General features: G+C 42.0%; 3 protein-coding genes across 4 annotated transcripts; all 3 read right to left on the bottom strand.

Annotated features, from left to right (window-relative positions):
• Positions 1-8,882: 8,882 nt before the first annotated feature.
• On the bottom strand, positions 8,883-51,356 carry LOC106606833 (uncharacterized). Its single transcript, XM_045712327.1, has 98 exons — positions 51,255-51,356; positions 51,041-51,144; positions 50,807-50,925; positions 50,538-50,705; positions 50,122-50,321; positions 49,902-50,014; positions 49,610-49,716; positions 49,308-49,484; positions 48,973-49,181; positions 48,776-48,870; positions 48,579-48,607; positions 48,388-48,409; positions 48,260-48,287; positions 48,070-48,154; positions 47,782-47,928; positions 47,488-47,699; positions 47,274-47,377; positions 47,040-47,158; positions 46,771-46,938; positions 46,355-46,554; positions 46,135-46,247; positions 45,843-45,949; positions 45,541-45,717; positions 45,206-45,414; positions 45,009-45,103; positions 44,812-44,840; positions 44,621-44,642; positions 44,493-44,520; positions 44,303-44,387; positions 44,015-44,161; positions 43,721-43,932; positions 43,507-43,610; positions 43,273-43,391; positions 43,005-43,172; positions 42,589-42,788; positions 42,369-42,481; positions 42,077-42,183; positions 41,775-41,951; positions 41,440-41,648; positions 41,243-41,337; positions 41,046-41,074; positions 40,854-40,875; positions 40,726-40,753; positions 40,536-40,620; positions 40,248-40,394; positions 39,954-40,165; positions 39,740-39,843; positions 39,506-39,624; positions 39,237-39,404; positions 38,822-39,021; positions 38,602-38,714; positions 38,310-38,416; positions 38,008-38,184; positions 37,673-37,881; positions 37,476-37,570; positions 37,279-37,307; positions 37,087-37,108; positions 36,959-36,986; positions 36,769-36,853; positions 36,481-36,627; positions 36,187-36,398; positions 35,973-36,076; positions 35,739-35,857; positions 35,469-35,636; positions 35,053-35,252; positions 34,833-34,945; positions 34,541-34,647; positions 34,250-34,420; positions 30,984-31,189; positions 30,725-30,825; positions 25,526-25,644; positions 25,113-25,268; positions 24,559-24,773; positions 24,236-24,321; positions 23,970-24,097; positions 23,687-23,812; positions 23,327-23,517; positions 23,092-23,183; positions 22,701-22,828; positions 21,377-21,501; positions 20,623-20,743; positions 17,918-18,130; positions 17,522-17,692; positions 17,176-17,322; positions 16,912-16,964; positions 16,170-16,302; positions 15,990-16,072; positions 14,857-14,983; positions 12,988-13,178; positions 12,788-12,878; positions 12,563-12,686; positions 12,220-12,401; positions 11,840-11,995; positions 11,617-11,750; positions 10,926-11,059; positions 10,590-10,684; positions 10,228-10,492; positions 8,883-9,543 (listed from the first exon to the last, which is right to left on the bottom strand). Exons 1-98 carry the CDS (start codon positions 51,341-51,343, stop codon positions 9,455-9,457), a joined length of 12,513 nt encoding a protein of 4,170 aa, XP_045568283.1. The 5' UTR covers positions 51,344-51,356; the 3' UTR covers positions 8,883-9,454.
• Positions 51,357-52,736: 1,380 nt separating this feature from the next.
• On the bottom strand, positions 52,737-66,529 carry LOC123726696 (uncharacterized). Its single transcript, XM_045694323.1, has 47 exons — positions 66,329-66,529; positions 66,115-66,218; positions 65,881-65,999; positions 65,612-65,779; positions 65,197-65,396; positions 64,977-65,089; positions 64,685-64,791; positions 64,383-64,559; positions 64,048-64,256; positions 63,851-63,945; positions 63,654-63,682; positions 63,462-63,483; positions 63,334-63,361; positions 63,144-63,228; positions 62,856-63,002; positions 62,562-62,773; positions 62,348-62,451; positions 62,114-62,232; positions 61,844-62,011; positions 61,428-61,627; positions 61,208-61,320; positions 60,916-61,022; positions 60,614-60,790; positions 60,279-60,487; positions 60,082-60,176; positions 59,885-59,913; positions 59,693-59,714; positions 59,565-59,592; positions 59,375-59,459; positions 59,087-59,233; positions 58,793-59,004; positions 58,579-58,682; positions 58,345-58,463; positions 58,077-58,244; positions 57,661-57,860; positions 57,441-57,553; positions 57,149-57,255; positions 56,808-57,023; positions 56,315-56,409; positions 56,118-56,146; positions 54,577-54,695; positions 54,307-54,376; positions 53,890-54,070; positions 53,670-53,782; positions 53,378-53,484; positions 53,076-53,252; positions 52,737-52,949 (listed from the first exon to the last, which is right to left on the bottom strand). Exons 1-47 carry the CDS (start codon positions 66,514-66,516, stop codon positions 52,737-52,739), a joined length of 5,949 nt encoding a protein of 1,982 aa, XP_045550279.1. The 5' UTR covers positions 66,517-66,529.
• LOC106606422 (uncharacterized) lies at positions 66,362-96,571 on the bottom strand. Of its 2 annotated transcripts, XM_045712211.1 has the most exons (121): positions 96,467-96,571; positions 96,253-96,356; positions 96,019-96,137; positions 95,749-95,916; positions 95,333-95,532; positions 95,113-95,225; positions 94,821-94,927; positions 94,519-94,695; positions 94,184-94,392; positions 93,987-94,081; positions 93,790-93,818; positions 93,598-93,619; positions 93,470-93,497; positions 93,280-93,364; positions 92,992-93,138; positions 92,698-92,909; positions 92,484-92,587; positions 92,250-92,368; positions 91,981-92,148; positions 91,565-91,764; positions 91,345-91,457; positions 91,053-91,159; positions 90,751-90,927; positions 90,416-90,624; positions 90,219-90,313; positions 90,022-90,050; positions 89,830-89,851; positions 89,702-89,729; positions 89,514-89,598; positions 89,226-89,372; positions 88,932-89,143; positions 88,718-88,821; positions 88,484-88,602; positions 88,214-88,381; positions 87,798-87,997; positions 87,578-87,690; positions 87,286-87,392; positions 86,984-87,160; positions 86,649-86,857; positions 86,452-86,546; positions 86,255-86,283; positions 86,064-86,085; positions 85,936-85,963; positions 85,746-85,830; positions 85,458-85,604; positions 85,164-85,375; positions 84,950-85,053; positions 84,716-84,834; positions 84,447-84,614; positions 84,031-84,230; positions 83,811-83,923; positions 83,519-83,625; positions 83,217-83,393; positions 82,882-83,090; positions 82,685-82,779; positions 82,488-82,516; positions 82,297-82,318; positions 82,169-82,196; positions 81,979-82,063; positions 81,691-81,837; positions 81,397-81,608; positions 81,183-81,286; positions 80,949-81,067; positions 80,679-80,846; positions 80,263-80,462; positions 80,043-80,155; positions 79,751-79,857; positions 79,449-79,625; positions 79,114-79,322; positions 78,917-79,011; positions 78,720-78,748; positions 78,529-78,550; positions 78,401-78,428; positions 78,211-78,295; positions 77,923-78,069; positions 77,629-77,840; positions 77,415-77,518; positions 77,181-77,299; positions 76,912-77,079; positions 76,496-76,695; positions 76,276-76,388; positions 75,984-76,090; positions 75,682-75,858; positions 75,347-75,555; positions 75,150-75,244; positions 74,953-74,981; positions 74,761-74,782; positions 74,633-74,660; positions 74,443-74,527; positions 74,155-74,301; positions 73,861-74,072; positions 73,647-73,750; positions 73,413-73,531; positions 73,144-73,311; positions 72,728-72,927; positions 72,508-72,620; positions 72,216-72,322; positions 71,914-72,090; positions 71,579-71,787; positions 71,382-71,476; positions 71,185-71,213; positions 70,994-71,015; positions 70,866-70,893; positions 70,676-70,760; positions 70,388-70,534; positions 70,094-70,305; positions 69,880-69,983; positions 69,646-69,764; positions 69,378-69,545; positions 68,962-69,161; positions 68,742-68,854; positions 68,450-68,556; positions 68,148-68,324; positions 67,813-68,021; positions 67,616-67,710; positions 67,419-67,447; positions 67,228-67,249; positions 67,100-67,127; positions 66,910-66,994; positions 66,623-66,768; positions 66,362-66,540 (listed from the first exon to the last, which is right to left on the bottom strand). In XM_045712211.1, coding segments are annotated over exons 1-121 (14,397 nt in total). In that variant the 5' UTR covers positions 96,556-96,571; the 3' UTR covers positions 66,362-66,539. The 2 variants fall into 2 exon arrangements, with proteins under 2 accessions (XP_045568167.1, XP_045568210.1); XM_045712254.1 differs by lacking the exons at positions 85,746-85,830; positions 85,936-85,963; positions 86,064-86,085; ... (10 more) ...; positions 88,932-89,143; positions 89,226-89,372.
• Between the last annotated feature and the right edge of the window lie 19,241 nt (positions 96,572-115,812).

Genomic DNA, 115,812 nt, shown 5'->3' with positions numbered 1-115,812 from the left:
TCCCTCACGACGCCAGGACAGTGGAGTCAATCACCACCTTCCGGAGACACCTGAAACCCCACCTCTTTAAGGAATACCTGGGATAGGATTAAGTAATCCTTCTAACCCCCCCCCCACACACACACAAAAAAGATATAGATGTACTATTGTAAAGTGATTGTTCCACTGGATATCATAAGGTGAATGCACCAATTTGTAAGTCGCTCTGGATAAGAGTGTCTGCTAAATGACGTAAACGTAAATGTAAATGTTATCTCATTACACTACAGTGTTGAACATATGGCTTTATCTCATTACACTACAGTGTTAAACATATGGCTTTATCTCCTTACACTACAGTGTTGAACATATGGCTTTATCTCATTATACTACAGTACTAAACATATGGCTTTATCTCATTATACTACAGTGCTTCTCAAACCTCCCCACTGTCGTTCCATGTATTTGATCTATTCCAGAGCTAGCACACCTAATTCAACTTGTCAACTAATCATCAAGCCCTTGACTAGGTCAACCAGGTGAGCTAGTTGAGGGCTACAATACAATTGTGAAATGTCTTGGGGTCCAGAGGAGAGGATTGAGAAGCACATAGCTAAACATATTGCTTTAGCTCATTACAGGGCAAAATGTAAAGACATATAATTTTCTGCCTTTGGAGATGCCCTTAACCTTTCCTTCTCCAGACATCAATCACTGGAAGACTGAACAGTGATGAATTTCTACGTCTATGGAGAAAAGTTACCATGTACAAGGTAAATGAATTAGCAAGTCTGTGGCAAAGAGGTAAAACAACTATATAATTGCTCATTGTAATTTTTCATGTACAAATTACCTGCAAATATGAATAATTTATTACATCGTCCAGGATGTCTTCTTCTGTTCAGATGTGGAACGTTCTGAAATGTTGTCATCGAGTCAACTGAGAAACGCAATCATGGCTTCAGGTAACTTTTGGCTAGACCAACAAACAGGGCCTGCCACTGACCTGATATCACAGTACCTCCTTACAATGCCTAATGTAAAATCAGCTCATTGACATCAGTACATGATTGAAGAGTTAGGACTGTCAATTAGCAGGACCAGATGGATTAAAGTTACCTCTTCCGTTACGACTAAACAGCAGTCCATTTGATGCATAATACCTGTGAAATACCTGTAAAATAGAGGTGAGGCCTGTCTCTCCTCCACAGGGATCAGGCTGAGTGATAGCCTGCTTGTCACGACTTCCGCCGAAGTCGGCTCCTCTCCTTGTTCGGGCGGTGTTCGGTGGTCGACGTCACCGGTCTTCTAGCCATCGCCGCTTCATTGTTCCATGTGTTTTGTCTTGTTTCCCCGCACACCTGGTTTACATTCCCTAATCACACTACATATATATTCCCTCTGTTCCCACCATGTCTTTGTGTGGAATTGTTTTGTTACGTGTTTTGTATGACGTGCCAGGCTGGTTTTTCCCCGGGTACAATGTTTAACCCAAAGTATGTTTAATTGTTAAACATTTGCATTTGGCTGGAGGTTTTTAGACGCAGTTGCGTCCGTCTGTTGTTGCTGCTGCCAAATAAAGTGTGCGCCTGATCACAACTCTCTGCTCTCCTGCACCTGACTTCTATACCAGTAGCGCACAACCTGACAGAATTCCACACCATCCATGAAGTCAGCAGGAGCAGGTACCCCGGTCCGAGGGTTCGAGGCTGCAACATCTCGGCGCTACAATGGATTGCGTTGTCCAGACCATGGACCGCTGGGAGAGACAGGGAGTCTCTCCAGTGCCTCGACCAGCACAACCGGGGTTACCACTACCCGTCCCTCCTGTATCCAGTCCTAGTGGGATACGTCTCGCCCTTCCCAGGGAGTATGATGGGACGGCAGCACGGTGCCAGGGGTTCCTATTACAGCTGGACCTAAACCTGGCCACCGTTCAACCGGCTTCCTCGGGAAGGGAAAGGGTGTCCGCCCTCGTCTCGAGCCTCTCGGAGAGAGCTCTGGAGAGGGCAAACGCTGTGTGGGGAGAAGGAGATTGGACCACTTTGAGGAGTTCACCCGCCGCTTTCGGGCAGTCTTTGACCATCTGCCCGAGGGTAGTGCGGCGGGTGAACGTCTCTTCCACCTGAGGCAGGGGACGAGGATCGCCCAGGAGTTCGCCCTGGAATTTCGGACCTTGGCCGCTGCAGCAGGATGGAACGACAGGGCCCTCATCGACCACTACCAATGCAGCCTGCGCGAGGATGTCCGTCGGGAGTTGGCCTGCAGGGATGCCACCATCACCTTTGACCAGCTGGTGGATCTGTCCATTTGGTTGGATAACCTGCTGGTCACCCGCGGACATCCAGAGAGGGCTCTGTCAGTTCCCGCTTACAGCACCCCCGCTTTGGTGCCAATGGAGCTGGGAGGGGCTGCGCTCAGGGAGGCCGGAGGAGGGGCCTTCACATGCACCATCTGTGGCCACAGAGGACACACTGCCGGTCGGTGCCGGGTTGGTGCCTCTGGGAGTCGAGGCAGTAGGCAGGGCTCTCTGGCGTCACCCCAGGTGAGTCTGCACCACTCTCATCCAGAGCCCTCTGTTGTTCACCTGTTTGTGCATGTTTTTACCCTGAGTTTTCCCCGCATTCCCAGCAGAAGGCGCTCGTCGATTCAGGCACGGCTGGGAATTTTATCGACAGAGCATTCGCCCTTAGTTTAGGCATCCCCATTGTTCCTGTGGTTAGACCCTTCCCGGTACACGCTCTGGATAGTCGACCATTCGGGTCCGGGTTAATTAGAGAAGCCACCATCTCCCTGGGCATGGTGACGCAGAGGGGTCACGAGGAGAGAATCAGTCTCTTCCTCATTGACTCTCCTGTTGTTTCCCATGGTACTAGGCCTTCCCTGGTTAGCTCGTCATGACCCCACTATTTCATGGCAACAGAGGTTTCTCACGGGGTGGTCGCGAGAGTGCTCGGGGAGGTGTGTAGGGGTTTCCGTTGGTGCTACCACGGTGGAAAGTCCAGACCAGGTCTCCACCGTGCGCATCCCCCCGAATATGCCAAATTGGCTCTGGCCTTCTCCAAAAAGAAGGCGACTCAATTACCACCCCATCGACCGGGGGATTGTGCGATAAATCTCCTGGTAGACGCCGCACTTCCCAGGAGTCATGTGTATCCCCTGTCACAAGCGGAGATGGCAGCTATGGAGACATATGTCTCTGAATCCCTGCGTCAGGGGTACATTCGGGTCCTCCACTTCACCCGCCTTCTCGAGTTTATTTTTTGTGAAGAAGAAGGAGGGAGGTCTGCGCCCGTGTATTGACTATCAAGGTCTAAATCAAATCACGGTGAGGTACAGTTGCCCGCTACCTCTCATCGCCACGGCGATTGAGTCAATGCACGGGGCGCTCGTCTTCACTAAACTGGATCTCAGGAGTGCTTACAACCTGGTGCGTATCCGGGAGGGAGACGAGTGGAAGACGGCGTTCAGTACCACCTCAGGGCATTATGAGTACCTCGTCATGCCGTACGGGTTGATGAATGCTCCATCAGTCTTCCAATCCTTTGTAGACGAGATTTTCAGGGACCTGCACAGGCAGGGTGTAGTGGTGTATATCGATGACATTCTGATATACTCCACTACACGCGCCGAGCATGTGTCCCTGGTGCGCAGGGTGCTTGGACGAATGTTGGAGCATGACCTGTACGTCAAGGCTGAGAAATGCCTGTTCTTTCAGCAGGCCGTCTCCTTCCTAGGGTATCGCATTTCCAACTCAGGGGTGGAGATGGAGAGTGACCGCATTTCAGCCGTGCGTAATTGGCCGACTCCCACCACGGTAAAGGAGGTGCAGCGGTTTTTAGGGTTTGCCAATTACTACCGGAGATTTATCCGGGGTTTTGGCCAGGTGGCGGCTCCCATTACCTCACTGCTGAAGGGGTGTCCTGTACGTTTGCAGTGGTTGGCTGAGGCGGACAGGGCTTTTGGACACCTAAGGGCTCTGTTTACCTCGGCTCCCATGCTGGCCCATCTGGATCCCTCTTTGGCGTTCATAGTGGAGGTGGACGCGTCCGAGGCTGGGATAGGAGCCATGCTCTCTCAGCACCCGGGCACGCCACCGAAGCTCCGCACTGAAGCTCATCCCGACGGAGCAGAACTATGATGTGGGGCCCGGGAGCTGTTGGCTGTGGTTAAGGCTTTGAAGGCATGGAGACATTGGCTAGAGGGTGGCTAAACACCCTTTTCTCATCTGGACTGACCACCGCAATGGGAGTACATCCGGGCAGCGAGGAGACTGAATCCTCGTCAGGCAAGGAGGGCCATGTTTTTTACCCGTTTTGTGTTCACCCTGTCCTACAAACCAGGTTCCCAAAATGTGAAGGCAGATGCACTGTCCCGGCTGTATGACACATAGGAGCAGCCCATGGCCTCCTGCCTGGTAGCGCCGGTCGTGTGGGAGCAGGCGTTACGTACAGAGCCCGCTTCCCTCCAGTGTCCCGTCGGGCATCTGTACATTCTGTCTGCTGTCCGTGACCAGTTGATCTACGTCACCCTCCTCTGGTCATCCGGGGATCGGTCGGACGGTGCGCTGTCTGAGTGGGAAGTACTGGTGGCCTGCCTTGGCAAAGGACGTGAGGGTTTATCTTTCCTCCTGCTCGGTTTGTGCCCAGTGTAAGGCTCCTAGACACCTGCCCAGAGGGAAGCTACATCCCTTACCCATTCCACAATGGCCTTGGTCACACCTGTCGGTTGATTTTCTGACCGATCTTCCTCCCTCACAGGGAAACACCACGATCCTGGTCGTTGTGGATTGTTTCTCTAAGTCCTGTCATCTCCTCCCTCTGCCCAGTCTCCCTACGGTCCTACAGACTGCGGAGGCCTTGTTTACACACGTCTTCCGGGCCACTGCGGTGTGCCTGAGGATATAGTGTCTGATTGAGGTCCCCAGTTCACTTCGAGAGTCTGGAGGGCGTTCATAGAATGTCTGGGGGTCTCGATCAGCCTTACCTCAGGTTTTCACCCCAAGAGTAATGGGCAGGTGGAGAGAGTGAACCAGGATGTGGGCAGGTTTCTGCGGTCCTATTGCCAGGACCGGCCGGGGGAGTGGGCGGCGTTCGTGCCCTGGGCAGAGATGAGGCAGAACTCGCTCCGCCACTCCTCCACCAACCTCTCCCCCCTCCAGTGCGTATTGGGGTACCAGCCGGATCTGGCGCCGTGGCATCAGAGTCAGACCGAGGCTCCTGTGGTGGACGACTGGTTCAGGCGCACGGAGAAGACATGGGAAGCCGCCCATGTTCACCTCCAGTGGGCTGCGCTGCGCCAAAAAAACAGCGAGGACCGTCACCGCAGTGAGGCCCCGGTGTTTGCACCGGGGGACTGGGTCTGGCTCTCGACCCGAAACCTGCCCCTCCATCTGCCCTGCCGGAAGCTGGGTCCGTGGTTTGTAGGGTCATTTAAAGTTCTGAGGAGCATGAACGAGGTGTGTTACAGGTTACAGCTTCCCCCCCGACTACCAAATTAACCCTTCCTTCCATGTGTCTCTCCTCAGGCCGGTGGTGGTTGGTCCGCTCCAGGAGTCTGAGGTACGGGAGGTTCCTCCGCCCACTCTGGACATCGAGGGGGCCCCGGTGTACTCCGTGCGGTCCATCCTGGATTCGAGGTGTGGGTCGAGGGGCCTTCAATACCTTGTGGAATGGGAGGGGTACGGTCCGGAGGAGAGGTGCTGGGTTCCGGTTGAGGATGTGTTGGACCCTTCAATGCAGCGGGAGTTCCACCATCTCCGGCCGGATCGCTCTGCGTCTCACCCTACGGGTCGTCCACAACTGAAATGAAGTTGGACCACTTTTTTTAAATGACTTAGTTTGTCTGTTTAATCTAAATAGCAAACAATGTCATTCATGCTCCTCTCAACAGAAATATTCAGAGAACTCAATAATGGAGGGGCCATATCTCTTTGAGACAATGAGGTAAAGACCAGTTAATAATATATCAGGAGTTTTTCAACTCTGGCCCTGCAGTACTAGTTGTGCAGGCTTTATCTCCAGCCCTGCAGTTCTAGTTGTGCAGGCTTTATCTCCAGCCCTGCAGTACTAGTTGTGCAGGCTTTATCTCCAGCCCTGCAGTACTAGTTGTGCAGGCTTTATCTCCAGCCCTGCAGTACTAGTTGTGCAGGCTTTATCTCCAGCCCTGCAGTACTAGTAGTGCAAGCTTTATCTCCAGCCCTGCAGTACTAGGTGTGCAGGCTTTATCTCCAGCCCTGCAGTACTAGGTGTGCAGGCTTTATCTCCAGCCCTGCAGTACTAGTTGTGCAGGCTTAATCTCCAGTCCTGCAGTACTAGTTCTGCAAGCTTTATCTCCAGCCCTGCAGTACTAGGTGTGAAGGCTTTATCTCCAGCCCTGCAGTACTAGTTGTGCAGGCTTTATCTCCAGCCCTGCAATACTAGGTGTGCAGGCTTTATCTCCAGCCCTGAAGTACTAGGTGTGCAGGCGTTATCTCCAGCCCTGCAGTACTAGTTGTGCAGGCTTTATCTCCAGCCCTGCAGTACTAGTTGTGCAGGCTTTATCTCCAGCCCTGCAGTACTAGTTGTGCAGGCTTTATCTCCAGCCCTGCAGTACTAGTTGTGCAGGCTTTATCTCCAGCCCTGCAGTACTAGTAGTGCAGGCTTTAGCTCCAACCCTGCAGTACTAGTTGTGAAGTCTTTCTCTCCAACCCTGCAGTAACACACCTGATTCAGTTAATCATTACCCAGACTAAAGACTATGATTGGTTGAACATTTGAATCAGGTGTGTTAGTGCTGGGCTGCGCTCGGCTGGAATAAAAGCCTAATGCCCTAAAGCCTTGCTTCTTTTGATATCAGACATCATAAAACTCTATGTTAACCAAAGGTCACTAGTGTTTAGGTAGTATTTTCTTATCTGAATGGGCACCCAACAAGTACGTGATTACACTGTCTGCTGGATTAAACTGTCTGATATGCAGTTATCCAGAGCAACTTCAATATGTTAAGATGTCATTTCACTGTTTCAATTTTATATGACTAATGAATTGTGTTATTACTCAAATCTCAACACTGTTTTGTATTCCTTTTTCAGTGGATGTACATCACTATGTATGCATAAACTACAGACCAAAGGGGATTGTCAGAAGACTTCAATTAGAATCGTAAGATTAGAAAAAGTGCTACGGTGGTGCTTTGCTGGACAAATCCTACATTTTCCTGGGTATTTCATTGCACTTCAACTTGATAAAGACTATCTTGATTAATCCCACAGCCCCTTCTTTGCACCAACGCTTGTCTTACTACCTCTGACTTTGCTGATAGTTACTTTATTGAGGGAAAATGGACTTACTATGACTGTGATGTGTGTTGTGTTACCGAGCCATCTTAACATGGATGCACCGACTATAAAGTCGATCTGGATGAGAGCGTCTGCTAAATGATTAAAATGTAAATGATTTAAAGCTGCTGCAGTTTAAAGACAGTGATCAAGATGGGTTGTGAGTAAATGACACTACTCTGTAAATGGACTGGTTTATAGGCTATAAAACTTTACAGGTTACATCCTGGTACTTTACATTTACTTTTCTATATACCGTATCCATGTGGGGATTTATTCATGTTTTTAGGTTATTTTCTTGCTTCCTGGTTTAAGTGCAGAACAAATCAGGTGCTGTCATTTGTTCACATAACAGAGTACAATATGATTGAGCTCACGTAGTAGAGAAAACTTCTATCCATGAAGAATCAGATTGAACCTAGTGTTTTTCTATGAGGGTCAGACGTTGTCACAAGTATCTTCGTCTTCTGACGATAATGCGAAATCGTCATCGGAAAAGGTAGACCAATACGCAGCAGGTGTGCAGTTGTTCATTTTGAACATTTAATTAAATCAACACGAATACAAAAACAACAAACAAGAAAACGAACGATAAACTGACAGTCTGCAAAGCATAGGCTCAACACAGAACAATCACCCACCCCGAACCACATAAAACAAATACCCTCTGCCACGTCCTGACCAAACTACCAAAACAATTAACCTTATACTGGCCAGGACGTGACAGACGTTGACATCAGTCTTCCATCCAGCATACACAGCACATGTTCTATTCCAGTGGTGGAAAAAGTACCTAATTGTCATACTTGAGTAAAATTAAGGTACGTTAAGGGAAAGTTACTTAAGTAGAAGTGAAAGTCAGCCAGTAAAATACTACTTGAGTAAAAGTATTTGATTTTAAATATACTTTATCAAAAGTAAAAGTAATTACTAAAATATACTTAAGTATTGAAAGTAAAAGTTAAAATAATTTTAAATTCCTTATATTAAGCAAAGCAGACGGCACCATTTTTTTGTTTTAACATGTTTCGGATAGCCAGGGTCACACTCCAACACTCATACACTATTTACAAAAGATGCATTTGTGTTTAGTGAGTCCGCCAGAACAGAGGCAGTAGGGATGACCACGTAATCTCTTGATAAGTGTGTGAATTTGGCTATTTTCCTGTCCTGCTAAGCATTCATAATGTATCGAGTACTTTTGGTTGTCAGGGAAAATATATGGAGTAAAAAGTACAATATTTCCTTTAGGAATGTAGTAAAGTAAAAGCAAAAGTTGTCAAAAATATAAATAGTAAAGTAAAGATACCCCAAAAATCTACTTAAATAGTAGTTTAAAGTATTTTTACTTAAAATACTTTACACCACTGGTGCTATTCCTTCATTCTTCTATTCATCTTCTCCTTATTCAATACTACCTCTGTTCACTGTTCAGAACTATTCAGAATATACTACACTGTCACCATGTGGCTTACCTGAAGAACTGCAAGCAGAACAGACTGCGTAACAGTGAAGTGTGCTATACAGAAATGTATTGTATTATGTTTCAACACTTTACTATCCAATAATGTGAGCTGAGCACCGATGGTATATTTGCATTTTATTAATTTGAAGAAAAATATAAATAAAGGGCTCTATTTAATCCGTATCATGGAAGTTCAGTATTACAGCGTGATTCAAATTTAAAGGCAATGTTCTCGCTTTAGCAGAGAATTCGTGGTAAACACTGCATATTTTAGCTCAATCAGAATGTACCTTTATATTTCTATTGGGCAGCGATAGTGATTGAATAGAGCCCTAACTTTACATAGGTCATATTTGTGGCCTAAGTACAAGGACAGGTGTACATACTTCATTAATTTTACATTCCTTGACAACAGATCATTTAAATATCTAAACATGTAAATGTGCAATCTTATGCAATGTTCCAATAAGAACACATATATAGACATATACTTGTGATAATTACGTACAAGAGTGATGCTAAACAAGAATGATAAACAATAAATGATTAAAACATGATTGGCTAAATAACATATTTGTAAACTTGGTTATATAAGTAGTACAAGACGATTCAACAATTGTAAAAGAAAAACAGGTTGTCGCTGTTAGTTTCAGAAGATGCTTGGCCCAACACTATGGTCTCATCATCTCGTCTCACATCATCTGCAGCATGACGGTGACCAGTGCCAGACAGAGAGAGATGGCTCCCAGGTCTTTCACAGGATGTGCTCCTCCAACACCACCTGAGAGGTAAAATCATTTTGAGACACTTTAATAGAGTTCCCAGCAATGGAATTATCCTGTGTAATTTATCCTATGTAATTATCGTTTGTAATTATGCTATGTAATTACCCTGTAACACTTGAATACATTATTCAGTTAATGTTAATGTCCACTCTCACCTTTTTATATGTTCTAACAGAAAATTATTAGCAGTGACAAGAACTTATAGTGGACTTGTTAGAAGATAATTCTATCAGTAGTCTTTAAAGGGGAATTCCTTAGTTGAAACAATAACAACGAGACGACAACCCGCCTCTGTTCTGGGATGGGCCATGAAGAAATGTAACCACTCTCAAATGTATAGGCTGAGCTATGGATGCAAGGACTGACCATCCATGATATCAAACTTATTGTTTTAACCATGTTATGAGGCTATAACAGTGTTTGTTTACATTTACAATATTTACAAATATTGGAGCAAAACAAGCTTATATTTTAGGTCCTCATGGAGTGTGACAGTTGAACTGAGCTCATGAGGCATTTCTAATTGATATTCTTCAAGAATCAATGGATAAATATAATTAATTTAGGAGTATAAAAATACTCCTAAATAGGAACTGCAGATTGCCCCTTAAGGGTTCATCAGGAATAATGCCTATATGTAATGTAAAGAGTTGGTGTGTGGGTGGTCCATGTTTCCTTACTCTGAGTTGAGGTGATTGGTATTGGCTTGGCTGTGACAGCGGTTTGTGCTGGCGTGGTGGTGGTGGTTGTGTTGAGGGGGACCACCGCTGTTGGCACCACCACAGTGGAAGCTGCTTTACCTCCAGTCAGACCCAGCCGTAGCATGTCCAGATCAGATTGAGGCTGCGCGACTAACCACGCATGAACAACCGTGTCATTCTCAAATGTCTTCAGATCATCCACGTTAGCACCCAGAAGTCCTTTCACCTCGCTCACGGTCAGACTCTGAGTTAAATGAATAAATAAAGAACAGATGAAACAGGTTTCCTGTATTTACATTGTAGCAGCAGGTAGAACAGGTCCAGAGCTATCTCATACTTACAGGAATTACAGTGCTCTCAAGACCTTTGAAGACGGCTATGTCCATGTTCACATTCTGAGCTGCAAGGTTCCTTATGTCTTCAATGGGTGCACCACCTGGCAAAAAGGGGAATGCACACTTTCAGCAAGAACTGAATAGAGTACCTCAGATTGTCATACTCCATTAGCTTTACCCATTTAGTTTTCCGGTGCAATAGAACCATTGGGATAGTCCCAACAGAACAAACCCTGCCCACCCGTCCCCCAGGCAAGCTAAATCAAGCGCACCAAAAGTAATTGAAAAAAAGCAAATACTCAGATCTGGTGTGTGTGTGTTTGTGTGTGTGTGTGTGTTTACCTAGGTAGGGGCTGATGAGTTGGTAATATGTTGGATTAGAGATACGCTGTGAGCTAAAAGAACTCTTGCTGATGTCGTATACAGCCCTCTTCTGTTCAGTGGAGCAAGAGGTCACATCCAGGGAATTGGCATTTCTTAGAAGATAAATGAGAAATGCAAACAACTGTTATTGTTACCCAGGACTACAGTTTAGCTGACATATTGTCTCAATGTTACCCAGGACTACAGTTTAGCTGAGATATTGTTTTCATGACTACAGTTTAGCTGACATATTGTCTCTGTTACCCAGGACTACAGTTTAGCTGACATATTGTCTCAATGTTACCCAGGACTACAGTTTAGCTGAGATATTGTTTTCATGACTACAGTTTAGCTGACATATTGTCTCTGTTACCCAGGACTACAGTTTAGCTGACATATTGTCTCTGTTACCCAGGACTACAGTTTAGCTGACATATTGTCTCTGTTTCCCAGGACTACAGTTTAGCTGACATATTGTCTCTGTTACCCAGGACTACAGTTTAGCTGACATATTGTTTTCATGACTACAGTTTAGCCGAGATATTGTCTCATTGTTATCCAGGACTACAGTTTAGCTGACATATTGTCTCATTGTTATCCATGAGTTGGTAAATGGAAATATGAAATAATTCATTAGCAGTTTTTTGCTGAGCAGGTCAGATATACTTACTTCAGACTGCTTGACGTGATGGTCTTCAGTACGCTCACGTCCAGAGAACACAGATTAGCACCAATGGCATTTAACTCAGAGCTCCCCAAAGAGTTACCTGACGTGTTCAAGTATGTTGTGATGATTGCTTTACTCTGAATGCATCAACAGAAAGAGACCTGTATTAGAGAAAAGCTACATACAAAAAAAGTACAAAGTACAAACGTCTCTTTCCATAATATACCTTCGCTGTTTCCCATGGACCATCACCAAAGGCCATCAGTGCTGACAGTGTGTCGATTTTGGTGATGCTCCACTTTGTGATGTCATCAAGAGTGGCCACACGCGACACAGAGCCCAGCACCCTAAGCTGCTCGTCAACAATTCCAGATGGATAAGCCTGTGGAACACAATTTTTGCATTTATTATGATTATGGTCCTCCACTCATTTGATCTAACGATTCAATAAACCGGACTGGTCTTCCGAGAGTAATGACATTCTCGTACCTATCCCTTCTCATATCTATGCACAGCCACTACCCTGTTATGAATACAATAATTTTACATTCCATTCTGGGAGTCAAATAAACAAATGTCAGACGGCCATTTTGACATCATCATTACCTGGTTTAGTTTGACTAAAATGATCTTCTGGAAGTTGTTATCGTCGACTTGTTTAGTGACAGCGGCCAGATTGTCTTTCAGAACGCTGGTGTCCAGACAGAGGTCAAACTGGGTCATGTCATAGCCAAAGGGGAACGAGGTGTCTGCGATGACCGACTGGGTAATGTTGCCAGTGATGCATCCTTTTGAAAAGCAACCAATGGTGAGAAAGAGAAGTTACACATACGTACACCCACATAGACACCAGACCAGTATGCAAGTATGCTACCCATGAAAATCTCATAGCAAATGTATCATTCTCCAAGATGTTTCTCCAAGATGATTTAGCGCATAGTGGGTTTACCTGCTCCTCGCTTGGATCTGCTGAGTGAGTTGATCTGCATGAACAGTGTCTTCAGCTTCCTCTTCACTGTTTCCTGCTTCCTCAGCTGGGGCATAAAGGACTTGAGGAACTTCCCTTTCACCTCCTGTGAATACCAAACCAAACATTTTAGATCAATAATTCGCACCCTTTTACGAAGATAATTTAAAGGCGTAAATAGAAAAAAATTGTAAAACATAAACGTACTGTTGTGAACATGCTCCAGAAGTTTTGGGTCAGATACAGTGGCAGGGTTCCAAGGTCTTCCAACGTTTGTTGATTCCATGTAGTCGTTTTTCTGAAAACCAAGTTCATGTTGTAAATTGTATTGTTATTGCATGTACAACTTCTGTGATTTAATCAAAAATCAAAACAAACTTTGTTCGCAAAAGTTCTCATTCACATACCCATACTGTGTCGTCCCTGAAAGTAGGAGCGTTTCCATGGCAGTGACCTGAGCTTTGGTGAAGTCCTTGCAGTTCTTCAGTTTCTCCAGAATGAAAGGGTCAGAGTTTTGGATGTAGGAGCCGTCCATAGTGCACACCATGTTTCCCAGCACCTCCACATTGTTTTTGCTAAGACTCACTTCACTAATTCCCTAGAAATTACACAACAAAGTGATGTGTTAATGAAATGAATTAGAGGTGATTCATTTGAATCATATGTTTCTATAAAACGTTGTTGACCTCCCAACTTTTCCAACATTCTGTAATTGTAATTGGCTATAGCTTTGGCTAGGGAAACCACAACTTTTCCAAAATTCTGTAACTGTAATTGGCTATAGCTTTGGCTAGGGAAACCACAACTTTTCCAAAATTCCATAGCAAAAAAGTGAACTGAAGGAGTGATAGTTCTGGTCTTGGTATGATAGTGTTGTTGTTGGTTTAAGAGAACCAGACTTTTCTGACTCATGCTACTATGGTAACGTAGAAACGCTAAGACGCTAATGATGAAACATGTTTACCGGTTACTGCATTCCAACATTCCATCAATGTTTTATTAAAGCTTTGGACTGTTATCTAACTTAGCTGAGGGGTCTGGGTATGTACTGTTAGGAGTCACTTCCTGCGCCACTGCACTTCTTAAAAAGGTCACAGGAGATTCACTACAAAAGTATGTGGACACCCGCTCGTCAAACATCTCATTCCAAAATCATGGGCATTAATATGGAGTTGGTCCCCCCTGTGCTGCTATAACAGCCTCCACTCTTCTGGGAAGGCTTTCCACTAGATGTTGGAACATTGCTGCGGGCACAAGAGCATTAGTGAGGTCAGGCTCTGATGTTGGGCGATTGGGCCTGGCTTGCAGTCGGCGTGGTTGAGGTCAGGGCTCTGTGAAGGCCAGTCAAGTTCTTCCACACCGATCTTGACAAACCATTTCTGTATGGACCTCGCTTTGTGCACGGGGGCATTGTCATGCTGAAACAGGAAAGGGCCTTCCCCAAACTGTTGCCACAAAGTTGGAAGCACAGAATAATCTAGAATGTCATTGTATGTTGTGGCATTAAGATTTCCCTTCACTGGAACTAAGAGGCCACGAAAAACAGCCCCAGACCATTATACCCCCACCAAACTTTACAGTTGGCACTATGCATTGAGGCAGGTAGCGTTTTCCTGGCATACACCAAACCCAGATTTGTCGTCGGACTGCCAGATGGTGAAGCGTGATTCATCACTTCAGAGAACATGTTTCCACTGCTCCAGTCCAATGACGGCAAGCTTTACACCACTGCAGCCAACGCTTGGCATTGTGCATGGTGATCTTAGGCTTATGTGTGGCTGCTTGGCCATGGAAACCCATTTCATGAAGCTCCTGACGAACAGTTCTTGTGCTGACGTCGGTTCCAGAGGCAGTTTGGAACTCGGTAGTGAGTGTTGCAACTAAGGACAGCACTCTGCGGTCCTGTTCTGTGAGCTTGTGTGGCCTACCACTTCGCAGCTGAGCCGTTGTTGCTCCTAGATGTTTCAACTTCATAATAACAGCACTTACAGTTGACCGGGGCAGCTCTAGCAAGGCAGAAATTTGACAAACTGACTTGTTGAAAAGGTAGCATCCTATTACAGTGCCTCGTTGAAAGGCATTGAGCTCTTCAGTACGGGCCATTCTACTGCCAGTGTTTTTTTATGGAGATTGCATGGCTGTGTGCTCGATTGTATATGCCAGTTAGCAACGGTTGTGGCTGAAATAGCTGAATCCACTAATTTGAAGGGGTGTCCACATACTTTTGTATATATAGTGTATCTATAGATGAAGGACACAACTCTGCAGCCACTCACCAAGCAGCTTTTTGCATTGTCCAGTAGCATTTCATCCTTGTTCAGCACGCTTGAGAGGACAGAGAATTCTGCAGAACCTGCCGCGTTGAAGTAGGACCTGCAATTGCTTTTTTCAACCTTTGCATAGCTGGAATGAAATGAACAATTATTACAGATTAATACAAATTAGCTAAGGAAATATTCCCTAAACCCATTGATCTACACATCACTCATATGAAGCATCAACAGGATTATAAAATCCTAAAATGCTTTCTGAAATACCAGGAAGTACTTTCTTTATAGTATTGTCTGGATTATTGTATAGTATTTGAATGTTAAAATCATTAACAAGATTAGATCATGAATAGGATTAGATCATGAACAGGATTAGATTATGAATAGGATTAGATCATGAACAGGATTAGATCATGAACAGGATTAAATCATGAACAGGATTAGATTATGAAAAGGATGAAATCATGAAAAGGATTAAATCATGAAAAGGATTAAATCATGAACAGGATTAGATCATGAACAGGATTAGATAATTAAAGATGCACTACTCAGAAATCGCTCCGCCATTTCCTGGTTGCTAAAATTAGAATAGTTTTCCTAATTTCAGTTTATGTGTCAACACAAGCATGTATTGTCCAGTGTGTATCACTTGATAGAGCACGGCACTTGCAAAGCCAGGGTTGTGGGTTCAATTCCCACAGGGGACCAGTATGAAAAAACAGTATGAAAATGTATGCACTCACTACTGTAAATCGCTCTGGATAAGAGCATCTGCTAAACAACTAAAATGTAAATATAGCGTAGAGAATTATTGTATCATCTAAACTGCTGTGAAATATCTTTTCAATAACCCAAAATATTGTATTTCAACTGGTGTACAAAACCTTAAGTAAAAGACGCAAAAAACGACGTTTAAGAACGGGAGCATAGAAATAGCACACATAGAACATATCGACAGCATCTTAGACTTGCGTTCAACGAGAATGACAGATCTATAACAGACAATTCTATGTGAATTTGTTTGGGTTTCCCAAAAGGTTACATATTGCAGCTTTAACAGGATAGATAATTAACAGGTTTAAATAACAAACATGATTACAAAATTAACACGATAACATAATTATCACGATTAGACTTACTTGTAATATAGTAGCATGTCTGAGGGATAGTCTGTAAAATTCTGGGAGAGGTTGTCTTTCAGTAAATTGTACATGCAGGTCAACTGTGTAAAAAAGAAAAGAGGTAATCATGTGTGAGATGTATTAGCTATCATCATCATCATCATCATCATCACTCTGACATCTTCATGTCTCACAGACCTGTGTTTCTTTCAGCACCACTTTCTCCCTAGAGATCCTCGGTCTGCAGGCATGAACCAGGCTGTGCACCGTTTCGGTTGCCATGGGCTGTGCTGATGTACATGTAAACCCTTGCAACACGGATGGAGAGAGCCTGTTTGTAAGAGGAGAGAGACTGTAAGAGGAGAGAGACTGTTTGTAAGAGGAGAGAGACTGTTTGTTAGAGGAGAGAGAGTAAGAGGAGAGAGACTGTAAGAGGAGAGAGACTGTAAGAGGAGAGAGACTGTAAGCGGAGAGAGACTGTAAGCGGAGAGACTGTAAGCGGAGAGAGACTGTTTGTAAGAGGAGAGAGACTGTTTGTAAGAGGAGAGAGACTGTTTGTAAGAGAGAGACTGTAAGAGGACAAAGCCTGTTTGTAAGAGGAGAGATACTAAGAGGAGAAGAGACTGTAAGAGGAGAGAGACTGTAAGAGGACAAAGCCTGTTTGTAAGAGGAGAGAGACTGTAAGAGGAGAGAGACTGTTTGTAAGAGGAGAGAGACTAAAAGGAGATAGCCTGTTTGAAAAGAGGAGAAGAGACTAAGAGGAGAAGAGACTGTAAGAGGAGAGAGACTAAGAGGACAGAGACTAAGAGGACAGAGACTAAGGGGAGAGAGACTAAGAAAAGAGAGAGAGATAACATAACAGGAAGTAGAAGGACAGAAAGACACAATAGGACAGTTGATCTGGGTTTGTTTATGTCATGTGAACTAATTCATAACTTACTCCTCCGAGTCGATGCTTGCATTGCTCGCTACGTTCCCGAAGAATAAAACAGCCTACAACACAAAGACAAGGTAAGAGTCTCGCTAATGACAGTTATATACGACAAATGCATAAATTGTTAATGTGAAACCTGCTAGGAATGAATAAACCCAGTGAGAAGAAGACAATGAAAATATGTTGTTTCCTACGGCTTTTTTCAACGTCTTTTCAACGTCTTGTGCTTATAGGGAAAAGCCTGTTCATAAATGACGACAAGATACTAACCTGCTCTTGCTTCCACGTCTTTCTGTTAATAGCCTGTACGTCCACAGGCTCCTGGGAGAAGGTCAGGAGAGCCCTGGGGATCAGTGTGGCCATGGCATCGGGTACGTTCGCAACCAACGCGTTGGGGCTTTGGTTGATGGTGATTATCTGGTAAGGAATCACAATGGAAAGACAACCATTTTGTTAGAACAAACAACATGGCTCTTCATCATGCTGTAGAATTTAGGGCAAATATAGTATTTTGACAATGTGCATACTTTTTCATATTTCAGTGACCCACAAACTGTAAAAAAATAAAAAATAAAATAACTGTAGCCAATACAACATTGTCAGATACACCTGGTACCTTGTTGACGTAGGTTTCCTGTACAATCTGTGGGGCAGCCAGCATGTTGGTGACAAACACAGAGCTCTGGGATGCTGTCAACAGCTCAGTGGCTGGGATGCTCGCTATCACCGCTGACGGAATGCCCGCAATGAGTGTGCCCAACGAAATCAGCGACGAGGCGGTGTCGATCTGTCAATCAAATAGTATTACTCTGATCAGGCTCATTCAAGTATGATTATCCAAGTTCATTTAAAAAATATATATTTTATCTTAATCAAACAGACTTTGATCCCAACTATACAGCAGAACAGGGAATTATAAAATAGCAGGCTTGTTACGCCAGAAATTAAAGTACTCAAAAGGATTATAGAAGCAGCTATGATTCTCTGATTCAAGAGAAGATGGCGCCCTCACCGGGAAGCCTCCGGTAATGATGCTCTGGATGACTGCACTAGCCTGGCCCAGGTTCCAGCCGCTCACAGAGCCGAGTGTTGCCAGGGACGACACAAGTACCGAGGAAGAGATGGAGGATATCTGGGTGGTCGTCAGGCCAGTGCTGCTGTTCCCAATGGTTACTAGGGTGCTCGCCGTGATAGTTTGGATATTAGCCACCAGTGCAGCAGATACCTGCCGGGGGGGAAGAAAAAGTAGTTTAGTCTTTAAACAAAACAGAATGCAAACACAAAAGCTTACGATTTGGTTAAGCCATAATTACCCATGTCATCCCCATTTGAATCAACATCCACTGTGACCTGGTTGTCACACTGAGTCAACCACTAAATAGGGTTGATGAATTTATGATTACGACAGGCAGCCTGTTTTGCTTGTTATTTTAGCATTAATATGTGTCACACATCAGTTTGTAAACAATGAAAAAAAAAAAAAAATCATTGAGTTATTAAATCCGCATACAAATGTGGTCTATTTTTTTGCATTCTGAAATAAGGCAGCTCCAAAATACTGGTGCATCAGCCTAGTTCAGTGCCAGGTAGCCTAGTTCAGTGCCAGGTAGTCTAGTTCAGTGCCAGGTAGTCTAGTTCAGTGCCAGGTAGTCTAGTTCAGTGCCAGGTAGTCTAGTTCAGTGCCAGGTAGCCTAGTTCAGTGCCAGGTAGCCTAGTTCAGTGCCAGGTAGCCTAGTTCAGTGCCAGGTAGTCTAGTTCAGTGCCAGGTAGTCTAGTTCAGTGCCAGGTAGCCTAGTTCAGTGCCAGGTAGTCTAGTTCAGTGCCAGGTAGTCTAGTTCAGTGCCAGGTCGCCTAGTTCAGTGCCAGGTAGTCTAGTTCAGTGCCAGGTCGCCTAGTTCAGTGCCAGGTAGTCTAGTTCAGTGCCAGGTAGTCTAGTTCAGTGCCAGGTCGCCTAGTGGTTAGAGCGTTGGGCCTGTAACCAAAAGGTTGCTAGATCGAATCCCCGAGCTGACAAGGTAAAAATCTGTCTTTGTAGGCTGTCATTGTAAACAAGAGTTTCTTATTAACTGAATTTCTTAGTTAAATAAATATTAAAAGTGCCAGTCCAAGAAGGCTCAAGGTCATTGGCCACAGATAGAATTACAACAAATCACGTTATATCTACAGTAGCTTTGATTGACATTTTAATTTCATAGTCTTAGCTAGCAGTCATTATCGTAAATCAAGTCGACAGTCTAATAGCAAATCCTTTTTAATCCTTAGCATAGTAAGATAAATAATGAAGAGAAATTAGAGATATCGGTGCTCATCGGCCATTGCACATAAAGAATACACAAGTTGGAAATCGCTAATTCAACAATGAGTCGTTTGGAAGGAATCAGTGGCTAACTGCAAGCAGTGCAAAGCAATCAGTAACAGTAGCCTGCTATTCAATCGAGTGGTTGTGTTTTTCTTCAGAATTCCCACCATAACTCCAGAGTGCCAGACTTTGATGACAAAAGTTTGATTACAAAACCACCGCGCCACCTTCATGTTTAAGTGAGCACATCAGAAGTCAAGGTGAGCCCAAAAATGTATTGTATGCTGTTGCATAAACGATGTAATATACCAGGGAGATATGTATATTGTAGCTGAGAAAGTAATACTAAGTGTATGTTGTATAGTAAGCAGTTAGTAGCCCATGTGCCTCACCCTAATAATTTAGTCTATTTTCACCAACGCGGTATTGTAAACACTTTGTTCGTGGCCGGTGTGTGCTTGTTTGCCTATAACCAGTTTTAGAGAAATGTAATCATCGAATATTGTAAAAGCTTTCATTGTCTGTTTATTTGTAAAAACGGCCCATGTTCTGAATTCTGTCGCTGTACATTTCAAAATTGCAGAACAAATAGTAAAAATAAAAAACGTGGTAGCAGGTAGCCGAGTGGTTAGAGCGTCGGGTCAGTAATTGACAGGTTGCTGGTTCGAATCCCTGAGCTGACAATGTAAAAAGGCACCTGAGAAAGGCACCTAACCCACGTTACTCTCGGTGCCGAAAACGTGGATGTCGATTAAAGCAGCACTCCGCACCTCTCTTATTCAGATTTCAGTTGAATGCATTCAGTTGTACAACTGACTAGGTATCCCCCTTTCGTTTACATCCGTCATCTCTCGCTCATTAAGGTCTTAATCGAAATTACGGATTGCCTCTTATCCGCTTGTTGTCCCCTTTGCCATAGTTTGTACATCTCAATTGTCAGTAGAAACCACATTTGTTTAAGCAAATCAGCCATATCAACTATGTTTTTTTTTAAAGGCAGTAAATGAGGCTGAATGAACTGTAAGGTAAGGTGTTGGGACTGCTGTTGGGACTCTGCAGTTGGGACAGCTTTATGTAGGCCGGAACAGTTTGTAGGCACCGTTTGTCACCGTTATAGTGCAATTCATGTATTGTTTAGTGTTGTGGCTTTTCTGGCATGCATCCCACATTTGTTTTGTTTGCCCCAACAACATTTACATGCTAAAATCGTCCCTGGACATAAGCATATCATGTGAAACTCAGAACTATGTATGTTTTCCTTGTTCTATTTTTAATCCTGTACCTGAGGTTCCTCTGTTCTATTCCTAATCATGTACCTGAGGGTCCTCTGTTCTATTCCTAATCATGTACCTGAGGGTCCTCTGTTATATTTCTAATCATGTACCTGAGGGTCCTCCGTTTTATTCCTAATCATGTACCTGAGGGTCTTCAGTTCCATTGCAGAATAGCTTCAGACGGTCCAGGATTTCCATACTGGCTGTCTGGCCCAGGGAATTATAGGCCGTACTTGGGACCTCACACAGGAAGAAGCCAGGCAGTCTGAAGGAAAACAAAATATCCAGACAAACCATTGTTACAGTGTCATTTCAGTTGGGTTCTAACCATTATCGTTTAATGTTATTACTAGAGAAATGCTGCTACAATAGCTGCTGTTATTGCTGCCACTACAGTACATATATTACTAGAATCCCTACTTACTTAAACAGTTCTACTAACATCCTTACCATGACCATCGTAGCACTACTACTACTACTACTACTACTACCACTACTACTACCACTACTATCACTACCATCACTACCACTACTACTACTACTACCACTACCACCACCACTACCACCACTACTTATACTACCACTACTACTAGTACTACTACTACCACCATTACTACCACTACCACCACTACTACTACTACCACTACCACCACTACTTATACTACCACTACTACTAGTACTACTACTACTACTACCACCACTACTACTACCACCATTACTACCACTACCACCACTACTAGTAGTACTACTACCACCACTACTACTAGTACTACTACCACTACTACTACTACTACTACTACTACTACTACCACTACTACCACTACCACCATTACCACCACTACCAATACTACTACTACTACTACTACTACTACAACTGTCACTATAAATGGATACTCACTGCAGAGGGTTGAACGTGGGCTTCAGTGTGTATAGCTGTGTGATGTAGTAGGAAGTGACGTTAGCAGCTATAGCCGTGTTGTTGAAGAGCTTGATATTGTCCTGGTTCTCCAAGAATACATTGATCTTCAAACACAAGATAACATTGTTATTCAGGAAATGTCTTATCACACTTCTAATGGATGTTTCGTTAAAATGTGTATTGTTGTATTTCCCCTTAGATTACATCTAGCCTAGGGCTGGGCGATATGATGATTTATATCGTGTGACGATAGAAAAATGTCTATCGTTTCATATTATGCTCTATCGTTTATTTCGTTGTGTCGCAAGTCACACTCTTTTACGGCAATATTTTTAGAGTAAATTGGACGACACTTTGCACACGTGTGGAAGGAAATTTGCAACACAAACAAACATGGAGGAGAGTGAACGTGACACAGAGCACGGAGACACAGAGCAAAAGAGGGGCTACTTCGGTCGCATGGACGTGGTTTGGGTATGAAAAGTCTGACACGGACTAGAAAACCATCCTCTGCAAAATATGCCGCAGGCCGGTCCCGACAACAGGCTCAAACACCACTAACCTCTTTTACCACCTACGCAAGAATCATGTGAAACAGTACGGAGAGAGTCTACGGATGAGACCCAAAAAAGTACAGTTGAGTGCTCAAAACAAACCCCCGACTCAGACGTTGAAGAGGCTTTTGCTTGCGGTACACCATATGGCAAATAATCACCAAGATGGAAGGAGATAACAGCTGACTTTACAACTTACATCTGCAAAGACGCGGCCCCGTTTTACACGGTCGAGAAATGGGGGTTTCGTGAGTTGGTGTTAACACTCGACCCAAGGTACCAAATGCAAATTTATATGTGCTACGTATTAATGCCAAAACAACATGCAAAACAGGCAAGCCCCCCCCAAAAATATATATATTTTAGGCCTATATTTATTTTGTTTGTAACTATAGTTGAAGTGTTTTCTATTTATCTTTGTATATTTTATACATTAATATTTTGTTACATGCTTAATTGAAGATTTGCACAAAGGTTCTAAATTAAAGGAGAAATAATGAAATATGAGTAAGTACCTTTTATTTAATGAGTTTAATTCAAAATGTAATAAGAAATAGGCCTTTACATGTGGTCATTTTATATCAACTATTTATTCATTGAATTTACAGAAAATGTGCTATATCGTGATATGTATCGTTATTGGGATATGAAATGACCTACATCGGGATATGAGATTTTGGCCAAATCGCCCAGCCCTAAATCACATCAAATCAAATCCTGATGACAGCCAGCCTAAATCAGGGACATACCTGACTCGCGGTAACAAAGGTGTTGAGGTCCTCCAGAGAGAGGTAGGTCACAAAAACACCGATGTTTTTCACAAACCAGGCGGTAGAGTTCAGCTCTGGGTCGTTTGCGCTGTAGCACCTAGGTCCACCTAGGTTACAGAGACAGAAGAAGAACAAGCCTATGTCAATGCACTTGTATACTATCATGCTACATAATACCATCACATGCTGTCATCATCCCAAATAAAGGTTAGTCATTAACCTGAAATGGATAAACAAATTCTATGACAGAATAATCATCTCAGATGAGTAGGATTTTACAGGAGCTAATCATATCCACACTGGAATATGGTTGTGTGCTTAGTAGTAGTTTTTATCCAGTGTCAAACCTTCCAGTGACACAAAGTCTTACCTGTGCCAAGGTAAGTCTTAATGGTGATGTACACATCCCTCTGTGCAAAGTCAGAGCTGTTGTAGCTGAAATTGCTTCCAAGGACTGAGACTCTGAAGCAAAACAACAATGTGATCAGAACAAAGGCTATGCATGCTGTCAGTGTTTGACATATTATATCATCTAACGTGCAAAGAAAGGATTCATGATACTTTTCAGTCAATTAAAAATGACATTAAAAAAAATAACCCCTTACAGTTTCTGGAATGCGAGACAGCTGGCGTTTTGCACTTTAGATGAGCTGACGAGGCTCCTGGTAAGGAACCTCAAGTAGTTCTTCAGTCTGAGGTCAAACCAGGCATTCACCTCTGACCTGTTGTCGCTGTTCAGAGCTAAAGACCAGACGCAGGGAAGGGTCAGCTGCTTCACAGCATCAGGGACATCCTCCTGAGGTGAGAAACAAGATCGGTTGAGGTGAAAATGCCCAATATACACGTTTCTTTTCAATTCAAATTGGGCTGACCACAACACAAAAGACAAAATGTGTCAAATCCTCATCAAAACCAAGTACGTTCAAAAATAGGAATACAATTCAGGAAGTAGAAGTGCTGCATACTGTTTCCAGGAAGACAGGCGTCTTGGCGTAGTTGTTGAAGACAGCACATATGTTGGAACCGTTGCCGACCACGTCAGGTTGACTGAGGAACTGACTCAGCTCAGAGGAGGTTATGGAATTCAGGAGCTGCAACACCAGGAGAATGACGGATTACTGATCAATCGATCATTAAAGCAAGGGGACAGCCACTTGAAGTAGGCCCAAGTTGTTCTAATTGCAATGTTATACTATTGAAGAAGAAGATGAAGAAGATGATTAAAAAGAAGAGGTCCTCTGCCATTACCTCAGGTTGGCGTGTGTCTGGCATGAGCGTGAAAAGCATTGACAGGTCGGGGAATCCAAAGCCAAGGAACGTGCTTCTCAAAAACGAGTAGAAGCTTCCGTTTACATAGCATCGCAGTGGCGTTGGCTCTGTCAGACAAGAAAAAGGCCAGTTTAGATAAATGTATTTAATTAATATGGCCCAGCATTAAACAAACACCTGAATTACTATACTATAGGTCCCTAGAACCAGGATCGAAGAACACAGTTTTAGACCCAAATGCGTACCTTTCAGGAGGAGTAAGGAATTGCTGTAGATTTCCCTCTGTGTGTCTTTAGTCAGTGTAGACCGCAGAGTGTCTAATAATGAGATTCTGAGTTTCCAGAAGAAAAACAACGAGATATGTGTAAATTTCACACTAAAAAGCTATTTTAAATGTTCTATTACATTTGTTAATTTAGATTAGCTTGAACTTGTTTTATCTTCACATGTGAGAATATAGCACATCAGAACACATCTAGACAGCTGTAGCACATCAGAACACATATAAACTGCTATAGCACATCAGAACACATATAAACTGCTATTTGACTTAGTTATCTCTCCTTACGCTTCTTGGCTGCTGTTGCAGCCCCTATCCTTCATGATGCGGAAGAGTGGTGTCACTTGATTGGATGAGATGTTCAGCAAGAGTGGGTTCAGCCGAACCCTGAGCCAAACGAGGAATTGTGTGTCGTTGATGGCAGTGGAGGACAGGTTCCCGCTGTCCAACACCACCTGGAGGAAAGCTGATTTCACCTCTTCTGTGTAGTTCTTCATGTGTTTCTGGAAGAATTTTCAAACATGTCAATAAGGCATTCAATATTCAATATTTTCAATGTTATAACACAACTGAAAATACATATGCAAAAAATAATGAGCTAAGTGTCCCAATTTCAAAGGCAAAGGCTTGCTTTAGACAGTTTTCAAACATAGCATTGTACAATTGACAGCAACATGCTGAATTGTGGATATTACATATGGCAATACTAACTAAAACTCAATAAACAACAGACGTTAGTAATGTCTCTCAAAACTATTTTAGTATTGTAGAACAACCTCAATTCTAATCAGAAACATCAATGCTGTGTACCTAAAAGGTTAGTAGACAGATGCTGTACGTACCTGAATGGCAGGTGAGATTATGTCAAAGAACAATCCAAAGTTAGCCGGACTGATGGCTGCCATGATCTTGTTGACACCCTGTACCCCTTCAAGTTGGGAGGGAATCGTTGCGAGCTGAGCCAGCTGGATAGGAGTGAGGAGATCTGCTGCTTTCACCTGGAGATCAAAAATAATTTAAACAAGTGTCTGACTTTGCACATCAGGACCTCACAGCCAATTTTTAGGTTATTACCACTTCAATTAAGGAACAGCTAATACTTAGCTCATTTAATGCAGAATTTAACATCCTATTTCAGTTCCTAAATTGAAATGATCTGACCCCAGAGAAATGACTTCAAGAGGAAAATAGCTTCAGACTCTGTAGTACTGTAATACAAAAATATGTTTCACTGACATAATGCCTTGTAACTTACTCCATTGAAATCACTCTTCAGGGTCACAAAGTCCACATATGAAGCATAGACCCGGAATTGTCCAAAGTTGCTTTCAAGCCAATCCCTGTCATCTCTCACAGTCTTCACACAGGAGAATCCTTGGGGGAGGGACCAAAATAATTGAATACTAATTCAGTTTCCAAACTTTATTATTTTAATCTGTTGACAATTGATCTATTCGTCATTTATAGCTTTAGTTATTCTTTCAATCCAATAGATGTGACGTTACTTTGTTATGTGGTGAAGCAACAAATCATGTCCCATAGAGATGTGCAAAATCTGGACCACGTTCTGTAGTCAAACGTTGTTTAACGTTGCAGATATAATGCCATGAATAGAGCCGATGTGATGTCAGAGATGCATGTTTGTTCTACACATAATGTTCCAAAACACTGTGTGCTGCTGAACGCACCGCTGCTATATGCATGCGAAGTGAATATGGAAGCCATTTCAGAATTGCTAAATGTAAACAGAACTTGTTGTTATCAGAGACAGGTGATGTGGCAACAATACGATTAGCTGGTAAAGTATAAGGCAGCAGTTGCTAAATTACTGTAAACAACTTTGGCTAACTGTGGAGCGAAATAATTTACTTATTTACTGCTAATTAGCCTGGCTCAAATGTCTTAGCTAGAAACGCGACGCTGTCTCCAAAACGGCTAGCTAGCTACAGTGCCTAAAGAAAGTATTCGTATCCCTTGTCTTATTACAGATTTGTTTTTACAGCCTGACTTGAAAATTGTTAGTTTTTTTTATTCACCAATCTACATAATGTCAAGGTGAAAACATGCTTTTAGAAAATGTTGCAAATGTATGGAAAATGAAATGCAGAAATATCTAATTTACATAAGTATTCACAGCCCTGAGTCAACACATGTTAGAATCACCTTTGGCAGCGATTACAGCTGTGAGTATTTCTGGGTAAGTCCTTGCCGATGACAAGCACACCCATACCGTGATGCAGACACCACCATGCATGAAAATATGAAGAGTGGTACTCTCTGATGTATTGAGTTGGATTTGCCCCAAACGTAACACTTTTTATTCAGGACATGGAGATCATTTCTTATGTTTTTTGCAGTTTTACTTTAGTGCCTTGTTGCAAACAGGATGCATGTTTTGGAATATTTGTATTCTGTACAGGCTTCCTTCTTTTCACTTTGTCATTTAGGTTAGTTTTGTGGAGTAACTACAATGATGTAGATCCATACTCAGTTTTCTCCTATCACAGCCATTAAACTCTGTAACTGTTTTAAAGTCACCATTGGCCTCATGGGGAAATCCCTGAGCTCAAAGGGATATTCATTGTCTGCTTTGTTTTTTTACCAATAGGAGCCCTTCTTTGCGAGGCATTGGAAAACCTCCCTGGTCTTTGTGGTTGAATCTGTGTTTGAAATTCACTGCTCGACTAAGGGACCTTACAGATAATTGTATGTGTGGGGTACAGAGATGAGGTAGTTATTTAAACAAATCATGCTAAACTCTATTATTGCACACAGAGTGAGACCATGCTACTTATTATGTGACTTGTTAAGCACATTTTATTGAACTTGTTTAAGCTTGCCATAACAAAGAGGTTGAATACTTATTGACTGAAGACATTTCAGCTTTTCATTTTTTAAATTGATTTGTAATTCATCCGAAAAACACAATTCCACTTTGACATGATGGGGTATTATGTGTAGGCCAGAGATACAACATCTCAATTGAATCCATTTTGAATTCAGGCTGTAACACAGCAAGGCGTGTGAATACCTTCTAAAGGCACTGTATGTCTACATTTGGTGAGCATTGTTTGTCTGTGTCACTCTGGTTGTTAGAATTATCTGTTGTATGGTGAACTTGGGCTTCATCAAGGTTTATTTGACAGTTCAACTTTTAATTTTTTATTAATTTGTAAACATTTCTTAAAACATAATTCCATTTTGACATTATGGAGTATTGTGCCAGTGACACAACTTTTCAAACTGTGGAAACAGTCAAGAGGTGTGAATCCTTTTTTATTTACATTTTTTACTTACAGATATGAACAACAATTTACAGACGCACACAAACAATGACTACATCTGATCTGTCCAGACCCACATGCTCACACCCTATCCCTAGTGCCTTAAATTGCATCAATTCGCTTTTCTTGGTCGCCAATGCTATTTCAATATTTAATTATAAATCATTTGATTTTTCCATTGTGTTAATGATGGCAGATTGATTGACTTCCATGTCTTGATTGACTTGCCATGTCTTGAAATATGCAGACAGATGGATTAAAAATATGTTTATATATAATACTTCTGACAGCCAATGTTTTAACTCCCCCTACAACCTTCGGACCTTGTAGGATCCCCAGAAAGCATGGATTATTCAGTCATTATTAGTTTTACACTTAAGACATGACTAGAATTTGTGAATTTTGTCTCTTGTATAATACATTATATACATTATTTTATACTAGATTAAGCCTACATTTTAGTTAACTGTAATTTGGTTAGTTATGCTCCAACTTTCCCTCTATCTGCCAATATCAATTCATTTTAAGTCTTGGTTCCAATAGTTTATTTATTTATGAAGATATTGTAAGTTGGATAGGTTCTCTGAGCTTTTGTATATCTTCCCGATCATATGAACATCCTTTTCTGACTCAAAGAAGATTCTCTCAAGATTGCTCTGATGTCTAAAATATTTCAAATCTAAATTTTGTGATATGTAACTTTTAAGTTGCATGTCCTTAAACAATCTACATTGATATGTCTAAAATTACTTTTTAATTATTTAATTCTGTTACCAAGTCATTTATGGTTTCTATGCCTTTAGTTTTCCATATAGACTCATTTATCAGTGAATTCTGAAAATCTGTCCAAGGATTGTTCCAGAAGGTTGTGTTTTTAAGGAGTGATTGGTTCTTGCAGAACACATTTCATTTTCTTCCATATTGTTTTTGTGTTATTAACTATGAAGTTGTTCATGTTCTTAGCTTTATCCATTGAAAACAGATGCATGAAAATATTCTGGGATGAGCATGTGCATCTTCAATATGTACTCATTGTTCCTCTTTAGTGCATTTATCTGTGTCACAAGTAAAAGCCCTGGGTGGTGAGTTGATACAACTCCAAGTCTGGAAGGTTAACACCACCCTCAGACTTAGGAAGATGTAAAACTTTCCTTTTTATTCTATAATTTTTATTTGCCCATATGAAGTCTGATAGCATCGAGTATACTTTTTAAAAGAATGTCTTCGGTGGGGCAATTGGTACCCGAAAATAAATACAAAAACTTTGGCAGCCATGCCATTGTAAAGAGGTTTATTACACCTGTAAGATTTATGGGAAGATTATTCAATTTAATTAGATCGGCTTTCATGTTGTTCAGTAATAGGATAAAGTTATCTTTATTAATTTGTTGTTTGTTGTCACTTATTAAGCATCCTCATTATTTAATGTATTGTGGTCCACTTAAACGATTGCTGTAGATTGTGAGTTATTCTTTTTATTTTTCCTATTGCCATTATTTCATTTTTTTTTCTTTCGCGTAAATGTTATATCCTGAGATTTTTTTGTATTCTGAAAATATTTTTACCATAGGGGGCATTGAGTTTTCAATATTGGTCAGGGATATCAGCAGATCATCTGTAATAAGTTTAGTTTTTATTCATGTTTACCAATACGGATATCTGTTAAATTTGGGTCCTGTGTAATTATTTTTGCAAGCGGTTCAATTGCCAATGCTAACAGGAGGGGGAGAGGGGACTTCCCTGTCTTGTGCCCCTTTCTAAAGCAATTTCATCAGATAATGTATTATTATTTATTCTTTTAGCTGGAAAGTTGAAAGCTTCCAAAGTTTTGAATAGAAAAGCCTTTTTTGGGCATCAACAGCCATTTTTAATCTCTGTCTAGATTTTCTTACGTATTGTATTAAACTGAAACATGTTCTTCTATTTGTTTGATATGTATCAAGTCTGGTAAGTGTGAATACTTTCTGAAGGCACCGTAGGTACATGTCAGAATGTTTATTTGTTGAAGGTTGTGACGTCTCTCAACTTTCTAAGTTGCTTGTTTAGATCTGGTCCCAGATGTTATTTCATTCCACAAATCTTTCCATACTGAAGTTGGGCCTCTTTTATGGCATCAGCTCTATGACATCAGCCTTTATTGTTTTAGCTCTGTTCTGACCAAGGTCAAGAATGTAGCTACCATAACTGTGTAGCTAGCTAGCTGATAAACTCAGATTTTTCTGATCTATTGTACACTATATATAGGTATGTTAACTCTAACACAAGTATGTCAACTTTTCAAAATAATATGAAATGTCGTCTCGTGTACAGTAGTAATCAGCTAGGTTTTAATACTGTGTAGCGTTTATATTTTTTTTTGTCCGATGTAAAATTAGGAAAATGTGTTCAAAATATAAGCTAGCTATTCTACCTAGCTTCTGTAAAAATTATAACTTTTAGACTACATTTGTATTTATTCGATAATGTTTTATGTAAAGTATGGAGTTATTTTGTATTTCTAAGTCAGTTAAATCTTAGCTCTCAAGAACACAAGTGGGGCATAATCCAGTTTACAGCCGGCCCCCCATTGGGTTTTCAGCTGATTGTACTGATCACAGCTGACTAAGTCATGAACTACAATCCCAGCGCTCTGTTTAATTGCGACACTGTCTAAATGCAAATATGCCTCGATATGGTTTTTGGAAACCTTTGGAGCTTAACTTTCATATAAGTGAGAAAGAGCTTTCAAATACAAAAGATACACTTACTGTACGCAGTTTAGCAAAGTTGCACCCAGCTGTTTTCACAAGCCAACTCGGCTACGACACATTCTCTCACCTTGCGCTCGCCTTTCCATCAGACCATTTCGTTCCACATTTCTTGTGTTTCTCAAAATACAGCTGGGTGCAACTTTCCTAAACTTCATACAGTAAGTGTATCTTTAATAACTGAAAAATGTCTTGCTTATATTGCATTTAGACAGAACGTTTGGGCAGCGGAGGAGTGTCTGGGAAATCCCCTCATGTGGCAGACAGCTTTGTGAATAGACGGTATAATGTTTATTAACATTTACTGCCTATTTGAATGGGGGCTAGGTAAACTTGCTACTGCCACCATGTCTGATTCAAATAGACTTTAGTACAGCCAACATAGTAACATGATATTTTGAGTTAGAGGACTCATTATGTTACCTTCAATGGATTGGCCTGTCAAATAATCCTTGGTGAACATGAAGACTTGCTGGGACTGGATCAGCGACAACCTAGTGATCACATTATCACACCCCTTGATGCTGTGTAAATAAAAAAAATATGTTTTATTAAAAGACAACATATTAAATGTACTAATGTGCATTATGTAGAATAGATATTTAGAATATACAGTATCTGGCAATCACATGCCAAATCACATCCTCAATAATTATTGCAAACACTGAGAGCTGAAACTCACATTGCACTATAGGAGTCACAGCTGATATTCCTTGGGATGACGGAAAAGGTCCCGGGATGAATGCTTGGGAGGAATAACGGGAGATAGACTTGGAACCAAAGCTTGAATCCCAGAGTATCTAGTGTCTGCAATTTGGGGGCGAATGCTGTCAGTGTCAGGTTTAAGAGGGTGTCTCGCAGTCCTGGCTCAATAGCTGTCAGGTTTCTCTGCAAAAATAAATAAAAATAAACATTCTGTAAGGAGGTGCTTGGTAGATTAGCAGGATCAGAGAAAATGCATTGCTAGAAAAACAACAACAGTAGGTAAATCGAGTGGCTGGAGTCTTGCCTTAGCTATTTTGAGTAGTAGCATATATGGCAATAGCTTAGGACCACTCCTGGTTAACCATTTTTTAAATGTATTTTTTATTTCACCTTTATTTAACCAGGTAAGCTAGTTGAGAACAAGTTCTCATTTACAACTGCGACCTGGCCAAGATAAAGCAAAGCAGCGCGACAGAAACAACAACACAGAGTTACACATGGAAAAACAAGCGTACAGTCAATAACATAATAGAAAAAAAAGAAGTCTATATACAGTGTGTGCAAATGGCACGAGGAGGTAAGGCAATAAATAGGCCATAGTAGCAAAGTAATTACAATTTAGCAGATTAACACTGGAGTGATTGATGAGCAGATGATGGTATGTAAGTAGTGATACTGGTGTGCAAAAGAACAGCAAAGTAAATAAAAACAATATGGGGATGAGGTAGGTAGATTGGGTGGGCTGTTTACAGATGGACTATGTACAGCTACAGCGATCGGTTATCTGCTCAGATAGCTGATGTTTAAAATTAGTGAGGGAAATGTAAGTCTCCAGCTTCAGCGATTTTTGCAATTCATTCCAGTCACTGGCAGCAGAGAACTGGAAGAAAGGTGGCCAAAGGAGGTGTTGGCTTTGGGGATGACCAGTGAGATATACCTGCTGGAGCGCGTGCTACGGGTGGGTGTTGTTATCGTGACCAGTGAGCTAAGATAAGGCGCAGCTTTACTTAGCATAGACTTATAGATGACCTGGAGCCAGTGGGTCTGGCGACGAATATGTAGCGAGGGCCAGCCGACTAGAGCATACAGGTCGCAGTGGTGGGTGGTATAAGGCGCTTTGGTAACAAAACGGATGGCACTGTGATAGACTACATCCAATTTGCTGAGTCGGGTATTGGAAGATGTTTTGTAGATGACATTGCCGAAGTCGAGGATCGGTAGGATGGTCAGTTTTACTAGGGTGAATTTGGCCACGTGAGTGAAGGAGGCTTTGTTGTGAAATAGAAAGCCGATTCTAGATTTGATTTTGGATTGGAGATGTTTGATATGAGTCTGGAAGGAGATTTTACAGTCTAGCCAGACACCTAGGTATTTGTAGTTGTCCACGTATTCTAGGTCAGAACCGTCCAGAGTAGTGATGCTAGTCGGGCGGGCATGTGCGGGCAGCGAACGGTTGAAAAGCATGCATTTGGTTTTACTAGCGTTTAAGAGCAGTTGGAGGCCACGGAAGGAGTGTTGTATGGCATTGAAGCTCGTTTGGAGGTTAGTTAACACCGTGTCCAAAGAAGGGCCAGATGTATACAGAATGGTGTCGTCTGCGTAGAGGTGTATCAGGGAATCACCCGCAGCAAGAGCGACATTGTTGATATATACAGAGAAAAGAGTCGGCCCGAGAATTGAACCCTGTGGTACCCCCATAGAGACTGCCAGAGGTCCGGACAACAGGCCCTCCGATTTGACACATTGAACTCTGTCTACGAAGTAGTTGGTGAACCAGGTGAGGCAGTCATTTGAGTCTGCCGATAAGAATACGGTGATTGACAGAGTCGAAAGCCTTGGCCAGGTCGATGAAGACGGCTGCACAGTATTGTCTTTTATCGATGGCCGTTATGATATTGTTTAGTACCTTGAGCGTGGCTGAGGTGCACCGATGATCAGCTCGGAAACCGGATTGCACAGCGGAGAAGATGTGGTGGGATTCAAAATGGTCAGTGATCTGTTTTATTAACGTGGCTTTCGAAGACTTTAGAAAGGCAGGGCAGGATGGATATAGGTCTATAACAGTTTGGGTCTAGAGTGTCACCCCCTTTGAAGAGGGGGATGACCGCGGCAGCTTTCCAATCTTTAGGGATCTCGGACAATACGAAAGAGAGGTTGAACAGACTGGTAATAGGGGTTGCAACATTGGCGGCGGATAATTTTAGAAAGAGAGGGTCCAGATTGTCTAGCCCAGCTGATTTGTATGGGTCCAGGTTTTGCAGCTCTTTCAGAACATCTGCTATCTAGATTTGGGTGAAGGAGAAGCTGGGGAGGCTCTGGCAAGTAGCTGCGGGGGGTGCGGAGCTGTTGGGTTGGGGTAGCCAGGAGGAAAGCATGGCCAGCCGTAGAGAAATGCTTATTGAAATTTTCGATTATCATGGATTTATCGGTGGTGACCGTGTTGCCTAGCCTCAGTGCAGTGGGCAGCTGGGAGGAAGTGCTGTTGTTCTCCATGGACTTTGCAGTGTCCCAAAACGTTTTTGAGTTAGAGCTACAGGATGCAAATTTCTGTTTGAAAAAGCTAGCCTTTGCTTTCCTGACTGACTGTGTGTATTGGTTCCTGACTTCCCTGAACAGTTGCATATCGCGGGGAGTATTCGATGCTATTGCAGTCCGCCACAGGATGTTTTTGTGCTGGTCAAGGGCAGTCAGGTCTGGAGTGAACCAAGGGCTATATCTGTTCTTAGTTCTACATTTTTTGAAAGGGGCATGCTTATTTAAGATGGTGAGGAAATTACTTAAAGAACGACCAGGCATCCTCGACTGACGGGATGAGGTCAATATCCTTCCAGGATACCTGGGCCAGGTCGATTAGAAAGGCCTGCTCACAGAAGTGTTTTAGGGAGCGTTTGACAGTGATGAGGGGTGGTCGGTTGACTGCGGACACATAGCGGATGCAGACAATGAGGCAGTGATCGCTGAGATCCTGATTGAAAACAGCAGAGGTGTATTTGGAGGGCAAGTTGGTCAGGATAATATCTATGAGGGTGCCCATGTTTACGGATTTAGGGTCGTACCTGGTGGTTTCCTTGATGAGATTGTATGAGATTGAGGGCATCTAGTTTAGATTGTAGGACTGCTGGGGTGTTAAGCATATCCCAGTTTAGGTCACCTAACAGAATGAACTCTGAAGATAGATGTCAATGTTGTTTAGAAGTGTTCAAATAAACCAACCATCTCAATACCAACGATCAAAATACAAACCTTTGAAGCAAACTCCACAAATGATTGGAAAAATTGACCAATCGCCGCCATATCTGAAGATCCCAGAACCCCTTGGAAAACCTCTTGTACAAGAGATTCATTTGCCAGGTTCGTGGGGTCCAGTATCAGCTCGGCTTTCTGGTTTGGTGAGAGGGAGTCTAGAACTGCCACCTGGGGAGAAGAAGACAACAAAATACAAATGCATTCCACCATATCTCCACATGAGCACCGTCAAATTATAAGATTCCAATGGTGCACCTACATTTTTTTTGTAGAAAACAATTGTTTTACCCCTGAGATGTTGAAGTCTTTGAGATCCGAATAGGTTGTGTACTCGGAGTATGAACCCAGGTTGATTGCAAGCCAGTCATTGTCATCGTGGATGTCCTGCCTGCAAGCTAAAAGACATGTATGGCCGTTTTGATTATTGAAAAGTGGAGTACATTGATGTTATATTCGATAGACAAGGAAGCAACATGCCAAATGTTCACTCCTTTCAAACAAAGCACACTTCAAGCAGCAGAGGCGACGAACAACCAAACAGAAAGCCAATGAGCACAACAACCTGCTTGGTGAGCCCTACCTGGTTCGTTGATGAGGTGTACAGATTTCCTCAGGTATTTCAGCAGGACTCTTGCGATTCCTTCTCTTCTATCCTGAGTCATTTCAGGGAAAGCGCTGTCCATTCCATTTACACTGTAAATGGGAAAAGATACACTCATGACGCTTCCATCCCACATTTGCAATAGATTTTAGTCATCGAATCCATGGCTAATTTTAGCAGGAAGATAGCCCCTACTCACATGACTTGGTAGTTGGTGCAGTTGACGTTTGAGGTAGCAATGGTGAGCATGACTTCATTAAAACTGGGGAGGATGGGAATCAGCTTTACTTCAAACCATGCAATCCAGTCCATCGTTTCGAACTCTGGGAATTGAAGGCTGATGATGTTGAATGTCTGATTCATCATCACATCTCTCACGGCTGGATGGATGTCGGGAATCTGTTGAAACACATGACCAGAGTTCCTCAACACTGCACAACTCATCACGGCATTCCATCGAGATTTGCCGGTAATAAATGAAAGTACAAGATTGATAGGTTTCTCGTTGCTCAATTGTTGTCTTTCGCTATCCACCAAGGGAGACACAGGAAGACATGGGGATTGCTATTTGTCAAGATGAAATCATGCAGTTTGTTTATCTCAAACGTGCATTACCTCTTCCATTGCGGTCAGTTGCGTCAGAAACTCGTCAACATTTTTGAAAGCGTCTCCTTCCTCCAGCCGCTTAAACACAAGTTTAATGTCATCTGTGTCATTCAATGGCCCAGAGGTCAATGTCAACTGTGCCAATTGGGTTGGGGTAAGCAGCGACAGTGATTCCTTCTACAAATAGAAAAAGAAAAAAGAAAAGTGGCGCATGTCAGTGATTGGCACGGTATTGTTATTGAGGGGATAACCATCCAGACAAACACCTAGGCCACTTACGCTGGAGAAGTCAGGATTGAGGAGTTGTAACTCCTGCAGTTCTGCAAAAACAGAAAAGATGCCAAAGTTCCTCTGGAGCCAGTCCATGCTTCCACTGGTGTTTGAGACACAGCCGGGATCTGAAACAAAAGCAGAGTTAAACAAATGGACTTTAAGTTCCACTAAGCAGATGAGTTCAATGGATTGGCCCAGAGAAGTGTGGATGTTTTTGTGCTTTCCAGAACCATTTATTACCTGATGAGTCATTTCTTGAAAGGAATGGATAGATGTAATGAGTGAAGATCAATTGTTGTTGCTCTCTGTCCATGGAGGCTGATTGGTTGCTTAGAGCATCAATGCTGAAAGAGAACAGAGCCTATGTTACCTATGTTATCTTGACTTCTTATTCAATTGTAGGCATATCACCAATTGTATTGACGATGGCATTGGGTATCATGGCTTTACATACACAATTTGGTAGGTCTGACAACTGAAGTTCTTTGAGCTGAGACAGGAGAGGAAATTCCTAGATGTAGATGCCAAGAATGGACGGAGCATCTTCTGGAACAACTTGGCCACGAAACTGGCGTCGTTCAGCTGTGCATTAATGAAGTTGTTGATTTTGACATCTCCAATGGCATCAAGGACATGTGGCATAGCTGGACTGCTGATGTTGGGGTTCTGGAAAGGTATAAACAGATGTATATTGACAAAATCCACACATATTGCCAACATTTTGTTGTAATTCTGGGATTCAACATACCATGCTGGAGTAATCCAGAAGAGCCTGGTCCAGAACAGCAGCATTGTTTTGGAAGAACAGCTTCCACATTTCTGCTGAGTAAGTCTTTTTGCTCGACAATTGGCATTTCAGGATCGTCACCAAGTTGTCCGCTGACAGAAGGGTTGTCTTAAAGAAAAGAATGCAGGGACGTGAACCAAATTAGACAACTGTGACATCAACATGAGTAACATCAATAAAGAAGATGAGGACGAGAGAAATGTATCTGTTGCTACTGACAACATTCAGTGATGAATTGAACAAGCTTACTGAGGAACAGGCATATTCAGAGATGTTGAAATTGCAAAGGAACTCAGAGGAATTGCCAATCGACATTTGTTGCTTCAGTTGTGTGCTGTAGGAAACGGTAATGGAAAAAATACATGATTAGTTTACAAATGATACCTTGTGTGTCTCAACATCTTACAACCTGCACTGTGCAAGACAGCACTGAACCCACCTGTTAAATCCAGCACAAAGTTGTTTCTCTGCAAAAGAGAACATAAAAACAATAGTTCTTCAGACACAAATCATAAATTGCCAATCTGATTCAAGAAAATGTAAATTGCACAGCTAGCATCAACTTACCATTGACCAATGTTTCTTTGCACTATATGGGGGGGAAATAATATTGTTACCAGTGTGAAATTAAATGAGAAAACAAAAGAGATGGTTTGGCTTTCTGAACAATGCCACAATGCAGTTCCCAGATGCATGGCCTTTCCCGTATCGTAAACAAAAGGTCTATTTGAAATAAGATCCCATTCAGAGAGTACTTACCACAATTAAAGCTGGAGGCCTTGAGCAACCTATGAGGGAGATAATTTAAATAAGGTCACTTAATCAACGGGAAGATTTCGGAGCATATGAGAAAACAAAATAACAGAATGCCTGTTTGGAGATTTTTAAATCTTCTATAAATGCTGGGCTCAGATGATACAGTGTCTGATGTTGAAAAATAGCAGTTCATCACATACGTTGGAATGTCTTCATCAGTGCATCCAAGCTTGACTGTACACCCTGTGAGAGGTGAGGCGGAAGAGATTCCAAACTTTGGTCGAGACCCGTAAATCTGAGAGAAAAAGGAAAGAGAGACATTAGTGCAGTCTTTTGTCAATCTGTACTTTACGAGGCAGTGCCTTGTACGTTTGTTTGGTGTAAAGTAGTCTCTTACATGGCATTGTAGGATTCACAGGTGATGTTTAGGGGGATATCAACCAATCTGCCAGGATGGAAGCTGGCCAGCAGAACAACCAGATTGACTTGGAACCACAGCTGGAAGTCTTTTGGCTCAAAAACGTCAAATTTGGGAGCAAGAGCCATCAAGGTCAGGTTTAGCATTGTGTCTCTTACGGCCGTGTTTGTGATGATAGTGATGTTTTCCTGTAAAATAAATGGTTCATGGTTTAGGAGGACATCCATTCATCCTGATTGTTTTGTCAGATGAATTTGTCGAGAGCCAGGTCTCACTGTACAAGGTCCATTCCAGCCAGAGAGTGATGTACTGACCTGCTTGGTGACTTCAACAAAAGTCACAAAGAACTCATTGAGCTGCTCTTCCCTTGGAGATTCCAGCAAGCTGATGAAAATGTTCTTCACAAGAGTCTCATTCTCCAGAGCGCCAGTGCTTGGGTCCAGTATCAATTCAGCTTTCTGGTTTGGTGAGAGGGAGTCTAGAACTGCCACCTGGAGTGAGGAAGACAACAGAATACAATGCATTAGCCCTCTAAATAGCCCTAATTCCACACATGAGCAATGTCAAACTAGTCAATTCTGATCATGCAAAGAACACTGGCAAACAATTGTTTTACCCCTGAGATGTTGAAGTCTTTGAGATCCGAATAGGTTGTGTACTTGGAGTATGAACCCAGGTTGATTGCAAGCCAGTCATTGTCATCGTGGATGTCCTGCCTGCAAGCTAAAAGACATGTGTGGCCGTTTTGATTATTGAAAAGTGGAGTACATTGATGTTATATTCAATAGACAAGGAAGCAACATGCCAAATGTTCACTCCTTTCAAACAAAGCACACTTCATCCAGCAGAGGCGACGAACAACCAAACAGAAAGCCAATGAGCACAACAACCTGCTTGGTGAGCCCTACCTGGTTCGTTGATGAGGTGTACAGATTTCCTCAGGTATTTCAGCAGGACTCTTGCGATTCCTTCTCTTCTATCCTGAGTCATTTCAGGGAAAGCGCTGTCCATTCCATTTACACTGTAAATGGGAAAAGATACACTCATGACGCTTCCATCCCACATTTGCAATAGATTTTAGTCATCGAATCCATGGCTAATTTTAGCAGGAAGATAGCCCCTACTCACATGACTTGGTAGTTGGTGCAGTTGACGTTTGAGGTAGCAATGGTGAGCATGACTTCATTAAAACTGGGGAGGATGGGAATCAGCTTTACTTCAAACCATGCAATCCAGTCCATCGTTTCGAACTCTGGGAATTGAAGGCTGATGATGTTGAATGTCTGATTCATCATCACATCTCTCACGGCTGGATGGATGTCGGGAATCTGTTGAAACACATGACCAGAGTTCCTCAACACTGCACAACTCATCACGGCATTCCATCGAGATTTGCCGGTAATAAATGAAAGTACAAGATTGATAGGTTTTCGTTGCTCAATTGTTGTCTTTCGCTATCCACCAAGGGAGACACAGGAAGACATGGGGATTGCTATTTGTCAAGATGAAATCATGCAGTTTGTTAATCTGAAACGTGCATTACCTCTTCCTTTGCGGTCAGTTGCGTCAGAAACTCGTCAACATTTTTGAAAGCGTCTCCTTCCTCCAGCCGCTTAAACACAAGTTTAATGTCATCTGTGTCATTCAATGGCCCAGAGGTCAATGTCAACTGTGCCAATTGGGTTGGGGTAAGCAGCGACAGTGATTCCTTCTACAAATAGAAAAGAAAAAAGAAAAGTGGCGCATGTCAGTGATTGGCACGGTATTGTTATTGAGGGGATAACCATCCAGACAAACACCTAGGCCACTTACGCTGGAGAAGTCAGGATTGAGGAGTTGTAACTCCTGCAGTTCTGCAAAAACAGAAAAGATGCCAAAGTTCCTCTGGAGCCAGTCCATGCTTCCACTGGTGTTTGAGACACAGCCGGGATCTGAAACAAAAGCAGAGTTAAACAAATGGACTTTAAGTTCCACTAAGCAGATGAGTTCAATGGATTGGCCCAGAGAAGTGTGGATGTTTTTGTGCTTTCCAGAACCATTTATTACCTGATGAGTCATTTCTTGAAAGGAATGGATAGATGTAATGAGTGAAGATCAATTGTTGTTGCTCTCTGTCCATGGAGGCTGATTGGTTGCTTAGAGCATCAATGCTGAAAGAGAACAGAGCCTATGTTACCTATGTTATCTTGACTTCTTATTCAATTGTAGGCATATCACCAATTGTATTGACGATGGCATTGGGTATCATGGCTTTACATACACAATTTGGTAGGTCTGACAACTGAAGTTCTTTGAGCTGAGACAGGAGAGGAAATTCCTAGATGTAGATGCCAAGAATGGACGGAGCATCTTCTGGAACAACTTGGCCACGAAACTGGCGTCGTTCAGCTGTGCATTAATGAAGTTGTTGATTTTGACATCTCCAATGGCATCAAGGACATGTGGCATAGCTGGACTGCTGATGTTGGGGTTCTGGAAAGGTATAAACAGATGTATATTGACAAAATCCACACATATTGCCAACATTTTGTTGTAATTCTGGGATTCAACATACCATGCTGGAGTAATCCAGAAGAGCCTGGTCCAGAACAGCAGCATTGTTTTGGAAGAACAGCTTCCACATTTCTGCTGAGTAAGTCTTTTTGCTCGACAATTGGCATTTCAGGATCGTCACCAAGTTGTCCGCTGACAGAAGGGTTGTCTTAAAGAAAAGAATGCAGGGACGTGAACCAAATTAGACAACTGTGACATCAACATGAGTAACATCAATAAAGAAGATGAGGACGAGAGAAATGTATCTGTTGCTACTGACAACATTCAGTGATGAATTGAACAAGCTTACTGAGGAACAGGCATATTCAGAGATGTTGAAATTGCAAAGGAACTCAGAGGAATTGCCAATCGACATTTGTTGCTTCAGTTGTGTGCTGTAGGAAACGGTAATGGGAAAAATACATGATTAGTTTACAAATGATACCTTGTGTGTCTCAACATCTTACAACCTGCACTGTGCAAGACAGCACTGAACCCACCTGTTAAATCCAGCACAAAGTTGTTTCTCTGCAAAAGAGAACATAAAAACAATAGTTCTTCAGACACAAATCATAAATTGCCAATCTGATTCAAGAAAATGTAAATTGCACAGCTAGCATCAACTTACCATTGACCAATGTTTCTTTGCACTATATGGGGGGGAAATAATATTGTTACCAGTGTGAAATTAAATGAGAAAACAAAAGAGATGCTTTGGCTTTCTGAACAATGCCACAATGCAGTTCCCAGATGCATGGCCTTTCCCGTATCGTAAACAAAAGGTCTATTTGAAATAAGATCCCATTCAGAGAGTACTTACCACAATTAAAGCTGGAGGCCTTGAGCAACCTATGAGGGAGATAATTTAAATAAGGTCACTTAATCAACGGGAAGATTTCGGAGCATATGAGAAAACAAAATAACAGAATGCCTGTTTGGAGATTTTTAAATCTTCTATAAATGCTGGGCTCAGATGATACAGTGTCTGATGTTGAAAAATAGCAGTTCATCACATACGTTGGAATGTCTTCATCAGTGCATCCAAGCTTGACTGTACACCCTGTGAGAGGTGAGGCGGAAGAGATTCCAAACTTTGGTCGAGACCCGTAAATCTGAGAGAAAAAGGAAAGAGAGACATTAGTGCAGTCTTTTGTCAATCTGTACTTTACGAGGCAGTGCCTTGTACGTTTGTTTGGTGTAAAGTAGTCTCTTACATGGCATTGTAGGATTCACAGGTGATGTTTAGGGGGATATCAACCAATCTGCCAGGATGGAAGCTGGCCAGCAGAACAACCAGATTGACTTGGAACCACAGCTGGAAGTCTTTTGGCTCAAAAACGTCAAATTTGGGAGCAAGAGCCATCAAGGTCAGGTTTAGCATTGTGTCTCTTACGGCCGTGTTTGTGATGATAGTGATGTTTTCCTGTAAAATAAATGGTTCATGGTTTAGGAGGACATCCATTCATCCTGATTGTTTTGTCAGATGAATTTGTCGAGAGCCAGGTCTCACTGTACAAGGTCCATTCCAGCCAGAGAGTGATGTACTGACCTGCTTGGTGACTTCAACAAAAGTCACAAAGAACTCATTGAGCTGCTCTTCCCTTGGAGATTCCAGCAAGCTGATGAAAATGTTCTTCACAAGAGTCTCATTCTCCAGAGCGCCAGTGCTTGGGTCCAGTATCAATTCAGCTTTCTGGTTTGGTGAGAGGGAGTCTAGAACTGCCACCTGGAGTGAAGAAGACAACAGAATACAATGCATTAGCCCTCTAAATAGCCCTAATTCCACACATGAGCAATGTCAAACTAGTCAATTCTGATCATGCAAAGAACACTGGCAAACAATTGTTTTACCCCTGAGATGTTGAAGTCTTTGAGATCCGAATAGGTTGTGTACTTGGAGTATGAACCCAGGTTGATTGCAAGCCAGTCATTGTCATCGTGGATGTCCTGCCTGCAAGCTAAAAGACATGTGTGGCCGTTTTGATTATTGAAAAGTGGAGTACATTGATGTTATATTCAATAGACAAGGAAGCAACATGCCAAATGTTCACTCCTTTCAAACAAAGCACACTTCATCCAGCAGAGGCGACGAACAACCAAACAGAAAGCCAATGAGCACAACAACCTGCTTGGTGAGCCCTACCTGGTTCGTTGATGAGGTGTACAGATTTCCTCAGGTATTTCAGCAGGACTCTTGCGATTCCTTCTCTTCTATCCTGAGTCATTTCAGGGAAAGCGCTGTCCATTCCATTTACACTGTAAATGGGAAAAGATACACTCATGACGCTTCCATCCCACATTTGCAATAGATTTTAGTCATCGAATCCATGGCTAATTTTAGCAGGAAGATAGCCCCTACTCACATGACTTGGTAGTTGGTGCAGTTGACGTTTGAGGTAGCAATGGTGAGCATGACTTCATTAAAACTGGGGAGGATGGGAATCAGCTTTACTTCAAACCATGCAATCCAGTCCATCGTTTCGAACTCTGGGAATTGAAGGCTGATGATGTTGAATGTCTGATTCATCATCACATCTCTCACGGCTGGATGGATGTCGGGAATCTGTTGAAACACATGACCAGAGTTCCTCAACACTGCACAACTCATCACGGCATTCCATCGAGATTTGCCGGTAATAAATGAAAGTACAAGATTGATAGGTTTCTCGTTGCTCAATTGTTGTCTTTCGCTATCCACCAAGGGAGACACAGGAAGACATGGGGATTGCTATTTGTCAAGATGAAATCATGCAGTTTGTTAATCTGAAACGTGCATTACCTCTTCCTTTGCGGTCAGTTGCGTCAGAAACTCGTCAACATTTTTGAAAGCGTCTCCTTCCTCCAGCCGCTTAAACACAAGTTTAATGTCATCTGTGTCATTCAATGGCCCAGAGGTCAATGTCAACTGTGCCAATTGGGTTGGGGTAAGCAGCGACAGTGATTCCTTCTACAAATAGAAAAGAAAAAGAAAAGTGGCGCATGTCAGTGATTGGCACGGTATTGTTATTGAGGGGATAACCATCCAGACAAACACCTAGGCCACTTACGCTGGAGAAGTCAGGATTGAGGAGTTGTAACTCCTGCAGTTCTGCAAAAACAGAAAAGATGCCAAAGTTCCTCTGGAGCCAGTCCATGCTTCCACTGGTGTTTGAGACACAGCCGGGATCTGAAACAAAAGCAGAGTTAAACAAATGGACTTTAAGTTCCACTAAGCAGATGAGTTCAATGGATTGGCCCAGAGAAGTGTGGATGTTTTTGTGCTTTCCGGAACCATTTATTACCTGATGAGTCATTTCTTGAAAGGAATGGATAGATGTAATGAGTGAAGATCAATTGTTGTTGCTCTCTGTCCATGGAGGCTGATTGGTTGCTTAGAGCATCAATGCTGAAAGAGAACAGAGCCTATGTTACCTATGTTATCTTGACTTCTTATTCAATTGTAGGCATATCACCAATTGTATTGACGATGGCATTGGGTATCATGGCTTTACATACACAATTTGGTAGGTCTGACAACTGAAGTTCTTTGAGCTGAGACAGGAGAGGAAATTCCTAGATGTAGATGCCAAGAATGGACGGAGCATCTTCTGGAACAACTTGGCCACGAAACTGGCGTCGTTCAGCTGTGCATTAATGAAGTTGTTGATTTTGACATCTCCAATGGCATCAAGGACATGTGGCATAGCTGGACTGCTGATGTTGGGGTTCTGGAAAGGTATAAACAGATGTATATTGACAAAATCCACACATATTGCCAACATTTTGTTGTAATTCTGGGATTCAACATACCATGCTGGAGTAATCCAGAAGAGCCTGGTCCAGAACAGCAGCATTGTTTTGGAAGAACAGCTTCCACATTTCTGCTGAGTAAGTCTTTTTGCTCGACAATTGGCATTTCAGGATCGTCACCAAGTTGTCCGCTGACAGAAGGGTTGTCTTAAAGAAAAGAATGCAGGGACGTGAACCAAATTAGACAACTGTGACATCAACATGAGTAACATCAATAAAGAAGATGAGGACGAGAGAAATGTATCTGTTGCTACTGACAACATTCAGTGATGAATTGAAAAAGCTTACTGAGGAACAGGCATATTCAGAGATGTTGAAATTGCAAAGGAACTCAGAGGAATTGCCAATCGACATTTGTTGCTTCAGTTGTGTGCTGTAGGAAACGGTAATGGAAAAAATACATGATTAGTTTACAAATGATACCTTGTGTGTCTCAACGTCTTACAACCTGCACTGTGCAAGACAGCACTGAACCCACCTGTTAAATCCAGCACAAAGTTGTTTCTCTGCAAAAGAGAACATAAAAACAATAGTTCTTCAGACACAAATCATAAATTGCCAATCTGATTCAAGAAAATGTAAATTGCACAGCTAGCATCAACTTACCATTGACCAATGTTTCTTTGCACTATATGGGGGGAAATAATATTGTTACCAGTGTGAAATTAAATGAGAAAACAAAAGAGATGCTTTGGCTTTCTGAACAATGCCACAATGCAGTTCCCAGATGCATGGCCTTTCCCGTATCGTAAACAAAAGGTCTATTTGAAATAAGATCCCATTCAGAGAGTACTTACCACAATTAAAGCTGGAGGCCTTGAGCAACCTATGAGGGAGATAATTTAAATAAGGTCACTTAATCAACGGGAAGATTTCGGAGCATATGAGAAAACAAAATAACAGAATGCCTGTTTGGAGATTTTTAAATCTTCTATAAATGCTGGGCTCAGATGATACAGTGTCTGATGTTGAAAAATAGCAGTTTATCACATACGTTGGAATGTCTTCATCAGTGCATCCAAGCTTGACTGTACACCCTGTGAGAGGTGAGGCGGAAGAGATTCCAAACTTTGGTCGAGACCCGTAAATCTGAGAGAAAAAGGAAAGAGAGACATTAGTGCAGTCTTTTGTCAATCTGTACTTTACGAGGCAGTGCCTTGTACGTTTGTTTGGTGTAAAGTAGTCTCTTACATGGCATTGTAGGATTCACAGGTGATGTTTAGGGGGATATCAACCAATCTGCCAGGATGGAAGCTGGCCAGCAGAACAACCAGATTGACTTGGAACCACAGCTGGAAGTCTTTTGGCTCAAAAACGTCAAATTTGGGAGCAAGAGCCATCAAGGTCAGGTTTAGCATTGTGTCTCTTACGGCCGTGTTTGTGATGATAGTGATGTTTTCCTGTAAAATAAATGGTTCATGGTTTAGGAGGACATCCATTCATCCTGATTGTTTTGTCAGATGAATTTGTCGAGAGCCAGGTCTCACTGTACAAGGTCCATTCCAGCCAGAGAGTGATGTACTGACCTGCTTGGTGACTTCAACAAAAGTCACAAAGAACTCATTGAGCTGCTCTTCCCTTGGAGATTCCAGCAAGCTGATGAAAATGTTCTTCACAAGAGTCTCATTCTCCAGAGCGCCAGTGCTTGGGTCCAGTATCAATTCAGCTTTCTGGTTTGGTGAGAGGGAGTCTAGAACTGCCACCTGGAGTGAAGAAGACAACAGAATACAATGCATTAGCCCTCTAAATAGCCCTAATTCCACACATGAGCAATGTCAAACTAGTCAATTCTGATCATGCAAAGAACACTGGCAAACAATTGTTTTACCCCTGAGATGTTGAAGTCTTTGAGATCCGAATAGGTTGTGTACTTGGAGTATGAACCCAGGTTGATTGCAAGCCAGTCATTGTCATCGTGGATGTCCTGCCTGCAAGCTAAAAGACATGTGTGGCCGTTTTGATTATTGAAAAGTGGAGTACATTGATGTTATATTCAATAGACAAGGAAGCAACATGCCAAATGTTCACTCCTTTCAAACAAAGCACACTTCATCCAGCAGAGGCGACGAACAACCAAACAGAAAGCCAATGAGCACAACAACCTGCTTGGTGAGCCCTACCTGGTTCGTTGATGAGGTGTACAGATTTCCTCAGGTATTTCAGCAGGACTCTTGCGATTCCTTCTCTTCTATCCTGAGTCATTTCAGGGAAAGCGCTGTCCATTCCATTTACACTGTAAATGGGAAAAGATACACTCATGACGCTTCCATCCCACATTTGCAATAGATTTTAGTCATCGAATCCATGGCTAATTTTAGCAGGAAGATAGCCCCTACTCACATGACTTGGTAGTTGGTGCAGTTGACGTTTGAGGTAGCAATGGTGAGCATGACTTCATTAAAACTGGGGAGGATGGGAATCAGCTTTACTTCAAACCATGCAATCCAGTCCATCGTTTCGAACTCTGGGAATTGAAGGCTGATGATGTTGAATGTCTGATTCATCATCACATCTCTCACGGCTGGATGGATGTCGGGAATCTGTTGAAACACATGACCAGAGTTCCTCAACACTGCACAACTCATCACGGCATTCCATCGAGATTTGCCGGTAATAAATGAAAGTACAAGATTGATAGGTTTCTCGTTGCTCAATTGTTGTCTTTCGCTATCCACCAAGGGAGACACAGGAAGACATGGGGATTGCTATTTGTCAAGATGAAATCATGCAGTTTGTTAATCTGAAACGTGCATTACCTCTTCCTTTGCGGTCAGTTGCGTCAGAAACTCGTCAACATTTTTGAAAGCGTCTCCTTCCTCCAGCCGCTTAAACACAAGTTTAATGTCATCTGTGTCATTCAATGGCCCAGAGGTCAATGTCAACTGTGCCAATTGGGTTGGGGTAAGCAGCGACAGTGATTCCTTCTACAAATAGAAAAAGAAAAAGAAAAGTGGCGCATGTCAGTGATTGGCACGGTATTGTTATTGAGGGGATAACCATCCAGACAAACACCTAGGCCACTTACGCTGGAGAAGTCAGGATTGAGGAGTTGTAACTCCTGCAGTTCTGCAAAAACAGAAAAGATGCCAAAGTTCCTCTGGAGCCAGTCCATGCTTCCACTGGTGTTTGAGACACAGCCGGGATCTGAAACAAAAGCAGAGTTAAACAAATGGACTTTAAGTTCCACTAAGCAGATGAGTTCAATGGATTGGCCCAGAGAAGTGTGGATGTTTTTGTGCTTTCCGGAACCATTTATTACCTGATGAGTCATTTCTTGAAAGGAATGGATAGATGTAATGAGTGAAGATCAATTGTTGTTGCTCTCTGTCCATGGAGGCTGATTGGTTGCTTAGAGCATCAATGCTGAAAGAGAACAGAGCCTATGTTACCTATGTTATCTTGACTTCTTATTCAATTGTAGGCATATCACCAATTGTATTGACGATGGCATTGGGTATCATGGCTTTACATACACAATTTGGTAGGTCTGACAACTGAAGTTCTTTGAGCTGAGACAGGAGAGGAAATTCCTAGATGTAGATGCCAAGAATGGACGGAGCATCTTCTGGAACAACTTGGCCACGAAACTGGCGTCGTTCAGCTGTGCATTAATGAAGTTGTTGATTTTGACATCTCCAATGGCATCAAGGACATGTGGCATAGCTGGACTGCTGATGTTGGGGTTCTGGAAAGGTATAAACAGATGTATATTGACAAAATCCACACATATTGCCAACATTTTGTTGTAATTCTGGGATTCAACATACCATGCTGGAGTAATCCAGAAGAGCCTGGTCCAGAACAGCAGCATTGTTTTGGAAGAACAGCTTCCACATTTCTGCTGAGTAAGTCTTTTTGCTCGACAATTGGCATTTCAGGATCGTCACCAAGTTGTCCGCTGACAGAAGGGTTGTCTTAAAGAAAAGAATGCAGGGACGTGAACCAAATTAGACAACTGTGACATCAACATGAGTAACATCAATAAAGAAGATGAGGACGAGAGAAATGTATCTGTTGCTACTGACAACATTCAGTGATGAATTGAAAAAGCTTACTGAGGAACAGGCATATTCAGAGATGTTGAAATTGCAAAGGAACTCAGAGGAATTGCCAATCGACATTTGTTGCTTCAGTTGTGTGCTGTAGGAAACGGTAATGGAAAAAATACATGATTAGTTTACAAATGATACCTTGTGTGTCTCAACGTCTTACAACCTGCACTGTGCAAGACAGCACTGAACCCACCTGTTAAATCCAGCACAAAGTTGTTTCTCTGCAAAAGAGAACATAAAAACAATAGTTCTTCAGACACAAATCATAAATTGCCAATCTGATTCAAGAAAATGTAAATTGCACAGCTAGCATCAACTTACCATTGACCAATGTTTCTTTGCACTATATGGGGGGAAATAATATTGTTACCAGTGTGAAATTAAATGAGAAAACAAAAGAGATGCTTTGGCTTTCTGAACAATGCCACAATGCAGTTCCCAGATGCATGGCCTTTCCCGTATCGTAAACAAAAGGTCTATTTGAAATAAGATCCCATTCAGAGAGTACTTACCACAATTAAAGCTGGAGGCCTTGAGCAACCTATGAGGGAGATAATTTAAATAAGGTCACTTAATCAACGGGAAGATTTCGGAGCATATGAGAAAACAAAATAACAGAATGCCTGTTTGGAGATTTTTAAATCTTCTATAAATGCTGGGCTCAGATGATACAGTGTCTGATGTTGAAAAATAGCAGTTTATCACATACGTTGGAATGTCTTCATCAGTGCATCCAAGCTTGACTGTACACCCTGTGAGAGGTGAGGCGGAAGAGATTCCAAACTTTGGTCGAGACCCGTAAATCTGAGAGAAAAAGGAAAGAGAGACATTAGTGCAGTCTTTTGTCAATCTGTACTTTACGAGGCAGTGCCTTGTACGTTTGTTTGGTGTAAAGTAGTCTCTTACATGGCATTGTAGGATTCACAGGTGATGTTTAGGGGGATATCAACCAATCTGCCAGGATGGAAGCTGGCCAGCAGAACAACCAGATTGACTTGGAACCACAGCTGGAAGTCTTTTGGCTCAAAAACGTCAAATTTGGGAGCAAGAGCCATCAAGGTCAGGTTTAGCATTGTGTCTCTTACGGCCGTGTTTGTGATGATAGTGATGTTTTCCTGTAAAATAAATGGTTCATGGTTTAGGAGGACATCCATTCATCCTGATTGTTTTGTCAGATGAATTTGTCGAGAGCCAGGTCTCACTGTACAAGGTCCATTCCAGCCAGAGAGTGATGTACTGACCTGCTTGGTGACTTCAACAAAAGTCACAAAGAACTCATTGAGCTGCTCTTCCCTTGGAGATTCCAGCAAGCTGATGAAAATGTTCTTCACAAGAGTCTCATTCTCCAGAGCGCCAGTGCTTGGGTCCAGTATCAATTCAGCTTTCTGGTTTGGTGAGAGGGAGTCTAGAACTGCCACCTGGAGTGAAGAAGACAACAGAATACAATGCATTAGCCCTCTAAATAGCCCTAATTCCACACATGAGCAATGTCAAACTAGTCAATTCTGATCATGCAAAGAACACTGGCAAACAATTGTTTTACCCCTGAGATGTTGAAGTCTTTGAGATCCGAATAGGTTGTGTACTTGGAGTATGAACCCAGGTTGATTGCAAGCCAGTCATTGTCATCGTGGATGTCCTGCCTGCAAGCTAAAAGACATGTGTGGCCGTTTTGATTATTGAAAAGTGGAGTACATTGATGTTATATTCAATAGACAAGGAAGCAACATGCCAAATGTTCACTCCTTTCAAACAAAGCACACTTCATCCAGCAGAGGCGACGAACAACCAAACAGAAAGCCAATGAGCACAACAACCTGCTTGGTGAGCCCTACCTGGTTCGTTGATGAGGTGTACAGATTTCCTCAGGTATTTCAGCAGGACTCTTGCGATTCCTTCTCTTCTATTCTGAGTCATTTCAGGGAAAGCGCTGTCCATTCCATTTACACTGTAAATGGGAAAAGATACACTCATGACGCTTCCATCCCACATTTGCAATAGATTTTAGTCATCGAATCCATGGCTAATTTTAGCAGGAAGATAGCCCCTACTCACATGACTTGGTAGTTGGTGCAGTTGACGTTTGAGGTAGCAATGGTGAGCATGACTTCATTAAAACTGGGGAGGATGGGAATCAGCTTTACTTCAAACCATGCAATCCAGTCCATCGTTTCGAACTCTGGGAATTGAAGGCTGATGATGTTGAATGTCTGATTCATCATCACATCTCTCACGGCTGGATGGATGTCGGGAATCTGTTGAAACACATGACCAGAGTTCCTCAACACTGCACAACTCATCACGGCATTCCATCGAGATTTGCCGGTAATAAATGAAAGTACAAGATTGATAGGTTTCTCGTTGCTCAATTGTTGTCTTTCGCTATCCACCAAGGGAGACACAGGAAGACATGGGGATTGCTATTTGTCAAGATGAAATCATGCAGTTTGTTAATCTGAAACGTGCATTACCTCTTCCTTTGCGGTCAGTTGCGTCAGAAACTCGTCAACATTTTTGAAAGCGTCTCCTTCCTCCAGCCGCTTAAACACAAGTTTAATGTCATCTGTGTCATTCAATGGCCCAGAGGTCAATGTCAACTGTGCCAATTGGGTTGGGGTAAGCAGCGACAGTGATTCCTTCTACAAATAGAAAAGAAAAAAGAAAAGTGGCGCATGTCAGTGATTGGCACGGTATTGTTATTGAGGGGATAACCATCCAGACAAACACCTAGGCCACTTACGCTGGAGAAGTCAGGATTGAGGAGTTGTAACTCCTGCAGTTCTGCAAAAACAGAAAAGATGCCAAAGTTCCTCTGGAGCCAGTCCATGCTTCCACTGGTGTTTGAGACACAGCCGGGATCTGAAACAAAAGCAGAGTTAAACAAATGGACTTTAAGTTCCACTAAGCAGATGAGTTCAATGGATTGGCCCAGAGAAGTGTGGATGTTTTTGTGCTTTCCGGAACCATTTATTACCTGATGAGTCATTTCTTGAAAGGAATGGATAGATGTAATGAGTGAAGATCAATTGTTGTTGCTCTCTGTCCATGGAGGCTGATTGGTTGCTTAGAGCATCAATGCTGAAAGAGAACAGAGCCTATGTTACCTATGTTATCTTGACTTCTTATTCAATTGTAGGCATATCACCAATTGTATTGACGATGGCATTGGGTATCATGGCTTTACATACACAATTTGGTAGGTCTGACAACTGAAGTTCTTTGAGCTGAGACAGGAGAGGAAATTCCTAGATGTAGATGCCAAGAATGGACGGAGCATCTTCTGGAACAACTTGGCCCACGAAACTGGCGTCGTTCAGCTGTGCATTAATGAAGTTGTTGATTTTGACATCTCCAATGGCATCAAGGACATGTGGCATAGCTGGACTGCTGATGTTGGGGTTCTGGGAAGGTATAAACAGATGTATATTGACAAAATCCACACATATTGCCAACATTTTGTTGTAATTCTGGGATTCAACATACCATGCTGGAGTAATCCAGAAGAGCCTGGTCCAGAACAGCAGCATTGTTTTGGAAGAACAGCTTCCACATTTCTGTTGAGTAAGTCTTTTTGCTCGACAATTGGCATTTCAGGATCGTCACCAAGTTGTCCGCTGACAGAAGGGTTGTCTTAAAGAAAAGAATGCAGGGACGTGAACCAAATTAGACAATTGTGACATCAACATGAGTAACATCAATAAAGAAGATGAGGATGAGAGAAATGTATCTGTTGCTACTGACAACATTCAGTGATGAATTGAAAAAGCTTACTGAGGAACAGGCATATTCAGAGATGTTGAAATTGCAAAGGAACTCAGAGGAATTGCCAATCGACATTTGTTGCTTCAGTTGTGTGCTGTAGGAAACGGTAATGGAAAAAATACATGATTAGTTTACAAATGATACCTTGTGTGTCTCAACGTCTTACAACCTGCACTGTGCAAGACAGCACTGAACCCACCTGTTAAATCCAGCACAAAGTTGTTTCTCTGCAAAAGAGAACATAAAAACAATAGTTCTTCAGACACAAATCATAAATTGCCAATCTGATTCAAGAAAATGTAAATTGCACAGCTAGCATCAACTTACCATTGACCAATGTTTCTTTGCACTATATGGGGGGAAATAATATTGTTACCAGTGTGAAATTAAATGAGAAAACAAAAGAGATGCTTTGGCTTTCTGAACAATGCCACAATGCAGTTCCCAGATGCATGGCCTTTCCCGTATCGTAAACAAAAGGTCTATTTGAAATAAGATCCCATTCAGAGAGTACTTACCACAATTAAAGCTGGAGGCCTTGAGCAACCTATGAGGGAGATAATTTAAATAAGGTCACTTAATCAACGGGAAGATTTCGGAGCATATGAGAAAACAAAATAACAGAATGCCTGTTTGGAGATTTTTAAATCTTCTATAAATGCTGGGCTCAGATGATACAGTGTCTGATGTTGAAAAATAGCAGTTTATCACATACGTTGGAATGTCTTCATCAGTGCATCCAAGCTTGACTGTACACCCTGTGAGAGGTGAGGCGGAAGAGATTCCAAACTTTGGTCGAGACCCGTAAATCTGAGAGAAAAAGGAAAGAGAGACATTAGTGCAGTCTTTTGTCAATCTGTACTTTACGAGGCAGTGCCTTGTACGTTTGTTTGGTGTAAAGTAGTCTCTTACATGGCATTGTAGGATTCACAGGTGATGTTTAGGGGGATATCAACCAATCTGCCAGGATGGAAGCTGGCCAGCAGAACAACCAGATTGACTTGGAACCACAGCTGGAAGTCTTTTGGCTCAAAAACGTCAAATTTGGGAGCAAGAGCCATCAAGGTCAGGTTTAGCATTGTGTCTCTTACGGCCGTGTTTGTGATGATAGTGATGTTTTCCTGTAAAATAAATGGTTCATGGTTTAGGAGGACATCCATTCATCCTGATTGTTTTGTCAGATGAATTTGTCGAGAGCCAGGTCTCACTGTACAAGGTCCATTCCAGCCAGAGAGTGATGTACTGACCTGCTTGGTGACTTCAACAAAAGTCACAAAGAACTCATTGAGCTGCTCTTCCCTTGGAGATTCCAGCAAGCTGATGAAAATGTTCTTCACAAGAGTCTCATTCTCCAGAGCGCCAGTGCTTGGGTCCAGTATCAATTCAGCTTTCTGGTTTGGTGAGAGGGAGTCTAGAACTGCCACCTGGAGTGAAGAAGACAACAGAATACAATGCATTAGCCCTCTAAATAGCCCTAATTCCACACATGAGCAATGTCAAACTAGTCAATTCTGATCATGCAAAGAACACTGGCAAACAATTGTTTTACCCCTGAGATGTTGAAGTCTTTGAGATCCGAATAGGTTGTGTACTTGGAGTATGAACCCAGGTTGATTGCAAGCCAGTCATTGTCATCGTGGATGTCCTGCCTGCAAGCTAAAAGACATGTGTGGCCGTTTTGATTATTGAAAAGTGGAGTACATTGATGTTATATTCAATAGACAAGGAAGCAACATGCCAAATGTTCACTCCTTTCAAACAAAGCACACTTCATCCAGCAGAGGCGACGAACAACCAAACAGAAAGCCAATGAGCACAACAACCTGCTTGGTGAGCCCTACCTGGTTCGTTGATGAGGTGTACAGATTTCCTCAGGTATTTCAGCAGGACTCTTGCGATTCCTTCTCTTCTATCCTGAGTCATTTCAGGGAAAGCGCTGTCCATTCCATTTACACTGTAAATGGGAAAAGATACACTCATGACGCTTCCATCCCACATTTGCAATAGATTTTAGTCATCGAATCCATGGCTAATTTTAGCAGGAAGATAGCCCCTACTCACATGACTTGGTAGTTGGTGCAGTTGACGTTTGAGGTAGCAATGGTGAGCATGACTTCATTAAAACTGGGGAGGATGGGAATCAGCTTTACTTCAAACCATGCAATCCAGTCCATCGTTTCGAACTCTGGGAATTGAAGGCTGATGATGTTGAATGTCTGATTCATCATCACATCTCTCACGGCTGGATGGATGTCGGGGAATCTGTTGAAACACATGACCAGAGTTCCTCAACACTGCACAACTCATCACGGCATTCCATCGAGATTTGCCGGTAATAAATGAAAGTACAAGATTGATAGGTTTCTCGTTGCTCAATTGTTGTCTTTCGCTATCCACCAAGGGAGACACAGGAAGACATGGGGATTGCTATTTGTCAAGATGAAATCATGCAGTTTGTTAATCTGAAACGTGCATTACCTCTTCCTTTGCGGTCAGTTGCGTCAGAAACTTCGTCAACATTTTTGAAAGCGTCTCCTTCCTCCAGCCGCTTAAACACAAGTTTAATGTCATCTGTGTCATTCAATGGCCCAGAGGTCAATGTCAACTGTGCCAATTGGGTTGGGGTAAGCAGCGACAGTGATTCCTTCTACAAATAGAAAAAGAAAAAGAAAAGTGGCGCATGTCAGTGATTGGCACGGTATTGTTATTGAGGGGATAACCATCCAGACAAACACCTAGGCCACTTACGCTGGAGAAGTCAGGATTGAGGAGTTGTAACTCCTGCAGTTCTGCAAAAACAGAAAAGATGCCAAAGTTCCTCTGGAGCCAGTCCATGCTTCCACTGGTGTTTGAGACACAGCCGGGATCTGAAACAAAAGCAGAGTTAAACAAATGGACTTTAAGTTCCACTAAGCAGATGAGTTCAATGGATTGGCCCAGAGAAGTGTGGATGTTTTTGTGCTTTCCGGAACCATTTATTACCTGATGAGTCATTTCTTGAAAGGAATGGATAGATGTAATGAGTGAAGATCAATTGTTGTTGCTCTCTGTCCATGGAGGCTGATTGGTTGCTTAGAGCATCAATGCTGAAAGAGAACAGAGCCTATGTTACCTATGTTATCTTGACTTCTTATTCAATTGTAGGCATATCACCAATTGTATTGACGATGGCATTGGGTATCATGGCTTTACATACACAATTTGGTAGGTCTGACAACTGAAGTTCTTTGAGCTGAGACAGGAGAGGAAATTCCTAGATGTAGATGCCAAGAATGGACGGAGCATCTTCTGGAACAACTTGGCCCACGAAACTGGCGTCGTTCAGCTGTGCATTAATGAAGTTGTTGATTTTGACATCTCCAATGGCATCAAGGACATGTGGCATAGCTGGACTGCTGATGTTGGGGTTCTGGAAAGGTATAAACAGATGTATATTGACAAAATCCACACATATTGCCAACATTTTGTTGTAATTCTGGGATTCAACATACCATGCTGGAGTAATCCAGAAGAGCCTGGTCCAGAACAGCAGCATTGTTTTGGAAGAACAGCTTCCACATTTCTGCTGAGTAAGTCTTTTTGCTCGACAATTGGCATTTCAGGATCGTCACCAAGTTGTCCGCTGACAGAAGGGTTGTCTTAAAGAAAAGAATGCAGGGACGTGAACCAAATTAGACAACTGTGACATCAACATGAGTAACATCAATAAAGAAGATGAGGACGAGAGAAATGTATCTGTTGCTACTGACAACATTCAGTGATGAATTGAAAAAAGCTTACTGAGGAACAGGCATATTCAGAGATGTTGAAATTGCAAAGGAACTCAGAGGAATTGCCAATCGACATTTGTTGCTTCAGTTGTGTGCTGTAGGAAACGGTAATGGAAAAAATACATGATTAGTTTACAAATGATACCTTGTGTGTCTCAACGTCTTACAACCTGCACTGTGCAAGACAGCACTGAACCCACCTGTTAAATCCAGCACAAAGTTGTTTCTCTGCAAAAGAGAACATAAAAACAATAGTTCTTCAGACACAAATCATAAATTGCCAATCTGATTCAAGAAAATGTAAATTGCACAGCTAGCATCAACTTACCATTGACCAATGTTTCTTTGCACTATATGGGGGGAAATAATATTGTTACCAGTGTGAAATTAAATGAGAAAACAAAAGAGATGCTTTGGCTTTCTGAACAATGCCACAATGCAGTTCCCAGATGCATGGCCTTTCCCGTATCGTAAACAAAAGGTCTATTTGAAATAAGATCCCATTCAGAGAGTACTTACCACAATTAAAGCTGGAGGCCTTGAGCAACCTATGAGGGAGATAATTTAAATAAGGTCACTTAATCAACGGGAAGATTTCGGAGCATATGAGAAAACAAAATAACAGAATGCCTGTTTGGAGATTTTTAAATCTTCTATAAATGCTGGGCTCAGATGATACAGTGTCTGATGTTGAAAAATAGCAGTTTATCACATACGTTGGAATGTCTTCATCAGTGCATCCAAGCTTGACTGTACACCCTGTGAGAGGTGAGGCGGAAGAGATTCCAAACTTTGGTCGAGACCCGTAAATCTGAGAGAAAAAGGAAAGAGAGACATTAGTGCAGTCTTTTGTCAATCTGTACTTTACGAGGCAGTGCCTTGTACGTTTGTTTGGTGTAAAGTAGTCTCTTACATGGCATTGTAGGATTCACAGGTGATGTTTAGGGGGATATCAACCAATCTGCCAGGATGGAAGCTGGCCAGCAGAACAACCAGATTGACTTGGAACCACAGCTGGAAGTCTTTTGGCTCAAAAACGTCAAATTTGGGAGCAAGAGCCATCAAGGTCAGGTTTAGCATTGTGTCTCTTACGGCCGTGTTTGTGATGATAGTGATGTTTTCCTGTAAAATAAATGGTTCATGGTTTAGGAGGACATCCATTCATCCTGATTGTTTTGTCAGATGAATTTGTCGAGAGCCAGGTCTCACTGTACAAGGTCCATTCCAGCCAGAGAGTGATGTACTGACCTGCTTGGTGACTTCAACAAAAGTCACAAAGAACTCATTGAGCTGCTCTTCCCTTGGAGATTCCAGCAAGCTGATGAAAATGTTCTTCACAAGAGTCTCATTCTCCAGAGCGCCAGTGCTTGGGTCCAGTATCAATTCAGCTTTCTGGTTTGGTGAGAGGGAGTCTAGAACTGCCACCTGGAGTGAAGAAGACAACAGAATACAATGCATTAGCCCTCTAAATAGCCCTAATTCCACACATGAGCAATGTCAAACTAGTCAATTCTGATCATGCAAAGAACACTGGCAAACAATTGTTTTACCCCTGAGATGTTGAAGTCTTTGAGATCCGAATAGGTTGTGTACTTGGAGTATGAACCCAGGTTGATTGCAAGCCAGTCATTGTCATCGTGGATGTCCTGCCTGCAAGCTAAAAGACATGTATGGCCGTTTTGATTATTGAAAAGTGGAGTACATTGATGTTATATTCAATAGACAAGGAAGCAACATGCCAAATGTTCACTCCTTTCAAACAAAGCACACTTCATCCAGCAGAGGCGACGAACAACCAAACAGAAAGCCAATGAGCACAACAACCTGCTTGGTGAGCCCTACCTGGTTCGTTGATGAGGTGTACAGATTTCCTCAGGTATTTCAGCAGGACTCTTGCGATTCCTTCTCTTCTATTCTGAGTCATTTCAGGGAAAGCGCTGTCCATTCCATTTACACTGTAAATGGGAAAAGATACACTCATGACGCTTCCATCCCACATTTGCAATAGATTTTAGTCATCGAATCCATGGCTAATTTTAGCAGGAAGATAGCCCCTACTCACATGACTTGGTAGTTGGTGCAGTTGACGTTTGAGGTAGCAATGGTGAGCATGACTTCATTAAAACTGGGGAGGATGGGAATCAGCTTTACTTCAAACCATGCAATCCAGTCCATCGTTTCGAACTCTGGGAATTGAAGGCTGATGATGTTGAATGTCTGATTCATCATCACATCTCTCACGGCTGGATGGATGTCGGGAATCTGTTGAAACACATGACCAGAGTTCCTCAACACTGCACAACTCATCACGGCATTCCATCGAGATTTGCCGGTAATAAATGAAAGTACAAGATTGATAGGTTTCTCGTTGCTCAATTGTTGTCTTTCGCTATCCACCAAGGGAGACACAGGAAGACATGGGGATTGCTATTTGTCAAGATGAAATCATGCAGTTTGTTAATCTGAAACGTGCATTACCTCTTCCTTTGCGGTCAGTTGCGTCAGAAACTCGTCAACATTTTTGAAAGCGTCTCCTTCCTCCAGCCGCTTAAACACAAGTTTAATGTCATCTGTGTCATTCAATGGCCCAGAGGTCAATGTCAACTGTGCCAATTGGGTTGGGGTAAGCAGCGACAGTGATTCCTTCTACAAATAGAAAAGAAAAAGAAAAGTGGCGCATGTCAGTGATTGGCACGGTATTGTTATTGAGGGGATAACCATCCAGACAAACACCTAGGCCACTTACGCTGGAGAAGTCAGGATTGAGGAGTTGTAACTCCTGCAGTTCTGCAAAAACAGAAAAGATGCCAAAGTTCCTCTGGAGCCAGTCCATGCTTCCACTGGTGTTTGAGACACAGCCGGGATCTGAAACAAAAGCAGAGTTAAACAAATGGACTTTAAGTTCCACTAAGCAGATGAGTTCAATGGATTGGCCCAGAGAAGTGTGGATGTTTTTGTGCTTTCCGGAACCATTTATTACCTGATGAGTCATTTCTTGAAAGGAATGGATAGATGTAATGAGTGAAGATCAATTGTTGTTGCTCTCTGTCCATGGAGGCTGATTGGTTGCTTAGAGCATCAATGCTGAAAGAGAACAGAGCCTATGTTACCTATGTTATCTTGACTTCTTATTCAATTGTAGGCATATCACCAATTGTATTGACGATGGCATTGGGTATCAAGGCTTTACATACACAATTTGGTAGGTCTGACAACTGAAGTTCTTTGAGCTGAGACAGGAGAGGAAATTCCTAGATGTAGATGCCAAGAATGGACGGAGCATCTTCTGGAACAACTTGGCCACGAAACTGGCGTCGTTCAGCTGTGCATTAATGAAGTTGTTGATTTTGACATCTCCAATGGCATCAAGGACATGTGGCATAGCTGGACTGCTGATGTTGGGGTTCTGGGAAGGTATAAACAGATGTATATTGACAAAATCCACACATATTGCCAACATTTTGTTGTAATTCTGGGATTCAACATACCATGCTGGAGTAATCCAGAAGAGCCTGGTCCAGAACAGCAGCATTGTTTTGGAAGAACAGCTTCCACATTTCTGTTGAGTAAGTCTTTTTGCTCGACAATTGGCATTTCAGGATCGTCACCAAGTTGTCCGCTGACAGAAGGGTTGTCTTAAAGAAAAGAATGCAGGGACGTGAACCAAATTAGACAACTGTGACATCAACATGAGTAACATCAATAAAGAAGATGAGGACGAGAGAAATGTATCTGTTGCTACTGACAACATTCAGTGATGAATTGAAAAAGCTTACTGAGGAACAGGCATATTCAGAGATGTTGAAATTGCAAAGGAACTCAGAGGAATTGCCAATCGACATTTGTTGCTTCAGTTGTGTGCTGTAGGAAACGGTAATGGAAAAAATACATGATTAGTTTACAAATGATACCTTGTGTGTCTCAACGTCTTACAACCTGCACTGTGCAAGACAGCACTGAACCCACCTGTTAAATCCAGCACAAAGTTGTTTCTCTGCAAAAGAGAACATAAAAACAATAGTTCTTCAGACACAAATCATAAATTGCCAATCTGATTCAAGAAAATGTAAATTGCACAGCTAGCATCAACTTACCATTGACCAATGTTTCTTTGCACTATATGGGGGGGAAATAATATTGTTACCAGTGTGAAATTAAATGAGAAAACAAAAGAGATGCTTTGGCTTTCTGAACAATGCCACAATGCAGTTCCCAGATGCATGGCCTTTCCCGTATCGTAAACAAAAGGTCTATTTGAAATAAGATCCCATTCAGAGAGTACTTACCACAATTAAAGCTGGAGGCCTTGAGCAACCTATGAGGGAGATAATTTAAATAAGGTCACTTAATCAACGGGAAGATTTCGGAGCATATGAGAAAACAAAATAACAGAATGCCTGTTTGGAGATTTTTAAATCTTCTATAAATGCTGGGCTCAGATGATACAGTGTCTGATGTTGAAAAATAGCAGTTTATCACATACGTTGGAATGTCTTCATCAGTGCATCCAAGCTTGACTGTACACCCTGTGAGAGGTGAGGCGGAAGAGATTCCAAACTTTGGTCGAGACCCGTAAATCTGAGAGAAAAAGGAAAGAGAGACATTAGTGCAGTCTTTTGTCAATCTGTACTTTACGAGGCAGTGCCTTGTACGTTTGTTTGGTGTAAAGTAGTCTCTTACATGGCATTGTAGGATTCACAGGTGATGTTTAGGGGGATATCAACCAATCTGCCAGGATGGAAGCTGGCCAGCAGAACAACCAGATTGACTTGGAACCACAGCTGGAAGTCTTTTGGCTCAAAAACGTCAAATTTGGGAGCAAGAGCCATCAAGGTCAGGTTTAGCATTGTGTCTCTTACGGCCGTGTTTGTGATGATAGTGATGTTTTCCTGTAAAATAAATGGTTCATGGTTTAGGAGGACATCCATTCATCCTGATTGTTTTGTCAGATGAATTTGTCGAGAGCCAGGTCTCACTGTACAAGGTCCATTCCAGCCAGAGAGTGATGTACTGACCTGCTTGGTGACTTCAACAAAAGTCACAAAGAACTCATTGAGCTGCTCTTCCCTTGGAGATTCCAGCAAGCTGATGAAAATGTTCTTCACAAGAGTCTCATTCTCCAGAGCGCCAGTGCTTGGGTCCAGTATCAATTCAGCTTTCTGGTTTGGTGAGAGGGAGTCTAGAACTGCCACCTGGAGTGAAGAAGACAACAGAATACAATGCATTAGCCCTCTAAATAGCCCTAATTCCACACATGAGCAATGTCAAACTAGTCAATTCTGATCATGCAAAGAACACTGGCAAACAATTGTTTTACCCCTGAGATGTTGAAGTCTTTGAGATCCGAATAGGTTGTGTACTTGGAGTATGAACCCAGGTTGATTGCAAGCCAGTCATTGTCATCGTGGATGTCCTGCCTGCAAGCTAAAAGACATGTATGGCCGTTTTGATTATTGAAAAGTGGGGTACATTGATGTTATATTCAATAGACAAGGAAGCAACATGCCAAATGTTCACTCCTTTCAAACAAAGCACACTTCATCCAGCAGAGGCGACGAACAACCAAACAGAAAGCCAATGAGCACAACAACCTGCTTGGTGAGCCCTACCTGGTTCGTTGATGAGGTGTACAGATTTCCTCAGGTATTTCAGCAGGACTCTTGCGATTCCTTCTCTTCTATCCTGAGTCATTTCAGGGAAAGCGCTGTCCATTCCATTTACACTGTAAATGGGAAAAGATACACTCATGACGCTTCCATCCCACATTTGCAATAGATTTTAGTCATCGAATCCATGGCTAATTTTAGCAGGAAGATAGCCCCTACTCACATGACTTGGTAGTTGGTGCAGTTGACGTTTGAGGTAGCAATGGTGAGCATGACTTCATTAAAACTGGGGAGGATGGGAATCAGCTTTACTTCAAACCATGCAATCCAGTCCATCGTTTCGAACTCTGGGAATTGAAGGCTGATGATGTTGAATGTCTGATTCATCATCACATCTCTCACGGCTGGATGGATGTCGGGAATCTGTTGAAACACATGACCAGAGTTCCTCAACACTGCACAACTCATCACGGCATTCCATCGAGATTTGCCGGTAATAAATGAAAGTACAAGATTGATAGGTTTCTCGTTGCTCAATTGTTGTCTTTCGCTATCCACCAAGGGAGACACAGGAAGACATGGGGATTGCTATTTGTCAAGATGAAATCATGCAGTTTGTTAATCTGAAACGTGCATTACCTCTTCCTTTGCGGTCAGTTGCGTCAGAAACTCGTCAACATTTTTGAAAGCGTCTCCTTCCTCCAGCCGCTTAAACACAAGTTTAATGTCATCTGTGTCATTCAATGGCCCAGAGGTCAATGTCAACTGTGCCAATTGGGTTGGGGTAAGCAGCGACAGTGATTCCTTCTACAAATAGAAAAAGAAAAAAGAAAAGTGGCGCATGTCAGTGATTGGCACGGTATTGTTATTGAGGGGATAACCATCCAGACAAACACCTAGGCCACTTACGCTGGAGAAGTCAGGATTGAGGAGTTGTAACTCCTGCAGTTCTGCAAAAACAGAAAAGATGCCAAAGTTCCTCTGGAGCCAGTCCATGCTTCCACTGGTGTTTGAGACACAGCCGGGATCTGAAACAAAAGCAGAGTTAAACAAATGGACTTTAAGTTCCACTAAGCAGATGAGTTCAATGGATTGGCCCAGAGAAGTGTGGATGTTTTTGTGCTTTCCGGAACCATTTATTACCTGATGAGTCATTTCTTGAAAGGAATGGATAGATGTAATGAGTGAAGATCAATTGTTGTTGCTCTCTGTCCATGGAGGCTGATTGGTTGCTTAGAGCATCAATGCTGAAAGAGAACAGAGCCTATGTTACCTATGTTATCTTGACTTCTTATTCAATTGTAGGCATATCACCAATTGTATTGACGATGGCATTGGGTATCAAGGCTTTACATACACAATTTGGTAGGTCTGACAACTGAAGTTCTTTGAGCTGAGACAGGAGAGGAAATTCCTAGATGTAGATGCCAAGAATGGACGGAGCATCTTCTGGAACAACTTGGCCACGAAACTGGCGTCGTTCAGCTGTGCATTAATGAAGTTGTTGATTTTGACATCTCCAATGGCATCAAGGACATGTGGCATAGCTGGACTGCTGATGTTGGGGTTCTGGAAAGGTATAAACAGATGTATATTGACAAAATCCACACATATTGCCAACATTTTGTTGTAATTCTGGGATTCAACATACCATGCTGGAGTAATCCAGAAGAGCCTGGTCCAGAACAGCAGCATTGTTTTGGAAGAACAGCTTCCACATTTCTGCTGAGTAAGTCTTTTTGCTCGACAATTGGCATTTCAGGATCGTCACCAAGTTGTCCGCTGACAGAAGGGTTGTCTTAAAGAAAAGAATGCAGGGACGTGAACCAAATTAGACAACTGTGACATCAACATGAGTAACATCAATAAAGAAGATGAGGACGAGAGAAATGTATCTGTTGCTACTGACAACATTCAGTGATGAATTGAAAAAGCTTACTGAGGAACAGGCATATTCAGAGATGTTGAAATTGCAAAGGAACTCAGAGGAATTGCCAATCGACATTTGTTGCTTCAGTTGTGTGCTGTAGGAAACGGTAATGGAAAAAATACATGATTAGTTTACAAATGATACCTTGTGTGTCTCAACGTCTTACAACCTGCACTGTGCAAGACAGCACTGAACCCACCTGTTAAATCCAGCACAAAGTTGTTTCTCTGCAAAAGAGAACATAAAAACAATAGTTCTTCAGACACAAATCATAAATTGCCAATCTGATTCAAGAAAATGTAAATTGCACAGCTAGCATCAACTTACCATTGACCAATGTTTCTTTGCACTATATGGGGGGGAAATAATATTGTTACCAGTGTGAAATTAAATGAGAAAACAAAAGAGATGCTTTGGCTTTCTGAACAATGCCACAATGCAGTTCCCAGATGCATGGCCTTTCCCGTATCGTAAACAAAAGGTCTATTTGAAATAAGATCCCATTCAGAGAGTACTTACCACAATTAAAGCTGGAGGCCTTGAGCAACCTATGAGGGAGATAATTTAAATAAGGTCACTTAATCAACGGGAAGATTTCGGAGCATATGAGAAAACAAAATAACAGAATGCCTGTTTGGAGATTTTTAAATCTTCTATAAATGCTGGGCTCAGATGATACAGTGTCTGATGTTGAAAAATAGCAGTTTATCACATACGTTGGAATGTCTTCATCAGTGCATCCAAGCTTGACTGTACACCCTGTGAGAGGTGAGGCGGAAGAGATTCCAAACTTTGGTCGAGACCCGTAAATCTGAGAGAAAAAGGAAAGAGAGACATTAGTGCAGTCTTTTGTCAATCTGTACTTTACGAGGCAGTGCCTTGTACGTTTGTTTGGTGTAAAGTAGTCTCTTACATGGCATTGTAGGATTCACAGGTGATGTTTAGGGGGATATCAACCAATCTGCCAGGATGGAAGCTGGCCAGCAGAACAACCAGATTGACTTGGAACCACAGCTGGAAGTCTTTTGGCTCAAAAACGTCAAATTTGGGAGCAAGAGCCATCAAGGTCAGGTTTAGCATTGTGTCTCTTACGGCCGTGTTTGTGATGATAGTGATGTTTTCCTGTAAAATAAATGGTTCATGGTTTAGGAGGACATCCATTCATCCTGATTGTTTTGTCAGATGAATTTGTCGAGAGCCAGGTCTCACTGTACAAGGTCCATTCCAGCCAGAGAGTGATGTACTGACCTGCTTGGTGACTTCAACAAAAGTCACAAAGAACTCATTGAGCTGCTCTTCCCTTGGAGATTCCAGCAAGCTGATGAAAATGTTCTTCACAAGAGTCTCATTCTCCAGAGCGCCAGTGCTTGGGTCCAGTATCAATTCAGCTTTCTGGTTTGGTGAGAGGGAGTCTAGAACTGCCACCTGGAGTGAAGAAGACAACAGAATACAATGCATTAGCCCTCTAAATAGCCCTAATTCCACACATGAGCAATGTCAAACTAGTCAATTCTGATCATGCAAAGAACACTGGCAAACAATTGTTTTACCCCTGAGATGTTGAAGTCTTTGAGATCCGAATAGGTTGTGTACTTGGAGTATGAACCCAGGTTGATTGCAAGCCAGTCATTGTCATCGTGGATGTCCTGCCTGCAAGCTAAAAGACATGTATGGCCGTTTTGATTATTGAAAAGTGGAGTACATTGATGTTATATTCAATAGACAAGGAAGCAACATGCCAAATGTTCACTCCTTTCAAACAAAGCACACTTCATCCAGCAGAGGCGACGAACAACCAAACAGAAAGCCAATGAGCACAACAACCTGCTTGGTGAGCCCTACCTGGTTCGTTGATGAGGTGTACAGATTTCCTCAGGTATTTCAGCAGGACTCTTGCGATTCCTTCTCTTCTATCCTGAGTCATTTCAGGGAAAGCGCTGTCCATTCCATTTACACTGTAAATGGGAAAAGATACACTCATGACGCTTCCATCCCACATTTGCAATAGATTTTAGTCATCGAATCCATGGCTAATTTTAGCAGGAAGATAGCCCCTACTCACATGACTTGGTAGTTGGTGCAGTTGACGTTTGAGGTAGCAATGGTGAGCATGACTTCATTAAAACTGGGGAGGATGGGAATCAGCTTTACTTCAAACCATGCAATCCAGTCCATCGTTTCGAACTCTGGGAATTGAAGGCTGATGATGTTGAATGTCTGATTCATCATCACATCTCTCACGGCTGGATGGATGTCGGGAATCTGTTGAAACACATGACCAGAGTTCCTCAACACTGCACAACTCATCACGGCATTCCATCGAGATTTGCCGGTAATAAATGAAAGTACAAGATTGATAGGTTTTCGTTGCTCAATTGTTGTCTTTCGCTATCCACCAAGGGAGACACAGGAAGACATGGGGATTGCTATTTGTCAAGATGAAATCATGCAGTTTGTTAATCTGAAACGTGCATTACCTCTTCCTTTGCGGTCAGTTGCGTCAGAAACTCGTCAACATTTTTGAAAGCGTCTCCTTCCTCCAGCCGCTTAAACACAAGTTTAATGTCATCTGTGTCATTCAATGGCCCAGAGGTCAATGTCAACTGTGCCAATTGGGTTGGGGTAAGCAGCGACAGTGATTCCTTCTACAAATAGAAAAAGAAAAAGAAAAGTGGCGCATGTCAGTGATTGGCACGGTATTGTTATTGAGGGGATAACCATCCAGACAAACACCTAGGCCACTTACGCTGGAGAAGTCAGGATTGAGGAGTTGTAACTCCTGCAGTTCTGCAAAAACAGAAAAGATGCCAAAGTTCCTCTGGAGCCAGTCCATGCTTCCACTGGTGTTTGAGACACAGCCGGGATCTGAAACAAAAGCAGAGTTAAACAAATGGACTTTAAGTTCCACTAAGCAGATGAGATCAATGGATTGGCCCAGAGAAGTGTGGATGTTTTTGTGCTTTCCGGAACCATTTATTACCTGATGAGTCATTTCTTGAAAGGAATGGATAGATGTAATGAGTGAAGATCAATTGTTGTTGCTCTCTGTCCATGGAGGCTGATTGGTTGCTTAGAGCATCAATGCTGAAAGAGAACAGAGCCTATGTTACCTATGTTATCTTGACTTCTTATTCAATTGTAGGCATATCACCAATTGTATTGACGATGGCATTGGGTATCATGGCTTTACATACACAATTTGGTAGGTCTGACAACTGAAGTTCTTTGAGCTGAGACAGGAGAGGAAATTCCTAGATGGAGATGCCAAGAATGGACGGAGCATCTTCTGGAACAACTTGGCCACGAAACTGGCGTCGTTCAGCTGTGCATTAATGAAGTTGTTGATTTTGACATCTCCAATGGCATCAAGGACATGTGGCATAGCTGGACTGCTGATGTTGGGGTTCTGGAAAGGTATAAACAGATGTATATTGACAAAATCCACACATATTGCCAACATTTTGTTGTAATTCTGGGATTCAACATACCATGCTGGAGTAATCCAGAAGAGCCTGGTCCAGAACAGCAGCATTGTTTTGGAAGAACAGCTTCCACATTTCTGCTGAGTAAGTCTTTTGCTCGACAATTGGCATTTCAGGATCGTCACCAAGTTGTCCGCTGACAGAAGGGTTGTCTTAAAGAAAAGAATGCAGGGACGTGAACCAAATTAGACAACTGTGACATCAACATGAGTAACATCAATAAAGAAGATGAGGATGAGAGAAATGTATCTGTTGCTACTGACAACATTCAGTGATGAATTGAAAAAGCTTACTGAGGAACAGGCATATTCAGAGATGTTGAAATTGCAAAGGAACTCAGAGGAATTGCCAATCGACATTTGTTGCTTCAGTTGTGTGCTGTAGGAAACGGTAATGGAAAAAATACATGATTAGTTTACAAATGATACCTTGTGTGTCTCAACGTCTTACAACCTGCACTGTGCAAGACAGCACTGAACCCACCTGTTAAATCCAGCACAAAGTTGTTTCTCTGCAAAAGAGAACATAAAAACAATAGTTCTTCAGACACAAATCATAAATTGCCAATCTGATTCAAGAAAATGTAAATTGCACAGCTAGCATCAACTTACCATTGACCAATGTTTCTTTGCACTATATGGGGGGAAATAATATTGTTACCAGTGTGAAATTAAATGAGAAAACAAAAGAGATGCTTTGGCTTTCTGAACAATGCCACAATGCAGTTCCCAGATGCATGGCCTTTCCCGTATCGTAAACAAAAGGTCTATTTGAAATAAGATCCCATTCAGAGAGTACTTACCACAATTAAAGCTGGAGGCCTTGAGCAACCTATGAGGGAGATAATTTAAATAAGGTCACTTAATCAATGGGAAGATTTCGGAGCATATGAGAAAACAAAATAACAGAATGCCTGTTTGGAGATTTTTAAATCTTCTATAAATGCTGGGCTCAGATGATACAGTGTCTGATGTTGAAAAATAGCAGTTTATCACATACGTTGGAATGTCTTCATCAGTGCATCCAAGCTTGACTGTACACCCTGTGAGAGGTGAGGCGGAAGAGATTCCAAACTTTGGTCGAGACCCGTAAATCTGAGAGAAAAAGGAAAGAGAGACATTAGTGCAGTCTTTTGTCAATCTGTACTTTACGAGGCAGTGCCTTGTACGTTTGTTTGGTGTAAAGTAGTCTCTTACATGGCATTGTAGGATTCACAGGTGATGTTTAGGGGGATATCAACCAATCTGCCAGGATGGAAGCTGGCCAGCAGAACAACCAGATTGACTTGGAACCACAGCTGGAAGTCTTTTGGCTCAAAAACGTCAAATTTGGGAGCAAGAGCCATCAAGGTCAGGTTTAGCATTGTGTCTCTTACGGCCGTGTTTGTGATGATAGTGATGTTTTCCTGTAAAATAAATGGTTCATGGTTTAGGAGGACATCCATTCATCCTGATTGTTTTGTCAGATGAATTTGTCGAGAGCCAGGTCTCACTGTACAAGGTCCATTCCAGCCAGAGAGTGATGTACTGACCTGCTTGGTGACTTCAACAAAAGTCACAAAGAACTCATTGAGCTGCTCTTCCCTTGGAGATTCCAGCAAGCTGATGAAAATGTTCTTCACAAGAGTCTCATTCTCCAGAGCGCCAGTGCTTGGGTCCAGTATCAATTCAGCTTTCTGGTTTGGTGAGAGGGAGTCTAGAACTGCCACCTGGAGTGAAGAAGACAACAGAATACAATGCATTAGCCCTCTAAATAGCCCTAATTCCACACATGAGCAATGTCAAACTAGTCAATTCTGATCATGCAAAGAACACTGGCAAACAATTGTTTTACCCCTGAGATGTTGAAGTCTTTGAGATCCGAATAGGTTGTGTACTTGGAGTATGAACCCAGGTTGATTGCAAGCCAGTCATTGTCATCGTGGATGTCCTGCCTGCAAGCTAAAAGACATGTATGGCCGTTTTGATTATTGAAAAGTGGAGTACATTGATGTTATATTCAATAGACAAGGAAGCAACATGCCAAATGTTCACTCCTTTCAAACAAAGCACACTTCATCCAGCAGAGGCGACGAACAACCAAACAGAAAGCCAATGAGCACAACAACCTGCTTGGTGAGCCCTACCTGGTTCGTTGATGAGGTGTACAGATTTCCTCAGGTATTTCAGCAGGACTCTTGCGATTCCTTCTCTTCTATCCTGAGTCATTTCAGGGAAAGCGCTGTCCATTCCATTTACACTGTAAATGGGAAAAGATACACTCATGACGCTTCCATCCCACATTTGCAATAGATTTTAGTCATCGAATCCATGGCTAATTTTAGCAGGAAGATAGCCCCTACTCACATGACTTGGTAGTTGGTGCAGTTGACGTTTGAGGTAGCAATGGTGAGCATGACTTCATTAAAACTGGGGAGGATGGGAATCAGCTTTACTTCAAACCATGCAATCCAGTCCATCGTTTCGAACTCTGGGAATTGAAGGCTGATGATGTTGAATGTCTGATTCATCATCACATCTCTCACGGCTGGATGGATGTCGGGAATCTGTTGAAACACATGACCAGAGTTCCTCAACACTGCACAACTCATCACGGCATTCCATCGAGATTTGCCGGTAATAAATGAAAGTACAAGATTGATAGGTTTCTCGTTGCTCAATTGTTGTCTTTCGCTATCCACCAAGGGAGACACAGGAAGACATGGGGATTGCTATTTGTCAAGATGAAATCATGCAGTTTGTTAATCTGAAACGTGCATTACCTCTTCCTTTGCGGTCAGTTGCGTCAGAAACTCGTCAACATTTTTGAAAGCGTCTCCTTCCTCCAGCCGCTTAAACACAAGTTTAATGTCATCTGTGTCATTCAATGGCCCAGAGGTCAATGTCAACTGTGCCAATTGGGTTGGGGTAAGCAGCGACAGTGATTCCTTCTACAAATAGAAAAGAAAAAGAAAAGTGGCGCATGTCAGTGATTGGCACGGTATTGTTATTGAGGGGATAACCATCCAGACAAACACCTAGGCCACTTACGCTGGAGAAGTCAGGATTGAGGAGTTGTAACTCCTGCAGTTCTGCAAAAACAGAAAAGATGCCAAAGTTCCTCTGGAGCCAGTCCATGCTTCCACTGGTGTTTGAGACACAGCCGGGATCTGAAACAAAAGCAGAGTTAAACAAATGGACTTTAAGTTCCACTAAGCAGATGAGATCAATGGATTGGCCCAGAGAAGTGTGGATGTTTTTGTGCTTTCCGGAACCATTTATTACCTGATGAGTCATTTCTTGAAAGGAATGGATAGATGTAATGAGTGAAGATCAATTGTTGTTGCTCTCTGTCCATGGAGGCTGATTGGTTGCTTAGAGCATCAATGCTGAAAGAGAACAGAGCCTATGTTACCTATGTTATCTTGACTTCTTATTCAATTGTAGGCATATCACCAATTGTATTGACGATGGCATTGGGTATCATGGCTTTACATACACAATTTGGTAGGTCTGACAACTGAAGTTCTTTGAGCTGAGACAGGAGAGGAAATTCCTAGATGGAGATGCCAAGAATGGACGGAGCATCTTCTGGAACAACTTGGCCACGAAACTGGCGTCGTTCAGCTGTGCATTAATGAAGTTGTTGATTTTGACATCTCCAATGGCATCAAGGACATGTGGCATAGCTGGACTGCTGATGTTGGGGTTCTGGAAAGGTATAAACAGATGTATATTGACAAAATCCACACATATTGCCAACATTTTGTTGTAATTCTGGGATTCAACATACCATGCTGGAGTAATCCAGAAGAGCCTGGTCCAGAACAGCAGCATTGTTTTGGAAGAACAGCTTCCACATTTCTGCTGAGTAAGTCTTTTTGCTCGACAATTGGCATTTCAGGATCGTCACCAAGTTGTCCGCTGACAGAAGGGTTGTCTTAAAGAAAAGAATGCAGGGACGTGAACCAAATTAGACAACTGTGACATCAACATGAGTAACATCAATAAAGAAGATGAGGACGAGAGAAATGTATCTGTTGCTACTGACAACATTCAGTGATGAATTGAAAAAGCTTACTGAGGAACAGGCATATTCAGAGATGTTGAAATTGCAAAGGAACTCAGAGGAATTGCCAATCGACATTTGTTGCTTCAGTTGTGTGCTGTAGGAAACGGTAATGGAAAAAATACATGATTAGTTTACAAATGATACCTTGTGTGTCTCAACGTCTTACAACCTGCACTGTGCAAGACAGCACTGAACCCACCTGTTAAATCCAGCACAAAGTTGTTTCTCTGCAAAAGAGAACATAAAAACAATAGTTCTTCAGACACAAATCATAAATTGCCAATCTGATTCAAGAAAATGTAAATTGCACAGCTAGCATCAACTTACCATTGACCAATGTTTCTTTGCACTATATGGGGGGAAATAATATTGTTACCAGTGTGAAATTAAATGAGAAAACAAAAGAGATGCTTTGGCTTTCTGAACAATGCCACAATGCAGTTCCCAGATGCATGGCCTTTCCCGTATCGTAAACAAAAGGTCTATTTGAAATAAGATCCCATTCAGAGAGTACTTACCACAATTAAAGCTGGAGGCCTTGAGCAACCTATGAGGGAGATAATTTAAATAAGGTCACTTAATCAATGGGAAGATTTCGGAGCATATGAGAAAACAAAATAACAGAATGCCTGTTTGGAGATTTTTAAATCTTCTATAAATGCTGGGCTCAGATGATACAGTGTCTGATGTTGAAAAATAGCAGTTCATCACATACGTTGGAATGTCTTCATCAGTGCATCCAAGCTTGACTGTACACCCTGTGAGAGGTGAGGCGGAAGAGATTCCAAACTTTGGTCGAGACCCGTAAATCTGAGAGAAAAAGGAAAGAGAGACATTAGTGCAGTCTTTTGTCAATCTGTACTTTACGAGGCAGTGCCTTGTACGTTTGTTTGGTGTAAAGTAGTCTCTTACATGGCATTGTAGGATTCACAGGTGATGTTTAGGGGGATATCAACCAATCTGCCAGGATGGAAGCTGGCCAGCAGAACAACCAGATTGACTTGGAACCACAGCTGGAAGTCTTTTGGCTCAAAAACGTCAAATTTGGGAGCAAGAGCCATCAAGGTCAGGTTTAGCATTGTGTCTCTTACGGCCGTGTTTGTGATGATAGTGATGTTTTCCTGTAAAATAAATGGTTCATGGTTTAGGAGGACATCCATTCATCCTGATTGTTTTGTCAGATGAATTTGTCGAGAGCCAGGTCTCACTGTACAAGGTCCATTCCAGCCAGAGAGTGATGTACTGACCTGCTTGGTGACTTCAACAAAAGTCACAAAGAACTCATTGAGCTGCTCTTCCCTTGGAGATTCCAGCAAGCTGATGAAAATGTTCTTCACAAGAGTCTCATTCTCCAGAGCGCCAGTGCTTGGGTCCAGTATCAATTCAGCTTTCTGGTTTGGTGAGAGGGAGTCTAGAACTGCCACCTGGAGTGAAGAAGACAACAGAATACAATGCATTAGCCCTCTAAATAGCCCTAATTCCACACATGAGCAATGTCAAACTAGTCAATTCTGATCATGCAAAGAACACTGGCAAACAATTGTTTTACCCCTGAGATGTTGAAGTCTTTGAGATCCGAATAGGTTGTGTACTTGGAGTATGAACCCAGGTTGATTGCAAGCCAGTCATTGTCATCGTGGATGTCCTGCCTGCAAGCTAAAAGACATGTATGGCCGTTTTGATTATTGAAAAGTGGAGTACATTGATGTTATATTCAATAGACAAGGAAGCAACATGCCAAATGTTCACTCCTTTCAAACAAAGCACACTTCATCCAGCAGAGGCGACGAACAACCAAACAGAAAGCCAATGAGCACAACAACCTGCTTGGTGAGCCCTACCTGGTTCGTTGATGAGGTGTACAGATTTCCTCAGGTATTTCAGCAGGACTCTTGCGATTCCTTCTCTTCTATCCTGAGTCATTTCAGGGAAAGCGCTGTCCATTCCATTTACACTGTAAATGGGAAAAGATACACTCATGACGCTTCCATCCCACATTTGCAATAGATTTTAGTCATCGAATCCATGGCTAATTTTAGCAGGAAGATAGCCCCTACTCACATGACTTGGTAGTTGGTGCAGTTGACGTTTGAGGTAGCAATGGTGAGCATGACTTCATTAAAACTGGGGAGGATGGGAATCAGCTTTACTTCAAACCATGCAATCCAGTCCATCGTTTCGAACTCTGGGAATTGAAGGCTGATGATGTTGAATGTCTGATTCATCATCACATCTCTCACGGCTGGATGGATGTCGGGAATCTGTTGAAACACATGACCAGAGTTCCTCAACACTGCACAACTCATCACGGCATTCCATCGAGATTTGCCGGTAATAAATGAAAGTACAAGATTGATAGGTTTCTCGTTGCTCAATTGTTGTCTTTCGCTATCCACCAAGGGAGACACAGGAAGACATGGGGATTGCTATTTGTCAAGATGAAATCATGCAGTTTGTTAATCTGAAACGTGCATTACCTCTTCCTTTGCGGTCAGTTGCGTCAGAAACTCGTCAACATTTTTGAAAGCGTCTCCTTCCTCCAGCCGCTTAAACACAAGTTTAATGTCATCTGTGTCATTCAATGGCCCAGAGGTCAATGTCAACTGTGCCAATTGGGTTGGGGTAAGCAGCGACAGTGATTCCTTCTACAAATAGAAAAAGAAAAAGAAAAGTGGCGCATGTCAGTGATTGGCACGGTATTGTTATTGAGGGGATAACCATCCAGACAAACACCTAGGCCACTTACGCTGGAGAAGTCAGGATTGAGGAGTTGTAACTCCTGCAGTTCTGCAAAAACAGAAAAGATGCCAAAGTTCCTCTGGAGCCAGTCCATGCTTCCACTGGTGTTTGAGACACAGCCGGGATCTGAAACAAAAGCAGAGTTAAACAAATGGACTTTAAGTTCCACTAAGCAGATGAGTTCAATGGATTGGCCCAGAGAAGTGTGGATGTTTTTGTGCTTTCCGGAACCATTTATTACCTGATGAGTCATTTCTTGAAAGGAATGGATAGATGTAATGAGTGAAGATCAATTGTTGTTGCTCTCTGTCCATGGAGGCTGATTGGTTGCTTAGAGCATCAATGCTGAAAGAGAACAGAGCCTATGTTACCTATGTTATCTTGACTTCTTATTCAATTGTAGGCATATCACCAATTGTATTGACGATGGCATTGGGTATCATGGCTTTACATACACAATTTGGTAGGTCTGACAACTGAAGTTCTTTGAGCTGAGACAGGAGAGGAAATTCCTAGATGGAGATGCCAAGAATGGACGGAGCATCTTCTGGAACAACTTGGCCACGAAACTGGCGTCGTTCAGCTGTGCATTAATGAAGTTGTTGATTTTGACATCTCCAATGGCATCAAGGACATGTGGCATAGCTGGACTGCTGATGTTGGGGTTCTGGGAAGGTATAAACAGATGTATATTGACAAAATCCACACATATTGCCAACATTTTGTTGTAATTCTGGGATTCAACATACCATGCTGGAGTAATCCAGAAGAGCCTGGTCCAGAACAGCAGCATTGTTTTGGAAGAACAGCTTCCACATTTCTGTTGAGTAAGTCTTTTTGCTCGACAATTGGCATTTCAGGATCGTCACCAAGTTGTCCGCTGACAGAAGGGTTGTCTTAAAGAAAAGAATGCAGGGACGTGAACCAAATTAGACAACTGTGACATCAACATGAGTAACATCAATAAAGAAGATGAGGACGAGAGAAATGTATCTGTTGCTACTGACAACATTCAGTGATGAATTGAAAAAGCTTACTGAGGAACAGGCATATTCAGAGATGTTGAAATTGCAAAGGAACTCAGAGGAATTGCCAATCGACATTTGTTGCTTCAGTTGTGTGCTGTAGGAAACGGTAATGGAAAAAATACATGATTAGTTTACAAATGATACCTTGTGTGTCTCAACGTCTTACAACCTGCACTGTGCAAGACAGCACTGAACCCACCTGTTAAATCCAGCACAAAGTTGTTTCTCTGCAAAAGAGAACATAAAAACAATAGTTCTTCAGACACAAATCATAAATTGCCAATCTGATTCAAGAAAATGTAAATTGCACAGCTAGCATCAACTTACCATTGACCAATGTTTCTTTGCACTATATGGGGGGGAAATAATATTGTTACCAGTGTGAAATTAAATGAGAAAACAAAAGAGATGCTTTGGCTTTCTGAACAATGCCACAATGCAGTTCCCAGATGCATGGCCTTTCCCGTATCGTAAACAAAAGGTCTATTTGAAATAAGATCCCATTCAGAGAGTACTTACCACAATTAAAGCTGGAGGCCTTGAGCAACCTATGAGGGAGATAATTTAAATAAGGTCACTTAATCAACGGGAAGATTTCGGAGCATATGAGAAAACAAAATAACAGAATGCCTGTTTGGAGATTTTTAAATCTTCTATAAATGCTGGGCTCAGATGATACAGTGTCTGATGTTGAAAAATAGCAGTTTATCACATACGTTGGAATGTCTTCATCAGTGCATCCAAGCTTGACTGTACACCCTGTGAGAGGTGAGGCGGAAGAGATTCCAAACTTTGGTCGAGACCCGTAAATCTGAGAGAAAAAGGAAAGAGAGACATTAGTGCAGTCTTTTGTCAATCTGTACTTTACGAGGCAGTGCCTTGTACGTTTGTTTGGTGTAAAGTAGTCTCTTACATGGCATTGTAGGATTCACAGGTGATGTTTAGGGGGATATCAACCAATCTGCCAGGATGGAAGCTGGCCAGCAGAACAACCAGATTGACTTGGAACCACAGCTGGAAGTCTTTTGGCTCAAAAACGTCAAATTTGGGAGCAAGAGCCATCAAGGTCAGGTTTAGCATTGTGTCTCTTACGGCCGTGTTTGTGATGATAGTGATGTTTTCCTGTAAAATAAATGGTTCATGGTTTAGGAGGACATCCATTCATCCTGATTGTTTTGTCAGATGAATTTGTCGAGAGCCAGGTCTCACTGTACAAGGTCCATTCCAGCCAGAGAGTGATGTACTGACCTGCTTGGTGACTTCAACAAAAGTCACAAAGAACTCATTGAGCTGCTCTTCCCTTGGAGATTCCAGCAAGCTGATGAAAATGTTCTTCACAAGAGTCTCATTCTCCAGAGCGCCAGTGCTTGGGTCCAGTATCAATTCAGCTTTCTGGTTTGGTGAGAGGGAGTCTAGAACTGCCACCTGGAGTGAAGAAGACAACAGAATACAATGCATTAGCCCTCTAAATAGCCCTAATTCCACACATGAGCAATGTCAAACTAGTCAATTCTGATCATGCAAAGAACACTGGCAAACAATTGTTTTACCCCTGAGATGTTGAAGTCTTTGAGATCCGAATAGGTTGTGTACTTGGAGTATGAACCCAGGTTGATTGCAAGCCAGTCATTGTCATCGTGGATGTCCTGCCTGCAAGCTAAAAGACATGTATGGCCGTTTTGATTATTGAAAAGTGGAGTACATTGATGTTATATTCAATAGACAAGGAAGCAACATGCCAAATGTTCACTCCTTTCAAACAAAGCACACTTCATCCAGCAGAGGCGACGAACAACCAAACAGAAAGCCAATGAGCACAACAACCTGCTTGGTGAGCCCTACCTGGTTCGTTGATGAGGTGTACAGATTTCCTCAGGTATTTCAGCAGGACTCTTGCGATTCCTTCTCTTCTATCCTGAGTCATTTCAGGGAAAGCGCTGTCCATTCCATTTACACTGTAAATGGGAAAAGATACACTCATGACGCTTCCATCCCACATTTGCAATAGATTTTAGTCATCGAATCCATGGCTAATTTTAGCAGGAAGATAGCCCCTACTCACATGACTTGGTAGTTGGTGCAGTTGACGTTTGAGGTAGCAATGGTGAGCATGACTTCATTAAAACTGGGGAGGATGGGAATCAGCTTTACTTCAAACCATGCAATCCAGTCCATCGTTTCGAACTCTGGGAATTGAAGGCTGATGATGTTGAATGTCTGATTCATCATCACATCTCTCACGGCTGGATGGATGTCGGGAATCTGTTGAAACACATGACCAGAGTTCCTCAACACTGCACAACTCATCACGGCATTCCATCGAGATTTGCCGGTAATAAATGAAAGTACAAGATTGATAGGTTTCTCGTTGCTCAATTGTTGTCTTTCGCTATCCACCAAGGGAGACACAGGAAGACATGGGGATTGCTATTTGTCAAGATGAAATCATGCAGTTTGTTAATCTGAAACGTGCATTACCTCTTCCTTTGCGGTCAGTTGCGTCAGAAACTCGTCAACATTTTTGAAAGCGTCTCCTTCCTCCAGCCGCTTAAACACAAGTTTAATGTCATCTGTGTCATTCAATGGCCCAGAGGTCAATGTCAACTGTGCCAATTGGGTTGGGGTAAGCAGCGACAGTGATTCCTTCTACAAATAGAAAAAGAAAAAGAAAAGTGGCGCATGTCAGTGATTGGCACGGTATTGTTATTGAGGGGATAACCATCCAGACAAACACCTAGGCCACTTACGCTGGAGAAGTCAGGATTGAGGAGTTGTAACTCCTGCAGTTCTGCAAAAACAGAAAAGATGCCAAAGTTCCTCTGGAGCCAGTCCATGCTTCCACTGGTGTTTGAGACACAGCCGGGATCTGAAACAAAAGCAGAGTTAAACAAATGGACTTTAAGTTCCACTAAGCAGATGAGTTCAATGGATTGGCCCAGAGAAGTGTGGATGTTTTTGTGCTTTCCGGAACCATTTATTACCTGATGAGTCATTTCTTGAAAGGAATGGATAGATGTAATGAGTGAAGATCAATTGTTGTTGCTCTCTGTCCATGGAGGCTGATTGGTTGCTTAGAGCATCAATGCTGAAAGAGAACAGAGCCTATGTTACCTATGTTATCTTGACTTCTTATTCAATTGTAGGCATATCACCAATTGTATTGACGATGGCATTGGGTATCATGGCTTTACATACACAATTTGGTAGGTCTGACAACTGAAGTTCTTTGAGCTGAGACAGGAGAGGAAATTCCTAGATGGAGATGCCAAGAATGGACGGAGCATCTTCTGGAACAACTTGGCCACGAAACTGGCGTCGTTCAGCTGTGCATTAATGAAGTTGTTGATTTTGACATCTCCAATGGCATCAAGGACATGTGGCATAGCTGGACTGCTGATGTTGGGGTTCTGGAAAGGTATAAACAGATGTATATTGACAAAATCCACACATATTGCCAACATTTTGTTGTAATTCTGGGATTCAACATACCATGCTGGAGTAATCCAGAAGAGCCTGGTCCAGAACAGCAGCATTGTTTTGGAAGAACAGCTTCCACATTTCTGCTGAGTAAGTCTTTTTGCTCGACAATTGGCATTTCAGGATCGTCACCAAGTTGTCCGCTGACAGAAGGGTTGTCTTAAAGAAAAGAATGCAGGGACGTGAACCAAATTAGACAACTGTGACATCAACATGAGTAACATCAATAAAGAAGATGAGGACGAGAGAAATGTATCTGTTGCTACTGACAACATTCAGTGATGAATTGAAAAAGCTTACTGAGGAACAGGCATATTCAGAGATGTTGAAATTGCAAAGGAACTCAGAGGAATTGCCAATCGACATTTGTTGCTTCAGTTGTGTGCTGTAGGAAACGGTAATGGAAAAAATACATGATTAGTTTACAAATGATACCTTGTGTGTCTCAACGTCTTACAACCTGCACTGTGCAAGACAGCACTGAACCCACCTGTTAAATCCAGCACAAAGTTGTTTCTCTGCAAAAGAGAACATAAAAACAATAGTTCTTCAGACACAAATCATAAATTGCCAATCTGATTCAAGAAAATGTAAATTGCACAGCTAGCATCAACTTACCATTGACCAATGTTTCTTTGCACTATATGGGGGGAAATAATATTGTTACCAGTGTGAAATTAAATGAGAAAACAAAAGAGATGCTTTGGCTTTCTGAACAATGCCACAATGCAGTTCCCAGATGCATGGCCTTTCCCGTATCGTAAACAAAAGGTCTATTTGAAATAAGATCCCATTCAGAGAGTACTTACCACAATTAAAGCTGGAGGCCTTGAGCAACCTATGAGGGAGATAATTTAAATAAGGTCACTTAATCAACGGGAAGATTTCGGAGCATATGAGAAAACAAAATAACAGAATGCCTGTTTGGAGATTTTTAAATCTTCTATAAATGCTGGGCTCAGATGATACAGTGTCTGATGTTGAAAAATAGCAGTTTATCACATACGTTGGAATGTCTTCATCAGTGCATCCAAGCTTGACTGTACACCCTGTGAGAGGTGAGGCGGAAGAGATTCCAAACTTTGGTCGAGACCCGTAAATCTGAGAGAAAAAGGAAAGAGAGACATTAGTGCAGTCTTTTGTCAATCTGTACTTTACGAGGCAGTGCCTTGTACGTTTGTTTGGTGTAAAGTAGTCTCTTACATGGCATTGTAGGATTCACAGGTGATGTTTAGGGGGATATCAACCAATCTGCCAGGATGGAAGCTGGCCAGCAGAACAACCAGATTGACTTGGAACCACAGCTGGAAGTCTTTTGGCTCAAAAACGTCAAATTTGGGAGCAAGAGCCATCAAGGTCAGGTTTAGCATTGTGTCTCTTACGGCCGTGTTTGTGATGATAGTGATGTTTTCCTGTAAAATAAATGGTTCATGGTTTAGGAGGACATCCATTCATCCTGATTGTTTTGTCAGATGAATTTGTCGAGAGCCAGGTCTCACTGTACAAGGTCCATTCCAGCCAGAGAGTGATGTACTGACCTGCTTGGTGACTTCAACAAAAGTCACAAAGAACTCATTGAGCTGCTCTTCCCTTGGAGATTCCAGCAAGCTGATGAAAATGTTCTTCACAAGAGTCTCATTCTCCAGAGCGCCAGTGCTTGGGTCCAGTATCAATTCAGCTTTCTGGTTTGGTGAGAGGGAGTCTAGAACTGCCACCTGGAGTGAAGAAGACAACAGAATACAATGCATTAGCCCTCTAAATAGCCCTAATTCCACACATGAGCAATGTCAAACTAGTCAATTCTGATCATGCAAAGAACACTGGCAAACAATTGTTTTACCCCTGAGATGTTGAAGTCTTTGAGATCCGAATAGGTTGTGTACTTGGAGTATGAACCCAGGTTGATTGCAAGCCAGTCATTGTCATCGTGGATGTCCTGCCTGCAAGCTAAAAGACATGTATGGCCGTTTTGATTATTGAAAAGTGGAGTACATTGATGTTATATTCAATAGACAAGGAAGCAACATGCCAAATGTTCACTCCTTTCAAACAAAGCACACTTCATCCAGCAGAGGCGACGAACAACCAAACAGAAAGCCAATGAGCACAACAACCTGCTTGGTGAGCCCTACCTGGTTCGTTGATGAGGTGTACAGATTTCCTCAGGTATTTCAGCAGGACTCTTGCGATTCCTTCTCTTCTATCCTGAGTCATTTCAGGGAAAGCGCTGTCCATTCCATTTACACTGTAAATGGGAAAAGATACACTCATGACGCTTCCATCCCACATTTGCAATAGATTTTAGTCATAGAATCCATGGCTAATTTTAGCAGGAAGATAGCCCCTACTCACATGACTTGGTAGTTGGTGCAGTTGACGTTTGAGGTAGCAATGGTGAGCATGACTTCATTAAAACTGGGGAGGATGGGAATCAGCTTTACTTCAAACCATGCAATCCAGTCCATCGTTTCGAACTCTGGGAATTGAAGGCTGATGATGTTGAATGTCTGATTCATCATCACATCTCTCACGGCTGGATGGATGTCGGGAATCTGTTGAAACACATGACCAGAGTTCCTCAACACTGCACAACTCATCACGGCATTCCATCGAGATTTGCCGGTAATAAATGAAAGTACAAGATTGATAGGTTTCTCGTTGCTCAATTGTTGTCTTTCGCTATCCACCAAGGGAGACACAGGAAGACATGGGGATTGCTATTTGTCAAGATGAAATCATGCAGTTTGTTAATCTGAAACGTGCATTACCTCTTCCTTTGCGGTCAGTTGCGTCAGAAACTCGTCAACATTTTTGAAAGCGTCTCCTTCCTCCAGCCGCTTAAACACAAGTTTAATGTCATCTGTGTCATTCAATGGCCCAGAGGTCAATGTCAACTGTGCCAATTGGGTTGGGGTAAGCAGCGACAGTGATTCCTTCTACAAATAGAAAAAGAAAAAAGAAAAGTGGCGCATGTCAGTGATTGGCACGGTATTGTTATTGAGGGGATAACCATCCAGACAAACACCTAGGCCACTTACGCTGGAGAAGTCAGGATTGAGGAGTTGTAAGTCCTGCAGTTCTGCAAAAACAGAAAAGATGCCAAAGTTCCTCTGGAGCCAGTCCATGCTTCCACTGGTGTTTGAGACACAGCCGGGATCTGAAACAAAAGCAGAGTTAAACAAATGGACTTTAAGTTCCACTAAGCAGATGAGATCAATGGATTGGCCCAGAGAAGTGTGGATGTTTTTGTGCTTTCCGGAACCATTTATTACCTGATGAGTCATTTCTTGAAAGGAATGGATAGATGTAATGAGTGAAGATCAATTGTTGTTGCTCTCTGTCCATGGAGGCTGATTGGTTGCTTAGAGCATCAATGCTGAAAGAGAACAGAGCCTATGTTACCTATGTTATCTTGACTTCTTATTCAATTGTAGGCATATCACCAATTGTATTGACGATGGCATTGGGTATCATGGCTTTACATACACAATTTGGTAGGTCTGACAACTGAAGTTCTTTGAGCTGAGACAGGAGAGGAAATTCCTAGATGTAGATGCCAAGAATGGACGGAGCATCTTCTGGAACAACTTGGCCACGAAACTGGCGTCGTTCAGCTGTGCATTAATGAAGTTGTTGATTTTGACATCTCCAATGGCATCAAGGACATGTGGCATAGCTGGACTGCTGATGTTGGGGTTCTGGAAAGGTATAAACAGATGTATATTGACAAAATCCACACATATTGCCAACATTTTGTTGTAATTCTGGGATTCAACATACCATGCTGGAGTAATCCAGAAGAGCCTGGTCCAGAACAGCAGCATTGTTTTGGAAGAACAGCTTCCACATTTCTGCTGAGTAAGTCTTTTTGCTCGACAATTGGCATTTCAGGATCGTCACCAAGTTGTCCGCTGACAGAAGGGTTGTCTTAAAGAAAAGAATGCAGGGACGTGAACCAAATTAGACAACTGTGACATCAACATGAGTAACATCAATAAAGAAGATGAGGACGAGAGAAATGTATCTGTTGCTACTGACAACATTCAGTGATGAATTGAAAAAGCTTACTGAGGAACAGGCATATTCAGAGATGTTGAAATTGCAAAGGAACTCAGAGGAATTGCCAATCGACATTTGTTGCTTCAGTTGTGTGCTGTAGGAAACGGTAATGGAAAAAATACATGATTAGTTTACAAATGATACCTTGTGTGTCTCAACGTCTTACAACCTGCACTGTGCAAGACAGCACAGAACCCACCTGTTAAATCCAGCACAAAGTTGTTTCTCTGCAAAAGAGAACATAAAAACAATAGTTCTTCAGACACAAATCATAAATTGCCAATCTGATTCAAGAAAATGTAAATTGCACAGCTAGCATCAACTTACCATTGACCAATGTTTCTTTGCACTATATGGGGGGAAATAATATTGTTACCAGTGTGAAATTAAATGAGAAAACAAAAGAGATGCTTTGGCTTTCTGAACAATGCCACAATGCAGTTCCCAGATGCATGGCCTTTCCCGTATCGTAAACAAAAGGTCTATTTGAAATAAGATCCCATTCAGAGAGTACTTACCACAATTAAAGCTGGAGGCCTTGAGCAACCTATGAGGGAGATAATTTAAATAAGGTCACTTAATCAACGGGAAGATTTCGGAGCATATGAGAAAACAAAATAACAGAATGCCTGTTTGGAGATTTTTAAATCTTCTATAAATGCTGGGCTCAGATGATACAGTGTCTGATGTTGAAAAATAGCAGTTTATCACATACGTTGGAATGTCTTCATCAGTGCATCCAAGCTTGACTGTACACCCTGTGAGAGGTGAGGCGGAAGAGATTCCAAACTTTGGTCGAGACCCGTAAATCTGAGAGAAAAAGGAAAGAGAGACATTAGTGCAGTCTTTTGTCAATCTGTACTTTACGAGGCAGTGCCTTGTACGTTTGTTTGGTGTAAAGTAGTCTCTTACATGGCATTGTAGGATTCACAGGTGATGTTTAGGGGGATATCAACCAATCTGCCAGGATGGAAGCTGGCCAGCAGAACAACCAGATTGACTTGGAACCACAGCTGGAAGTCTTTTGGCTCAAAAACGTCAAATTTGGGAGCAAGAGCCATCAAGGTCAGGTTTAGCATTGTGTCTCTTACGGCCGTGTTTGTGATGATAGTGATGTTTTCCTGTAAAATAAATGGTTCATGGTTTAGGAGGACATCCATTCATCCTGATTGTTTTGTCAGATGAATTTGTCGAGAGCCAGGTCTCACTGTACAAGGTCCATTCCAGCCAGAGAGTGATGTACTGACCTGCTTGGTGACTTCAACAAAAGTCACAAAGAACTCATTGAGCTGCTCTTCCCTTGGAGATTCCAGCAAGCTGATGAAAATGTTCTTCACAAGAGTCTCATTCTCCAGAGCGCCAGTGCTTGGGTCCAGTATCAATTCAGCTTTCTGGTTTGGTGAGAGGGAGTCTAGAACTGCCACCTGGAGTGAAGAAGACAACAGAATACAATGCATTAGCCCTCTAAATAGCCCTAATTCCACACATGAGCAATGTCAAACTAGTCAATTCTGATCATGCAAAGAACACTGGCAAACAATTGTTTTACCCCTGAGATGTTGAAGTCTTTGAGATCCGAATAGGTTGTGTACTTGGAGTATGAACCCAGGTTGATTGCAAGCCAGTCATTGTCATCGTGGATGTCCTGCCTGCAAGCTAAAAGACATGTATGGCCGTTTTGATTATTGAAAAGTGGAGTACATTGATGTTATATTCAATAGACAAGGAAGCAACATGCCAAATGTTCACTCCTTTCAAACAAAGCACACTTCATCCAGCAGAGGCGACGAACAACCAAACAGAAAGCCAATGAGCACAACAACCTGCTTGGTGAGCCCTACCTGGTTCGTTGATGAGGTGTACAGATTTCCTCAGGTATTTCAGCAGGACTCTTGCGATTCCTTCTCTTCTATCCTGAGTCATTTCAGGGAAAGCGCTGTCCATTCCATTTACACTGTAAATGGGAAAAGATACACTCATGACGCTTCCATCCCACATTTGCAATAGATTTTAGTCATCGAATCCATGGCTAATTTTAGCAGGAAGATAGCCCCTACTCACATGACTTGGTAGTTGGTGCAGTTGACGTTTGAGGTAGCAATGGTGAGCATGACTTCATTAAAACTGGGGAGGATGGGAATCAGCTTTACTTCAAACCATGCAATCCAGTCCATCGTTTCGAACTCTGGGAATTGAAGGCTGATGATGTTGAATGTCTGATTCATCATCACATCTCTCACGGCTGGATGGATGTCAGGAATCTGTTGAAACACATGACCAGAGTTCCTCAACACTGCACAACTCATCACGGCATTCCATCGAGATTTGCCGGTAATAAATGAAAGTACAAGATTGATAGGTTTCTCGTTGCTCAATTGTTGTCTTTCGCTATCCACCAAGGGAGACACAGGAAGACATGGGGATTGCTATTTGTCAAGATGAAATCATGCAGTTTGTTAATCTCAAACGTGCATTACCTCTTCCTTTGCGGTCAGTTGCGTCAGAAACTCGTCAACATTTTTGAAAGCGTCTCCTTCCTCCAGCCGCTTAAACACAAGTTTAATGTCATCTGTGTCATTCAATGGCCCAGAGGTCAATGTCAACTGTGCCAATTGGGTTGGGGTAAGCAGCGACAGTGATTCCTTCTACAAATAGAAAAAGAAAAAGAAAAGTGGCGCATGTCAGTGATTGGCACGGTATTGTTATTGAGGGGATAACCATCCAGACAAACACCTAGGCCACTTACGCTGGAGAAGTCAGGATTGAGGAGTTGTAACTCCTGCAGTTCTGCAAAAACAGAAAAGATGCCAAAGTTCCTCTGGAGCCAGTCCATGCTTCCACTGGTGTTTGAGACACAGCCGGGATCTGAAACAAAAGCAGAGTTAAACAAATGGACTTTAAGTTCCACTAAGCAGATGAGATCAATGGATTGGCCCAGAGAAGTGTGGATGTTTTTGTGCTTTCCGGAACCATTTATTACCTGATGAGTCATTTCTTGAAAGGAATGGATAGATGTAATGAGTGAAGATCAATTGTTGTTGCTCTCTGTCCATGGAGGCTGATTGGTTGCTTAGAGCATCAATGCTGAAAGAGAACAGAGCCTATGTTACCTATGTTATCTTGACTTCTTATTCAATTGTAGGCATATCACCAATTGTATTGACGATGGCATTGGGTATCATGGCTTTACATACACAATTTGGTAGGTCTGACAACTGAAGTTCTTTGAGCTGAGACAGGAGAGGAAATTCCTAGATGTAGATGCCAAGAATGGACGGAGCATCTTCTGGAACAACTTGGCCACGAAACTGGCGTCGTTCAGCTGTGCATTAATGAAGTTGTTGATTTTGACATCTCCAATGGCATCAAGGACATGTGGCATAGCTGGACTGCTGATGTTGGGGTTCTGGAAAGGTATAAACAGATGTATATTGACAAAATCCACACATATTGCCAACATTTTGTTGTAATTCTGGGATTCAACATACCATGCTGGAGTAATCCAGAAGAGCCTGGTCCAGAACAGCAGCATTGTTTTGGAAGAACAGCTTCCACATTTCTGCTGAGTAAGTCTTTTTGCTCGACAATTGGCATTTCAGGATCGTCACCAAGTTGTCCGCTGACAGAAGGGTTGTCTTAAAGAAAAGAATGCAGGGACGTGAACCAAATTAGACAACTGTGACATCAACATGAGTAACATCAATAAAGAAGATGAGGACGAGAGAAATGTATCTGTTGCTACTGACAACATTCAGTGATGAATTGAAAAAGCTTACTGAGGAACAGGCATATTCAGAGATGTTGAAATTGCAAAGGAACTCAGAGGAATTGCCAATCGACATTTGTTGCTTCAGTTGTGTGCTGTAGGAAACGGTAATGGAAAAAATACATGATTAGTTTACAAATGATACCTTGTGTGTCTCAACGTCTTACAACCTGCACTGTGCAAGACAGCACAGAACCCACCTGTTAAATCCAGCACAAAGTTGTTTCTCTGCAAAAGAGAACATAAAAACAATAGTTCTTCAGACACAAATCATAAATTGCCAATCTGATTCAAGAAAATGTAAATTGCACAGCTAGCATCAACTTACCATTGACCAATGTTTCTTTGCACTATATGGGGGGAAATAATATTGTTACCAGTGTGAAATTAAATGAGAAAACAAAAGAGATGCTTTGGCTTTCTGAACAATGCCACAATGCAGTTCCCAGATGCATGGCCTTTCCCGTATCGTAAACAAAAGGTCTATTTGAAATAAGATCCCATTCAGAGAGTACTTACCACAATTAAAGCTGGAGGCCTTGAGCAACCTATGAGGGAGATAATTTAAATAAGGTCACTTAATCAACGGGAAGATTTCGGAGCATATGAGAAAACAAAATAACAGAATGCCTGTTTGGAGATTTTTAAATCTTCTATAAATGCTGGGCTCAGATGATACAGTGTCTGATGTTGAAAAATAGCAGTTTATCACATACGTTGGAATGTCTTCATCAGTGCATCCAAGCTTGACTGTACACCCTGTGAGAGGTGAGGCGGAAGAGATTCCAAACTTTGGTCGAGACCCGTAAATCTGAGAGAAAAAGGAAAGAGAGACATTAGTGCAGTCTTTTGTCAATCTGTACTTTACGAGGCAGTGCCTTGTACGTTTGTTTGGTGTAAAGTAGTCTCTTACATGGCATTGTAGGATTCACAGGTGATGTTTAGGGGGATATCAACCAATCTGCCAGGATGGAAGCTGGCCAGCAGAACAACCAGATTGACTTGGAACCACAGCTGGAAGTCTTTTGGCTCAAAAACGTCAAATTTGGGAGCAAGAGCCATCAAGGTCAGGTTTAGCATTGTGTCTCTTACGGCCGTGTTTGTGATGATAGTGATGTTTTCCTGTAAAATAAATGGTTCATGGTTTAGGAGGACATCCATTCATCCTGATTGTTTTGTCAGATGAATTTGTCGAGAGCCAGGTCTCACTGTACAAGGTCCATTCCAGCCAGAGAGTGATGTACTGACCTGCTTGGTGACTTCAACAAAAGTCACAAAGAACTCATTGAGCTGCTCTTCCCTTGGAGATTCCAGCAAGCTGATGAAAATGTTCTTCACAAGAGTCTCATTCTCCAGAGCGCCAGTGCTTGGGTCCAGTATCAATTCAGCTTTCTGGTTTGGTGAGAGGGAGTCTAGAACTGCCACCTGGAGTGAAGAAGACAACAGAATACAATGCATTAGCCCTCTAAATAGCCCTAATTCCACACATGAGCAATGTCAAACTAGTCAATTCTGATCATGCAAAGAACACTGGCAAACAATTGTTTTACCCCTGAGATGTTGAAGTCTTTGAGATCCGAATAGGTTGTGTACTTGGAGTATGAACCCAGGTTGATTGCAAGCCAGTCATTGTCATCGTGGATGTCCTGCCTGCAAGCTAAAAGACATGTATGGCCGTTTTGATTATTGAAAAGTGGAGTACATTGATGTTATATTCAATAGACAAGGAAGCAACATGCCAAATGTTCACTCCTTTCAAACAAAGCACACTTCATCCAGCAGAGGCGACGAACAACCAAACAGAAAGCCAATGAGCACAACAACCTGCTTGGTGAGCCCTACCTGGTTCGTTGATGAGGTGTACAGATTTCCTCAGGTATTTCAGCAGGACTCTTGCGATTCCTTCTCTTCTATCCTGAGTCATTTCAGGGAAAGCGCTGTCCATTCCATTTACACTGTAAATGGGAAAAGATACACTCATGACGCTTCCATCCCACATTTGCAATAGATTTTAGTCATCGAATCCATGGCTAATTTTAGCAGGAAGATAGCCCCTACTCACATGACTTGGTAGTTGGTGCAGTTGACGTTTGAGGTAGCAATGGTGAGCATGACTTCATTAAAACTGGGGAGGATGGGAATCAGCTTTACTTCAAACCATGCAATCCAGTCCATCGTTTCGAACTCTGGGAATTGAAGGCTGATGATGTTGAATGTCTGATTCATCATCACATCTCTCACGGCTGGATGGATGTCGGGAATCTGTTGAAACACATGACCAGAGTTCCTCAACACTGCACAACTCATCACGGCATTCCATCGAGCTTTGCCGGTAATAAATGAAAGTACAAGATTGATAGGATTCTCGTTGCTCAATTGTTGTCTTTCGCTATCCACCAAGGGAGACACAGGAAGACATGGGGATTGCTATTTGTCAAGATGAAATCATGCAGTTTGTTTATCTCAAACGTGCATTACCTCTTCCATTGCGGTCAGTTGCGTCAGAAACTCGTCAACATTTTTGAAAGCGTCTCCTTCCTCCAGCCGCTTAAACACAAGTTTAATGTCATCTGTGTCATTCAATGGCCCAGAGGTCAATGTCAACTGTGCCAATTGGGTTGGGGTAAGCAGCGACAGTGATTCCTTCTACAAATAGAAAAAGAAAAAAGAAAAGTGGTGCATGTCAGTGATTGGCACGGTAATGTTATTGAGGGGATAACCATCCAGACAAACACCTAGGCAACTTACGCTGGAGAAGTCAGGATTGAGGAGTTGTAACTCCTGCAGTTCTGCATTAACAGAAAAGATGCCAAAGTTCCTCTGGAGCCAGTCCATGCTTCCACTGGTGTTTGAGACACAGCCGGGATCTGAAACAAAAGCAGAGTTAAACAAATGGACTTTAAGTTCCCCTAAGCAGATGAGTTCAATGGATTGGCTCAGAGAAGTGTGGATGTTTTTGTGCATTCCAGAACCATTTATTACCTGATGAGTCATTTCTTGAAAGGAATGGATAGATGTAATGAGTGAAGATCAATTGCTGTTGCTCTCTGTCCATGGAGGCTGATTGGTTGCTTAGAGCATCAATGCTGAAAGAGAACAGAGCCTATGTTACCTATGTTATCTTGACTTCTTATTCAATTGTAGGCATATCACCAATTGTATTGACGATGGCATTGGGTATCATGGCTTTACATACACAATTTGGTAGGTCTGACAACTGAAGTTCTTTGAGCTGAGACAGGAGAGGAAATTCCTAGATGGAGATGCCAAGAATGGACGGAGCATCTTCTGGAACAACTTGGCCACGAAACTGGCGTCGTTCAGCTGTGCATTAATGAAGTTGTTGATTTTGACATCTCCAATGGCATCAAGGACATGTGGCATAGCTGGACTGCTGATGTTGGGGTTCTGGAAAGGTATAAACAGATGTATATTGACAAAATCCACACATATTGCCAACATTTTGTTGTAATTCTGGGATTCAACATACCATGCTGGAGTAATCCAGAAGCGCCTGGTCCAGAACAGCAGCATTGTTTTGGAAGAACAGCTTCCACATTTCTGTTGAGTAAGTATTTTTGCTTGACAATTGGCAGTTCAGGATCGTCACCAAGTTGTCCGCTGACAGAAGGGTTGTCTTAAAGAAAAGAATGCAGGGACGTGAACCAAATTAGACAACTGTGACATCAACATGAGTAACATCAATAAAGAAGATGAGGACGAGAGAAATGTATCTGTTGCTACTGACAACATTCAGTGATGAATTGAAAAAACTTACTGAGGAACAGGCATATTCAGAGATGTTGAAATTGCAAAGGGATTCAGAGGAATTGCCAATCGACATTTGTTGCTTCAGTTGTGTGCTGTAGGAAACGGTAATGAAAAATACATGATTAGTTTACAAATGATACCTTGTGTGTCTCAATGTCTTACAACCTGCACTGTGCAAGACAGCACTGAACCCACCTGTTAAATCCAGCACAAAGTTGTTTCTCTGCAAAAGAGAACATAAAAACAATAGTTCTTCAGACACAAATCATAAATTGCCAATCTGATTCAAGAAAATGTAAATTGCACAGCTAGCATCAACTTACCATTGACCAATGTTTCTTTGCACTATATGGGGGGGAAATAATATTGTTACCAGTGTGAAATTAAATGAGAAAACAAAAGAGATGCTTTGGCTTTCTGAACAATGCCACAATGCAGTTCCCAGATGCATGGCCTTTCCCGTATCGTAAACAAAAGGTCTATTTGAAATAAGATCCCATTCAGAGAGTACTTACCACAATTAAAGCTGGAGGCCTTGAGCAACCTATGAGGGAGATAATTTAAATAAGGTCACTTAATCAACGGGAAGATTTCGGAGCATATGAGAAAACAAAATAACAGAATGCCTGTTTGGAGATTTTTAAATCTTCTATAAATGCTGGGCTCAGATGATACAGTGTCTGATGTTGAAAAATAGCAGTTTATCACATACGTTGGAATGTCTTCATCAGTGCATCCAAGCTTGACTGTACACCCTGTGAGAGGTGAGGCGGAAGAGATTCCAAACTTTGGTCGAGACCCGTAAATCTGAGAGAAAAAGGAAAGAGAGACATTAGTGCAGTCTTTTGTCAATCTGTACTTTACGAGGCAGTGCCTTGTACGTTTGTTTGGTGTAAAGTAGTCTCTTACATGGCATTGTAGGATTCACAGGTGATGTTTAGGGGGATATCAACCAATCTGCCAGGATGGAAGCTGGCCAGCAGAACAACCAGATTGACTTGGAACCACAGCTGGAAGTCTTTTGGCTCAAAAACGTCAAATTTGGGAGCAAGAGCCATCAAGGTCAGGTTTAGCATTGTGTCTCTTACGGCCGTGTTTGTGATGATAGTGATGTTTTCCTGTAAAATAAATGGTTCATGGTTTAGGAGGACATCCATTCATCCTGATTGTTTTGTCAGATGAATTTGTCGAGAGCCAGGTCTCACTGTACAAGGTCCATTCCAGCCAGAGAGTGATGTACTGACCTGCTTGGTGACTTCAACAAAAGTCACAAAGAACTCATTGAGCTGCTCTTCCCTTGGAGATTCCAGCAAGCTGATGAAAATGTTCTTCACAAGAGTCTCATTCTCCAGAGCGCCAGTGCTTGGGTCCAGTATCAATTCAGCTTTCTGGTTTGGTGAGAGGGAGTCTAGAACTGCCACCTGGAGTGAAGAAGACAACAGAATACAATGCATTAGCCCTCTAAATAGCCCTAATTCCACACATGAGCAATGTCAAACTAGTCAATTCTGATCATGCAAAGAACACTGGCAAACAATTGTTTTACCCCTGAGATGTTGAAGTCTTTGAGATCCGAATAGGTTGTGTACTTGGAGTATGAACCCAGGTTGATTGCAAGCCAGTCATTGTCATCGTGGATGTCCTGCCTGCAAGCTAAAAGACATGTATGGCCGTTTTGATTATTGAAAAGTGGAGTACATTGATGTTATATTCAATAGACAAGGAAGCAACATGCCAAATGTTCACTCCTTTCAAACAAAGCACACTTCATCCAGCAGAGGCGACGAACAACCAAACAGAAAGCCAATGAGCACAACAACCTGCTTGGTGAGCCCTACCTGGTTCGTTGATGAGGTGTACAGATTTCCTCAGGTATTTCAGCAGGACTCTTGCGATTCCTTCTCTTCTATCCTGAGTCATTTCAGGGAAAGCGCTGTCCATTCCATTTACACTGTAAATGGGAAAAGATACACTCATGACGCTTCCATCCCACATTTGCAATAGATTTTAGTCATCGAATCCATGGCTAATTTTAGCAGGAAGATAGCCCCTACTCACATGACTTGGTAGTTGGTGCAGTTGACGTTTGAGGTAGCAATGGTGAGCATGACTTCATTAAAACTGGGGAGGATGGGAATCAGCTTTACTTCAAACCATGCAATCCAGTCCATCGTTTCGAACTCTGGGAATTGAAGGCTGATGATGTTGAATGTCTGATTCATCATCACATCTCTCACGGCTGGATGGATGTCGGGAATCTGTTGAAACACATGACCAGAGTTCCTCAACACTGCACAACTCATCACGGCATTCCATCGAGATTTGCCGGTAATAAATGAAAGTACAAGATTGATAGGTTTCTCGTTGCTCAATTGTTGTCTTTCGCTATCCACCAAGGGAGACACAGGAAGACATGGGGATTGCTATTTGTCAAGATGAAATCATGCAGTTTGTTAATCTGAAACGTGCATTACCTCTTCCTTTGCGGTCAGTTGCGTCAGAAACTCGTCAACATTTTTGAAAGCGTCTCCTTCCTCCAGCCGCTTAAACACAAGTTTAATGTCATCTGTGTCATTCAATGGCCCAGAGGTCAATGTCAACTGTGCCAATTGGGTTGGGGTAAGCAGCGACAGTGATTCCTTCTACAAATAGAAAAAGAAAAAGAAAAGTGGCGCATGTCAGTGATTGGCACGGTATTGTTATTGAGGGGATAACCATCCAGACAAACACCTAGGCCACTTACGCTGGAGAAGTCAGGATTGAGGAGTTGTAACTCCTGCAGTTCTGCAAAAACAGAAAAGATGCCAAAGTTCCTCTGGAGCCAGTCCATGCTTCCACTGGTGTTTGAGACACAGCCGGGATCTGAAACAAAAGCAGAGTTAAACAAATGGACTTTAAGTTCCACTAAGCAGATGAGTTCAATGGATTGGCCCAGAGAAGTGTGGATGTTTTTGTGCTTTCCAGAACCATTTATTACCTGATGAGTCATTTCTTGAAAGGAATGGATAGATGTAATGAGTGAAGATCAATTGTTGTTGCTCTCTGTCCATGGAGGCTGATTGGTTGCTTAGAGCATCAATGCTGAAAGAGAACAGAGCCTATGTTACCTATGTTATCTTGACTTCTTATTCAATTGTAGGCATATCACCAATTGTATTGACGATGGCATTGGGTATCATGGCTTTACATACACAATTTGGTAGGTCTGACAACTGAAGTTCTTTGAGCTGAGACAGGAGAGGAAATTCCTAGATGTAGATGCCAAGAATGGACGGAGCATCTTCTGGAACAACTTGGCCACGAAACTGGCGTCGTTCAGCTGTGCATTAATGAAGTTGTTGATTTTGACATCTCCAATGGCATCAAGGACATGTGGCATAGCTGGACTGCTGATGTTGGGGTTCTGGGAAGGTATAAACAGATGTATATTGACAAAATCCACACATATTGCCAACATTTTGTTGTAATTCTGGGATTCAACATACCATGCTGGAGTAATCCAGAAGAGCCTGGTCCAGAACAGCAGCATTGTTTTGGAAGAACAGCTTCCACATTTCTGTTGAGTAAGTCTTTTTGCTCGACAATTGGCATTTCAGGATCGTCACCAAGTTGTCCGCTGACAGAAGGGTTGTCTTAAAGAAAAGAATGCAGGGACGTGAACCAAATTAGACAACTGTGACATCAACATGAGTAACATCAATAAAGAAGATGAGGATGAGAGAAATGTATCTGTTGCTACTGACAACATTCAGTGATGAATTGAAAAAGCTTACTGAGGAACAGGCATATTCAGAGATGTTGAAATTGCAAAGGAACTCAGAGGAATTGCCAATCGACATTTGTTGCTTCAGTTGTGTGCTGTAGGAAACGGTAATGGAAAAAATACATGATTAGTTTACAAATGATACCTTGTGTGTCTCAACGTCTTACAACCTGCACTGTGCAAGACAGCACTGAACCCACCTGTTAAATCCAGCACAAAGTTGTTTCTCTGCAAAAGAGAACATAAAAACAATAGTTCTTCAGACACAAATCATAAATTGCCAATCTGATTCAAGAAAATGTAAATTGCACAGCTAGCATCAACTTACCATTGACCAATGTTTCTTTGCACTATATGGGGGGGAAATAATATTGTTACCAGTGTGAAATTAAATGAGAAAACAAAAGAGATGCTTTGGCTTTCTGAACAATGCCACAATGCAGTTCCCAGATGCATGGCCTTTCCCGTATCGTAAACAAAAGGTCTATTTGAAATAAGATCCCATTCAGAGAGTACTTACCACAATTAAAGCTGGAGGCCTTGAGCAACCTATGAGGGAGATAATTTAAATAAGGTCACTTAATCAACGGGAAGATTTCGGAGCATATGAGAAAACAAAATAACAGAATGCCTGTTTGGAGATTTTTAAATCTTCTATAAATGCTGGGCTCAGATGATACAGTGTCTGATGTTGAAAAATAGCAGTTTATCACATACGTTGGAATGTCTTCATCAGTGCATCCAAGCTTGACTGTACACCCTGTGAGAGGTGAGGCGGAAGAGATTCCAAACTTTGGTCGAGACCCGTAAATCTGAGAGAAAAAGGAAAGAGAGACATTAGTGCAGTCTTTTGTCAATCTGTACTTTACGAGGCAGTGCCTTGTACGTTTGTTTGGTGTAAAGTAGTCTCTTACATGGCATTGTAGGATTCACAGGTGATGTTTAGGGGGATATCAACCAATCTGCCAGGATGGAAGCTGGCCAGCAGAACAACCAGATTGACTTGGAACCACAGCTGGAAGTCTTTTGGCTCAAAAACGTCAAATTTGGGAGCAAGAGCCATCAAGGTCAGGTTTAGCATTGTGTCTCTTACGGCCGTGTTTGTGATGATAGTGATGTTTTCCTGTAAAATAAATGGTTCATGGTTTAGGAGGACATCCATTCATCCTGATTGTTTTGTCAGATGAATTTGTCGAGAGCCAGGTCTCACTGTACAAGGTCCATTCCAGCCAGAGAGTGATGTACTGACCTGCTTGGTGACTTCAACAAAAGTCACAAAGAACTCATTGAGCTGCTCTTCCCTTGGAGATTCCAGCAAGCTGATGAAAATGTTCTTCACAAGAGTCTCATTCTCCAGAGCGCCAGTGCTTGGGTCCAGTATCAATTCAGCTTTCTGGTTTGGTGAGAGGGAGTCTAGAACTGCCACCTGGAGTGAAGAAGACAACAGAATACAATGCATTAGCCCTCTAAATAGCCCTAATTCCACACATGAGCAATGTCAAACTAGTCAATTCTGATCATGCAAAGAATACTGGCAAACAATTGTTTTACCCCTGAGATGTTGAAGTCTTTGAGATCCGAATAGGTTGTGTACTCGGAGTATGAACCCAGGTTGATTGCAAGCCAGTCATTGTCATCGTGGATGTCCTGCCTGCAAGCTAAAAGACATGTATGGCCGTTTTGATTATTGAAAAGTGGAGTACATTGATGTTATATTCAATAGACAAGGAAGCAACATGCCAACTGTTCACTCCTTTCAAACAAAGCACACTTCATCCAGCAGAGGCGACGAACAACCAAACAGAAAGCCAATGAGCACAACAACCTGCTTGGTGAGCCCTACCTGGTTCGTTGATGAGGTGTACAGATTTCCTCAGGTATTTCAGCAGGACTGTTGCGATTCCTTCTCTTCTATCCTGACTCATTTCAGGGAAAGCGCTGTCCATTCCATTTACACTGTAAATGGGAAAAGATACACTCATGACGCTTCCACCCCACATTTGCAATAGATTTTAGTCATCGAATCCATGGCTAATTTTAGCAGGAAGTTGGCCCCTACTCACATGACTTGGTAGTTGGTGCAGTTGACGTTTGAGGTAGCAATGGTGAGCATGACTTCATTAAAACTGGGGAGGAGGGGAATCAGCTTTACTTCAAACCATGCAATCCAGTCCATCGTTTCGAACTCTGGGAATTGAAGGCTGATGATGTTGAATGTCTGATTCATCATCACATCTCTCACGGCTGGATGGATGTCAGGAATCTGTTGAAACACATGACCAGAGTTCCTCAACACTGCACAACTCATCACGGCATTCCATCGAGCTTTGCCGGTAATAAATGAAAGTACAAGATTGATAGGATTCTCGTTGCTCAATTGTTGTCTTTCGCTATCCACCAAGGGAGACACAGGAAGACATGGGGATTGCTATTTGTCAAGATGAAATCATGCAGTTTGTTTATCTCAAACGTGCATTACCTCTTCCATTGCGGTCAGTTGCGTCAGAAACTCGTCAACATTTTTGAAAGCGTCTCCTTCCTCCAGCCGCTTAAACACAAGTTTAATGTCATCTGTGTCATTCAATGGCCCAGAGGTCAATGTCAACTGTGCCAATTGGGTTGGGGTAAGCAGCGACAGTGATTCCTTCTACAAATAGAAAAAGAAAAAAGTTAAGTGGTGCATGTCAGTGATTGGCACGGTAATGTTATTGAGGGGATAACCATCCAGACAAACACCTAGGCGACTTACGCTGGAGAAGTCAGGATTGAGGAGTTGTAACTCCTGCAGTTCTGCATTAACAGAAAAGATGCCAAAGTTCCTCTGGAGCCAGTCCATGCTTCCACTGGTGTTTGAGACACAGCCGGGATCTGAAACAAAAGCAGAGTTAAACAAATGGACTTTAAGTTCCCCTAAGCAGATGAGTTCAATGGATTGGCTCAGAGAAGTGTGGATGTTTTTGTGCATTCCAGAACCATTTATTACCTGATGAGTCATTTCTTGAAAGGAATGGATAGATGTAATGAGTGAAGATCAATTGCTGTTGCTCTCTGTCCATGGAGGCTGATTGGTTGCTTAGAGCATCAATGCTGAAAGAGAACAGAGCCTATGTTACCTATGTTATCTTGACTTCTTATTCAATTGTAGGCATATCACCAATTGTATTGACGATGGCATTGGGTATCATGGCTTTACATACACAATTTGGTAGGTCTGACAACTGAAGTTCTTTGAGCTGAGACAGGAGAGGAAATTCCTAGATGGAGATGCCAAGAATGGACGGAGCATCTTCTGGAACAACTTGGCCACGGAAACTGGCGTCGTTCAGCTGTGCATTAATGAAGTTGTTGATTTTGACATCTCCAATGGCATCAAGGACATGTGGCATAGCTGGACTGCTGATGTTGGGGTTCTGGAAAGGTATAAACAGATGTATATTGACAAAATCCACACATATTGCCAACATTTTGTTGTAATTCTGGGATTCAACATACCATGCTGGAGTAATCCAGAAGCGCCTGGTCCAGAACAGCAGCATTGTTTTGGAAGAACAGCTTCCACATTTCTGTTGAGTAAGTATTTTTGCTTGACAATTGGCAGTTCAGGATCGTCACCAAGTTGTCCGCTGACAGAAGGGTTGTCTTAAAGAAAAGAATGCAGGGACGTGAACCAAATTAGACAACTGTGACATCAACATGAGTAACATCAATAAAGAAGATGAGGACGAGAGAAATGTATCTGTTGCTACTGACAACATTCAGTGATGAATTGAAAAAACTTACTGAGGAACAGGCATATTCAGAGATGTTGAAATTGCAAAGGGATTCAGAGGAATTGCCAATCGACATTTGTTGCTTCAGTTGTGTGCTGTAGGAAACGGTAATGAAAAATACATGATTAGTTTACAAATGATACCTTGTGTGTCTCAATGTCTTACAACCTGCACTGTGCAAGACAGCACTGAACCCACCTGTTAAATCCAGCACAAAGTTGTTTCTCTGCAAAAGAGAACATAAAAACAATAGTTCTTCAGACACAAATCATAAATTGCCAGTCTGATTCAAGAAAATGTAAATTGCACAGCTAGCATCAACTTACCATTGACCAATGTTTCTTTGCACTATATGGGGGGGGGGGGGGGGAAATAATATTGTTACCAGTGTGAAATTAAATGAGAAAACAAAAGAGATGCTTTGGCTTTCTGAAGAATGCCACAATGCAGTTCCCAGATGCTTGGTCTTTCTCGTATCGTAAACAAAAGGTCTATTTGAAATAAGATCCCATTCAGAGAGTACTTACCACAATTAAAGCTGGAGGCCTTGAGCAACCTTTGAGGGAGATAATTTAAATAAGGTCACTTAATCAACGGGAAGATTTTGAAGCATGTGAGAAAACAAAATAACAGAATGCCTGTTTGGAGATTTTTAAATCTTCTATAAATGCTGGTCTCAGATGATACAGTGTCTGTTGTTGAAAAATAGCAGTTTATCACATACGTTGGAATGTCTTCATCAGTGCATCCAAGCTTGACTGTACACCCTGTGAGAGGTGAGGCGGAAGAGATTCCAAACTTTGGTCGAGACCCGTAAATCTGAGAGAAAATGGAAAGTGAGACATTAGTGCAGTCTTTGGTCAATCTGTACTTTACGAGGCAGTGCCTTGTACGTTTGTTTGTTGTGAAGTAGTCTCTTACATGGCATTGTAGGATTCACAGGTGATGTTTAGGGGGATATCAACCAATCTGCCAGGATGGAAACTGGCCAGCAGAACAACCAGATTGACTTGGAACCACAGCTGGAAGTCTTTTGGCTCAAAAACGTCAAATTTGGGAGCAAGAGCCATCAAGGTCAGGTTTAGCATTGTGTCTCTTACGGCTGTGTTTGTGATGATAGTGATGTTTTCCTGTAAAATAAATGGTTCATGGTTTAGGAGGACATCCATTCATCCTGATTGTTTTGTCAGATGACTGTCGAGAGCCAGGTCTCCCTGTACAAGGTCCATTCCAGCCAGAGAGTGATGTACTGACCTGCTTGGTGACTTCAACAAAAGTCACAAAGAACTCATTGAGCTGCTCTTCCCTTGGAGATTCCAGCAAGCTGATGAAAACTTCCTTCACAAGGGTCTCATTCTCCAGAGCGCCAGTGCTTGGGTCCAGTATCAATTCTGCCTTTTGGTTTGGTGAAAGGACGTTCAAAACCTCCAGCTAAAAAAAAAACTGGTTTTAATCATGGATTTCTGTTTTGTCACTATTTTCATCGTCAGTGCTTAAAATGAGATTTTGAAATACTCACCCCAGAGAAATGCTGGTTTAGTTCGTACAGATCCTTTAAATCAGCAATACTCGAAAAGTTTCCAAAATTTTTCAACAACCAGTCTGCACTTTCATTTACATTTCCCAAGCATCCAGGATCTGCCACAACAATTAAAACATACATCACTTTACTTTCTGATGAATAATTTATTTAAAAAAATTAACAACACAATTAAATCTTACATGTTAGAGTGATTTGCAAATTCTGCTTTTCTTAAAATGTTAAATACCTGATGATCCCTTTCTGAACAGGAAAAGACGGATAAAGTGATTGTAGATCAATTGTTTCTGCTCTTCATTAATGGATTCCAGTTCACCACTCAATCCCATGACCCTTAAAAAGAAAATCATTTAGATGAAACAACATTGTAGAGGACAATTTCCTTAATAATATTAGAATCAGAATGATTGTCAACGTACAGTGCCTGATAGGAGCTGCAGCTGAAGTCTCTTGTGCTCAACAGGGTCACGAAGTCTCCGGTAATGTGGGGTAAAAGAGGTACCAGCTGGACGTTGAACCACAGGTGGATGAACTGCACATTTTGGACGTTATCACTGTTGAGACTGTTCAAAGCTCCAAAGACATCCAGGACCTCAGACTTTGATTCATTGGTGCCCTGAAATAAATTGGACAGTTTACATTGTTTACACTTTCTGAAAATCAAACATCATCCATGTTGATTTTAATTCATGACCAGGTTTGAGTGTGAAATTAAATCAAATCAAATCAAATTGTATTAGTCACATGCGATGAATGCAACATGGGTAGACATTACAGTGAAATTCTTACTTACAAGCCCTTAACCAACAATGCAGTTTTAATAAAAAAGTGTTAAGTAAAAAAACTAAATAAAAAATAGTTAAATAGCAGCAGTAAAATAACAGTAGCGAGGCTATATACAGGGTGCCCCCGCAGTCAATGTGTGGGGGCACCGGTTAGTCAAGGTAATTGAGGTAATATGTACATGTAGGTAGAGTTAAAGTGACAATGTGTAGATAATAAACAGAGAGTAGCAGCAGTGTAAAAGAGTGGGTGGGGGGGAGGGGGTCAATGCAAACAGTCTGGGTAGCCATTTGATTAGCTATTCAGGAGTCTTATGGCTTGGGGGGTAGAAGCTGTTAAGAAGCCTCTTGGACCAAGACTTGGCGCTCCGGTACCGCTTGCCGTGCGGTAGCAGAGAGAACAGTCTATGACTAGGGTGGCTGGAGTCTTTGACATTTTTTTTGGGCCTTCCTCTGACACCACCTATTATATAGGTCCTGGATGGCAGAAAGCCTGGCCCCAGTGATGTACTGGGCTGTACACACTACCCTCTGTAGTGACATGTGGTCGGAGGCCGAGCAGTTGCCATAGGGATTCTTAGTTAATACTAATATGATTCTTAGTTTAGTAAAATGTGCGAGTGAGGTCTTAGTATGTAAAGATTAAGTACCAACTGAAGGAAGACTTTTAAGGCCAATTTCATAATCTGTCTGAGGTCTTGCTGCAGCACGCTGAACTTCTCTTCAGGAAAGCTTTGGTTGTTCCCTCCCTCACAAGACAGTTGGTTAGTCAGGGTGTCTACAGCTTTAGAGATCTGTTTAGAAAGACAGATACGTTAATACATTTGTACAAAGAACAAATGTAACAGATAACCATATTTTTTTTGTGCATGAATATTTACAAATGACAGGTGTAGGTGCTATTAATTGGTTTGCCACCAGAGGGCACTATCGAACAACCAATAGGACCATGTTGCTGATGTTTTAACGATTCTGATTGGTTGTGCTGATATTACTGCCTCTATATAGGCCTACGTTTTATGAAGCCTCTGTCATAAAATAATGTACACTGTGGCGATGCTGTAAAAGCTAGATTCCAATAATACTCATCCTTCATTTTTTTGTTAATGTCTACCTCATCTCTTCCCGGTCAGACTTACCCTGGAACTGGCCTGATTCAGTGTTGTTGAATTGCAGGCCCCTTGTGAGGCATTGTTCGTCATTCTGTTCCAGAAAAAAATTGAAATAACAGGCTTCATTTTGTCCATATAGAGGTCAAAGCCGTTATGGCATAGAATTTACCACAACAACAAAAACTGCGACAATAACTCAATAACTCTCAAATGAAATTTTATTGGTCACATACATATGGTTAGCAGATGCGAGTGTAGCTACATGCTTGTGAACACTAACCTGTTTTCCGGGCTCCACTGATGTGGCTCTAAGATGTTGAAAAGTAGTAGAGGAAAAGTGACATAAGTAATCAACGACAAATGGTAGTTGTGCAATATCACTGAGTCATGAGTCATTGTCATTTGGGTTAATGAATGCTTTTTTGTTGGGCGGAAGGTATCCTAGCGGTTAAGAGCATTGGGCCAGTAAACAAAAAGGTTGCTGGTTTGAATCTCCGACTAGGTGAAAAAACGGTCAATGTGCCCTTGAGCAAGGCACTTAATCCTAATTGCTCCTGTAAGTTACTCTGGATAAGAGTGTCTGCTAAATGACTAAAATGTAATGTTATTCAATTGTAGCTTTTAACCAATTTACTGGTCGTTATCTAATTACAAAATAGCAGTTTATTCACATCGTATTAGCTACTTAATACAGATTTTTATTGAAATTAGATTTAATAAATGACCTACCGTTCATGTATGTTACATTACTCTGAAAAACACAACCATATAGCCCATAATATTGTTGGGATATAAATAGTACAAGCAATAATTAAGACAAATTATCTTTTTATAATAATAATAATAATAATACATTATTCTTTAATACAGACTACAACATGGTATGTCAATACACTGAGAATGGAGTGATTTATTTACACTATGTTAATCTAGCAGTAGAAGAGCGTGAAATGATCTGGCATTGGGAGACAACCTACCTCTGCAGAAATCAGTGTAGCTATGGAGCCTGAAATAGATAAGAAGGAAAGAAACATTCAATACTGAATTATCAGTTGAATATCTTTATTGACAGAACAAAGAATCTATAAAAGTTATTTCTTGGGTTTCTTATTTAGTCTATTATCAGCTTTTGTTAGATGTAATAAGCTGAGGTGTCAATTGATTTCTGGGTTATTAAATATCAAACAACTTGTTGGGTTTAACTATGGATGGTTTAAATTAAAACCTACCAGCTACTGAACACAGACTGGCGTCAACATCCCCTGTTTTATTTATTATTTTGCATATAAAAAACCTGAGGACTGCACTTATATACAGTATACACAGGAGGGCCAAGGTTGGGATTTCTTTGTCTGTCAAATTAACTTACCAAATCCGATAGCTGAGAGTAGTAGGGCCCATATTGAAGTAGTGAGGCATCCCATCATCAGATTGGGTATGGCTCACCTTCCCGTAAATGGAAACCTTTGGTATTGAAAAGCATATTAAAGATAATGCAGGACATCCTCATAAGAAGGTACAATAGCACCGGCAAACACTGTCGGTTGTCAAATCGATTTGGAAATTATAAAAAATTATAAATATTTGGGCAAATTCTATTATAATTAAGAAAAATAACTGAAATTCTATCAATTAAATGAATCATACAGATATACTGTAGATATGCATAATCTGTTAATAAGGTAAGAAACCAAATGTTATGTGTAAAGTCCAAACGCTGACTTGAGATACACACCCATACAGATCATGGTTATAATTCACAGACCTTCGCAAGAAATGATGTCTTGATGTCAATGAAATATTTAAAGATGAATTCCAGTTCAAACATATACATTCCCCTCCATATTTATTTGGACAGTCAAGATAGACTTTTAATGTGGCTCTATACTCCAGCATTTTAGATTGTAGATCAAATGTTTTAAATGAGGTGACAGTACAGAATGTCACCATTTATTTGAGGGTATTTTCATACATATCTGTTTTACCATTTAGAAATGAAAGCACTTTATGCATCTTGTCCCCCCATTTGAAGGTGTGAAGTATTTGGACAAATACACTTATAGTGTATTAACCCTAACAGCAGCAACGGGGGTAAATTTTGACCCCAAGGGAGTAAAACATTTAATCATTTCAAAACCCTTTATTTGATCCTTCTAAAATTTTAGGATTTTGTCAAGCAACTAGTTACTGACAGAAAAACACAATTTTACCATGATTTCTGTGTTAATTAGAGCGTTGGGCCAGTAACCAAAAGGTTCTGGATCAAATCTCTGAACTGGCAATGTAAAAAATCTGTCATTCTATCCCTGAATAAGGCAGTTAACCCACTGTTCCCCAGGCGCCGTGGATGTCGATTATGGCAGCCCCCTGCACCTCTCTGATTCAGATGGGTTGGGTTAAATGTGGAAGACACATTTCAGTTGAATGCATTCAGGTGTACAACTGACTAGGTACCCTTTCCCAATTCCCAATAATATGTAGGAATTAAAAATAATCTATCTTTTGTATACTAGTGGCGCGAGGCTAAACTAAAAATCTGGACTCAATTGTAAACTTTATTGTAAACTTTATGATAAAAACACCAAATTTTGCACAGAGGTAGATGTATGTACCCTGAAAATATATGGATATGGAGACCCCATATTTAAGATTAGCTCAATTGCCAATCTTTCAGCCTCTGAGTACCACAGAAACACAACACTTTGAATGAATAACAAACAAATATTCATAAGAAGTGGCTGTGGATGAAATTGATCAAAATATCTGTTCAAAACATGAAGACATACAAAAAGTATATTTTGGAACATCTAATTAGAAATGTGGGATTAAAAAAATATATACTTATTTTGATGTTTTATGTTCTCAAATATCTGAGCCAACATGGTGAAAAATCTGTTGATGTGCCCGAGAGCAAGGTATTTAACCCTAATTTTCTCCAGGGGCGCTGGAAAACAACACATTTCACTGCACTTATCTGGGGTATGTGACAATACAACATCTCTTTTTAAATGAAACATTTGATCGGAAATTCATAATGCTGCAATATAGTGCCAAATGAAAAGTTTTAGCTTCACTGTCCAAATAAATAAGTGTATTTCAAGTCAGGATTCCCAACATTGTGCAGTAATAGAACCTTGCCTTTGCTGATATTAAAAACATACTAAGAATGGCATTTTATATAAATCAGATTCTTGCGAAATTCTAAACAAATCTTTTGGAAGACCACTAAAAATCACAGAGAAGCACACACATTCCCATGTCATCCCATGTTAAAGCCTATGGAATCCTAAATGTCAGTAAAATACAATAAAGCATTTTAAATTACAAATATTATGGTTACTTAAATATAATGCTATATTATTATTAGTTGTTATTGTGAGATATGCTTACCTGTCTATTCCCACTGCGTTGTCAAAGAGAAGTGACAGTGTCAGTATGACGGGAAATCATGTATATTTTGGGTGTGGCCAAACAATGATGGTAAAGCATCTTGGGAGTGTCAGCGTCACAAATGAGGTTCAGCAGGTATGATGTGAAATATGCAAGAGGTGTGCAAAATGTTTTCATGGTGGAAAAAAACCTACAGTACCAGTCAAAGGTTTGGACACACCTACTCATTCAAGGGTTTTTCTTTATATTTTTTACTATTTTCTACATTGTAGAATAATAGTGAAGACTTCAAAACTATGAAATAACACATATGGGATGATGTAGTAACCAAATAAATGTTAAACAAATTGCTGTGATGACAGCTTTGCGCACTCTTGGCATTCTCTTAACCAGCTTCATGAGGAATGCTTTTCCAACAGTCTTGAAGGAGTTCCCACATATGCTGAGCACTTGTTGGCTGCTTTTCTTTCACTCTGCGATCAAACTCATCCCATACCATCTCAATTGGGTTGAGGTTGGGTGATTGTGGATGCCAGGTCATCTGATGCAGCACTCCATCACTCTTCATATTGGTCAAATAGCCCTTACACAGCCTGGAAGTGTGATGGCTCATTGTCCTGTTGAAAAATAAATGATAGTCCCACTAAGCGCAAACCAGATGGGATGGCGTGTTGCTACAGAATGCTGTGGTAGCCATGCTGGTTAAGTTTGCCTTGACTTCTAAATAAATCACAGACAGCGTCACCAGCAAAGCACCCCCACACCGTCACGCCTCCTACTCCATGCTTCACGATGGGAACAACACATGCCGAAATCATCCGTTCACCTACTCTACGTTTCACAAAGACAGCGGTTGGAACCAAAAGTCTCAAAATCAGACCAAAGAACAGATTTTCACCGGTCTAATGTCCATTGCTCGTGTTTCTTGGCCCAAGCAAGTCTCTTCTTCTTATTGGTGTCCTTAAGTAGTGGTTTCTTTGCAGCAATTTGACCATGAAGGCCTGATTCACGCAGTCTCCTCTGAACAGTTGATGTTGAGATGTGTCTGTTACTTGAACTCTGTGAAGCATTTATTTGGACTGCAATTTCCTGAGGCTGGTAACTAATGCATTTATCCTCTGCAGCAGAGGTAACTCTGGGTCTTTCTTTCCTGTGGCGGTCCTCATAAGAGCCAGTTTCATCATAGTGCTTGATGGTTTGTGCGATTGCATTTGAAGAAACGTTCAAAGTTCTTGAAATGTACTGTATTGACTAACCTTTCATGTCTTAAAGTAATAATGGACTGTTGTTTGTTTCTCTTTGCTTATTTGAGCTGTTTTTGCCTTAATATGGACACATCTCAACATCAACTGTTCAGAGGAGACTGCGTTAATCAGGCCTTCATGGTCGAATTGCTGCAAAGAAACCACTACTACAGCTTGATGTAGTCATTGCATGGAATATGGGAAATTTGACTAAATACTTATTACACCTTCAAATGGGGTGCCTAGATACATAAAATGCTTTTATTTCTAAACTGTAAAACAGATATGTATGAAAATACCCTCAAATAAAAGGTGACATTCTGTTCTGTTGCCTGATATGAAACATTTGATCTGAAATCTAAGATGCTGGAGTATAGAGCCAAATGAAAAGTTTTAGCTTCACTATCTAAATAAATAAAGAGGGGAGTGTGAAATTGAGGCCAATCTGTTGTACAGGACAAACAGATTGGACCACCAGGCAACCAATTTACAGCAGTACCTTAAACTAAAACTAATAATAGAGAAAGTGTCGACACAACAGAAATTTACGACCGAAATGCAACCTCCCTGTTGCACCTTTAGAGGAAATGTCTACATCTATCTACATGAGATTCTATTATGTCAAGCAGTGGAGGCTGCTGAGGGAGGACAGCTCATAATAATGGCTGGAACGGAGCAAATGGAATGGCATCAAACACATGGAAACAATGTATTTGATACCGTTCCACTAATTCCGCTCCAGCCAATAGCACGAGTCCACCCTCGCCACCAACCTCCTGTGATGTCAAGTGTAACAGTTCTGCCCAAACTGGTCTCATGGTTCCCCCCTTTACATTTCAAACTAGGGTTGTCACGATACCAGTACAGTGACGATTACGATACCTGATTTTCCATGGCAAAAAAAAGGAAAACACAAAGCAGACTGACTCTTTGGTCCTTTAAAAAAACGACTGTATGTAAAATATTGTCTGCTATTGCTTGGAAAATAAATGTGAATCTGGATGAAAAACACACAGGGCCTGAACATTAACCAATCACAACCCTAAACCTAAAACAAACAGGGGCTGAACATTAACCTTAAACCTAAAACAAACAGGGGCTGAACATTAACCAATCACAACCCTAAACATAAAACCTGTATGTTCAGTTTTTAGCATTGTAAATATGTAAAATGTTTAGCAATGTAGGATCAATTCAAATGTGTTATGAAAAAAAGGACCATCTATCCTCAATACCTTTTTCCTGACCTAATCAGACAACCCTTTTAATTGAAGTGCAGATGCTTTATTTACAGATATGATCAAAACATACAGGTATGCAAAAAAAAGTTAACTGACTTAATGTAGTCTAGCCATATAATTGATTGATTGATTGAAATACTGTATGTGTCTGAGATATAAGGGAGATAAGGCGCAGGTGAATAAATCAGTGCTTAACTCTTAGGCTGTGAGGGTGGAGGATTTTAAGACCCAGAGCTCACGTCACCCAAACAGACCTCTGTTGCAATTTATTTTATGTCATGTCATAATGTGCTATGTGTTTTATAAATTAACATTTTCTCTGTATGCTGGGGCTGGTCACGGGTTAAAATCACAATCTTCGAATCTTTAAATCCACACAAAAGCTAACTTTATTAATAGTCCTCACAGCATTTAGCAGGTGATGCATGAGTTTTGGCGTGTCCCGAAGAGGGAAGCCTGTTTCTCTGAGGATGCTGAACAAACTGAATAAACTAATAGGAAACAAACACAGGATAGGAAAGTAAATACATTTCTATTGTTCAGTAGAGCGAAGTGACATAAACAAACTATTGTGTGGTGTGACAGCCCACGTGTCACTCAGAATCACCCTGATGACACACCTGTCAGATATTTCATAATGTATCTTGTAATACCTTTCATAACAAAGTGATTGATTCCCACTGCATGTCAGTATGAGGGCGGTTCAAGAATAGTTTGAGTCAGCATCAAAAAATGTGGTTGAGGTAAAACAAATACATTAAAGGTTGAATAAGGTTAAGCAAGTATAAGGTGACAAATGCAGGCAGCATACACAATGTTCTGGCAGTGGATTGAAGCAATAGAGCCCTTGAAAACTCAACACCATGGTATGCATTATACTCAGAAGCAGTGGTGGAAAAAGTACCCAATTGTCATACTTGAGTAAAAGTATAGATACCTTAATAGAAAGTTACTCATGTAAAATGGAAAGTTACTGAGTAAAATACTACTTGAGTAAAAGTCTAAAGGTATTTGGTTCTAAATATACTTAAGTATCAAAAGTACTCTATAGATACAGCAGGAGTCTAAATGTATTTAGTTATAAATATACTTAATTATCAAAAGTACTCTCTAGAGACAGCAGGAGTCTAAAAGTATTTGGTTCGAAATATACTTAAGTATCAAAAGTACTCTCTAGAGACAGCAGGAGCAGTAGAGATACTCTGAATGATTTGCTATGAAAAGCCAACTGACATTTACTCCTGAAGTGCTGACCTGTTGCACCCTCTAAAACCACTGTGATTATTATTATTTGACCCTGCTGGTCATCTATGAACATTTCAACATCTTGGCCATGTTCTGTTATAATCTCCACCCGGCACAGCCAGAAGAGGACTGGCCACCCCTCATAGACATCTTCCTCTCTAGGTTTCTTCCTAGGTTCTGGCCTTTCTATGGAGTTTTTCCTGGCCACCGTACTTCTACACCTTCATTGCTTGCTGTTTGGGGTTTTATGTAGGCTGGGTTTCTGTACAGCACATCAGCTGTTTTTAAATTTAAATTTATGGATAGCCAGGGGCATACTCCTACACAAACATAATTTACAAACGATGCATTTGTGTTTAGTGAGTCCGTCAGACCAGAGGCAGTAGGGATGACCTCTTGATAAGTGTGTGAACTGGACTATTTTCCTGTCCTGCTAAGCATTTAAAATGTCACGAGTACTTTTGGGTTTCAAGGAAAAGGTAGGGAGTAAAAAGTACATGATTTTTTAAAGGAATGTAGTGAAGTAAAAGTAAAAGTTGTCAAAAATATAAATAGTTAAGCAAAGTACAAATACCCCCCAAACTACTTAAGTAGTACTTTTAAAGTATTTCTACTTAAGTACTTTACGCCACTTCTCAGAAGTACCCTAAAATAATTGGGGGGAGTAAAACAAATGTATTCATAATATATCTTCAGTACTGTTGACCAATCTGTTTTGGTGATATGAGCTCCTTAATGTTGAGATTAAGTCCAGTCCACAGGAGCCTAGTTGTAGCAGGGACCTTAAGGGTTGCCCAAGAGTGTTCTACTGAAAACAATAACAAATGTAAGAATTTGAGTACGCCTACCTTAAAACTTTCTGGTTCATCCCTATTACTCCATTACGCAGGAGATTTTTTACATTTTTAAACCTGAAAAAACAACCAAACTGCAAAGAATTCCAGTATCCTAACAAAGGAGCTACCCTGGAGTGTCGCTAAAGCAGTCATGTCTTTTAGTGATCTCATCCACCAGCCAGTTCTCTCCCTCTCTCTCTCTCTCTCTCTCTCTCTCTCAATTCAATACAATTTAAGAGCATTATTGGCATGGGAAACTTATGTTTACATTGCCAAACAAGTGAAGTATTTAATAAACAAAAGTGAAATAAACAATAAAAATCATATCATGTATATATACGGTGTTGTAATGATGTGCAAATAGTTAAAGTACGAAAGGGAAAATAAATCAACATAAATATAGGTTGCATTTACAATAGTGTTTGTTCTTCACTGGTTGCCCTTTTCTTGTGGCAACAGGTCACACATTTTGCTGCTGTGATTGCACACTGTGGTATTTCACCCAGTAGATATGGGAGTTTATCAAAATTGGATTTGTTTTCAAATTATTTGTGGATCTGTGTAATCTGAGGGAAATATGTGTCTCTAATATGTTCATACATTTGGCAGGAGGTTAGGAAGTGCAGCCAGTTTCCACCTCATTTTGTTGGCGGTGTGCACATAGCCTGTCTTCTCTTGAGAGCCATGTATGCCTTCGGCTGCCTTTCTCAATAGCAAGGCTGTGCTTACTGAGTCTGTACGTAATCAAAGATTTCCTTAATTTTGGGTCAGTCACAGTGGTCAAGTATTCTGCCACTGTGTACTCTCTGTTTAGGGCCAAATAGCATTCTAGTTTGCTCTGTTTTTTGGTAAATTCTTTCCAATGTGTGAAGTAATTATCTTTTTGTTTTCTCATGATTTGGTTGGGTCGAATTGTGTTGCTGTCCTGGGTCTCTGTGGGGTCTGTTTGTGTTTGTGAACAGAGCCCCAGGACCAGCTTGCTTAGAGGGCTCTTCTCCAGGTTTATTTCTCTCTAGGTGGTGACTTTGTTATGGAAGATTTGGGAATCGCTTCCTTTTTAGGTGATTGTAGATTTTAACGGCTCTTTTCTGGATTTTGATAATTAGAGGGTATCAGCCTAGTTCTGCTCTGCATGCATTATTTTGTGTTTTACATTGTACACAGGGGATATTTTTGCTAAATTCTGCATGCAGAGTCTCAATTTGGTGTTTGTCCCATTTTATGAATTCTTGGTTGGTGAGCGGACCCCAGACCTCACAACCATAAAGGGCAACGGGTTCTATAACTGATTCAATAATTTTTTTTGCCAAATCCTAAATTGGTATATCGAATTTTATGTTCCTTGTCACTCAGATCATTCACAGCTTTGTGGAAGTTACCTGTGGTGCTGATGTTTTTTTAATTTTATTTCACCTTTATCTAACCAGGTAAGCCAGTTGAAAACAAGTTCTCATTTACAACTGCGACCTGGCCAAGATAAAGCAAATTAGTGCGACAAAAACAACAACACAAAGTTACACATAAACAAACGTACAGTCAATAACACAAAATAAAATCTATGTACAGTGTGTGCAAATGTAGAAGAGCAGGGAGATAGGCAATAAATAGGCCATAGAGGCAAAAATAATTACAACCTAGCATGAATACTGGAGTGATATATGTACAGATGATGATGTGCAAGTAGAGATACTGGGGTGCTAAAGAGCAAGAGGGTAAGTAATAATATGGGGATGAGGTAGTCGGGTGTGCTATTTACAGATTGGCTGTGTACAGGTACAGTGATCGGTAAGCTGCTCTGACAGCTGATGCTTAAAGTTAGAGAGGGAGATATAAGACTCCAGCTTCAGAGATTTTTACAATTCGTTCCAGTCATTAGCAGCAGAGAACTGGAAGGAAAGGCGGCCAAAGGAAGTGTTGGCTTTGGGGATGACCAGTGCAATATACCTGCAGGAGTGCATGCTACGGGTGGGTGTTGCTATGGTGACCAGTGAGCTGAGATAAGGCGGGGCTTTACCTAGCAAAGACTTACAGATGACCTGGAGCCAGTGGGTTTGGCGATGGATATGTTGTGAGGGCCAGCCAACGAGAGCATAGAGGTCGCCGTGGTGGGTAGTATATGGGGCTTTGGTGATAAAATGGATGGCACTGTGATAGACTACATCCAGTTTGCTGAGTAGAGTGTTGAGGGCTACTTTGTAAATGACATTGCCGAAGTCAAGGATCGGTAGGATGGTCAGTTTTACAGTTTGGCAGCATGAGTGAAGGAGGCTTTGTTGCAAAATAGGAAGCCGATTCTGGATTTAATTTTGGATTGGAGATGCTTAATGTGAGTCTGGAAGGAGAGTTTACAGTCTAGCCAGACACCTAGGTATTTGTAGTTGTCCACATATTCTAGGTCAGAACCATCCAGAGTAGTGATGCTAGTCGGGCAGGAGGGTGCGGGAAGCAATCGGTTGAAGAACACGCACTAAGTTTTACTAGCATTTAAAGGCAGTTGGAGGCCACGGAAGGAGGGTTGTATGGCATTGAAGCTCGTTTGGAAGTTTGTTAACACAGTGTCCAAAGAAAGGCCAGATGTATACAGAATGGTGTCGTCTGCGTAGAGGTGGATCAGAGAATCACAAGCAACAAGAGCGACATCATTGATATGTACAGAGAAAAGAGTCGGCCCGAGAATTGAGCCCTGTGGCACACCCATAGAGACTGCCAGAGGTCCGGACAACAGGCCCTCCGATTTGACACACTGAACTCTATCTGAGAAGTAGTTGGTGAAACAGGCGAGGCAGTCATTTGATAAGCCAAGGCTATTGCGTCTGCCGATAAGAATGAGGTGATTGACAGAGTCAAAAGCCTTGGCCAGGTCGATGAAGACGGCTGCACAGTACTGTCTTTTATCGATGGCGGTTATGATATCGTTTAGGACCTTGAGCGTGGCTGAGGTGCACCCATGACCAGCTTGGAAACCAGATTGCATAGTGGAGAAGGTATGGTGGGATTCGAAATGGTCAGTGATCTGTTTATTAACTTGGCTTTCGAAGATTTTAAAATGGCAGCGCAGGATGGATATAGGTCTATAACAGTTTGGGTCTAAGGTGTCTCCCCTTTGAAGAGGGGGATGACCGCGGCAGCTTTCCAATCTTTGGGGATCTCAGGCGATACTAAAGAGAGGTTTAGGCCGAGGTATGTATCGGTGTTCTAGGGCAACGGTGTCTCGATGGAATTTGTATTTTTGGTCCTGGGAACTGTACCTTTTTTGGAACACCATTATTTTTGTCTGACTGAGATTTATTGTCAGGGCCCAGGTCTGACAGAGTCTGTGCAGAAGATCAAGGTGCTGCTGTAGGCCCTCCTTGGTTGGGGACAGAAGCACCAGATCATCAGCAAACAGTAGACATTTGACTTCAGATTCTAGTAGGGTGAATCTATCTCTCTGTTACTCTCTCTCTCTCTCTCTTTCTCTCTCTCTGTGTATTTTTTTTAACATATTTTACATATTTTTTAAGAGGGTTCTGCAGCACCCTCAGCACCCCTACTTCCAGCTGCTATGACGTAATCCCTGTGTAGGGTATGACGTAGTGTAACGGTCTGGTCGTAGTGGGTGTGGAGTCAGGCGCAGGAGGCAGAAAAGTTCAATGTAGCGCTTTAATTACGCACAAAAGTAATTCGCCCAAAATGCTGGGCACACCAAAACGCCCAATAATAATATCCACCAGTGGAAGGAAGAATTAAGCACGCACAAAGAGCAGGCGGACTTACGGGCTTAAATAGCCCAACTAACAAGCCTAATACAAAACAGGTGAAACTAATTAGACCAAACAAACAGAAAAGGGATCGGTGGCAGCTAGTAGGCCGGTGACGACGACCGTCGAGCGCCACCCGAACAGGGAGAGGAGCCACCCTCAGTAGGAGTCGTGACAGTACCCCCCCGACGCGCGGCTCCCGCAGTGCACCGACACCGGCCTCGGGAGCGACCCGGACGGCGAGGCGCAGGGCGATCCGGGTGGAGGCGATGGAAATCCCTCAACAGTGACGGATCCAGGATGTCCCCCACCGGTACCCAGCACCTCTCATCCGGGCCGTTTCCCTCCCAGTCCACGAGGTACTGCAGGCCCCTCACCCGGCGTCTCGAGTCCAGAACAGCACATACTGTGTACGCCGGGGACCCCTCGATGTCCAGAGGGGGCGGAGGGACCTCCGGCACCTCGCCTTGCAGGGGACCAGCTACCACCGGCCTGAGGAGAGACACATGAAACGAGGGGTTAGTACGATAATAGGAAGGGAGTTGTAATCTGTAACACACCTCGTTTATCCTCCTCAGAACTTTGAAGGGCCCCACACACTGCGGCCCCGTACGAATACGGGGGCCTCACTGCAGTGGCGGTCAGCGCTCCTCTTCTACCGTCCACCTGCTTGCTTGAGGGATTCCTGGACAGCCCTCCAGGTCTCTTTGGAGTGCTGCACCCAATCCTCCACCGCAGGAGCCTCGGTCTGACTCTGATTCCACGGTGCCAGGACTGGCTGGTAGCCTAACACGCACTGAAATGGCGACATGTTAGTGGAGGAGTGGCGGAGTGAGTTTTGTGCCAGCTCTGCCGATGGGACGTACCTGGACCACTCCCCTGGCCGGTCCTGGCAATACGACCGCAGAAACCTACCCACCTCCTGGTTCACTCTCTCCAACTGTCCATTGCTCTCGGTCAAGCTGACCGAGGCCCCGATCAGAGACGATGTCCTCCGGCACCCCGTAGTGCCGGAAGACATGGGTGAATAGAGCTTCCGCAGTCTGTAGGGCCGTAGAGAGACCGGGCAACGGAAGGAGACTGCAGGACTTAGAAAACCGATCCACAACAACCAGGACCGTGGTGTTCCCCTGAGACGGGGGAAGATCGGTAAGGAAGTCCACCGACAGGTGAGACCATGGCCGTTGTGGAACGGGGAGGGGTTGTAACTTCCCTCTAGGAAGGTGCCTAGGAGCCTTACTCTGGGCGCACACTGAACAGGAAGAAACATAGAACCTAATGTCTCTAGCCAAGGTGGTCCACCAGTACTTCCCAACTAACAAGCCTAATACAAAACAGGTGAAACTAATTAGACCAAACAAACAGAAAAGGGATCGGTGGCAGCTAGTAGGCCAGTCATGACGACCGCCGAGCGCCACCCGAACAGGGAGAGGAGCCACCCTCGGTAGGAGTCGTGACACATAGTGATTATTCAGTTGTAAAATAGTTTTATATGGGCTATGATGATCGGACCAGAGTTTTTCTTTCAAGGTCACATACTAAAAAAAACTCCTGGAAAAACATCTGGCCCTGTCAAAATATATGAATCTTGTACTTGTTCATATTAACTTTATTTTAAAACTAGACTAACAGGGGGTTTTTCCATTACACAGACACAGAGACAACTGCGATTAGACAATATAACTAACATGGCTGAGCTTGCTTTATGCAGGATTGCATTGTGTAGGCCTATGCATCTGTAATTAAAAACACTATTTGTTGACTGATTAATTCCAGTCAATAATTTTGGATTGAAAAGGCCTAAGTAACTTAGCCAACCGAAGTTTGAATATAAACCAAATGTAATTTATTTTAACACAAATACATTGGCTTAAGTTATAAATACATAATGTTACCACTTCCTTTCCCCTGACCAGATGAGACAGGACGCATCGGTAGGCTTGTCACGACTGTCTAGGACCAGTGGAGAGGTGGAATCAAGAGCAGGAGACAGAGGGCCGGAGCAACGGTGTTTTAATAATATTATTGACACGCAATAGCCGTAGGGCACCAGGCGCGTGGCGAAGTCTGCCAGGGGAAAAACACCTTCCCAAAATAAGCGCACTGGAAGCGAAATGCGCACGGGGCGCAGCCCGGCAATAATAATCCACAATAACAATTTATAATCACAACTGTCCTGAGTGGACAATAAACAATCCCGCACGAGAACCCCAACTGAAAATACACACTAAATAACCCCCCACTAATGACAAACACAAAACAGGTGCGAGATAGACAGACAGACAGACAGACAAAACCAAAAGACACAGAAACAATGATCGGTGGCAGCTAATAGGCCGGCGACGACGACCGCCGAGCGCCGCCCGACCGAGGAGGGGCGCCACCTTCGTTAGATACTGTGACAAGGCTACAGTTGATCAGACTGAAAAATCGTCTCATTTGCATCCCATATACAGCATATCAGATTGCTATTCGAAGACGTGGAGGTCGATTAAGGCAGCCCCCTGCACCTCTCTGATTCAGAGGGGTTGGGTTAAATGCGGAAGACACATTTCCCTTTTCCCTAATGTTTAGGTGTGGGCTGCTACAACATTTCTGTAAATACTTTTTGCTTCTGTCTGTCGGGATGACTTCTTTACTAGTTTTGCTAAATAAATATCGGAGGAAAGTGGAGAGTGCACTCTGCTTTTTTGTAGATGTGCTTCAAGTCTGGTCCGCGACGTGATTTCCACGTAGAAATATGTAGCGGTCAATATGTAGGGTCCTATTGAACAGGAAGACCTGTTCCCTTCTGCGTTCTCCTTTCCCCATGCACACCAAGTAGCCTACCAACAATTCCGTTTCTATCAAATTTGTTACATGCCGTTTAAATTAAACGTATTAGTACAGCATTCGTTTGTGCTATTAAAGGTAACACACTCAAGGACTTATGTAATTTCGTTTTTTTACGAGTCTGTATGGGAGTTGCAGCGATGGGACAAGACTGTAACTACCAATTGGGGAGAAAAATTGATTAATAAAGTACATAAACCAAAAAAGTGTGCATTGTTATGGTTTCTCTCCAATTGGGTGCGCTGGGGTATTGTGGGTAGTGTGGGTATATTGGGTATTGTCTGTATATAGGCCCGTTCTTTACCATTATCGGGAGGACTGCTGTGAAAGTAACGTGTTGCTAAGTTCTCTAAATTAATTCTCAGTTGCATGAGTGTTCTTGACCTGTTATAGGCTTTAAACGTTTTGCCTTTCGTAGCCGTTTGGTTGCTACTACGTGCTACTGTTCTCTATTGACATTTTGTCTCCTGCGTTGACTGCAATACGAGAACGTAATTTCTGGATCAATTCCGTGCCATTTTTGGTAATATTCACCTGCGCTATTTTCACTGGACTGCAAATAAAACCTTAATTTTGCACCATATTTGTATCTCTGATTCTCTTGTGCTGGATCCCGTGATAACTTAACACAGTACCCTAATGTTTTGAAAAAACAAAAAATGGTGTGTATTTGGCCCTAAAGTTTAGGCTTATGCACTAATGCCAGATAAAAATAACGAAAGAACACCTAAATGTAGCCTATAGATATGAATTGTACAAGAATTATACATTTATGGATTTTTTTTATGGATTGTTTTATCTTTATTCAACC

Source organism: Salmo salar, chromosome ssa01 (genome assembly GCF_905237065.1).
Source record: "Salmo salar chromosome ssa01, Ssal_v3.1, whole genome shotgun sequence".
In the NCBI taxonomy this organism is placed as follows: domain Eukaryota; kingdom Metazoa; phylum Chordata; class Actinopteri; order Salmoniformes; family Salmonidae; genus Salmo; species Salmo salar.
Note: the sequence above shows the minus strand (reverse complement) of the source record. Positions and strands in the feature narration are given on the sequence as shown.

Coding starts and splice junctions, on each gene's coding strand:
- LOC106606833 (XM_045712327.1), bottom strand. CDS start 51,343: ATGCTCCGTCCATTCTTGGCATCTACATCTAGGAATTTCCTCTCCTGT. Junction 43,392..43,506: donor TTCAAGAAATGACTCATCAG/GTAATAAATGGT, acceptor CTTTTGTTTCAG/ATCCCGGCTGTGTCTCAAAC. Junction 35,253..35,468: donor AACTGACCGCAATGGAAGAG/GTAATGCACGTT, acceptor GTGTTTCAACAG/ATTCCCGACATCCATCCAGC.
- LOC123726696 (XM_045694323.1), bottom strand. CDS start 66,516: ATGCCACATGTCCTTGATGCCATTGGAGATGTCAAAATCAACAACTTC. Junction 63,946..64,047: donor TGTGAATCCTACAATGCCAT/GTAAGAGACTAC, acceptor TTTTTCTCTCAG/ATTTACGGGTCTCGACCAAA. Junction 59,005..59,086: donor TTCTGGATTACTCCAGCATG/GTATGTTGAATC, acceptor ATACCTTCCCAG/AACCCCAACATCAGCAGTCC.
- LOC106606422 (XM_045712211.1), bottom strand. CDS start 96,555: ATGCTCCGTCCATTCTTGGCATCTCCATCTAGGAATTTCCTCTCCTGT. Junction 86,284..86,451: donor ACTGATGAAGACATTCCAAC/GTATGTGATAAA, acceptor TCTCCCTCATAG/GTTGCTCAAGGCCTCCAGCT. Junction 82,780..82,881: donor TGTGAATCCTACAATGCCAT/GTAAGAGACTAC, acceptor TTTTTCTCTCAG/ATTTACGGGTCTCGACCAAA.